This window comes from Rutidosis leptorrhynchoides, chromosome 3 (assembly GCF_046630445.1).
Source record: "Rutidosis leptorrhynchoides isolate AG116_Rl617_1_P2 chromosome 3, CSIRO_AGI_Rlap_v1, whole genome shotgun sequence".
In the NCBI taxonomy this organism is placed as follows: Eukaryota; Viridiplantae; Streptophyta; class Magnoliopsida; order Asterales; family Asteraceae; genus Rutidosis; species Rutidosis leptorrhynchoides.
In genome coordinates this window covers 352570563-352714741 of record NC_092335.1, presented here as the reverse complement: position 1 = coordinate 352714741, position 144179 = coordinate 352570563, and the positions used below count along the sequence as shown (strand labels likewise).

Genomic DNA, 144179 nt, shown 5'->3' with positions numbered 1-144179 from the left:
ATCGTCATGCTAAATACAAACCAAAGCATACGATGATCCATCAAACACATCGATAAAACACAATCACACACAAATGATAATGGTAACAATAAGAACAACCATAGCATACCATGTGTTGGTGCATCATGGGCTTCCTCACCTTCTTCTTGCTTATCATCATCGTCTTCATCTAAAGGGTACCATCTAACACACATTTCATCCTTCCTCTTCACTATGTTCCCATACTTATAATCCCCATATGCAAATTTTTTCATTGGAATAGACTCATGTCCCGTAAGATCAATGTCAAAAAATTTAGCGATGCGGGTGACAAAGTGCCCCCTTCGCTTGGCTTCAAAGCCTTTTCACCGTTTTCATCAAACAATTGGTTGTCCACGATGTTAGGGACGTGGACATGGATTTTCCTATCTATCCGTTCGGTGAGGCATATGTCCAATTTTGACATTTTCTCATCACTATTTTTCCGGCCCGTGATAGTGTTTGCAATGAACCGATAAATGCAACGGAGCTTATGGGTCTTAAGTGAAGTGGCTTTGGATTTACCTGGTCTATAGTCCCCATGACCCATACGAAACCAACTGGTAGGCAAGTCACAGTCGTCGGGGACAAAGTTCTCACAATTTGCTAGGTATTGATCAAGTGATTCGAAGTCATAGAACTCCGAGTATATCCCCAAAGCTTTGCAAAAATCCCACATACATAGCGTTCGAAATTTACCCCCAAATCAAAAGTCATGTATGCCTAATTTTCAACTGAATCAACCCTCGGTGTGAACCGAAGAGCTGTAAGAAACTCTCAAGTAATGGTTAGGTAAATGGGTTCATTGATGGTGATTAAAGCTTCCCCAACAAAGTTCTCACAATTGGCTAGGTATTGATCAATTGATTCGAAGTCATAGAACTCCGAGTATATCCCCAAAGCTTTGCAAAAATCCCACATGCATAGCGTTCGAAATTTACCCCCAAATCAAAAGTCATGTATGCCTCATTTTCAACCGAATCAACCCTCGGTGTGAACCGAAGAGTTGTAAGAAACTCTTGAGTAATGGTTAGGTAAACGGGTTCATTGATGGTGATTAAAGCTTCCCAAGGTCTTAGAATTATATCATCGTAAGGTACCCGAAAGGCTTCAAAATCTCATCATACATGCGTGCCTCGATCAATGGGTGCCAATGAGATATGTACTTCTTTTGCAGTTCCGTTCTTCATTCGGCTATACAAATTTTCTTTCGTTAGAATTCTTTGCAAACATGGTTGGTTGGTGATAGCGCGAATTTCCCATGGAACTTGAACCTCGGGCTCCTCATCGAATTCATTTCGGGAGGGGGCTTGTCCTTTGCCTTTTCTTAGTCTGCCAAAGAGGTTAAATTGCCCTCTTTTTGCTGGTAGTTTTCCATGGGAGAAGGAAGATGTGTTAGTATGCAAGAGTCGATAAACAACACCAACAAGCAACAAGATTAAGGTTAATCATCAAGCTTATATCTCTAGCAACCAATGCCCCAGACTTTAAAACGTACACATCATGCACACAATGCAAGTTGTTCACAATCAAAGAGCACACTATGCAAATGATGGTTTCTAAGCATGCATAAGGTATGAAGTCAAGTTAGGGTAACATATCCATAATTTGAAGCCAGTCAACAGTGGTCAACATGACCCAATTGTGCCTAAGTCAAGTCCCCATTCAAATTCATAGACATAAATCATGCATAAGACATTGATCATAGTAAAAAGTATGACAATGGAGCATGTCAACACTTAATCAAGTCAAACAATTAAGCCATTATCACAAACACACCCAAAATTGGTCAAACTAAGTCAAACCCTAATTCTTAAGAACCCTAATTTCCTAATCAAAGGTATACAATCTTTGAAACAAGGATTCATAGCATAAAAATCATGGTAGACTTGTTATTTTGAACAAACAGTTCTAATTCCAACTCAATTGAACGAGTAGTTAAAAACTCCCAAATTGAGATAAACCCCAATTGTTCAAAGTGAAAATCAAAGCAATGTATCATGCAAATCATGCTAAGCATGTTCAATAAGCTAGGAATTCATCAAAAATTGGTCAATACATGAACACAAGCAACCTCAATCAAAGCAATATGCATAAATTCAAAAACAAGCAAAAGAATGCATCAAATCATAGTAATGTAATGTAATAATCAAAGAAACTTACTTTTTCCATGTTAGATTCAAGCAAACAAGAATTTTTTTTGAAATAGATGAATTTTAACTGAAGTTGAGTCGAATGGTTTTTGAGTTAGAGTCGTTCGAGAGAAAAAGAAATAAGTGGGTGTGTGATAAATGGGATAAAAGTTGCTGAAAATTGTATTTGAATCAGATAGTGCGCTGCACCTGCAAGTTGGTGCACCGTACCTTAACAATAATGACCAGGTGCGCCGCACCTAATAGCTGGTGCGTCGCACCTTAACAAAGGAAATTGGTGTTTCATCTTCTGACTTGATTTTTTCAATTTTTAAGCTTATGCCATTTGATGCGCCGCACCATTACACAAGACTGCAAAAAATTTTATTTTCATCAATTTAAACCCAAGACAACCCAAAAACTATTTTGGGCTTTTTCAACTTTATCAAATGCATGAAATACAATCCTACATGCAACAAAATAAAAATGCAACTAACCAAAGTAATATCATACAATTCCTATATGAAAATGCAACTAACATGATCAAAAACAAACTATGTACAAAGTTGTGATCATTTTTGGTTTAGGGTCTATCACATGACCCGTCTCAAGCACAAGAGAGTCAAGGTGGGTAGAGGGTGATGTCGTCAAGCCCCAAGGAAATAGATGTTTTCCTTAACTATGCAAGGACCCTTCCATATCAATTTCCATTGTTAAAGCTTAAAGTGGGTGTGTAACACCATGACTTTATCGCCCGGATGGAATTCTTTGACTTCACTAGACTTGGTTTTGGGTCCTTTCTTGATTGCCATGTTGGATGTTCTAGGCTCATGGGTTTCAACACTTAAGTCCTCCAACTCATAAATTTACACAATTGGTTGTTCAACCACTTTCTTCGGTTGAGAAAGGTTGGCGTTGACTTCAGGTGTAGTTTCTAAGGATTTTGTGACTTAAAGATTTTCTTTGCCAACAACAAAGTCAAATTGGGTTACTTCCTCATGGTTCTCTTCCTTCTTACAAAAACTATCCTCAAATTCGTTCATGAACTTATCGAATTCACTTTCAACATCAAATTCCTCACTATCTTGTCACTAACCGAGTCAAAGCTTGAGGTGTCAATTTCTAACAACTCTTTCAACTCTTCATCCATGCTATCCTCAATAACCTCAACTGTAAAGCAAGTTTCTTTCTCTGTCATCTTAGGCTCCCTAGGGACTTCACGAATGTCAATAAGCTCTCTCACATCCCCTACACCTAGATTCATTTGGTTCTTTTAAACATCAATTATGGTGTCCGCCGTATTTAAGAAAGGCCTACCTAAAATGATTGGCACTTGGTCATCCTCGTGCATATCTAAGATTACAAAATTGACCGGGAATTGAAGGTCACCAACTTTGACAACTAAGTCCTCAGCTACGCCTACGAGTGTATTAAGGGTTTGGTTTCCTAAATTAATGCTCATCCGCGTGGGTTTTAGGTCACCTGGGTCAAGCTTTTTGTAAAGGGAGAATGGCATCAATTTAATACTTGCGCCTAAGTCGGCAAGTGCATCGTACACTTTCGTGTTCTCCAATTGGCATGGAATCAAGAACCTAATTGGGTCTCCTAACTTGGGAGGCATCTTTTGCTTTTACAAAATTTTCGAGCATTCCTCATGAAGGAAAGCGGTCGATGCCTCCCCAAACTCTCCATTTAAGGATATAAGATCTTTAATGAAGCGTCCATAGTTGTTGATGCCTTTAAGAACTTCAACGAGGGGCATGTTGACACTAAGTTGCTTTATCATTGTTTGAAACTTGGCATATTGATCCTTTAGCTCGTCTTGCTCCAAGGCCTCGGGAAATGTAACTAGTGTCTCATACAACCTTGTTGGTGATGCCTCACTCTTCTTAACCACAAGACTCGGTTCTTCATTGATAGTTGGTGAATTGGAAATTTGATGGTTTGATGAGTGGGTTTGGTTTTCTTCATATGTGACTTCAATAGCATTAACGTTCTCGATGGGCATGTTTCTGGTGTTGTTAGGACTTTGGTTGTTATTGTTATTATTTCTATTTTGTTAGGTGGTTAGATTAACTTGGGTATTTGAAGGTAGATTCCTTTATGATCTTTCGAATATGAGGTTTGCCATTCTACCAATGGTTCCCTCAAGAGTTTGGATAGAAGTTTGTTGATTGCGCATTTTTTGTTTAAGTAGTTCATTTTCTTTTTTCAACATGGCCTCATTGGCTTCCGCTCACTTCATGTAACTTTATAACATATCTTCAAGTGAAAATTTCTTCTCGGGTTGTTGGTTTTAGATTGACTTGATGTATTAGCGATTTGTTGGTAGTTGTGTGGTTGGTTTTAGTTGTAGTTTTGGTTTTGGCTGTATGATTAGTTATAGCCTTGGTTCTAATTAGTTGATAAGTTGTTGATTTTGTTGTTGGTAACTTGTGTTTTGGTGGTAGTTATTTCGGTTGTTGTTATTGAACCACGGTGGTCAGTTTCCTTGGAAGTAAAAAGAGACTTGCTTTTGGTTTCCTAACTTTGGTTACTTTGGTAGTTATTCTTGTTGTAATTTGAAGAACCACCTCTTTGGTAACCTTGGTTACTTTATCACTATTTGTGAGTTCATCTTTTCGAATGTACCCCGCATAGTTCGCTTGTTCTTCCGTCATCATGGGCACATTATCTTGGTTCACTAAGTTAACTTGGTTAACTTGATGACAATCCTTTAAGAGATGAGGGCCATCGTACCTTTCAAACCCTACTTGCGTTGCAACAATGGTTTGTTGCAACTTCTTGATTTGCTTATCGAAAGTTTGGAATTGGTTAGACAAGGATGCTATGGTTACTTCATCATGCTCTCCACTATCAACATTTGATACACTTGGCCTTGGATAATCCCTTGTAGGTCAATTCCATTCGAATGTATGAATGGACATGTCTTCTAATAACTTTTCCACCTCAAGAGGTGTCTCGTACATAAACACACCACCTGCGGATGAGTCTAGTATAGCTCTTATTTGATCATTGATTCCTCGGTAGAAAACATGAATTTGTTCCTTCTTGTTTAACCCATGTTGAGAGCATACCTAGAGTAGCTTTTTCAATCTCTCCCATGATGTAGTGACCCGAACTTTTCCATGTTTATATATATTAAATGAAATTTATATTTACATGATTAAGTGTTTCTAACATGTTAAGCAATCAAACTTGTTAAGACTTGATTAATTGAAATAGGTTTCATATAGACAATTGATCACCCAAGTTGACCGGTGATTCACGAACGTTAAAACTTGCAAAAAACTATATGATGACATATATATGATTATATATATAGTTAACATGATATTATGATAAGTAAGTATCTCATTCGGAATTTTAACAATGTGTAATATACATAAAATTGAGTTTATTGAATTAAGAAACTCGAAACGATATATATAACGATTATCGTTATAACAACGTCTTACTAATTACCTATGAATCATATTAAGATATTGTTACACTATGTTTAATCATGATAAATGATAATTAAGCATGTCATTATGTATATTAACAATGAACTACATATGTAAAAACAAGACTACTAACTTAAGGATTTCGAAACGAGACATATATGTAACGATTATCGTTGTAACGACATTTAAATGTATATATATCATATTAAGATATATTAATATATCATAATATCATGATAATATAATAATCTAACATCTCATTAGATATAATAAACATTGGGTTAACAACATTTAACAAGATCGTTAACTTAAAGGTTTCAAAACAACATTTACATCTAACGACTAACGATGACTTAACGACTTAGTTAAAATGTATATACATGTAGTGTTTTAATATGTATTCATACACTTTTGAAAGAATTCAATACACTTATCAAAATACTTCTACTTTACAAAAATGCTTACAATTACATCCTCGTTCAGTTTCATCAACAATTCTACTCGTATGCACCCGTATTCGTACTCGTATAATACACATCTTTTAGATGTATGTACTATTGGTATATACACTCCAATGATCAGCTCTTAGTAGCCTATGTGAGTCACCTAACACATGTGGGAACCATCATTTGACAACTAGCATGAAATATCTCATAAAATTACAAAAATATTAGTAATCATTCATGACTTATTTACATGTAAACAAAATTACACATCCTTTATATCTAATCCATATACCAACGACCAAAAACACCTACAAACACTTTCATTCTTCAATTTTATTCATCTAATTGATCTCTCTCAAGTTCTATCTTCAATTTCTAAGTGTTCTTCATAAATTCTATAAGTTCTATTTCATAAAATCAAGAATACTTCCAAGTTTGCTAGCTTACTTCCAATCTTGTAAAGTGATCATCCAACCTCAAGAAATCTTTCTTATTTACAGTAAGATATCTTTATAATACAAGGTAATACTCATATTCAAACTTTGGTTCAATTTCTATAACTATAACAATCTTATTTCGAGTGATGATCTTACTTGAACTTGTTTTCGTGTCATGATTCTGCTTCAAGAACTTTCAAGCCATCCATGGATCCTTTGAAGCTAGATCCATTTGTTTCTTTTCCAGTAGGTTTATCCACAATACCTGAGGTAGTAATGATGTTCATAACATCATTCGATTCATACATATAAAGCTATCTTATTCGAAGGTTTAAACTTGAAATCACTAGAACATAGTTTAGTTAATTCTAAACTTGTTCGCAAACAAAAGTTAATCCTTCTAACTTGACTTTTAAAATCAACTAAACACATGTTCTATATCTATATGATATGATAACTTAATGATTTAAAACCTGGAAACACGAAAAACACCGTAAAACCGGACATACTCCGTCGTAGTAACACCACGGGCTGTTTTGGGTTCGATAATTAAAAACTATGATAAACTTTGATTTAAAAGTTGTACTTCTGGGAAAATTATTTTTATTATGAACATGAAATTATATCCAAAAATCATGGTTAAACTCAAAGTGAAAGTATGTTTTTCAAAATGGTCATCAAGACGTCGTTCTTTCGACTGAAATGACTACCTCTTACAAAAACGACTTGTAACTTATATTTCTGACTATAAACCTATACTTTTTCTGATTTAATTCATAAAATAGAGTTCAATATGAAACCATAGCAATTTGATTCACTCAAAACGGATTTAAAACGAAGAAGTTATGGGTAAAACAAGATTGAATATTTTTTGATTGTTGTAGCTACGGGAAATATTAACAATTCTATACAAATCATATCCTAGCTAACTTATATTGTATTATACATGTATTCTAATATATTATGTAATCTTGGGATACCATAGACACGTATCCAAATGTTTTGACATATCATATCGACCCATGTATATATATTATTTGGAACAATCATAGACACTCTATATGCAGTAATGTTGGAGTTAGCTATACATGGTTGAGGTTGATTCCAAAAATATATATACTTTGAGTTGTGATCTAGCCTGAGACGTGTATACACTGGGTCGTGGATTGATTCAAGATAATATATATATATATATATATATATATATATATATATATATATATATATATATATATATATATATATATATATATATATATATATATATATATATATATATATATATATATATATATATATATATATATATATATATATATCGATTTATTTCTGTACATCTAACTGTGGACAACTAGTTGTAGGTTACTAACGAGGACAGCTGACTTAATAAATTTAAAACAGTAAAACCTATTAAAAATGTTGTAAATATATTTTGAACATACTTTGATATATATGTACATATTTGTTATAGGTTCGTAAATCGACCAGTGGCCAAGTCTTACTTCCCGACGAAGTAAAAATCTGTGAAAGTGAGTTATAGTCCCACTTTTAAAATCTAATATTTTGGGATGAGAATACATGCAGTTTTATAAATATTTTACGAAATAGACACAAGTAATTGAAACTACATTATATGGGTGAATGATCGAAGCCGAATATGCCCCTTTTGCTTGGTAACCTAAGAATTAGTAAATCGATCTACTAATTGACACGAATCCTAAAGATAGATCTATTGGGCCTAACGAACCCCATCCAAAGTACCAGATGCTTTAGTACTTCGAATTCGTTTATATCATGTCCAAAGGATTTCCCGGAATGACAGGGGATATTCTTATATGCATCTTGTTAATGTCGGTTACCAGGTGTCACCATATGAATGAATTTTATCTCTATGAATGGGATGTATATTGAAATATGAAATCTTGTGGTCTCTTATTATGATTTGATAATATATAGGTTAAACCTATAACTCACCAACATTTTTGTTTACTTTTTAAGCATGTTTATTCTCAGGTGATTATTAAGAGCTTCCGCTGTTGCATACTAAAATAAGGACAAGATTTTGAGTCCATGCTTGTATGATATTATGTAAAAACTGCATTCAAGAAACTTATTTTTGATGTAATATATTCTTATTGTAAACCATTATGTAATGGTCGTGTGTAAACGGTATATTTTAGATTATCATTATTTGATAATCTACGTAATGCTTTTTAAACCTTTATCGATAAAATAAAGGTTATGGTTATTTTAAAAATGAATGCAGTCTTTGAAAAATGTCTCATATAGAGGTCAAAACCTCGCGACGAAATCAATTAATATGGAACGTTTATAATCAATATGAACGGGACATTTCAGTTGGTATCCGAGCGTTGGTCTTAGAGAACCAGAAAATTGCATTTGTGTGTCTTACCGAGTTTGTTAGGATGCATTAGTGAGTCTGGACTTCGACCGTGTTTTTCTTCAAAAACGATTGCTTAACATTTTTTTGTTGGAAACTATATATTATTAACATGTAAATATTAGGTGATATATTAATCTCTTAACGTGTTTGATATTGTGTGATAGATGTCTACCTCTAGTACAAATCTCATTGATTCACCTAATAATAATGAAGAGTCGAATATATTTTGGGAAGATTCACAAATTCTCGAAGAGGAACCGGAAGAGGAGGAACCGGAAGAGGAGGAACCGGAAGAAGAGGAACCAGAAGAGGAGGAATCGGAAGAGGAGGAACCGGAAGAAGAGGTTCTGGAGGAAGAAATATTGATACCTATAGTAAATCGATTAAATAAAATAAAATCCTCAACCAACGGACCAAAGTTAATAATAGTCAATGGTGTTTCCGCCGAGGAAGCAAAATATTGGGAAGATTACCAATTTTCCGATGAATCGGATCCCGATGAGGATTCCGATGATGTTATAGAAATTACCTCGACCCAATTTAATAAAGCGAAAGAAAATAATAAGGGAAAAGGTATAAAAATAGAGAAACCCGATTCCAACCCCGATGAACTTTATATGTATCGGCAACATCCGTATTTCCTAAAATGTAACAATGACCAGGGAACCTCTAAACCACCAGATTTTTCTAAACCATTATGGAAAACGACGGCTCGTATTAGAGGAACACCATATATTCCTAGAAAATTAGGAAAACGAACCAAGTCCGAAGAAGAAGAAACCAGTGATTCAGATTAGAGGGTTGTAATCATCTTGTATATTATATGTATTGTAGTGTGCTTGTACTTTTATGTTCTATGTAAAAATTGCTTGTATTGTTTGTTAATTATATTTTATGAATCTAATCCTTGTCTATTTTACAGTATAAAAACAATATGGACGTTAAGGGTAGACAACCGAATATTTTAGAAGATCTACCAGAGGATATGATGGAGGAAATATTGTCTAGAGTCGGTCAGAATTCATCAGCACATTTAGTTATGGCGAAATTAACTTGTCAAACATTTGAAAGACTTTCCAGAAATGCCTTAGTTTATAAAAGGCTTTCCTTTAATAGGTGGGGTATATCAAATTGGGAAGATCGTAAGTTATGCCGTGTTTTCTTTAAAGCGTTAAATGCGGGGAACCCAAATGTAATTTTTCGCTACAGGTTAAGAACCTATTTTAACTCAACATATCCCAACATAGGATTTCGTGAATTAGAAAGAGCTTCTAACATGCAACATAAAGAAGCATGTTATGCTTACGGGTTAGTGATGTTCGCTTCTTACCAAAGTGAGAAAAAGAACATCGGATTGCAACTTTTAAATAAAACCTTCTCACAAGTGATGGATTCAGTAGTTGGGGTGAGAAACAAGGTTTTTAGATTATTACGAGGCTGTTGGAAATTACGAAACCCTCGTCCTTTTGACGACATTACAACATGTTGCCTAGCCAATGGTCATAACGGTTATTTTCCACAAGACTAAGGATGGGAAGTCGTCTTAGTAAAACTAGAATGCATGACTTGTTTCTGGACTTATGAATTACGTGTCTTTATTTCCTTTGCTGAACAACTTGCGTATTAACTAGATTTATCTTCAAAACTATCCTGTATCAAAAGTGTACTATATTTCATGTTATATGTAATATAGCGATGTTGTAAGTTTGAAGAATATTTATATGTGATATATTATTATAATCAGTTTTTCATATGGAATTGTAGTAGTTGAATTGTATACTAGCTACTAAGTATGAACTTAACGGGTAGGTAGTACCCGAATTTAAACTTATAAAACGCTAATATGAAGAAAAAGCTTTTATAAATGAGTTCATATTATGCTACGAAATACTATTGACTACTCTTAATATTCTGCATGATTAACTCGATTTAGTTGGCTATTTTGAAGGAAATGGCACCGACTACTCGACACACCATGAATATGAGCGAAGAGGAATTTCGTACCTTTCTTGCTGCAAACATAGCCGCAGTACAGGATGCACTACATACCAACAATAACTCTAAATCTAGTAATGCAGCTAACGGCGCAAGAAATCGTGTAGAATGCTCCTACAAAGAATTCACTGCCTGCAAACCTTTGGAATTTGATGGAACCGAAGGACCAATTGGATTGAAACGGTGGACCGAGAAAGTCGAATCGGTGTTTGCCATAAGTAAGTGTACTGAAGAGGACAAAGTTAAGTACGCTACGCATACCTTCACAGGTACTGCGTTAACATGGTGGAACACCTTCTTGAACAGGTAGGACAAAATGCTGCTTACGCACTACCATGGTCGGCATTCAAGCAATTGATGAACGAGCAGTACCGTCCTATTGACGATAAATCTGCTTATGTTTTATTTGATTCGGGTGCGGATAGAAGCTATATGAGTAGAAAATTTTGTGATAAATTAAGTTTCCCATTGACGCCTTTGGATAGTAAATTTTTATTCGAATTAGCAAACGGTAAATTAATTTCAGCAGATAATATATGTCGGGAGAGAGAAATTAAACAGGGGGATGAAACGTTTAAAATTGATTTAATACCAGTCGAGTTAGGAAGTTTTGATGTAATAATTGGCATGGACTGGTTGAAAAAGGTGAGAGCAGAGGTCGTTTATTACAAAAATGCGATTCGCATTATGTGTGAAAAACGAAAACCTTTAATGGTGTACGGAGAAAAGAACAACCCGAAATTAAATCTTATTAGTAGTTTGAAGGTGCAAAAACTAATAAGAAAAGGTTGTTACGTTATTCTAGCACACATCGAGGAAGTTAAACCTGAAGAAAAGAACATCAGTGATGTTCCCGTCGCAAAAGAATTTCCCGATGTATTTCTGAAAGAATTACCGGGATTACCCCCACATCGATTCATTGAATTTCAAATAGACCTTGTACCAGGAGCTGCACCAATAGCTCGTGCTCTATACAGACTCGCACCCAGCAAAATGAAAGAATTACAAAGTCAGTTACAGGAACTTTTAGAGCGTGGTTTCACTCGACCAAGCACATCACCATGGGGAGCTCCTGTTTTGTTTGTCAAGAAGAAAGATGGTACATTCAGGTTGTGTATCGACTACCGAGAGTTGACCAAACTTACCATCAAAAACCGCTACCCACTACCGAGAATCGACGACTTATTTGATCAACTACAAGGCTCGTCTGTTTATTCGAAGATCGATTTACGTTCTGGATATCATTAAATGCGGGTGAAGGAGGATGATATTCCAAAGACTGCTTTTAGGACGCGTTACGGTCATTACGAGTTTATGATTATGCCGTTTGGATTGACTAACGCACCAGCTATGTTCATGGACCTCATGAACCGAGTGTGTGGGCCATATCTTGACAAGTTTGTCATTGTTTTTATCGATGACATAATTATTTACTCGAAGAATGATCAAGAGCACGAAGAACATTTGAGAAAAGTGCTAGAGTTGCTGAGAAAAAAAAAACTGTACGCTAAGTTTTCAAAGTGTGCATTTTGGTTGGAAGAAGTTCAATTCCTCGGTCACATAGTGAACAAAGAACGTATTCAGGTAGATCCAACAAAGATTGAAACCGTTAAAAAGTAGGAAACCCCGAAAACTCCGAAACACATACGTCAGTTTTTAGGACTAGCTGGTTACTACAGAAGGTTCTTCCAAGACTTTTCCAGAATAGCAAAACCCTTGACTGCATTAACTCATAAAGGGAAGATATTTGAATGGAAAGATGAACAAGAGAAAGCGTTTCAATTGTTAAAGAAAAAGTTAACTACGGCACCTATATTATCATTACCTGAAGGGAATGATGATTTTGTGATATATTGTGATGCCTCAAAGCAAGGTCTCGGTTGTGTATTAATGCAACGAACGAAAGTAATTGCTTATGCGTCTAGATAATTGAAGATTCATGAACAAAATTATACGACGCATGATTTGGAATTAGGCGCGGTTGTTTTTGCATTAAAGACTTGGAGGCACTACTTATATGGGGTCAAAAGTATTATATATACCGACCACAAAAGTCTTCAACACATATTTAATCAGAAACAACTGAATATGAGGCAGCGTAGGTGGATTGAATTGTTGAATGATTATGACTTTGAGATTCGTTACCACCCGGGGAAGGCAAATGTGGTAGCCAACGCCTTGAGCAGAAAGTACAGAGAACCCATTCGAGTAAAAGCTATGAATATAACGATTCACACTAACCTTACTACTCAAATAAAGGAGGCGCAACAAGGAGTTTTAAATGAGGGAAATTTAAAGGATGAAATACCCAAAAGATCGGAGAAGCGTCTTAATATTCGGGAAGACGGAACCCGGTATAGGGCTGAAAGAATTTGGGTACCAAAATTTGGAGATATGAGAGAAATGGTACTTAGAGAAGCTCATAAAACCAGATACTCAATACATCCTGGAACGGGGAAGATGTACAAGGATCTCAAGAAACATTTTTGGTGGCCAGGTATGAAAGCCGATATTGCTAAATACGTAGGGGAATGTTTGACGTGTTCTAAGGTCAAAGCAGAGCATCAAAAACCATCAGGTCTACTTCAACAACCTGAAATCCTGGAATGGAAATGGGAAAACATTACCATGGATTTCATCACTAAATTGCCAAGGACTGCAAGTGGTTTTGATACTATTTGGGTAATAGTTGATCGTCTCACCAAATCAGCACAATTCCTGCCAATAAGAGAAGATGACAAGATGGAGAAGTTAGCACGACTGTATTTGAAGGAAGTCGTCTACATACATGGAATACCAATCTCTATTATCTCTGATAGGGATGGCAGATTTATTTCAAGATTCTGGCAGACATTACAACAAGCATTAGGAACTCGTCTAGACATGAGTACTGCCTATCATCCACAAACTGATGGGCAGAGTGAAAGGACGATACAAATGCTTGAAGACATGCTACGAGTATGTGTTATTGATTTCGGAAACAGTTGGGATCGACATCTACCGTTAGCAGAATTTTCCTACAACAACAGCTACCATTCAAGCATTAAGATAGCGCTGTTTGAAGCACTTTATGGTAGAAAGTGCAGGTCTCCAATTTGTTGGAGTGAAGTGGGGGATAGACAGATTACGGGTCCGGAGATAATACAAGAAACTATCGAGAAGATCATCCAAATTTAACAACGGTTGAAAACCGCCCAAAGTCGACAAAAGAGCTACGCCGACATTAAAAGAAAAGATATAGAATTTGAAATTGGAGAGATGGTCATGCTTAAGGTTGCACCTTGGAAAGGCGTTGTACGATTTGGTAAACGAGGGAAATTAAATCCAAGGTATATTGGACCATTCAAGATTATTGATCGTGTCGGACCAGTAGCTTACCGACTTGAGTTACCTCAACAACTCGCAGCTGTACATAACACTTTCCACGTCTCGAATTTGAAGAAATGTTTTGCTAAAGAAGATCTCACTATTCCATTAGACGAAATCCAAATCAACGAAAAACTTCAATTCATCGAAGAACCCGTCGAAATAATGGATCGTGAGGTTAAAAGACTTAAACAAAACAAGATACCAATTGTTAAGGTTCGATGGAATGTTCGTAGAGGACCCGAGTTCACTTGGGAACGAGAAGATCAGATGAAGAAGAAATACCCGCACTTATTTCCAGAAGATACGTCAACACCTCCAACTGCTTAAAATTTCGGGACAAAATTTATTTAACGGGTAGGTACTGTAGTGACCCGAACTTTTCCATGTTTATATATATTAAATGAAATTTATATTTACATGATTAAGTGTTTCCAACATGTTAAGCAATCAAACTTGTTAAGACTTGATTAATTGAAATAGGTTTCATATAGATAATTGATCATAAGACTTGATTAATTGAAATAGGTTTCATATAGACAATTGATCACCCAAGTTGACCGGTGATTCACGAACGTTAAAACTTGTAAAAAACTATATGATGACATATATATGATTATATATATAGTTAACATGATATTATGATAAGTAAGTATCCCATTAGGAATTTTAACAATGTGTTATATACATAAAATTGAGTTTATTGAATTAAGAAACTCGAAACGATATATATAACGATTATCGTTATAACAACGTCTTACTAATTACATATGAATCATATTAAGATATTGTTACACTATGTTTAATCATGATAAATGATAAGTAAACATGTCATTATGTATATTAACAATGAACTACATATGTAAAAACAAGACTACTAACTTAAGGATTTCGAAACGAGACATATATGTAACGATTATCGTTGTAACGACATTTAAATGTATATATATCATATTAAGATATATTAATATATCATAATATCATGATAATATAATAATTTAACATCTCATTAGATATAATAAACATTGGGTTAACAACATTTAACAAGATCGTTAACTTAAAGGTTTCAAAACAACATTTACATCTAACGACTAACGATGACTTAACGACTTAGTTAAAATGTATATACGTGTAGTGTTTTAATATGTATTCATACACTTTTGAAAGACTTCAAGACACTTATCAAAATACTTCTACTTAACAAAAATGCTTACAATTACATCCTCGTTCAGTTTCATCAACAATTCTACTCGTATGCATCCGTATTCGTACTCGTACAATACACAGCTTTTAGATGTATGTACTATTCGTATGTACACTCCAATGATCAGCTCTTAGCAGCCCATGTGAGTCACCTAACACATGTGGGAACCATCATTTGGCAACTAGCATGAAATATCTCATAAAATTACAAAAATATTAGTAATCATTCATGACTTATTTACATGTAAACAAAATTACACATCCTTTATATCTAATCCATATACCAACAATAAAAAACACCTACAAACACTTTAATTCTTCAATTTTCTTCATCTAATTTATCTCTCTCAAGTTCTATCTTCAAGTTCTAAGTGTTCTTCATAAATTCTATAAGTTCTAGTTTTATAAAATCAAGAATACTTCCAAGTTTGCTAGCTTACTTCCAATCTTGTAAAGTGATCATCCAACCTCAAGAAATCTTTCTTATTTATAGTAAGATATCTTTCTAATACAAGGTAATACTCATATTCAAACTTTGGTTCAATTTCTATAACTATAACAATCTTATTTCGAGTGATCATCTTACTTGAACTTGTTTTCATGTCATGATTCTGCTTCAAGAACTTTCAAGCCATCCAAGGATCCTTTGAAGCTAGATCCATTTGTCTCTTTTCCAGTAGGTTTATTCACAAAACTTGAGGTAGTAATGATGTTCATAACATCATTCGATTCATACATATAAAGCTATCTTATTCGAAGGTTTAAACTTGAAATCACTAGAACATAGTTTAGTTAATTCTAAACTTGTTTGCAAACAAAAGTTAATCCTTCTAACTTGACTTTTTAAAATCAACTAAACACATGTTCTATATCTATATGATATGCTAACTTAATGATTTAATACCTGGAAACACGAAAAACACCGTAAAACCGGACATACGCCGTCGTAGTAACACCGGGGGGGGGGGGGTGTTTTGGGTTTGATAATTAAAAACTATGATAAACTTTGATTTAAAAGTTGTTCTTCTGAGAAAATGATTTTTCTTATGAACATGAAACTATATCCAAAAATCATGGTTAAACTCAAAGTGAAAGTATGTTTTTCAAAATGGTCATCAAGACGTCGTTCTTTCGACTGAAATGACTACCTCTTACAAAAACGACTTGTAACTTATATTTCTGACTATAAACCTATACTTTTTCTGTTTTGATTCATAAAATAGAGTTCAATATGAGACCATAACAATTTGATTCACTCAAAACGGATTTAAAACGAAGAAGTTATGGGTAAAACAAGATTGGATATTTTTTTATTGTTGTAGCTACGGGGAATATTAACAATTCTATACAAATCATATCCTAGCTAACTTATACTGTATTATACATGTATTCTAATATTTTATGTAATCTTGGGATACCATAGACACGTATGCAAATGTTTTGACATATCATATCGACCCATGTATATATATTATTTTGAACAATTATAGACACTCTATATGCAGTAATGTTGGAGTTAGCTATACAGGGTTGAGGTTGATTACAAAAATATATATACTTTGAGTTGTGATCTAGCCTGAGATGTGTATACACTGGGTCGTGGATTGATTCAAGATAATATATATCGATTTATTTATGTACATCTAACTGTGGACAACTAGTTGTAGGTTACTAACGAGAACAGCTGACTAAATAAATTTAAAACAGTAAAACGTATTAAAAATATTGTAAATATATTTTGAACATACTTTGATATATATGTACATATTTGTTATAGGTTCGTGAATCGACCGGTGGCCAAGTCTTACTTCCCGACTAAGTAAAAATCTGTGAAAGTGAGTTATAGTCCCACTTTTAAAATCTAATACATGCAGTTTTATAAATGTTTTACGAAATAGACACAAGTAATTGAAACTACATTATATGGGTGAATGATTGAAGCCGAATATGCCCCTTTTGCTTGGTAACCTAAGAATTAGTAAACCGATCTACTAATTGACGCGAATCCTAACGATAGATCTATTGGGCCTAACGAACCCCATCCAAAGTACCGGATGCTTTAGTACTTCGAATTCGTTTATATCATGTTCGAAGTATTTCCCGGAATGATAGGGGATATTCTTATATGCATCTTGTTAATGTCGGTTACCAGGTGTTCACCATATGAATGAATTTTATCTCTATGTATGGGATGTATATTGAAATATGAAATCTTGTGGTCTATTATTATGATTTAATAATATATAGGTTAAACCTATAACTCACCAACATTTTTGTTGACGTTTTAAGAATGTTTATTCTCAGGTGATTATTAAGAGCTTCCGCTGTTGCATACTAAAATAAGGACAAGATTTGGAGTCCATGCTTGTATGATATTATGTAAAAACTGCATTCAAGAAACTTATTTTTGATGTAATATATTCTTATTGTAACCATTATGTAATGATCGTGTGTAAACGGTATATTTTAGATTATCATTATTTGATAATCTACGTAATGCTTTTTAAACCTTTATCGATAAAATAAAGGTTATGGTTGTTTTAAAAATGAATGCAGTCTTTGAAAAACGTCTCATATAGAGGTCAAAACCTCGCGACGAAATCAATTAATATGGAACGTTTATAATCAATATGAACGGGACATTTCACATGACTCATAGAGAGATTCACCACTTTTTTGGCAAAAGGTGTTGATTTCCATTTTTAGTCTCCCCATCTTCGTTGGTGGAAAGTAACTGATCGAACATAAATTTGTTGCATAGGACTGATCATATGTTGAGTGCCATGTGGGAGTGTTTAAGAACATTATAGTATTAATCTACGGTCAATGGTTACCATGGATAACCCTTATTGAGATTAAGATCTACGAAAGGGTGATTAACGACTTAGTTCACCATTAATGGCTTAGCTGCAATAATGGCCACTTCGGTGGTTTAATAGGGTTACAGTTGTAGTGACCCGAACTTTTCCATGTTTATATATATTAATTGAGATTGATATTTACATGATTAAATGTTTCCAACATGTTAAGCAATCAAACTTGTTAAGACTTGATTAATTGAAATATGTTTCATATAGACAATTGACCACCCAAGTTGACCGGTGATTCACGAACGTTAAAACTTGTAAAAACTATATGATGACATATATATGGATATATATATAGTTAACATGATATTATGATAAGTAAACATATCATTAAGTATATTAACAATGAACTACATATGTAAAAACAAGACTACTAACTTAATGATTTTTAAACGAGACATATATGTAACGATTATCGTTGTAAAGACATTTAATGTATATATATCATATTAAGAGATATTCATACATGATAATATCATGATAATATAATAATTTAAAATCTCATTTGATATTATAAACATTGGGTTAACAACATTTAACAAGATCGTTAACCTAAAGGTTTCAAAACAACACTTACATGTAACGACTAACGATGACTTAACGACTCAGTTAAAATATATATACATGTAGTGTTTTAATATGTATTTATACACTTTTGAAAGACTTCAATACACTTATCAAAATACTTCTACTTAACAAAAATGCTTACAATTACATCCTCGTTCAGTTTCATCAACAATTCTACTCGTATGCACCCGTATTCGTACTCGTACAATACACAGCTTTTAGATGTATGTACTATTGGTATATACACTCCAATGATCAGCTCTTAGCAGCCCATGTGAGTCACCTAACACATGTGGGAACCATCATTTGGCAACTAGCATGAAATATCTCATAAAATTACAAAAATATGAGTAATCATTCATGACTTATTTACATGAAAACAAAATTACATATCCTTTATATCTAATCCATACACCAACGACTAAAAACACCTACAAACACTTTCATTCTTCAATTTTCTTCATCTAATTAATCTCTCTCAAGTTCTATCTTCAAGTTCTAAGTGTTCTTCATATATTCTACAAGTTCTAGTTACATAAAATTAAGAATACTTTCAAGTTTGCTAGCTCACTTCCAATCTTGTAAGGTGATCATCCAACCTCAAGAAATCTTTGTTTATTACAGTAGGTTATCATTATAATACAAGGTAATAATCATATTCAAACTTTGGTTCAATTTCTATAACTATAATAATCTTATTTCAAGTGATGATCTTACTTGAACTTGTTTTCGTGTCATGATTCTGCTTCAAGAACTTCGAGCCATCCAAGGATCCGTTGAAGCTAGATCCATTTTTCTATTTTCCATTAGGTTTATCCAAGGAACTTAAGGTAGTAATGATGTTCATAACATCATTCTATTCATACATATAAAGCTATCTTATTCGAAGGTTTAAACTTGTAATCACTAGAACATAGTTTAGTTAATTCTAAACTTGTTCGCAAACAAAAGTTAATCCTTCTAACTTGACTTTTAAAATCAACTAAACACATGTTCTATATCTATATGATATGCTAAATTAATGATTTAAAACCTGGAAACACGAAAAACACCGTAAAACTGGATTTACGCCGTCGTAGTAACACCGCGGGCTGTTTTGGGTTAGTTAATTAAAAACTATGATAAACTTTGATTTAAAAGTTGTTATTCTGAGAAAATGATTTTTATTATGAACATGAAACTATATCCAAAAATTATGGTTAAACTCAAAGTGGAAGTATCTTTTCTAAAATGGTCATCTAGACGTCGTTCTTTCGACTGAAATGACTACCTTTACAAAAACGACTTGTAACTTATTTTTCCGACTATAAACCTATACTTTTTCTGTTTAGATTCATAAAATAGAGTTCAATATGAAACCATAGCAATTTGATTCACTCAAAACGGATTTAAAATGAAGAAGTTATGGGTAAAACAAGATTGGATAATTTTTCTCATTTTAGCTACGTGAAAATTGGTAACAAATCTATTCCAACCATAACTTAATCAACTTGTATTGTATATTATGTAATCTTGAGATACCATAGAAACGTATATGTAACAACCCAAACCAACACCCGACAAAACCTTGTGAAAATACGAAATAAAAAGAAAATTTCTGTTGCAGACCATCGGCGCGTCGCGCCATATGGCCCGCGCGCTGCGCCATATCTGGCTGTCCCCGGGACTTTTTAACCGCGAAAAGATTGACTAGTTCCCGGCACTTTTAGACAAAACGCTTTTTACCATACTACCAAATATGTAAAACTAACATGTTTCAAACATAAAATTTAAGTTTTACAAGCGGGGCCCACATCGGCCGTTTTACGAGTTTAATACAAATGTACGAGTTTCGATCACCAAAAGTTTAAGTTCCAAACTACGCAATGAGCATGGCGTTTGGGATTAAACTACCCAACTATCGGTCAAACTCCAAGAGCTACTAAAGCCAAAAGCGTCCCCTAGCATCAAGCGGGATCTCTAGTCCAAAACGATGCCCTTACCCTTGTCCAAAACCGAACCTATAAAATGGTAAACAACGAGAGGGTAAGCAAAGCTTAGTGAATGCAATAATTATACGAATACATATATAATTATACCTACTTGCATACACTTACACAACCCCAAACATGCTAGCAAACAACATTAGCTTATCGTCGCAATATCAAGCTATAAATCTCCAATACCACAAGCTAGCATAACAACCGCATATAAATATAACTCGAATAATATAATATGCTTACAACACAAATAACCATGGTTAACCAATAGTACAAGGGAATGGCGCTCGCGAAAACGCCATCGGTGTTCACAACATCCGTTAGGGCACTTAACACCTCGCACCACTAACCCCTAGGGTGGCACCTTAACACCTCGGCACTTCACCCCGAGTGGCATCTTAACACCTCGATGCTTCACTCATTATTTTACGGAGTGGTGTCTTAACACCTCGACACTACACTCCTAGGTGGCATCTTAACACCTCGATGCTACACCCGAGTGGCATCTTAACACCTCGATGCTACACTCTTCACGTGAAACGTGGTGTCTTAACACCTCGACACTACACCTTTCACGCTACAACAAATAGATACATTATATACATACGCATATAATTATTCCACTCACCTCGAAGTCTTCGTGTAAGATAACCGCACTTGCAACGTCAATGTAACGTACCTATTCCATTTTAGCACATAATCAATTCACAACTCAAGTCGGTCAAGCAACTCACTTAACAATCTAGAGTCTTTTGACCCTAAGTGCAATCCCGACCCATTTTGCACCTTTAACCCTAATAATGGGTTAACTTCACCAAAAACCCTAACTTTAGGCAATTAAGGTATTAACACACTTTTAACCACGAAGTTAACTCGTTTTCATACATGCAAGGCCACTTAGGTCATTAAAGACCCATTTGACCCATTTCAAGGTCAACACACCCATTTGGGTCATCCAAACCCAAATAACACCCATTCACATATCATTAAGGTGTTCTAGTACATAAACTAACCAATTTAGGTTCATAATCTAATTTAACACTTTGAAAACCCTAATTGGTCATCCTTGAGTCTTCATGACCCAAATTCACCCAAAACCCCCAAATTACTAGCAAGTGGGTTTTGTGTGCATCACTAACCCAAACCCTAACCCTTAATGCAATTAAAGTAAGAATCTAGGTTTTAGGACTTACCAACACAATCACTACGTAGCTAGCGACTAGATGAACGACTTTAGAACTCGCACTAAGACCCGATTCAACCTCCTTCAAGCTCTAATGAAGCTTTCTCACTTAAGGATGCACTCTCTCACTAGAAATTGAATTTGAGAGGATAAGGTTGTTGGAAGTGGAGTGAATGAAGCTCCAAAACTGATCCAAGGTATTAAATTCGGGCTCCAAAGTGAATTGACCAAAATGCCCTCCAATTGTCTAATTAAAAGGAAAAGAGGATTCTGTCACAGACAGATGGCGCGGCGCGCCACTAGGCCGTGCGGCGCGCAACCCTCCTAGTCCAGCTTCTTTTGCCTTTTAAAATATATAAAACCAAACCCCGATCCAAGTACCGCACAATACACGTATATACACATATGTACACTACGAATACTCGGGTCTTACAACTCTCCCCCACTTATTCGGATTGCGTCCTCGCAATCCAAGCCGCATGACACGAGGGAAGATAAACCAACACTAACTCTTCGGGTTCCCAAGTGAACTCGGAACCTTTACTTCGTCGCCATTGGACCTTGAAAGTTTTCACCTCTTTATTTCTCAACATTTTCACCTTCTCGTCAAGGATAGCAATCGGTTCCTCGACATATTCTAACTTGTTGTTTAGCTCGATCTCGTCTAAAGGCATCCATGAGGAATCATCCGCAAGACACTTACGGAGGTGGGAAACATGAAATGTATTATGGATCCCCGCAAGCTCTTCGGGTAATTCCAATCGATATGCAACTTCACCAACACGAGCTAAAACCTTGAATGGCCCAATAAACCGAGGAGCTAACTTTCCCCGTTTTCGAAATCGAATAATACCCTTCCATGGCGAAACTTTAAGCATCACCATGTCGCCTTCTTGAAATTCGATCGTTCGCCTACATTTGTCGGCATACGACTTTTGCCTATCTTGAGCCTTCTTCAAATGTTCCCGAATAATATCAATCTTGTTGTTCGTCTCCAAAACCAAATCGGTACTCCCGATCTCTCGTTGACCCACTTCTCCCCAACAAACGGGAGTTCGACATCTACGCCCATAGAGCATCTCATACGGTGGCATCCCGATACTAGTATGATAACTATTATTGTACGAGAATTCCACCAAAGGCAAATGCTCGTCCCAACTACCACCAAAATCAATAATGCACGCCCGTAACATATCTTCTAGAGTTTGGTTCGTACGTTCGGTTTGACCGTCCGTTTGAGGATGATACGCCGTGCTCAACTTCAATTGCGTACCCATATCTTCATGAAACTTTTCCCAAAATCGAGATGTAAAACGGGTATCTCGGTCCGAGATAATAGATATAGGAACCCCATGACGAGCGACCACTTCCTTGATAAACAACTTAGCCAAGGTCTCCGACGATATCGCTTCTTTAATGGGAAGAAACAAAGCGCTTTTTGTCAATCGGTCAACTATAACCCAAATCGAATCGAATTGGGTTCTCACCGTTTTAGGTAATTTTGTAATGAAATCCATGGTAATGTGCTCCCATTTCCATTTCGGGATTTCTAACGGCTGTAATTTACCATACGGTTTTTGGTGTTCGGCTTTTACTTGCAAACACGTGACGCATTGCTCAACATACTTCACAACATCACGCTTCATGCCCGGCCACCAATAATCTTTCTTCAAGTCAGGGTACATTTTCGTCGCGCCCGGATGAATGGAATATTTTGACTTATGTGCTTCATCAAGTAGCACCCGTCGGTAATCACCCATCTTAGGCACCCACACCTAGTGTTGTAAATCTCCTGAGATCTCCCCGAGATCTCCCTCGAGATCTCGTTTTTAGAAGGAAACCGAGACGAGATGTTCATCTCCCGAGATTTCTCGGTCAACGGGGTCAAACTTAGTCAAAGTCACTATTTCTTGGATTTTATTGCTAATTTGTAAGATTTTCTTGTAAAATTCGTAATTTCTAAGATTTTCTCGCTCATTTCTCGGATATTTTTGTAAAATCTCGTAAAAACGTTTATAAATATACATATATTTATGTTTTTATGTATATTTTTATTAAAAAACCTTTAAAGTCAACGTAAGTCAACGTCCGAGATCTCCCCGAGATTATTCCGAGATGCCGAGATCTCCCTAAAAAAGTCCAAACGAGATCTCCCCGAGATCCGAGTTCTCCAACCTTGCCCACACCCTTCCTTGAAAGGACAACAACCCACGCGGACCCATAGTAATAAACTCCGATTGGCCCACGATTCGCTCCGTATGCTTGTTGTGAACATACGCCTCTATTTGAATCTCACCAAGCTTTTCAAGAAAATCGTTGGTAATAATCAAACGTAACGACCCCACTTTTATCGCCGGATGTTGACTCTTTCGACTCAACGCATCCGCGACCACATTCGCCTTACCCGGATGATAAAGTATTTCACAATCGTAGTCTTTCACCACATCCATCCACCTACGTTGGCGATAATTCAAATCTCGTTGATTAAAGAGATGTTTCAAACTCTTATGATCCGAATAAATCGTACACTTGACACCATACAAGTAATGGCGCCAAATTTTTAACGCATGCACTACTGCTGCCAACTCAAGATCAGGAGTCGGATACCTCGTTTCATGTTCCTTTAATTGTCGAGAGGCATAAGCGATGACCTTACCTCTTTGCATTAGAACACACCCGAGACCATTTAAGGAAGCATCACAATAAACCACCATGTCTTCAACACCTTCCGGCAACACTAACACCGGAGCTTGACACAACTTCTCTTTTAACAATTGAAAAGCAATTTCTTGCTCGTTCTCCCAATTGAACCTAGCATTCTTTCTTGTCAACTTCGTCAATGGAGAAGCAATCTTAGAAAAGTCTTGGATAAACCGACGATAATAACCGGCCAATCCGAGAAAACTTCGGATTTCCGTAGGCGTAGTCGGTCGTCCCCAACTCTCCACCGTTTCGATCTTCCCCGGGTCTACTTGAATACCGTTTTCGTTCACGATATGACCAAGGAATTGAACTTCCCTTAGCCAAAATTCACATTTGGAGAACTTTGCATACAACTTCTCCCTTCGTAGCGTCTTCAATACTTCACGCAAATGATGTTCATGTTCGTTCATACTTTTCGAGTAGACTAGTATGTCGTCAATGAACACTTTTACCGACTTGTCCAACATAGGTTGGCACACTCGGTTCATAAGATCCATGAATGCCGCCGGTGCATTCGTAAGACCAAAGGGCATAACTACAAACTCATAATGCCCGTAACGCGTTCGAAAAGCCGTTTTTTCTATGTCTTCCTCACGGACCCGCATTTGGTGATAGCCGGACCGTAGGTCGATCTTAGAGAAATACGTTGCACCTTGAAGTTGATCAAATAAATCGTCAATCCTAGGTAATGGATAGCGATTCTTGATCGTCACTTTATTCAACTCACGGTAATCAATGCACATACGCATACTACCATCTTTCTTCTTCACAAATAACACCGGAGCGCCCCATGGCGAAGCACTCGGTCGAATAAAACCCTTCTCGAGCAACTCTTGGGTTTGATTTAACAACTCTTGCATTTCCGTTGGTGCTAAACGATAAGGAGTTTTAGCAATGGGAGTAGCTCCCGGAACCAACTCAATACGAAACTCAACTTGTCTTTCCGCCGGAACACCCGGTAATTCGTCCGGAAAGACGTCTTCGAATTCACTAACAACCGGAATTTCACGAATAGGTGGTGGCTCATTGCGAGTATCAACAACATGAGCAAGGAAAGCCATGCCACCGGTAACAACAAAACGACGTGCCCGTGCAAAAGTGCATATCGGCACCGGTCTCCTTCGCTTATCACCATGAATAATTAACTCTCCCCCACTTAGGGTCTTCACACGAATAAACTTATCATGGCATGCAATATCGGCTCTATAATGATCGAGCCAATCCATACCAATGACAATATCAAAGTCGCCCAAGGTCATTGGAATAAGATCAATTTTAAAGGTTTCAGCACCAAAAACAACATCACAATTTTCACACACATCAACCACTAGCACCGTCTTGCCGTCCGCTATTTCGACTTCTATCGGACGACTTAACTTAGCTAACGGTCTATTAAGTTTAGGTACAAATTTAGGAGACACAAACGACAAATTTGCACCGCTATCGAAAAGAATCCTTGCCGGATTAAAATTAACCATGTAAGTACCTGAGACAACTTCGCGCGATTGTTTGGCTTCAACATTGGTCATAAAATAGTTGCGACCCCTAGCCGTACCCGTCGTCTTCTCTAAACGCTTAACATTATCGTTGCGCAAATCGGGACACTCCGGCTTCTTATGCCCTTCTTTACCGCAATTAAAACAAGTGAGCTTGTTTCCGGGAGATGGTTTTGGACAATCACGAGCCATATGACCCGCTTGCCCACAATTATAGCACGTAAAAGTAAAACCACCGGAAGCACCCTTCCTCACGCTATTGACACTTTCAGAACTTTTCTTGTTCTTTTTGTTCGAAAAGTTTGAATAGCTCGAACCTTCACTTTTTCTCTTGCCAAAAGTAAAACCACTCTTTCTTAAGATGAGCGACTCGAAACCTTTGGCCATGTCAAACAACTCATCAAAGCTTTTCACCACGTTCACACTAATCTTATCTTGATAGTTGTCGTTCAAGGTTCGATAGAAATCTTCCTTCAACATTTTATCATTCCCGACGTACTCCGGGCAAAATTGGGTCTTGGACAAAAACACGGATTTGAGAGTGTTCAAATCCATCGACCCTTGCCTCAAGGAACGTAACTCGTCCTTAAGCCTAGTAAGATCGGCCGAAGTTCGGTATTCCTTGAAAAATTCGGACTTGAATTCATCCCAAGTGAATTCCATGCATTGCTCTTCACCATAAACCTGGAGCTTTGCGTCCCACCACAACTTGGCATCGCCCCTCAACATACTACACCCGTACCTTGTCCTCTTATCGAGAGGACATTCACAAGTACGGAAGGCCCCCTCCATATCGGAGATCCAACGAGCGCTCTTAAGAGGATCTCTTTCACCATCAAAAGAGGGAGGTTGAGAGTCCTTGAAATTCTTATAGAAAAAGTCCCGTCTTCCCACATTATCTTCGCGAAGAACGGCCTTAACTTGCTCCTTTACCACATTGACTAATTGCTCGTCAATCGTATCTAGGAACATCTTCTTAACGTCCTCGAGAAAAGCTTCATGATGCCTTTTCACAATGGCCTCAACCTTGGCCGTAAACTCGACTTCTTCACTAGTACCTCCGCCGTTGATATCATGCCCGTTTCTCATCTTCATTCTATAAGACGGAATAGATTAAACAACGAGACGAAAAGGATTTAACACATAAGTATATACATATACACCACACTACCCCATCTTGCTCAACAATCGTCGTACATCGCTTGTTTGACACGATTTGAACCCGTAACAATGGTAGCTAATCATTGTTACGCGAGCACGTTGCATTAACTTGCTAGTACAACGTCCATCTCGCTCGATGCTCGCTAAACATACATAACAAATAGCACATGATTAGTTTACATAAACCTATGCACAAACCAATCCCGATCCGACCCAAAGTCCTACAAGTCCCGCATAAACGCGCACACAAAAAGTCTAAGTCTAGGCGCCTATCTCAAGTCACCTAAATCCCTTAGACCATGCTCTGATACCACTTGTAACAACCCAAACCAACACCCGACAAAACCTTGTGAAAATACGAAATAAAAAGAAAATTTCTGTTGCAGACCATCGGCGCGCCGCGCCATATGGCCCGCGCGCCGTGCCATATCTGGCTGTCCTCGGGACTTTTTAACCGCGAAAAGATTGACTAGTTCCCGGCACTTTTAGACAAAACGCTTTTTACGATACTACCAAATATGTAAAACTAACATGTTTCAAACATAAAATTTAAGTTTTACAAGCGGGGCCCACATCGGCCGTTTTACGAGTTTAATACAAATGTACGAGTTTCGACCACCAAAAGTTTAAGTTCCAAACTACGCAATGAGCATGGCGTTTGGGATTAAACTACCCAACTATCGGTCAAACTCCAAGAGCTACTAAAGCCAAAAGCGTCCCCTAGCATCAAGCGGGATCTCTAGTCCAAAACGATGCCCTTACCCTTGTCCAAAACCGAACCTATAAAATGGTAAACAACGAGAGGGTAAGCAAAGCTTAGTGAATGCAATAATTATACGAATACATATATAATTATACCTACTTGCATACACTTACACAACCCCAAACATGCTAGCAAACAACATTAGCTTATCGTCGCAATATCAAGCTATAAATCTCCAATACCACAAGCTAGCATAACAACCGCATATAAATATAACTCGAATAATATAATATGCTTACAACACAAATAACCATGGTTAACCAATAGTACAAGGGAACGGCGCTCGCGAAAACGCCATCGGTGTTCACAACATCCGTTAGGGCACTTAACACCTCGCACCACTAACCCCTAGGGTGGCACCTTAACACCTCGGCACTTCACCCCGAGTGGCATCTTAACACCTCGATGCTTCACTCATTATTTTACGGAGTGGTGTCTTAACACCTCGACACTACACTCCTAGGTGGCATCTTAACACCTCGATGCTACACCCGAGTGGCATCTTAACACCTCGATGCTACACTCTTCACGTGAAACGTGGTGTCTTAACACCTCGACACTACACCTTTCACGCTACAACAAATAGATACATTATATACATACGCATATAATTATTCCACTCACCTCGAAGTCTTCGTGTAAGATAACCGCACTTGCAACGTCAATGTAACGTACCTATTCCATTTTAGCACATAATCAATTCACAACTCAAGTCGGTCAAGCAACTCACTTAACAATCTAGAGTCTTTTGACCCTAAGTGCAATCCCGACCCATTTTGCACCTTTAACCCTAATAATGGGTTAACTTCACCAAAAACCCTAACTTTAGGCAATTAAGGTATTAACACACTTTTAACCACGAAGTTAACTCGTTTTCATACATGCAAGGCCACTTAGGTCATTAAAGACCCATTTGACCCATTTCAAGGTCAACACACCCATTTGGGTCATCCAAACCCAAATAACACCCATTCACATATCATTAAGGTGTTCTAGTACATAAACTAACCAATTTAGGTTCATAATCTAATTTAACACTTTGAAAACCCTAATTGGTCATCCTTGAGTCTTCATGACCCAAATTCACCCAAAACCCCCAAATTACTAGCAAGTGGGTTTTGTGTGCATCACTAACCCAAACCCTAACCCTTAATGCAATTAAAGTAAGAATCTAGGTTTTAGGACTTACCAACACAATCACTACGTAGCTAGCGACTAGATGAACGACTTTAGAACTCGCACTAAGACCCGATTCAACCTCCTTCAAGCTCTAATGAAGCTTTCTCACTCAAGGATGCACTCTCTCACTAGAAATTGAATTTGAGAGGATAAGGTTGTTGGAAGTGGAGTGAATGAAGCTCCAAAACTGATCCAAGGTATTAAATTCGGGCTCCAAAGTGAATTGACCAAAATGCCCTCCAATTGTCTAATTAAAAGGAAAAGAGGATTCTGTCACAGACAGATGGCGCGGCGCGCCACTAGGCCGCGCAGCGCGCAACCCTCCCAGTCCAGCTTCTTTTGCCTTTTAAAATATATACAACCAAACCCCGATCCAAGTACCGCACAATACACGTATATACACATATGTACACTACGAATACTCGGGTCTTACAGTATACAATGTTTCGACCTATCATGTCGACACATCTATATATATTTCGGAACAACCATAGACACTCTATATGTGAATGTTGGAGTTAGCTATACAGGGTTGAGGTTGATTCCAAAATATATATAGTTTGAGTTGTGATCAATACTGAGATACGTATACACTGGGTCGTGGATTGATTCAAGATAATATTTATCGATTTATTTCTGTACATCTAACTGTGGACAACTAGTTGTAGGTTACTAACAAGGACAGCTGACTTAATAAACTTAAAACATCAAAATATATTAAAAGTGTTGTAAATATATTTTGAACATATTTTGATATATATGTATATATTGTTATAGGTTCGTGAATCAACCAGTGGCCAAGTCTTACTTCCCGACGAAGTAAAAATATGTGAAAGTGAGTTATAGTCCCACTTTTAAAATCTAATATTTTTGGGATGAGAATACATGCAGGTTTTATAAATGATTTACAAAATAGACACAAGTACGTGAAACTACATTCTATGGTTGAATTATCGAAATCGAATATGCCCCTTTTTATTAAGTCTGGTAATCTAAGAATTAGGGAACAGACACCCTAATTGACGCGAATCCTAAAGATAGATCTATCGGGCCCAACAAGCCCCATCCAAAGTACCGGATGCTTTAGTACTTCGAAATTTATATCATATCCGAAGGGTGTCCCGGAATGATGGGGATATTCTTATATATGCATCTTGTTAATGTCGGTTGCCAGGTGTTCACCATATGAATGATTTTTATCTCTATGTATGGGATGTGTATTGAAATATGAAATCTTGTGGTCTATTGTTACGATTTGATATATATAGGTTAAACCTATAACTCACCAACATTTTTGTTGACGTTTAAAGCATGTTTATTCTCAGGTGAATATTAAGAGCTTCCGCTGTTGCATACTAAAATAAGGACAAGATTTGAAGTCCATGTTTGTATGATATTGTGTAAAAACTGCATTCAAGAAACTGATTTCGATGTAACATATTTGTATTGTAAACCATTATGTAATGGTCGTGTGTAAACAGGATATTTTAGATTATCATTATTTGATAATCTACGTAAAGCTTTTTAAACCTTTATTTATGAAATAAAGGTTATGGTTTGTTTTAAAAATGAATGCAGTCTTTGAAAAACATCTCATATAGAGGTCAAAACCTCGCAACGAAATCAATTAATATGGAACATTTTTAATCAATAAGAACGGGACATTTCAGTTGGTATCCGAGCGTTGGTCTTAGAGAACCAGAATTTTGCATTAGTGTGTCTTATCGAGTTTGTTAGGATGCATTAGTGAGTCTGGACTTCGACCGTGTTTACTTGAAAAAAATGATTGCTTAACAAATTTTGTTGGAAACTATATATTTTTAACATATGAATATTATGTGATATATTAATCTCTTAACGCGTTTGATATTATGTGATAGATGTCTACCTCTAGAACAAGTCCCATTGACTCACCTAATAATAATGAAGAGTCAAATGTAAATTGGAATGATTCGTGGACTGATTCACAAGTTCCCGAAGAGGAACCGGAAGAAGAATCGGAACCGGAAGAAGAATCGGAACCGGAAGAAGAATCGGAACCGGATGAAGAAATAGAACCAGTGGGGGAAATAATAAAACGGTTAAGTAAAAGAAAATCCTCAACCAACCGACCAAGGCTAATTATGGTCAATGGTGTTTCCACCAAGGAAGCAAAATATTGGGAGGATTATCAATTCTCCGATGAATCGGATTCCGACGAGAATTCCGATGATGCTATAGAAATTACCCCAACTGAATTTAAAAAGGCAAAAGAAAATAATAAGGGAAAGGGCATAAAAATAGAGAAATCTAATTCCAACCCCGATGAACTTTATATGTATCGTCAACCCCCGAAGTCCTTAAGTTGTAACAATGACCCGGGAACCTCTAAACCACCAGGTTTTTCTAAACCAATGTGGAAAATAACGGCTCGTATTAGGGGAACATCATATATCCCTAGAAACTTGGCAAAACGAACCAAAACCGAAGAAGAAGAAACAAGCGAGTCGGAATAAGATAGTTGTATTCGTGTGGTGTAATATATGTAATATAGTGTGCTTATGCTTTATGATATATGTAAAAATTGCTTGTATTAATAAGTATCTTTTTTATGAATCTAACTCTTTTCTATTTTACAGTATAAAAACACAAAATGGATAGACAACCCAATATTTTAAGAGACCTACCCGGAGACATGATTGATGAAATCTTGTCTAGAGTTGGTCAGAATTCTTCGGCACAACTATTTAAGGCGAGATCAGTTTGTAAGTCATTCGAAGAACGTTCCAAGAATGCCTTGGTTTATAAAAGGCTTTCGTTCGAAAGATGGGGGATATCACATTGGGAAATCCATAAGTTACGATGTGTTTACTTTGACGCATATATTGCGGGGAACCCAAATGCTATTTTACGCAATGGGTTAAGAAATTATTTTGACTCAATATATCCGAATATTGGACTTCGTGATTTAGAAAAAGCGGCTAACATGCAACATAAAGAAGCATGTTATGCTTACAGATTAGTAATGTTCGCTTCTCACCAAAGTGAGAACAAGAACATCGGCCTACAACTATTAAACAAAACGTTCCCACAAGTGACGGAGTCGGTAATTGGGGTAAGAAATGAGGTTTTTAGATTATTACAGGACTGTTGGACATTACGTAACCCTCGTCCCTTTGACGACGTTACAACACGCTGTCTTATCAACGGCCATAACAGTTATGTTCCACAAGACCAAGGATGGGAAGTAGTCCTAGTAAAACCAGAATGCATGACTTGTTTCTGGACGTATGAATTACGTGTCTTTATTGCCTTTGCTGAACGACTTGTGTACTAGCTAGAATTATCTTCACAACTATCTTGTATCAAAGTTATTGTGTGCTATATTTCATGCTTTATGTAAAATAAGCGGTATTGTAAGTTTGTAAAATATTGTATAAAAGTTTGAACGCGAAATATTATTATAATCAGTTTTTCATATAGAATTGTAGTAGTTGAATTGTATATTAGCTACTAAGTATGAACTTAACGGGTAGGTACTACCCGAATTTAAACTTATAAAACGCTAATATGAAGAAAAAGCTTTTATAAATGAGTTCATATTATGCTACGAAATACTATTAACTACTCTTAATATTCTGTATGATTAACTTGTTCCATTTGACAATTTTGAAGGAAATGGCACCGACTACTCGACACACCGTGAATATGAATGAAGAGGAATTCCGTACTTTTCTAGCTTCAAACATAGCCGCAGTACAGGCTGCGCTACATACCAACAATAACCTTGGATCTAGCAGTACAGGAAATCGTGTAGGATGCACCTACAAAGAATTCACTGCCTGCAAACCTTTGGAATTTGATGGAACCGAAGGACCGATCGGATTGAAACGGTGGACCGAGAAGGTCGAATCGGTGTTTGCCATAAGTAAGTGTACTGAAGAGGACAAAGTAAAGTACGCTACGCATACCTTCACAGGTTCTGTGTTAACATGGTGGAATACCTATCTAGAGCAAGTGGGACAAGACGATGCGTACGCACTACCGTGGTCAGCATTCAAGCACTTGATGAACGAGAAGTACCGTCCCAGAACCGAGGTCAATAAGCTCAAGACAGAACTTAGAGGGTTACGAACCCAAGGATTTGATATTACCACGTACGAAAGACGATTCACAGAATTGTGCCTATTGTGTCTGGGAGCATTCGAAGATGAGGAAGAGAAGATCGACGCGTTTGTGAAAGGATTACCGGAAAGAATCCAAGAAGATATAAGTTCACACGAGCCCGCCTCCATACAACAGGCATGTAGAATGGCTCACAAACTAGTGAACCAGATTGAAGAAAGAATTAAAGAACAGACTGCTGAAGAGGCCAATGTGAAGCAAGTCAAAAGAAAGTGGGAGGAAAATGGTGATAAGAATCACCAATACAACAACAACAGCAATTACAACAATAATCGCAACAATTATCCCAATAATCGCAACATCAATCGCAACTACAACAAAAGGCCCAACAACAACAACAACAACAACAATAACAACAACAACAACAACAACAGCAACTACAACAATCATCCCAACAACAATAATAACCGCAACAACAACAACAATCAGAAGCAGCTATGCCAAAGGTGTGAAAAGTATCACTCGGGGTTCTGCACCAAATTTTGCAACAAGTGTAAAAGAAATGGTCATAGCGCGGCGAAGTGTGAGGTCTACGGACCAGGGGTTAACAGAACGAAAGGAACAAATGGTGTAGGAACGAGTAATGGCGGAGCAAGTAGTGTCGGAGCAAGTTATGCCAATGTAGTTTGTTATAAATGTGAAAAACCGGGCCACATTATTAGAAATTGCCCGAACCAGGAGAACACGAATGGACAAGGCCGCGGAAGAGTTTTCAATATTAATGCGGCAGAGGCACAGGAAGACCCGGAGCTTGTTACGGGTACGTTTCTTATTGACAATAAATCTGCTTACGTTTTATTTGATTCGGGTGCGGATAGAAGCTATATGAGTAGAGATTTTTGTGCTAAATTAAGTTGTCCATTGACGCCTTTGGATAGTAAATTTTTACTCGAATTAGCAAATGGTAAATTAATTTCAGCAGATAATATATGTCGGAATCGAGAAATTAAACTGGTTAGCGAAACATTTAAGATTGATTTGATACCAGTAGAGTTAGGGAGTTTTGATGTGATAATCGGTATGGACTGGTTGAAAGAAGTGAAAGCAGAGATCGTTTGTTACAAAAATGCAATTCGCATTATACGAGAAAAAGGAAAACCCTTAATGGTGTACGGAGAAAAGGGCAACACGAAGCTACATCTTATTAGTAATTTGAAGGCACAAAAACTAATAAGAAAAGGTTGCTATGCTGTTCTAGCACACGTCGAGAAAGTACAAACTGAAGAAAAGAGCATCAATGATGTTCCTATTGCAAAAGAATTTCCCGATGTATTTTCGAAAGAATTACCGGGATTACCCCCACATCGATCCGTTGAATTTCAAATAGATCTTGTACCAGGAGCTGCACCAATAGCTCGTGCTCCTTACAGACTCGCACCCAGCGAGATGAAAGAACTGCAAAGCCAATTACAAGAACTTTTAGAGCGTGGTTTCATTTGACCAAGCACATCACCGTGGGGAGCTCCTATTTTGTTTGTCAAGAAGAAAGATGGTACATTCAGGTTGTGTATCGACTACCGAGAGTTGAACAAACTTACCATCAAAAACCGCTACCCACTACCGAGAATTGACGACTTATTTGATCAACTACAAGGCTCGTCTGTTTATTCAAAGATTGACTTACGTTCCGGGTATCATCAAATGCGGGTGAAAGAAGATGATATTCCAAAGACTGCTTTCAGAACACGTTACGGTCATTACGAGTTTATGGTCATGCCATTTGGTTTAACTAATGCACCAGCTGTGTTCATAGACCTTATGAACCGAGTGTGTGGACCATACCTTGACAAGTTTGTCATTGTTTTCATTGATGACATACTTATTTACTCAAAGAATGACCAAGAACACGGTAAACATTTGAGAAAGGTGTTAGAAGTATTGAGGAAGGAAGAATTGTACGCTAAGTTTTCAAAGTGTGCATTTTGGTTGGATGAAGTTCAATTCCTCGGTCACATAGTGAACAAAGGAGGTATTAAGGTGGATCCGGCAAAGATAGAAACTGTTGAAAAGTGGGAAACCCCGAAAACTCCGAAACACATACGCCAGTTTTTAGGACTAGCTGGTTACTACAGAAGGTTCATCCAAGACTTTTCCAGAATAGCAAAACCCTTGACTGCATTAACGCATAAAGGGAAGAAATTTGAATGGAATGATGAACAAGAGAAAGCGTTTCAGTTATTGAAGAAAAAGCTAACTACGGCACCTATATTGTCATTGCCTGAAGGGAATGATGATTTTGTGATTTATTGTGATGCATCAAAGCAAGGTCTCGGTTGTGTATTAATGCAACGAACGAAGGTGATTGCTTATGCGTCTAGACAATTGAAGATTCACGAACAAAATTATACGACGCATGATTTGGAATTAGGCGCGGTTTTTTTTGCATTAAAGACTTGGAGGCACTACTTATATGGGGTCAAAAGTATTATATATACCGACCACAAAAGTCTTCAACACATATTTAATCAGAAACAACTGAATATGAGGCAGCGTAGGTGGATTGAATTGTTGAATGATTACGACTTTGAGATTCGTTACCACCCGGGAAAGGCAAATGTGGTAGCCGATGCCTTGAGCAGGAAGGACAGAGAACCCATTCGAGTAAAATCTATGAATATAATGATTCATAATAACCTTACTACTCAAATAAAGGAGGCGCAACAAGGAGTTTTAAAAGAGGGAAATTTAAAGGATGAAATACCCAAGGGATCGGAGAAGCATCTTAATATTCGGGAAGACGGAACCCGGTATAGGGCTGAAAGGATTTGGGTACCAAAATTTGGAGATATGAGAGAAATGGTACTTAGAGAAGCTCATAAAACCAGATACTCAATACATCCTGGAACGGGGAAGATGTACAAGGATCTCAAGAAACATTTTTGGTGGCCGGGTATGAAAGCCAATGTTGCTAAATACGTAGGAGAATGTTTGACGTGTTCTAAGGTCAAAGCTGAGCATCAGAAACCATCAGGTCTACTTCAACAACCCGAAATCCCAGAATGGAAATGGGAAAACATTACCATGGATTTCATCACTAAATTGCCACGGACTGCAAGTGGTTTTGATACTATTTGGGTAATAGTTGATCGTCTCACCAAATCAGCACACTTCCTGCCAATAAGAGAAGATGACAAGATGGAGAAGTTAGCACGACTGTATTTGAAGGAAGTCGTCTCCAGACATGGAATACCAATCTCTATTATCTCTGATAGGGATGGCAGATTTATTTCAAGATTCTGGCAGACATTACAGCAAGCATTAGGAACTCGTCTAGACATGAGTACTGCCTATCATCCACAAACTGATGGGCAGAGCGAAAGGACAATACAAATGCTTGAAGACATGCTACGAGCATGTGTTATTGATTTCGGAAACAGTTGGGATCGACATCTACCGTTAGCAGAATTTTCCTACAACAACAGCTACCATTCAAGCATTGAGATGGCGCCGTTTGAAGCACTTTATGGTAGAAAGTGCAGGTCTCCGATTTGTTGGAGTGAAGTGGGGGATAGACAGATTACGGGTCCGGAGATTATACAAGAAACTACCGAGAAGATCATCCAAATTCAACAACGGTTGAAAACCGCCCAAAGTCGACAAAAGAGCTACGCTGACATTAAAAGAAAAGATATAGAATTTGAAATTGGAGAGATGGTCATGCTTAAAGTTGCACCTTGGAAAGGCGTTGTTCGATTTGGTAAACGAGGGAAATTAAATCCAAGGTATATTGGACCATTCAAGATTATTGATCGTGTCGGACCAGTAGCTTACCGACTTCAGTTACCTCAACAACTCGCGGCTGTACATAACACTTTCCACGTCTTGAATTTGAAGAAATGTTTTACTAAAGAAGATCTCACTATTCCGTTAGATGAAATCCAAATCAACGAAAAACTTCAATTCATCGAAGAACCCGTCGAAATAATGGATCGTGAGGTTAAAAGACTTAAGCAAAACAAGATACCAATTGTTAAGGTTCGTTGGAATGCTCGTAGAGGACCCGAGTTCACCTGGGAGCGTGAAGATCAGATGAAGAAGAAATACCCGCATCTATTTCCAGAAGATTCGTCAACACCTTCAACAGCTTAAAATTTCGGGACGAAATTTATTTAACGGGTAGGTACTGTAGTGACCCGAACTTTTCCATGTTTATATATATTAATTGAGATTGATATTTACATGATTAAATGTTTCCAACATGTTAAGCAATCAAACTTGTTAAGACTTGATTAATTGAAATATGTTTCATATAGACAATTGACCACCCAAGTTGACCGGTGATTCACGAACGTTAAAACTTGTAAAAACTATAGGATGACATATATATGGATATATATATAGTTAACATGATATTATGATAAGTAAACATATCATTAAGTATATTAACAATGAACTACATATGTAAAAACAAGACTACTAACTTAATGATTTTTAAACGAGACATATATGTAACGATTATCGTTGTAAAGACATTTAATGTATATATATCATATTAAGAGATATTCATACATGATAATATCATGATAATATAATAATTTAAAATCTCATTTGATATTATAAACATTGGGTTAACAACATTTAACAAGATCGTTAACCTAAAGGTTTCAAAACAACACTTACATGTAACGACTAACGATGACTTAACGACTCAGTTAAAATGTATATACATGTAGTGTTTTAATATGTATTTATACACTTTTGAAAGACTTCAATACACTTATCAAAATACTTCTACTTAACAAAAATGCTTACAATTACATCCTCGTTCAGTTTCATCAACAATTCTACTCGTATGCACCCGTATTTGTACTCGTACAATACACAGCTTTTAGATGTATGTACTATTGATATATACACTCCAATGATCAGCTCTTAGCAGCCCATGTGATTCACCTAACACATGTGGGAACCATCATTTGGCAACTAGCATGAAATATCTCATAAAATTACAAAAATATGAGTAATCATTCATGACTTATTTACATGAAAACAAAATTACATATCCTTTATATCTAATCCATACACCAACGACTAAAAACACCTACAAAAACTTTCATTCTTCAATTTTCTTCATCTAATTAATCTCTCTCAAGTTCTATCTTCAAGTTCTAAGTGCTCTTCATATATTCTACAAGTTCTAGTTACATAAAATCAAGAATACTTTCAAGTTTGCTAGCTCACTTCCAATCTTGTAAGGTGATCATCCAACCTCAAGAAATCTTTGTTTCTTACAGTAGGTTATCATTATAATACAAGGTAATAATCATATTCAAACTTTGGTTCAATTTCTATAACTATAACAATCTTATTTCAAGTGATGATCTTACTTGAACTTGTTTTCGTGTCATGATTCTGCTTCAAGAACTTCGAGCCATCCAAGGATCCGTTGAAGCTAGATCCATTTTTCTCTTTTCCAGTAGGTTTATCCAAGGAACTTAAGGTAGTAATGATGTTCATAACATCATTCTATTCATACATATAAAGCTATCTTATTCGAAGGTTTAAACTTGTAATCACTAGAACATAGTTTAGTTAATTCTAAACTTGTTCGCAAACAAAAGTTAATCCTTCTAACTTAACTTTTAAAATCAACTAAACACATGTTCTATATCTATATGATATGCTAACTTAATGATTTAAAACCTGGAAACACAAAAAACACCGTAAAACTGGATTTACGCCATCGTAGTAACACCGGCTGTTTTGGGTTAGTTAATTAAAAACTATGATAAACTTTGATTTAAAAGTTGTTATTCTGAGAAAATGATTTTTATTATGAACATGATACTATATCCAAAAATTATGGTTAAACTCAAAGTGGAAGTATGTTTTCTAAAATGGTCATCTAGACGCCGTTCTTTCGACTGAAATGACTACCTTTACAAAAACGACTTGTAACTTATTTTTCCGACTATAAACCTATACTTTTTCTGTTTAGATTCATAAAATAGAGTTCAATATGAAACCATAGCAATTTGATTCACTCAAAACGGATTTAAAATGAAGAAGTTATGGGTAAAACAAGATTGGATAATTTTTCTCATTTTAGCTACGTGAAAATTGGTAACAAATCTATTCCAACCATAACTTAATCAACTTGTATTGTATATTATGTAATCTTGAGATACCATAGACACGTATACAATGTTTCGACCTATCATGTCGACACATCTATATATATTTCGGAACAACCATAGACACTCTATATGTGAATGTTGGAGTTAGCTATACAGGGTTGAGGTTGATTCCAAAATATATATAGTTTGAGTTGTGATCAATACTGAGATACGTATACACTGGGTCGTGGATTGATTCAAGATAATATTTATCGATTTATTTCTGTACATCTAACTGTGGACAACTAGTTGTAGGTTACTAACGAGGACAGCTGACTTAATAAACTTAAAACATCAAAATATATTAAAAGTGTTGTAAATATATTTTGAACATACTTTGATATATATGTAAATATTGTTATAGGTTCGTGAATCAACCAGTGGCCAAGTCTTACTTCCCGACGAAGTAAAAATCTGTGAAAGTGAGTTATAGTCCCACTTTTAAAATCTAATATTTTTGGGATGAGAATACATGCAGGTTTTATAAATGATTTACAAAATAGACACAAGTACGTGAAACTACATTCTATGGTTGAATTATCGAAATCGAATATGCCCCTTTTTATTAAGTCTGGTAATCTAAGAATTAGGGAACAGACACCCTAATTGACGCGAATCCTAAAGATAGATCTATCGGGCCCAACAAGCCCCATCCAAAGTACCGGATGCTTTAGTACTTCGAAATTTATATCATATCCGAAGGGTGTCCCGGAATGATGGGGATATTCTTATATATGCATCTTGTTAATGTCGGTTGCCAGGTGTTCACCATATGAATGATTTTTATCTCTATGTATGGGATGTGTATTGAAATATGAAATCTTGTGGTCTATTGTTACGATTTGATATATATAGGTTAAACCTATAACTCACCAACATTTTTGTTGACGTTTAAAGCATGTTTATTCTCAGGTGAATATTAAGAGCTTCCGCTGTTGCATACTAAAATAAGGACAAGATTTGGAGTCCATGTTTGTATGATATTGTGTAAAAACTGCATTCAAGAAACTGATTTCGATGTAACATATTTGTATTGTAAACCATTATGTAATGGTCGTGTGTAAACAGGATATTTTAGATTATCATTATTTGATAATCTACGTAAAGCTTTTTAAACCTTTATTTATGAAATAAAGGTTAAGGTTTGTTTTAAAAATGAATGCAGTCTTTGAAAAACGTCTCATATAGAGGTCAAAACCTCGCAACGAAATCAATTAATATGGAACGTTTTTAATCAATAAGAACGGGACATTTCAACAGTTCATAATGAACATACCTGTTACCGTAAGATGTTTTATGGATGCAATCGTTTAATCATGTAATACAGAAAACGTTGATTGTTATTCAATGATGAATGAGCTAGGTTTAGGGTTATATTTATAGCTAAACGCTAACCCTAGATGTATCCTTAAACGACTCTAGATCCTTCTGTTTGAATCCCATAAATATAGGTTTTATAGTTAGGAACAAGATTTCGGTTATTTTAGGATAAGATGTGCCTTGTTGTTCATCTTACTTATTCGCTAAGCAAGAGTTTACCGAATGCGCACAATAGACACAATGTGGGACATATTATACGTGCAACCAGCACGTAATATGCAGGATGCGCTAGGCGTAGAGGTACGCGTATCATTAAGTCCCCCCAGTTTAATGTGATATGAAATGTCCCATTCATATTGATTATAAACGTTCCATATTAATTGATTTCGTTGCGAGGTTTTGACCTCTATATGAGACGTTTTTCAAAGACTGCATTCATTTTTAAAACAACCATAACCTTTATTTTATCAATAAAGGTTTTAAAAACATTACATAGATTATCAAATAATGATAATCTAAAATATACTGTTTACACACGACCATTACATAATGGTTTACAATAGAAATATATTACATCGACATATGTTTCTTGAATGCAGTTTTTACACAATATCATACAAACATGGACTCCAAATCTTGTCCTTATTTTAGTATGCAACAGCGGAAGCTCTTAGTATTCACCTGAGAATAAACATGCTTTAAACGTCAACAAAAATGTTGGTGAGTTATAGGTTTAACCTATATATATCAAATCGTAACAATAGAACACAAGATTTCATATTTCAATACACATCCCATACATAGAGATAAAAATCATTTATATGGTGAACACCTGGTAACCGACATTAACATGATGCATATATAAGAATATCCCCATCATTCCAGGACACCCTTCGGATATGATATAAATTTCGAAGTACTAAAGCATCCGGTACTTTGGATGGGGTTTGTAAGGCCCAATAGATCTATCTTTAGGATTCACGTCAATTAGGGTGTCTGTTCCCTAATTCTTAGATTACCAGACTTAATAAAAAGGGGCATATTCGATTTCGATAATTCAACCATAGAATGTAGTTTCACGTACTTGTGTCTATTTTGTAAATCATTTATAAAACCTGCATGTATTCTCATCCCAAAAATATTAGATTTTAAAAGTGGGACTATAACTCACTTTCACAGATATTTCCTTCCTCGGTAATAAGACTTGGCCACGGATCGATTCACGAACCTATACAAATATGTACATATATATCAAAGTATGATTAAAATATAATTACAACCATTTTTATTATGTTTTAAAGATTTGAGTGTATTAAGTCAGCTGTCCTCGTTAGTAACCTACAACTAGTTGTCCACAGTTAGATGTACAGAAATAAATCGATATATATTATCTTGAATCAATCCACGACCCAGTGTATACATGTCTCAGGCTAAATCACAACTCAAAGTATATATATTTTTGGAATCAACCTCAACCCTGTATAGCTAACTCCAACATTACTGCATATAGAGTGTCTATGGTTGTTCCAAATAATATATATACATGGGTCGATATGATATGTAAAAACATTTGCATACGTGTCTATGGTATCCCAAGATTACATAATATATTAAAATACATGTATAATACAATATAAGTTAGCTAGGATATGATTTGTATAGATTTGTTAAACATTTCCCGTAGCTAAAAAGATCAAAAATATCCAATCTTGTTTTACCCATAACTTCTTCATTTTAAATCCGTTTTGAGTGAATCAAATTGATATGGTTTCATATTGAACTCTAATTTAAGAATCCAAACAGAAAAAGTATAGGTTTATAGTCGGAAATTTAAGTCACATGTCAATTACTAAAGAGGTAGTCATTTCCGTTGAAAGAACGACATCTTGATGACCATTTTGAAAAACATACTTTCACTTTGAGTTTAACCAAGATTTTTGGATATAGTTTCATGTTCATATGAAAAATCATTTTCCCAGAAGAACAACTTTTAAATCAAAGTTTATCATAGTTTTTAATTATCCAAACCAAAACAGCCCCCGGTTTCACTACGACGGCGTATATCCGATTTTATGGTGTTCATCGTGTTTCCAGGTTTTAAATCATTAAGTTAGCATATCATAAAGATATAGAACATGTTTTTAGTTGATTTTAAAAGTCAATTTAGAAGGATTAACTTTTGTTTGCGAACAAGTTTAGAATTAACTAAACTATGTTCTAGTGATTACAAGTTTAAACCTTCGAATAAGATAGCTTTATATGTATGAATTGAATGATGTTATGAACATCATTACTACTTCAAGTTTTCTGGATAAAACTACTGGAAATGAGAAAAATGGATCTAGCTTCAAAGGATCCTTGGATGGCTTGAAAGTTCTTGAAGCAGAATCATGACACGAAAACAGTTCAAGTATAATTTTCACTCGAAATAAGATTGTTATAGTTGTAGAAATTGAATCAAAGTTTGAATATGAATATTACCTTGAATTAGAAAGATAACATACTGTAAATAACAAAGGTTCCTTGATCTTAGATGACTACTTGGAATGGATTAGAAAGCTTGGAAGTAGACTTGCAAACTTGGAAGTATTCTTGATTTTTATGAAACTATACTTATGGAATTTATGAAGAACACTTAGAACTTGAAGATGGAACTTGAGAGAGATCAATTAGATGAAGAAAATTGAATAATGAAAGTGTTTGTAGGTGTTTTTGGTCGTTGGTATATGGATTAGATATAAAGGATATGTAATTTTGTTTTCATGTAAATAAGTCATGAATGATTACTAATATTTTTGTAATTTTATGAGATATTTCATGCTAGTTGCCAAATGATGGTTCCAACATGTGTTAGGTAACTCACATGGGCTGCTAAGAGCTGATAATTGGAGTGTATATACTAATAGTACATACATCTAAAAGCTGTGTATTGTACGAGTACAAATACGGGTGCATACGAGTAGAATTGTTGATGAAACTGAACGAGGATGTAATTGTTAGCATTTTTGTTAAGTAGAAGTACTTTGATATGTGTCTTGAAGTCTTTCAAAAGTGTAAGAATACATATCAAAACACAACATGTATATACATTCTAATGGAGTCGTTAAGTCTTCGTTAGTCGTTACATGTAAGTGTTGTTTTGAAACCTTTAAGTTAACGATCTCAATTAATGTTGTTAACCCAATGTTTATTATATCAAATGAGATGTTAAATTATTATATTATCATGGTATTATGATGTATGGATATCTCTTAATATGATATATACATTAAAATATTGTTACAACGATAATCGTTACATATAAGTCTCGTTTCGTAATTCTTGAGTTAGTAGTCTTGTTTTTACATATGTAGTTCATTGTTAACACACTTAATGATATATTTAAATATCATTTTATCATGTTAAATATAGTGTATCAATATCTTAATATGATACATATATATTTAGTAGACGTTATCATAACGATAATCGTTATATATATCATTTCGAGTTTCTTAACTTAGTAATCTCATTTCTTATGTATATCATACAATGTTAATATACTTAGTGAGATACTTACTCATCATAATCTCATGTCAACCATATATATATATATATATATATATATATATATATATATATATATATATATATATATATATATATATACTACAACATGTAGTTTTTACAATTTTGTAACGTTCGTGAATCGCCGGTCAACTTGGGTGATCAATTGTCTATATGAAACTTATTTCATTTAATCAAGTATTAACAAGTTTGATTGCTTAACACATTGGAAACATTTAGTCATGTAAATATCAATCTCAATTAATATATATAAACATAGAAAAGTTCGGGTCACTACAGTTCCTACCTGTTAAATAAATTTCGTCCCAAAATTTTAAGCTGTTTAAGGTGTTGACGAATCTTCTGGAAATAGATGCGGGTATTTCTTCTTCATCTAATGTTCACACTCCCAGGTGAACTCGGGTCCTGTACGAGCATTCCATCGAACCTTAACAATCGGTATCTTGTTTTGCTTAAGTCTCTTAACCTCACGATCCATTATTTCGACGTGTTCTTCAATGAATTAAAGTTTTTCATTGATTTGGATTTCATCCAACGAAATAGTGAGATCTTCTTTAGCAAAACATTTCTTTAAATTCTAGACGTGGAAAGTGTTATGTACAGCCACGAGTTATTGAGGTAGCTCCAGTTGATAAGCTACTGGTCCGACACGATCTATAATCTGGAATGGTCCAATGTACCTTAGATTTAGTTTCCCCCTTTACCAAATCGAACAACGCCTTTCCAGGGTGAAACCTTAAGCATGACCATTTCTCCAATTTCAAACTCTATATCTTTTCTTTTACTGTCCGTGTAGCTCTTTTGTCGACTCTTGGCGGTTTTCAATTGTTGATGAATTTGGATGATTTTCTCGGTAGTTTCTTGTATTATCTCCGGACCCGTAATCTGTCTATCCCCCACTTCATTCCAACAAATTGGAGACCTGCACTTTCTACCATAAAGTGCCTCAAACGGCGCCATCTCAATACTAGAATGATAACCGTTGTTGTAGGAAAATTCTGCTAACGGTAGGTGTCGATCCCAACTGTTTTCGAAATCAATAACACATGCTCGTAGCATGTCTTCAAGCGTTTGTATCGTCCTTTCGCTCTGCCCATCAGTTCGTGGATTATAGGCAGTACTCATGTCTAGACAAGTCCCCAATGCTTGTTGCAACGTCTGCCAGAACCTTGAAACAAATCTACCATCCCTATCAGAGATAATAGAGACGGGTATTCCATGTCTGGAGAAAACCTCCTTCAAATACAATCGCGCCAACTTATCCATTTTGTCATCTTCTCTCATTAGTAGGAAGTGTGCTGACTTGGTGAGACGATTAACTATTACCCAAATAGTATCATAACCACTTGCAGTCCTTAGCAATTTAGTAATGAAATCCATGGTAATGTTTTCTCATTTCCATTCCGGGATTTCAGGTTGTTGTAGTAGACCTGATGGTTTCTGATGTTCAGCTTTGACCTTAGAACACGTCAAACATTCTCCTACATATTTAGCAATATCGACTTTCATACTCGGCCACCAAAAGTGTTTCTTGAAATCTTTATACATCTTCCCCGCTCCGGGATGTATTGAATATCTGGTTTTATGTGCTTCTTTTAGTACCATTTTTCTCACATCTCCAAACCTTGGTACCCAAATTCTATCAGCCCTATATCGGGTTCCGTCTTCCCAAATATTAAGATGTTTCTCTGATCCTTTGGGTATCTCATTCTTCAACTTTCCTTCTTTTACAACCCCCTGTTGCGCCTCCTTTATTTGAGTAGTAAGGTTAGTACGAATAATTATATTCATAGCTTTTACCCGTATAGGTTCTCTGTCCTTTCTACTCAAAGCGTCGGCTACCACATTCGCCTTCCCCGGGTGGTATCGAATCTCAAAATCATAATCATTCAACAGTTCAATCCACCTGCGTTGTCTCATATTCAGTTGCTTCTGATTAAATATATGTTGGAGACTTTTGTGGTCGATATATATAATACTTTTGACTCCATATAAATAATACCTCCAAGTCTTTAATGCAAAAACAACAGCACCCAATTCCAAATCGTGAGTTGTATAATTTTGCTCGTGAATCTTCAATTGTCTAGACGCATAAGCAATCACCTTCTTTCGTTGCATTAATACACAACCGAGACCTTGCTTTGATGCGTCACAATAAATCACAAAATCATCATTCCCTTCAGGCAATGACAATATAGGTGCCGTAGTTAGCTTTTTCTTCAATAACTGAAACGCCTTCTCTTTTTCATCCTTCCATTCAAATTTCTTCCCTTTATGCGTTAATGCAGTAAAGGGTTTTGCTATTTTGGAGAAATCTTGGATGAATCTTCTGTAGTAACCAGCCAATCCTAAAAATTGACGTATATGCTTCGGAGTTTTTAGAGTTTCCCACTTTTCAACAGTTTCGATCTTTGCCGGGTCTACCTGGATACCTTCTTTGTTCATTATGTGACCGAGGAATTGAACTTCTTCCAACCAAAATGCACACTTTGAAAACTTAGCGTACAGTTTTTCTTTCCTCAATACTTCTAGCACTTTTCTCAAATGTTCTTCGTGCTCTTGATCATTCTTTGAGTAAATAAGTATATCATCGATGAAAACAATGACAAACTTGTCAAGATATGGCCCACACACTCGGTTCATAAGGTCCATGAACACAACTGGTGCGCTAGTCAATCCAAACGGCATAACCATAAACTCGTAATGACCATAACGCGTCCTAAAGGCAGTTTTTAGAATATCATCCTCCTTTACTCGCATTTGATGATATCCAGAACGTAAATCGATTTTCGAATAAACTGACGAGCCTTGTAGTTGATCAAATAAGTCGTCAATTCTCGGCAGTGGATAACGGTTTTTGATGGTAAGTTTATTCAACTCTCTGTAGTCAATACACAACCTAAATGTACCATCCTTCTTCTTGACAAACAAAACAAGAGCTCCCCATGGTGATGTGCTTGGTCGAATGAAACCACATTCTAATAGTTCTTGCAGTTGGCTTTGCAGTTCTTTCATCTCGCTGGGTGCGTGCCTGTAAGGAGCACGAGCTATTGGTGCAGCTCCTGGTACAAGATCTGTTGGAAATTCAACAGATCGATGTGGAGGTAGTCCCGGTAATTCTTTCGGAAATACATCGAGAAATTATTTTGCGACGGGAACATCATTGATGCTCTTTTCTTCAGTTTTTACTTTCTCGACGTGTGCTAGAACAGCATAGTAACCTTTTCTTATTAGTTTTTGTACCTTCAAATTACTAATAAGATGTAGCTTCATGTTGCCCTTTTCTCCGTACACCATTAAGGGTTCTCCTTCTTCTCGTACAATGCGAATTGCATTTTTGTAACATACGATCTCTGCTTTCATCTCCTTCAGCCAGTCCATGCCAACTATTACATCAAAACTCCCTAACTCTACTGGTATCAAATCAATCTTAAATATTTCGCTACCCAGTTTAATTTCTCGATTCCGGCATATATAATCTGCTGAAATTAATTTACCATTTGCTAATTCGAGTAAAAATTTACTATCCAACGGTGTCAATGGACAACTTAATTTAGCACAAAAATCTCTACTCATATAGCTTCTATCCGCACCTGAATCAAATAAAACGTAAGCATATTTATTGTCAATAAGAAACGTACCCGTAACAAGCTCCGGGTCTTCCTGTGCCTCTTCTGCATTAATATTGAAAACTCTTCCGCGGCCTTGTCCATTCGTGTTCTCCTGGTTCGGGCAATTTCTAATAATGTGGCCCGTTTTTCCACATTTATAACAAACTACATTGGCATAACTTGCTCTGACACTACTTGCTCCGCCATTACTCATTTCGACACCATTTGTTCCTTTCGTTCTGTTAACCCCTGGTCTGTAGACCTCACACTTCGCCGTACTATGACCATTTCTTTTATTCTCATTGCTGCTTCTGATTGTTGTTGTTGTTTTTGCGGTTGTTATTGTTGTTGGGATGATTGTTGTAGTTGGTGTTGCTGTTGTTGTTGTGCTGTTTGTTGTAGTTACGATTGATGTTGCGATTGTTGGGATAGTTTTTGTTGTTTTGGTGACTCTTATCACCATTTTCCTCCCACTTTCTTTTGACTAGCTTCACGTTGGCCTCTTCGGCCGCCTGTTCTTTAATTCTTTCCTCAATCTGGTTCACTAGTTTGTGAGCCATTCTACATGCCTTTTGTATGAAGGCAGGCTCGTGTGAACTTATATCTTCTTGGATTCTCTCCGGTAACCCTTTCACAAACGCGTCGATCTTCTCTTCCTCATCTTCGAACGCTCTCGGACACAATAGGCACAATTCTGTGAATCGTCTTTCGTACGAAGTAATATCGAATCCATGTGTTCGTAACCCTCTAAGTTTTGACTTGAGCTTATTGACCTCGGTTCTGGGACGGTACTTCTCGTTCATCAAGTGCTTGAATGCTGACCACGGTAGCGCGTAAGCAGCATCTTATCCCACTTGCTCTAGATAGGTATTCCACCATGTTAACGCAATACCTGTGAAGGTATGCATAGCGTACATCACTTTGTCTCCTTCAGCACACTTACTTATGGCAAACACCGATTCAACTTTTTCGGTCCACCGTTTCAATCCGATTGGTCCTTCGGTCCCATCAAATTCTGAAGGTTTGTAGGCAGTGAATTCCTTGTAGGAGCATCCTACACAATTCTTGCGCCGTTAGCTGTATTGCTAGATTCAGAGTTATTGTTGGTATGTAGCGCGGCCTGTACTACGGCTATGTTTGAAACAAGAAAGGAACGAAATTCCTCTTCGCTCATATTCAAGGTGTGTCGAGTAGTCAGTGCCATTTCCTTCAAAATAGTCAAATGAAACAAGTTAATCATACAGAATATTAAGAGTAGTCAATAGTATCTCGTAGTATAATATGAACTCATTTATAAAAGCTTTTTCTTCATATTAGCGTTTGATAAGTTTAAATTCGGGTACTACCTACCCGTTAAGTTCATACTTAGTAGCTAATATACAATTCAACTACTACAATTCCATATGAAAAGCTGATTATAATAATATATCACATACAAATATTCTTCAAACTTACAACTTCGCTATATTACATATAACATGAAATATAGTACACAATGATACATGACAGTTTTGAAGATAAATCTAGTTAATACGCAAGTTGTTCAGCAAAGGAAATAAAGACACGTAATTCATAAGTCCAGAAACAAGTCGTGCATTCTGGTTTTACTAAGACGACTTCCCGTCCTTGGTCTTGTGGAAAATAACCGTTATGACCATTGGCTAGGCAGCATGTTGTAATGTCGTCAAAAGGACGAGGGTTTCATAATGTCCAACAGCCCCGTAATAATCTAAAAACCTTGTTTCTCACCCCAACTACTGAATCCGTCACTTGTGGGAAAGTTTTATTTAAAAGCTGCAATTCGATGTTCTTTTTCTCACTTTGGTAAGAAGCGAACATCACTAACCCGTAAGCATAACATGCTTCTTTATGTTGCATGTTAGAAGCTCTTTCTAATTCACGAAATCCTATGTTGGGATATGTTGAGTCAAAATAGGTTCTTAACCCGTAGCGTAAAATTGCATTTGGGTTCCCCGCATTTAACGCTTTAAAGAAAACACGACGTAACTTAAAGTCTCCCCAATGTGATATACCCCACCTATCAAAGGAGGGCCTTTTATAAACAAAGGCATTTCTGGAAAGTCTTTCAAATGTTTGACAAGTTAATTTCGCCATAACTAAATGTACTGATGAATTCTGACCGACTCTAGACAAGATTTCCTCAATCATATCCTCTGGTAGGTCTTCTAAAATATTCGGTTGTCTACCCTTAACGTCCATTTTGTTTTTATACTGTAAAATAGACAAGGATTATATTCGTAATAACAAACAATACAAGCAATTTTTACATAGAACATAAAAGTACAAGCACACTACAATACATTTATTACACAACATGTTCACACCCCTCTAATCTGAATCACTGGTTTCTTCTTCTTCGGACTTGGTTCTTTTTCCTAATCTTCTAGGGATATATGATGTTCCTCTAATACGAGTCGTCGTTTTCCACATTGGTTTAGAAAAACCTGGTGGTTTAGAGGTTCCCGGGTTATTGTCATGATATTGAAAATACGGGTGTTGACGGTACATATAAAGTTCATTGGGGTCGGAATCAGATTTCTCTATTTTGATGCCTATTCCCTTATTATTTTCTTTTGCCTCATTAAATTGGGTCGGAGTAATTTCTATAACATCATCGGAATCCTCATCAGGATCCGATTCATCGGAAAATTGGTAATTTTCCCAATATTTTGCTTCCTTAGCGGAAACACCATTGACCATTATTAACTTTGGTCCATTGGTTGAGGATTTTATTTTATTTGACCGGTTTTCTGTGGTTCTTACTATTCCCCCCTCCGGAACCTCTTCTTCTTCTTCCAGTTCCTCTTCTTCTGGTTCTTCTTGTTCCGGTTCCTCTTCTTCCGGTTCCGTTTCCTCTTCTTCCGGTTCTTCGGGAACTTGTGACTCTTGCCAATATATATTCGAATCTTCGTTATTATTAGGTGAGTTAATGGGATTTGTGCTAGAGGTAGACATCTATCACACAATATCAAACATGTTAAGAGATTAATATATCACATAATATTTACATGTTAAGAATATACAGTTTCCAACAAAAATGTTAAGCAATCATTTTTAAAGAAAACACGGTCGAAGTCCAGACTCACTAATGCATCCTAACAAACTCGATAAGACACACTAATGCAAATTTTCTGGTTCTCTAAGACCAACGCTCGGATACCAACTGAAATGTCCCGTTCATATTGATTATAAACGTTCCATATTAATTGATTTCGTTGCGAGGTTTTGACCTCTATATGAGACGTTTTTCAAAGACTGCATTCATTTTTAAAACAACCATAACCTTTATTTTATCAATAAAGGTTTTAAAAACATTACGTAGATTATCAAATAATGATAATCTAAAATATACTGTTTACACACAACCATTACATAATGGTTTACAATAGAAATATATTACATCGACATATGTTTCTTGAATGCAGTTTTTACACAATATCATACAAACATGGACTCCAAATCTTGTCCTTATTTTAGTATGCAACAGCGGAAGCTCTTAGTATTCACCTGAGAATAAACATGCTTTAAACGTCAACAAAAATGTTGGTGAGTTATAGGTTTAACCTATATATATCAAATCGTAACAATAGACCACAAGATTTCATATTTCAATACACATCCCATACATAGAGATAAAAACCATTCATATGGTGAACACCTGTTAACCGACATTAACAAGATGCATATATAAGAATATTCCCATCATTCTGGCACACCCTTCGGGTATGATATAAATTTCGAAGTACTAAAGCATCTGGTACTTTGGATGGGGTTTGTTAGGCCCAATAGATCCATCTTTAAGATTCGCGTCAATTAGGGTGTCTGTTCCCTAATTCTTAGATTACCAGACTTAATAAAAAGGGGCATATTCGATTTCGATAATTCAACCATAGAATGTAGTTTCACGTACTTGTGTCTATTTTGTAAATCATTTATAAAACCTGCATGTATTCTCATCCCAAAAATATTAGATTTTAAAAGTGGGACTATAACTCGCTTTCACAGATATTTCCTTCCTCGAAAATAAGACTTGGCCACGGATCAATTCACGAACCTATAAAAATATGTACATATATATCAAAGAATGATCAAAATATAATTACAACCATTTTTATTATGTTTTAAATATTTGAGTGTATTAAGTCAGCTGTCCTCGTTAGTAACCTACAACTAGTTGTCCACAGTTAGATGTATAGAAATAAATTGATATATTATCTTGAATCAATCCACGACCCAGTGTATAAATGTCTCAGGCTAAATCACAACTCAAAGTATATATATTTTTGAAATCAACCTCAACCCTGTATAGCTAACTCCAACATTACTGCATATAGAGTGTCTATGGTTGTTCCAAATAATATATATACATGGGTCGATATGATATGTCAAAACATTTGCATACGTGTCTATGGTATCCCAAGATTACATAATATATTAGAATACATGTATAATACAATATAAGTTAGCTAGGATATGATTTGTATAGATTTGTTAAACATTTCCCGTAGCTAAAAAGATCAAAAATATCCAATCTTGTTTTACCCATAACTTCTTCATTTTAAATCCGTTTTGAGTGAATCAAATTTCTATGGTTTTATATTGAACTCTAATTTAAGAATTCAAATAGAAAAATTATATGTTTATAGTCGGAAATTTAAGTTACATGTCAATTACTAAAGAGGTAGTCATTTTCGTCGAAAGAACGACATCTTGATGAACATTTTGAAAAACATACATTCACTTTGAGTTTAACCAAGATTTTTGGATATAGTTTCATGTTCATGTGAAAAATCATTTTCCCAGAGGAACAACTTTTAAATCAAAGTTTATCATAGTTTTTAATTATCCAAACCAAAACAGCCCCCGGTTTCACTACGACGGCGTATATCCGATTTTATGGTGTTCATCGTGTTTCCAGGTTTTAAATCATTAAGTTAGCATATCATATAGATATAGAACATGTGTTTAGTTGATTTTAAAAGTCAAGTTAGAAGGATTAACTTTTGTTTGCGAACAAGTTTAGAATTAACTAAACTATGTTCTAGTGATTACAAGTTTAAACCTTCGAATAAGATAGCTTTATATTTATGAATCGAATGATGTTATGAACATCATTACTACCTCAAGTTTTCTGGATAAAACAAATAGAAATGAGAAAAATAGATCTAGCTTCAAAGGATCCTTGGATGGCTTGAAAGTTCTTGAAGCAGAATCATGACACGAAAACAGTTCAAGTAAGATTTTCACTCGAAATAAGATTGTTATAGTTGTAGAAATTGAATCAAAGTTTGAATATGAATATTACCTTGAATTAGAAAGATAACCTACTGTAAATAACAAAGGTTCCTTGATCTTAGATGATTACTTGGAATGGATTAGAAAGCTTGGAAGTAGGCTTGCAAACTTGGAAGTATTCTTGATTTTTATGAAACTATACTTATGGAATTTATGAAGAACACTTAGAACTTGAAGATGGAACTTGAGAGAGATCAAGTAGATGAAGAAAATTGAAGAATAAAAGTGTTTGTAGGTGTTTTTGTTGGTTGGTATATGGATTAGATATAAAGGATATGTAATTTTGTTTTCATGTAAATAAGTCATGAATGATTACTAATATTTTTGTAATTTTATGAGATATTTCATGTTAGTTGCCAAATGATGGTTCCCACATGTGTTAGGTGACTCACATGGGCTGCTAATAGCTGATAATTGGAGAGTATATGCCAATAGTACGTACATCTAAAAGTTGTGTATTGTACGAGTACGAATACGGGTGCATACGAGTAGAATTGTTGATGAAACTGAACGAGGATGTAATTGTAAGCATTTTTGTTAAGTAGAAGTACTTTGATATGTGTCTTGAAGTCTTTCAAAAGTGTAAGAATACATATCAAAACACAACATGTATATACATTCTAATGGAGTCGTTAAGTCTTCGTTAGTCGTTACATGTAAGTGTTGTTTTGAAACCTTTAAGTTAACGATCTCAATTAATGTTGTTGATATTTCTTAAAACGAACATATATTTAGACGCAATATCATTCCAAAATGTAATGTTTTTTATTGTAATTTCCTTATTTTTAGTTGTAATCGTTTAAATAAATAAGTGCGAAGACGAAAGACGCAAATCGCTCAAAAATGAAGATTTAAAGACGAAAACGAAGATTTGAAAGACAAAAATGTCCAAAATGCTCAAACGTACAAGTTACACTCCAAGTGGTTTAAATTATCGAAGAAAAACGTCTAAAGATTGACAAGAATGCAAGTCGTGGAACGCAAATTACACGATATTAAATTGTACGAAAAGACGTTCGAGAAACCGGGACTGAGACATAAACCGGGCGTAAATGTGAGAGACATCGGAGCCAAAATTATGAGTCAACTATGTACAAGAATATAATATAATATTTAAATAATTATATAAATTATTTATATATTATATATATTTTTATAATATGTCGACAAGTAAAAATCCAAAAAAATATGTGAGCTGGATCTGGCGGCCATTCGATCGCATGGAAAATAGGCATAAAACCCATGCGATCGCATGGGTTACTGTAGCAGGCCAAAATGCTATAAATACCAGGCCTGTGCTCGAGCTTTAAACACACTCTTTTATATTTTCAAATTCAGTTTTTAATTTTTATTTTATGTAATTTAGTTTTAGGAGTAGGAGTAGGTTAATTTAGTGGTTACATTTCTACAAGTTTGGGCAGCGTAACGTTTATTTTACGAGTTTTCAAGTCGAATTTCTGTCCGTGTACTGCTACGCTTTCAATTCCACTTTTTACCATTTCAACTCGCTGTAAGTCTCCACTTTCTCAACCTTGTTATTATTATTTTTTTACTTATCGTTTTTATTGTTATTATTTTTATTGTTGTTATTATTTTTATTATTGTTATCGTATTTAATATTTATTTTTATCTTCGTTATTATCGTTATTTATTATTTTTATTGTTATCATTTATTATTATTATTATTGCTACCATGTCCGTTTTATGTAATTTATATTTTCATGCCGTTATAATGTCCAATTAAATAACCATAGTGGTGACTAAAATGTAGAACCTCTGGACAAATGGATTGAACCATATTATAAAATTATGATGTAACTTTGACTATTTTTAACATTAAGTTTAATCACCGAACCATTGTTATATAACTTGATATTTTAACCTCTATCACATAATTTATTAAAATTGATAAACGAAAGTGCATTAAATTTACATAAATTATGCTTCAACACCTCGGTGATCTAGACGGACATATGGACAAATTATTGACAACAATTTAGAAGTGTGATCCGGTAGTTTGGGTAATATTATAGTTTATAATCGTGTAAATTATAAAAAGGTAAGACTGTTATAATTTTGGTTTCAACGAAAGTAAAAACTGGATTAAATCTCAATGTAAATAGTCGGGGTATAATTTAATTCGCTAGAACGAGATCGAAACGAAAGGTAGATTTAATTTTAGCTAGTTAAATCTTTATAAATCGGAAGAAATATAAGGATATATATATTAAAACATCGTAACCGGACTTAAAAACAATCCATAAATCCAGAGGGGACATATTTTAGTGACCACTACTTTACTTTATTTTAATTTCTATTTTTCCTTTTACTGCATGTTAAATGTTATTTAGTTTATTTAGTTTTTATTGTATTACTTTTTGCCATATTTTAAATTCCGTTTAGTGTAAAGCCTAATCCAAAAACCCCCTTTTAAATAGATTAACCTTTAGCGATTAAAAACTTTGAAAACTACAATCTCCCTGTGGAACGAACCTGATTTACCAACGAACTATTACTATACGGATAGGACAAAGTTGCCTATATGTGTGAAATCAATCCAAAATCATAAGAACACCATATAATCACAACCAATTCGTGTAATAAATTCAATCTAAATCCGTTATAAATAAAAGGACACGATCGCACACATCAACTTTTTGGCGCTGCTGCCGGGGAAGTTGGCAGTTAAATAAATAGATAATTTTTCTGATTCGTAGTAATAGTTGGATTTATACGTGGACTGGGTTATTGGAGCCAAACAGTACTCAATTATATTGAGACCAAACGAATCATGCCCCTCTGCTGCATCTTTTGGCTATTCGAAACGTGGGCAAAATCAGAAGAAAAATCTGTTTGTTTAAAGGTTTTTATCATTGTTTTTATGTTATTCGATCCTTTCTTGAAAATTCATTTTCAAGAAAGTTCAATGTTTTTACACTTAGTGAATAAATCCTTCAAGATTACATACAATTTTGTAATTGTATGACCCGTTCAGGAAATCCTAAACTCGTTGCACTTAATCCAGAGCCTGAAAGAAACTTGAACAAAAGATTAAAACAAGAAAAACAAAAAAAATTAGGTAGTACTAGTCAACCGAAAACACCGAAAAAAAAAAGAAAAAAGATAAACAAGTAGGAAACACTAGTGGTCAACCAAAAATCAAAACTAAACCTGAAACCATCGTCATTAAAGAAGAAATGGCTGAAGTAACACCTGATCCAAATGATCTACCGATGTGGAATACCAGACAAACTATTCCCCCTCTCGCACTTGCACCTATAAGAAGACCTGAAATTGAGGCTGAAAACTGGGAAGTCAAGGGGCAGTTTATGCACATGGTTCGTGAAAACCAATTCGACGGAAGACTTAATAATAATCCGATAGAACATTTAGAAGCTTTTGAAGATTTATGTGAACTGTACAAAAACAAAGATGTTTCTTCAGATGCATTTAAGTTAAGAACTTTTCCGTACTCGTTAATCGGAGACGCAAAAGCATGGTTGAAAGCATCAAAACCTGATTCTATCACAACTTTTAACGAATTAAGAGAAAAATTCATTACCCGATTTTTCCCACCGGCAAAAGCCGAAAGACTTAGAACTGAAATCACCATTTTTAAACAAAAGTCGGATGAAACTCTTTATGATGCATAGGAAAGATTAAAAATAATGTTACGAAATTGTCCGCAACACGGATTGCAAAAAGGGAAAATAGTTCAAACTTTTTATCGTGGTATTGATGAACATACTCGTGGTATATTAGATTCCTCCGCTGGAGGAGTATTTATGTACAAATCACCAAATCAAGCGTATGACATGTTAGAAGACATGTCAGTTCATACTTTTGAATGGACACCGTCTAGAGATCAACTACCTAGAAGGACGGTGGCAAGCTGATAATGCTAAAAACGAACATATATTTCATAGCATTATTCCTCAAGAAAGATAAGCTTTTAGTTGCAATTGTCCTACTTACAAGTGATATTCGTTTAAATAATAAAAGGTGAAGACAAAAGACAGATTCGACGAATTGAAGACGGAAATGACCAAAAAGCTCAAAAGTACAAAATACAATCAATGAGGTTCTAATTATTGATAAGAAACGTCTCAAAATTACAAGAGTACAAGATTCAAAATGAAAAGTACAAGATATTAAATTGTACGCAAGGACGTTCGAAAATCCGGAACCGGGACCAGAGTCAACTCTCAACGCTCGACGCAACGGACTAAAAATTACAAGTCAACTATGCATATGAATATAATATAATATATAATTAATTCTTAAAATTAATATATATATTATATTATATTTAAATAAACGTCGGCAGAAGAAAACAACCAAAAGTGGCTCTCCCCAGCTGGCCATGCGATCGCATGGCCTGGAAGGCATAAATCCATGCGATCGCATGAGCCCCTTTTCCAGATCACAGGCCTATAAAAATTGAGCTTTGGTGCACCATTTTTCCAACCATAATATCAATCTCTCTATCTATATACGTAGTATATATTTATAGTTATATTTTAATTTTAATTTTAATTTTAATTCTAATAATAAGGGTATGTTAGCGAATGTTGTAAGGGTGTAAGTCGAAATTCTGTCCGTGTAACGCTACGCTATTTTTAATCATTGTAAGTTGTGTTCAACCTTTTTAATTTAATGTCTCGTAGCTAAGTTATTATTATGCTTATTTAATCCGAAGTAATCATGATGTTGGGCTAAAAATATTAAAATTGGGTAATTGGGCTTTGTACCATAATTGGGGTTTGGACAAAAGAACGACACTTGTGGAAATTAGACTATGGGCTATTAATGGGCTTTATATTTGTTTAACTAAATGATAGTTTGTTAATGTTAATATAAAGATTTACAATTGGACGTCCCTATAAATAACCATATACACTCGATCGGACACGATGGGCGGGATATTTATATGTACGAATAATCGTTCATTTAACCGGACACGGGAATGGATTAATAGCCACTAGAATTACTAAAACAGGGGTGAAATTATGTACAAGGACACTTGGCATAATTGATAACAAAGTATTAAAACCTTGGGTCACACTCAGTCGACATCCTGGTGTAATTATTAAACAAAGTATTAAAATCTTGTTACAGTTTAAGTCCCCAATTAGTTGGAATATTTAAACTTCGGGTATAAGGATAATTTGACGAGGACACTCGCACTTTATATTTATGACTGATGGATTGTTATGGACAAAAACCAGACGGACATATTAAATAATCCAGGACAAAGGACAATTAACCCATGGGCATAAAACTAAAATCAACACGTCAAACATCATGATTACGGAAAGTTTAAATAAGCATAATTCCTTTATTTCATATTTAATTTCCTTTATTTTATATTTAATTGCACTTCTAATTATCGCACTTTTATTTATTGTTATTATATCTAATTGCAATTTTAATTATCGTACTTTTTAATTATCGCAAGTTTATTTTATCGCACTTTTATTTATCGCAATTTCATTATCGTTATTTACTTTACGCTTTAAATTAAGTCTTTTATTTATTTAATATTTTACATTTTGTTTTAACTGCGACTAAAGTTTTAAAATCGACAAACTGGTCATTAAACGGTAAAAACCCCCCTTTAAAATAATAATATTACTTATATATATTCGTATTTTTATAAATTAAACTAATATAGCGTTAAGCTTTGATTAAAAGATTTTCCCTGTGGAACAAACCGGACTTACTAAAAACTACACTACTGTACGATTAGGTACACTGCCTATAAGTGTTGTAGCAAGGTTTAAGTATATCCATTCTATAAATAAATAAATATCTTGTGTAAAATTGTATCGTATTTAATAGTATTTCTTGCTAAATTTTAATAGTATTTTATACCCCTTAGCTTTAACCATCAAGTATTTTTGGCTCCGTTGCCGGGGAACGATCTAGCTTAAAAGCCGGAAGCGCAACGCTAATATAAAAAAAAAATTTATGCTTTTGTAAAAATACGTTTTAATATATTCGAAAATATAAAAAGAAAACAAAAATATAAATATTTTTAAACGTTTGTTAAATATTTAAGTTCTATAAAAGTTTATTTATATTTATTTTATAAAAATATAAGTTTTATTTAATTTATATAAATATATTACATAAATATATAAAACAGAAAATTCAACACAAAAAAAAAAAACACTCGAGTCCGGTACTGTAGCAGCCCACTCTGTGGCCCGAAACCCTAGCCCATGCGATCGCATGGCTGGATAACTTAGGACTCATGCGATCGCATGAGCCCGTCTTACACGCCACAGTTGACTGAGTACTGCATTAATTACGGTTTATAATTATTATTATTATATTTAAACCCTAATTAGGTTAGATTAGTTAAATATTTAATTTTTGTTATTTATTTAATTTGTATTTTTAAGTTTAATTAGCTTTATAAAATATAAAATTAATAGTTTTATAAAATAAATAATATAAAAATAATATTTTTATAAAAAATGTACTTTTTACAACTTTTAGTATATTTTTATATTTTATCCCTTTTTAATTGTTTTAGCGTAACTTTTGTAATTTTTGCTCGTATTTATTTTTAATTCATAGTTTTTGCCATAGTTATTTTTATTTCTAGATTTTTAGGCTTTGCCGTAAAATCCCTTAAGTGCTTTTTCTTTAGACTAAGATTTAAGTGCTTTAGAATTCTGCGACGTTTTTTTTAAGTTTTAATACATTTTTGAGATATTGACATTTGGGATATAGTTTTTCCTGTAAGCTTTAATATTTTTATACACCTTTTACCTATGTATCAATTATCATTCCAATTAGTAATCTCAATTTGCGATTATAATTTTAAGTTAGTGATAGTAATAAGGTTGGGTTAGTCGAGTTTTTTTTTAAGTTTTATAGTCATTTTTTTTTCTTTCTTATTTTTCGATCTTTTTCGACGCGCTCTTTTTCTTTCTTATTTCTCGTCATTCTAGTTTTTAGGACTTAGAATTTTTTCTACTTCTTATCTATACTTCTTAAAATTACAAAAATTTATTTTAAGTGGTTAAATTGATAGACATCAAAATTTTCTGGTTCGTAGTAATAGTTGGATTTGTACGTGGACCGGGTTATTGGAGCCAAACAGTCCTCAATTATATTGAGACCAAACGAATCCTGCCCCTCTGCTGCATCTTTTGGCTATTCGAAACGTGGGCAAAATCAGAAAAGTCTATTAATTGGATAACTTATATAATTTTTTCTTTCCTTTTAAAAACTAATAGGATATTCAGTGAATGCACCGAGCAAGACGTTCACCACCTTTTGTACGTTCACCACCTGTAACTCGATCAAGACATCTAGCAAATATTACCGCCGTTGATTTTTCTTTAGAATCGTCATCCAGTCCACCAAGTACTCCAATTCAAATTTGTGATAATCCATTTTTTGAACCCGACCTCACAATTGAGAATCCGGATAATATTCAGGGACTGAACCATTAAATTTTCCTCCGGAACCACCAATCATTCAAACAGAGATTGTTGAGGAACGAACCATTAAATCAGAATCCTCTAGTGATTCGGATTTAACAAATTCAATCATGGAAAATCTGGAACCTTTAAGTATGGAAGACCGAATGAGAGCTAAACGCACTGGCCAAAGTCACGCAATTACTCATCCAGACATTAATGAGCCAGATTATGAAATCAAAGGACAAATTCTACACATGGTGACTAATCAATGCCAATTTAGTGATGCGCCGAAGGAAGATCCAAATGAACATCTTCGTACCTTTAATAGGATCTGCACACTATTTAAAATAAGAGAAGTTGAGGATGAACAGATATATCTCATGTTATTTCCCTGGACTTTAAAGGGAGAAGACAAAGATTGGTTGGAATCGTTACCTGAAGGGGTGATCGATACATGGGACGTTTTAGTTGAAAAATTTCTTAAACAATTCTTTCCGGCCTCTAAAGCCGTAAGACTTCAAGGAGAAATTGTTACGTTCACACAGAAGCCAAATGAAACTCTATATGAGGCATGGACAAGATTTGGAAAGTTATTAAGAGGATGTCCGCAACATGGTTTAGATACCTGTCAAATAGTACAAATATTCTACCAAGGATGCGACATCACTACAAGGAAAGACATAGATATTGCAGCTGGTGGTTCCATTATGAAGAAAACCGAAACTGATGCTTACAAAATTATTGATAACACTGCTTCCCACTCACATGAGTGGCACCAAGAAAAATATATCGTTAGATCATCTAAAGCAGCTAGAGCCGATTCTAGCCATGACTTAGATTCCATTTCTGCAAAGATAGATGATGTCGAGAGACGAATGGAAAAGATGACTAAAGATATCCACTCAATACGAATTAGTTGTGAGCGGTGTGGAGGACCACATTTGATAAAAGATTGTCTCAGTATTGAATTAACAATGGAACAAAGAGAGAATGTTTCATATCTAAACCAAAGGCCTGGAAATAATTATCAGAATAATTATCAACCGCCAAGACCGATTTACAATCAAAATCAGAATTATAACCGAAATATTCCATACAACAACCAACAAGGTCCTAGCAATCAACAAGTATCTAACAATACTTACAACCAGCAAAGACCTAATTTTCAAAACAAACCACCACAACCCGATGATAAAAAGCCGAATTTAGAAGATATGATGACGAAGCTAGTTGAAACTCAAACGCAGTTTTTCACATCTCAAAAACAAACCAATAAACAAAATGCTCAAGCATTTAGAAATCAACAAGCTTCTATTCAATATTTGGAACAAGAAGTAAGTAATCTAGCAAGGTTAATAGGTGAAAGAAAACCGGGAAGTTTACCTAGTGATACAAATGCAAACCCCCAGAATGAAACAGCTAAAGCTATTACCACAAGAAGTGGTACAACACTTAAACCACCTAAAATACCTGTAACTTCTGATGAAGCTATTCCTACTCAACAAGAACCACAACCTGAACAAGATAAGGAAAAAGAACCGGTAGTTGAAAAGGTTAATGAAGATAACACAGCTAAGGATAAACCTTATGTTAAACCATACCAACCACCACTTCCTTACCCAAGTAAAATGAAAAAAGAGAAACTTGAAGCCGAGCAATCCAAATTCTTGGATATGTTTAAACAGATAAATGTAAATCTTCCTTTTATTGATGTGATTTCAGGAATGCCTAGATATGCTAAATTTCTGAAAGATCTAATCTCGAATAGAAAGAAAATGGAAGAACTCTCGGCTGTTACTATGAATGCTAATTGTTCAGCAGTGCTGTTGAATAAGATACCAGAAAAACTATCTGATCCAGGAAGTTTCACAATTCCATGTTTTCTGGGTAGTCTTAGTTCAATAGAAGCATTGGCAGACTTAGGTGCTAGTATAAATTTAATGCCGTTTTCACTATACACTAAACTAGACCTTGGAGAATTGAAACCAACAAGAATAAGCATACAACTAGCCGATCGATCAATAAAATATCCTAGAGGGATAATGGAGAATATGCTAGTTAAAGTTGGTACTTTAGTATTTCCAGTAGATTTTGTTGTTCTGGACATGGAAGAAGATTCTCAAGTTCCTCTCATATTAGGAAGACCATTCTTAAACACGGCTAAAGCAATGATAGACGTGTTCGGTAAGAAATTGACCCTAAGTATAGAGGACGAGAGTGTTACCTTTTCAGTTGATAGAGCAATGCAACAACTGCAATCTGCAGATGATACATGTTATTATATTCAAACTATAGATTCACATGCAGAATTGTTACAAGAATTTCCAGAATTACAAGGAACAGGAGAATGTTCTTTAGGAGAAGGAACTGAACAAATTGATGAAGCTGAAATGTTAGCTACACTTATAGCTAATGGATTTGAACCAACAACAGAAGAAATTCAAATGCTAAAAGAAGAAGACAGATATCGATATAAATCATCGATAGAAGAACCTCCAACATTAGAGTTAAAGCCACTTCCAAACCATTTGGAACACGCTTATTTACATGGTGAATCTGAATTACCTGTAATATCGTCTTCTCTTACTGAAAATGAAAAATCTCAACTCATTTCTGTGTTGAAAGCTCATAAACCAGCCATTGCATGGAAGATTCATGATATTAAAGGAATAAGTCCTTCGTATTGCACACATAAAATCCTTATGGAAGAAGGTCATAAAACGTATGTGCAACGCCAACGAAGACTAAATCCAAATATGCAAGATGTAGTTAAAAAAGAAATTATTAAACTGCTAGACGCAGGTCTAATTTATCCAATTTCTGATAGTCCATGGGTAAGCCCAGTTCAATGCGTGCCTAAGAAGGGTGGCATGACTGTCATTACAAATGAAAAAAATGAGCTTATTCCTACAAGGACTGTAACAGGATGGCGTGTATGTATTGATTATAGAAAATTAAATGACGCCACTAGAAAAGATCACTTTCCCTTACCTTTCATTGATCAAATATTGGAAAGATTAGCCGGAAATAGTTATTATTGTTTTCTTGATGGATTTTCTGGATACTTTCAAATTCCAATAGCACCCGAAGATCAAGAGAAAACCACATTCACGTGCCCTTATGGTACTTTTGCTTACAAACGCATGCCATTTGGACTTTGCAACGCCCCTGCAACCTTTCAAAGGTGCATGATGGCGATTTTCACGACATGATAGAAGAATGCATGGAAGTTTTCATGGATGACTTTTCAGTCTTCGGTGATACATTTGAATCATGTCTAGTTAATCTGGAACGAATGCTTATTAGATGCGAACAATCAAATCTATTACTTAATTGGGAGAAATGCCATTTCATGGTTAAAGAAGGCATCGTTCTTGGACATAAAATTTCAAAAGAAGGAATTGAAGTGGATAGAGCTAAAGTAGATGTAATTGCTAAACTTCCACATCCCACCAATGTTAGAGCAGTTAGGAGTTTTCTAGGGCATGCTAGTTTTTACCGACATTTCATAAAAGATTTTTCTAAAATTGCCACTCCTATGAATAAACTCCTAGAAAAGGATGCTCCATTCATCTTTTCAGATGAATGTATCAAATCTTTTAATATTCTTAAAGAGAAACTCACTAATGCGCCGATCATGATAACACCAAATTGAAATCTACCGTTTGAACTAATGTGCAATGCAAGTGATTTTGCAATGGGAGCCGTTTTAGGACAAAGGATTGAAAAACGATTTCAACCTATATATTATGCTAGTAAGACGTTACAAGGAGCACAAACAAATTATACAACTACTGAAAAAGAACTCCTTGCTATTGTCTTTGCTTTTGACAAATTTCGTTCATATCTCATTCTAGCAAAAACGGTGGTCTATACCGACCATTCTGCTCTTAGATACCTATTTTTGAAACAAGATGCCAAACCAAGATTAATCCGTTGGATCTTACTCTTACAAGAATTCGATATTGAAATCCGAGATAAAAGAGGAGCAGAAAATCTCCCGCTGATCATCTTTCTCGTCTTGAAAATCCTGAATTAGAAGTTCTAAATGAATCGGCCATACAAGACAACTTTCCTGATGAATATCTATTGAAGATAGATTATAATGAAATACCATGGTTTGCAGACTATGCAAACTACTTAGTATGTGGATTCCTTGAAAAAGGATTATCGTACCAAAAACGAAAGAAATTCTTCAGTGATATAAAACACTATTTCTGGAAAAATCCACATCTGTTTAAAAGTTGTCCAGATGGAATAATACGCCGATGTGTATTTGGAGATGAAGCTAGTAAAATTTTAAACCATTGTCACACAGGACCAACAGGAGGGCATTATGGGCCTCAACTAACAGCAAGAAAAGTTTATGATGCTGGGTTCTATTAGCCTACAATTTACAAAGACGCACACCTTCTTTGCAAATCCTGTGATGCTTGTCAAAGGGCCGGAAAAATAAGTCAACGTGATGAAATGCCACAAAATGTCATCCAAGTATGTGAAGTATTTGACATTTGGGGTATTGACTTTATGGGTCCATTTCCAAAATCTCATAATAATCTCTATATTCTCGTAGCCATTGATTATGTATCTAAATGGGCGGAAGCACAAGCTCTCCCAACTAACGATGCACGAGTTGTAGTCAACTTTTTAAAACATCTTTTTGTAAGGTTTGGAACACCGAAAGCTTTAATAAGTGATCGGGGTACTCATTTCTGTAATAATCAACTTGAGAAAGTTCTCAAAAGATATGGAGTAACTCATAAAATCTCCACCACATATCATCCACAACCAAGTGGACAAGTTGAAAATACCAACCGAGCTTTAAAACATATTCTAGAGAAAACCGTAGGATTAAATCCGAAGGAATGGTCCATTAAATTGGAGGATACACTCTGGGCTTTTAGAACAGCCTACAAAACTCCAATTGGAACCACACCTTTTAAACTCGTCTACGGAAAAGCATGTCATCTTCCAGTAGAAATTGAACACAAAGCATTTTGGGCTTTGAAGACATGTAATCTTGATTTACATGAAGCTGGACGTCTACGATTAAGTCAACTAAACGAATTAGAAGAATTAAGACATGAAGCATACGAAAATTTGTTAATCTATAAAGAAAGAACGAAGAAATGGCATGATAAAAGAATCAGAAGTTCAAAAGAATTTAAAGAAGGAGACAGAGTTCTTCTTTTCAATTCACGATTCAAGCTATTTCCTGGAAAATTGAAATCAAGATGGTCTGGACCATTCATAGTCAAAAGAGTTTTCCCATACGGAACGATAGAATTAATAAATTCAAATGGAATTGAATTTAAAGTTAATGGTCACAGAGTTAAACATTACATAGATAGTCCGATGGAAGTCGACAACGAAGTTAAATCACAATTTCGATACCACAGCTAACTAAGTGTGAGGAGAATCAAGTCTTTTAAGGATTTTATGTATTTCTGTTAGAGTTAGATTGTCTGTTTTCGTGTAGTTCTCGAAAATGGAACCCGAATGGTCTTTCCCTAGCAGACCCTAAAGAACTAGTCTTCTCCCCCCATTCTGAATTTTTATTTTTTTTAGGAAATGAAGACTGCCTGTGAACTAAACCATGGTCTAATGCTACACGTTTTGATCACTAAACGTAATAATGACACAATTCCGAGTGAAATAGTATCAGTAATCAGAGAAAGATTGGACGGAGTAAGAAAAGAATCCAGATGCGAAGATAATAAGTTACAATTTGGTAAAGGAAAATCAAAATCCGCAGCGAAAAGAAGAGCACGACACCTTGAAAGATGTCACAAATGCGGAAAATGGTCACATGGAGGTAAATGTTCAAATAATCAAACCTATTCAAATACCGAATTTGTTACTTTATGCAGAGATGGACCGTTCATATGTTTAGAAGAAAAAACACTGAATGCTCGAGGTTACGCCTATGTAGCTATGGAAAACCAATTAAACCGACTATCTTATGAATGGGATAGATCATATAACTAAGAATACTATCTCACAGGTAAGTCTGTACAGTTTTTATTTTTTTTATTTTTATTTTTAACCTTTTGATAATAAACGCTAATTTGTTCGCTATAAAGTATTAAATTGGTATTGAATAAAATTAGGTTTGGCGACCGAAATTATTGATATCATACAAAAATTTATTACATCACTGCGAAATTTAACGTTTATTCTTAAGGTATAAATATCTTTAATCAATCACCCCAAAATATTTCAAAAATTCGTCATGAGTTAAATTAGGTCATGGAACCGAAATTACTTTACCGAAAAGAGGGGCGCATATTTTTGATAATATTTGATTGATTAAAGTGGGATAAAAGCCAAAAAGATTTTTAATTTTATTTTTTTACCATGTTTTTAAAATTAATATATAAATATTAAATTAATATTTTGAACTTTGTAAAATCAATATATTTAAAATTGTAAATATTTGAAAAATTAATCTTTTTAATATAATTTTGTATGTATAAAAACAAAAATATAATATAAGTTTGGTGTGAATTTATAATATGAATTTTTATTTAAGTTTGGTGTGAATTTTTAATTTTATGCATATTTTAAATTTAAGTTTGGTGTGAATTTAAAAACAAAAATTTACTTTATTTCCCTAAGTTAAAAATATGATTTTTAAAATTCATCGTGAGTTGAAGACTAGGTCGTTGAACCGAAATTGCTTTACCCGAGGGAGGGACGAGAACTTTTATTATCATTAGTTTTAATCTTATTGAATTAAAGTATGCCAAAAACATTAAAAAATCCAAAAATCTTTACTTTTAAAACCGCGCTTTGATTTGACAAATTTTAAAAATTTTGTCGAGGGACAGAGTAGGACATCGATCCGAAACGCCCTCATCCTAAAAAGAAACAAATTTCTAAAATTTTATTAATTTTATGTTTTATAAAGTATAAGGTTTTATTTATTAAAAAAAAAAGGCAAAACACTGTAGCCGGCACCCCATGCGATCGCATGGGGTTTGCACTTGGAACCCATGCGATCGTATGGGGACCAAATGCAGGTCAGACTCAAAACTCCCAGCGGGTCTGTCTTCTCCACACAACACACACACAAACACGAACCAACCCCAAAATCACCTCTAAAATTCGCAATTTTCCACCGAAATTCGTCATTTTTCTTGCTCTAATCATGCCTAGATTCTCATTCTTCAGCAAAATGGTAAAAATTACACTCCTAAACTCATAAATTTGCTAGTTTTTGTGATAAATTCCAATTTTTTACCTAATGCAATTTTGTTAATTTCTAGTGTAATTAGTGTTAAATTGTTAGTATTTTATGCATGTATAACCTAGATTGATGCTATTTAACATGATTTGAAGCCAAAAACTTCAAAATTTTTAGAAATCTGGGGTTTGTGTTCGTGAGCAATTTGGGGCTTTTTGATATAAACAGGTTATGGCCAATTTTTGTCATGAATTATTGCTAAATTGAGTAGTGTAACATGTTTAGATAGTAAATGATCCAAACATTGATCCTAAACATGATTTTTGGAGATTAAAGTGGATTTTTTAAGTCCAAAATTCATGAACTTGATTAATTTGATATATTTGCCATTTGAGACTTGTTTAATTATTAGTAATGAATATTTTGACATGTTATTTGAGTTAAAAGCTTATGAACTTTGTATACATTCTCATATTTGCTTATTTGAAAAGTGTAGAATTGTGAAAAATTGTGAAAATGTGTATAAGTTTAATTTTGATTTAACATGTTATAGTGATTGTTTTAAGTTGTTATTTTGCTAACACTAATGCATATTTGGATGCACAAATTTTGTGTTTAATGTGTTTTGCAGAAAGCCGATACTGGAGGTTCAGGAGCATCATCATCTAGACGACCAGCACCAGAACCAGAACCAGAAATGCAACACGAACAAGAACCACAACAGGAACAACAACAACAGCCTGATCAGCACGTACCTTATTATGATCCGGTACAGTTTGTTGATGAATTCATAGTATTCCCAATGAGGCCGCCAGTAGAATTCCCAACGATTCCTGAGCACACTCTGCATCCTAATCTGAGATTTGATAGGAGATGGAGAGATTACGAGACATATCAAAGGAACAAATTCAAATTGGTAACAAAAAATGTAGAGGTGCCAAGGGTAATCGATTGGGCCCCTTTGGAAACGGTCCATCTAGCTGACCGTGTTAGACAGCTTTTAGTTCAAAGGTATGGCAGTTCTTCTTTTACAGATTGGGAACGTCTTTTCACCATTCGTAGACCTGTATATAAGGAATGGTGTGTTGAGTTGATGAGTACTGTATTACTTGATACAAATATAGTTAGAATAGATGATAGAAGATTTCTTAGGTTTATCCTTGGCGGTAGGATGTACAGAATGTCCATGCTGGACATGGCCAGGGCCTTACAGATATATACTCCTGGTGAGTTGCTATTACCCGATTGTACAAATTTGATTCATTATGGTGAAAGGGTAGATAGTAACTTTGACGCTGACGCCATTTGGAGGCGTATGTCACATTTTGATGTTTTTACACGAGCAGGAGGACACTCCTATACACATATTGACAGAGCCGAGCTTCGTATTATTCATAGATTTTTGGCTAACTCGATTACACAGAGAGGTCACAATAAAGAAAAAATTACCTTACATGATTTATTCTACCTAAAGTGTATTCGGGATCCTAGAAGCTTTGTCAATATCCCTTACTGTGTTGCTTTTTATTTATCTAAAATGTTAGAGGGAATGCAAGACGGGAGTATAATAGGAGGAGGTATTTTTGTTACTCTCATTGGAGATTATTTAGGTGTTGATAGGAACCAAGGGGGTCCTTTACAGCTTTGTAGAGAACAGGTTGAGCCCTTAGGATTGAAAGTTTATGTGGGTGCTAAGGTATTGAAAAGTAGACGTAACCAGGCAGTACCCTATGAGGGATCTCATCCTCAGGTAGAGAGAGGCTCAGACGAGGAAATGGAGGAGGCGAAAGACATTAGGGATGTCTTTCGAGATGCTATTCTTGACGTCCACGTTCGTATAGATGAGGAAGCAATGACGAACGCGGCCAGACATAGTATGTATGAGCAGTGGAACTCCGTGCGAGTATACGAGGATTATAGGTGATGCCAACACGATAGCTGGTTAGTTCATCAGCACCAAATCATGAGCCAGCTATCATATCAGGTACCAAATAATTACGTACCTACTCGACCTGCTCATTTTTCGCCACACAGCCCCGATATCCGACCACCCTTTAACCGGTATGACTATAATCAAGCCTATCAGAACACCTATAACCAACAATGGAACGCATCTGACGAGATGAACTGGAACCCATATCCTGACTGATTTAGTTCCATTTGGTTATTTATATGATTTTTATGTTTTTATCTTTTTACTTATTCGTGTTTAAACTTATGTTATTGAATATACTTATGTAATCTTTATCATTTTTATTATTATTGTGTACTAATATTTCACATTTAGGATTTGAAAGTGGGATATTAAGTCCCATTTCAAATTGCCATACATGTTTATATTTGTATGTATGTATATGGTAAATTGTACAAAACAGGGTAAAACAGCGCATTTTCAAAGACTGGCATTAAGTTCAGCAAAAGCTACTAATTTTGACGACAAGATAAATGTGATGTAACAACAGACGGAATGGACAAATGATATGTACCATTTATCATTCAGCAAACAAACGCCAATATGTTTGGAAACTTTGGTAAAATTTAATCATTTCTACGCTAATCACCCTCAATAATTTAAATTGTAACTGATTTCTTGCAAATGAGGGCATTGCAAGATCTTAAGTGTGGGAAGGGGTTAAATTCTTTCGAATTTTTAAAAATTTTTTTTACTTTAAACACTTGGTTACCATTAGAAATACTAGTAAAGTAGTAGTTGTATTAGAATCTAGTGCTCTCTGATAATAAAGAACAGCCCTAGTCTTATATACTGACTACCCAATTCTAGTAAAATTTTTCAAAATTTTCAATTAAATGAACTCAAAATCATGTTTATACATATTTATGAATGATAAAACTAGGTGTTAACACCGAAATTATTGTTACCTCGGAAAGGACATAAATTGAGAAACAAACCAAAATGTTAAAATTCATTTAAAATGGAATAGAGGACAATAAAAAGGAAAATAAAAGCCAAGTGTGGGAAATTTTCACCGAGTTATTCAAAATACATATCACATATTTTTGTACAAATAATTGAAAATACTTTTGTTTTGGACGATAATTAACTGTTTTACCCGATGAAAGAAAAGAATAGATGGATCTACACGATGAATCAATTCCATCGTTAAAAGGAAGTAAAGTCTTTCGAAAAAGACACGCGCTTCTTGATTTAGGTCATGAAGTTGTCGTCCAGACCAGCTGTAGGTTGATGAAAAATCTAGAAAAGTCATCTCTAAAATCAGCAGGAAATCCACGGAACTCAGCATAAAACAGGGTCGCCAAGTGGTCAGATTTATCCTAACCATGAGAAGGATTTATCTCGTACAATGGGGGGCACCGTGCAAATTAGCTTGATAAGACTAATAAATCAGATCCCCAGAAAGGATAATCTCCTTAAAAGATCAAAAATCAGCTTTTAAGCCTGATATTACTCAATCCTGGAGATTGACCTTAAAGATTGAGAATTCAAACTCATGGAATTCAATGATATCTAAACTCGAGCTTGAACGAGAAAATATTTTGATCAAATTATAAACCGATTTATTTTCTGAAAACCCATTTTCAATGCGTTCATTACCATTGAACGTAAAATCCTAGGAATTCACCTGGAATTCATTAGGTCATCTGAACCAAATCGGGTGTCAACCTTAAGAACGGTGGTTGCATAGCATGGTCGAAGACAGGACCTTGTGCCAGACCGAAAAATCATAAGGGTGAGCTTTACTATTGCTCCTACAAAGGATAGTAATTGCGTCCGACACGTTATAGACCATAATTAAAAGCATGTCAGGGGACATTGCCTTAACAGTTGCTTGTTCAACGCTTTCCTTTATAATCGGACGGTAGTTTACCGAAAGGTAATATACGTAGCAAGTATACTGGATGTGTTGCTTTCCTAATACAAGGTTAGCAAGTGGGTGACACAAAACCACAAGTTTTGAGCTAAAATTTTCAAATCTGGAACCCACCAAGCCCACAAAAATATTTTGCAAACACCGGTGAAGGGTTATTCCGGAAAACTTATCTAGGGTAAAAACTAGATTTAATTTTCAAAAGATCAAATGTTTTCATAAAGATCCAATTTCCTTAATGGATCTAAATTTTATAGTCATGTGGGACTGTAAACCACATCGTTACTACCATTGTTTATACTGCCGTAAAGAAATCACTGATGTACAAAGTGTGAAGAATAAAGAAGTGATTCTAGTATTTCAAGACTATATTGCTTGAGGACAAGCAACGCTCAAGTGTGGGAATATTTGATAATACTAAAAATGAACATATGTTTAATAGCATTATTCCTCAAGAAAGACAAGCTTTTAGTTGCAATTGTCCTATTTACAAGTGATATTCGTTTAAATAATAAAAGGTGAAGACAAAAGACAGATTCGACGAATTGAAGACGCAAACGACCAAAAAGCTCAAAAGTACAAAATACAATCAATGAGGTTCCAATTATTGATAAGAAACGTCTCAAAATTACAAGAGTACAAGATTCAAAACGAAAAGTACAAGATATTAAATTGTACGCAAGGACGTTCGAAAATCCGGAACCGGGACTAGAGTCAACTCTCAACGCTCGACGCAATGGACTAAAAATTACAAGTTAACTATGCATATGAATATAATATAATATATAATTAATTCTTAAAATTAATATATATATTATATTATATTTAAATAAACGTCGGCAGAAGAAAATAACCAAAAGTGGCTCTCCCCAGCTGGGCATGCGATCGCATGGCCTGGAAGGCATAAATCCATGCGATCGCATGAGCCCCTTTTCCAGATCACAGGCCAATAAAAATCGAGCTTTGGTGCACCATTTTTCCATCCATAATATCAATCTCTCTATCTATATACGTAGTATATATTTATATTTATATTTTAATTTTAATTTTAATTTTAATTCTAATAATAAGGGTATGTTAGCGAATGTTGTAAGGGTGTAAGTCGAAATTCTGTCCGTGTAACGCTATGCTATTTTTAATCATTGTAAGTTATGTTCAACCTTTTTAATTTAATGTCTCGTAGCTAAGTTATTATTATGCTTATTTAATCCGAAGTAATCATGATGTTGGGCTAAAAATATTAAAATTGGGTAATTGGGCTTTGTACCATAATTGGGGTTTGGACAAAAGAACGACACTTGTGGAAATTAGACTATGGGCTATTAATGGGCTTTATATTTGTTTAACTAAATGATAGTTTGTTAATGTTAATATAAAGATTTACAATTGGACGTCCTTATAAATAACCATATACACTCGATCAGACACGATGGGCGGGGTATTTATATGTACGAATAATCGTTCATTTAACCGGACACGGGAATGGATTAATAGCCACTAGAATTACTAAAACAGGGTTGAAATTATGTACAAGGACACTTGGCATAATTGATAACAAAGTATTAAAACCTTGGGTTACACTCAGTCGACATCCTGGTGTAATTATTAAACAAAGTATTAAAATCTTGTTACAGTTTAAGTCCCCAATTAGTTGGAATATTTAAACTTCGGGTATAAGGATAATTTGACGAGGACACTCGCACTTTATATTTATGACTGATGGACTGTTATGGACAAAAACCAGACAGACATATTAAATAATCCAGGACAAAGGACAATTAACCCATGGGCATAAAACTAAAATCAACACGTCAAACATCATGATTACGGAAAGTTTAAATAAGCATAATTCTTTTATTTCATATTTAATTTCCTTTATTTTATATTTAATTGCACTTCTAATTATCGCACTTTTATTTATTGTTATTATATTTAATTGCAATTTTAATTATCGTACTTTTTAATTATCGCAAGTTTATTTTATCGCACTTTTATTTATCGCAATTTCATTATCGTTATTTACTTTACGCTTTAAATTAAGTCTTTTATTTATTTAATATTTTACATTTTGTTTTAACTGCGACTAAAGTTTTAAAATCGACAAACCGGTCATTAAACGGTAAAAACCCCCTTTAAAATAATAATATTACTTATATATATATTCGTATTTTTATAAATTAAACTAATATAGCGTTAAGCTTTGATTAAAAAGATTTTCCCTGTGGAACGAACCGGACTTACTAAAAACTACACTACTGTACGATTAGGTACACTGCCTATAAGTGTTGTAGCAAGGTTTAAGTATATCCATTCTATAAATAAATAAATATCTTGTGTAAAATTGTATCGTATTTAATAGTATTTCCTGCTAAAATTTAATAGTATTTTATACCCCTTAGCTTTAACCATCACAAGCCTTGAAGAAAATGAAGACAACAACACAACCGTAGCTTCACTGTCGAATCAATTCAAAAAGTTTGGAAGAGAAATAGAGAAACTAAATTCAACAGTTTTAGCATTACAAGTAGGATGTGAAATTTGTGGACAACCACATTTCACGAAAGATTGTGATATCAATGATCGGCCAATGAACTCAGTAGCACAAGTTAATTTTATGACCAATCAAAGACAAGGCAATTTTCAAGGAGGGAATTCTAATTATCAACCTGCAAACCCAGGATATCAAAACCCGAAGAATTTTTCTTTTCAAAGAAATGGACCACCTGGCTTTTTCAATAGAAACCAACCTCCATTTCCACCTCAACAAAATTTTCAACAACAACCGTTACCTCAATTACCATATCAACAACAAAATCATAACACGCAACCAGTAGAGAAGAAATCTAACTTTGAAGAAGTTATGATGAATTTTGTCAAATGTCAAACAGAAACGAATGAGCAAGTGAAGAGACAATTACATCAATCCCAAACGGAAAACGAGCAAGTCTAAAGGAATCATCAAGCGTCAATTCAAAACCTTGAAAGAGATATGGGAAGAATATCGCAATTGCTTGCTGAAAGGCAATCGGGAACTTTACCATCCAACACGCAACCAAACCCAAAGGGTAAGGAAACTCAAAATTCAAGTAATATTTCACAAGTTAATTCAATCACTACGCGAACTGGGTTAACCAGTAACCCAGAGATTCCAAAGCCTCTCACTCCTATTCATGTTTCACAAGAAAACGAACCTGTGGTGGAAGAAAATACGGTGTCAACCACAAGTGCACCAAAGACTCAAAATCAACCACCAATGAAGGTATACAAACCTCCAATTCCATATCCGCAATGTTTGAAGAAAGATAAATTACAAGCACAATACAACAAGTTTGCTGACATGATTAAGCAAATTTGTATAAATGTACCGCTTGTAGATGTTCTTGCGGATATGTAGAAGTTTCAACCACATTCCTTAATGAGGAAAATATGTAGAAGTTTCAACCACATTCCTTAATGAGGAATGCTCGGCAATTTTACAAAAGCAAAATTTGCCACCAAAACTTGGAGATCCTGGAAGTTTCATCATTCCTTGTCTGATGGGAGATTCAGTAATGTACGATGCATTAACTGATTTAGGAGCAAGCATTAACCTTATGCCTCACTCCTTGTACTTAAAATTGAACTTAGGTGATTTAAAACCAACTAGGATGTGTATACAATTAGCTGATAGAACATACAACTATCCTATTGGCATTGCTGAAAACCTACCGGTTAAAGTAAATCACTTAATCTTTTCTGCTGATTTCGTTGTTCTTGAAATGGAAGAAGATAGTAAGGTTCCCCTAATTCTAGGGCGTCCCTTTCTAAATACTGCAGACACAATTGTGCGCGTAAAAGAGAAAAATCTCAGCTTAGGTGTGGGGGAGGATAGAATTATATTGAACATAGATAAGGCTATGAAACACCATATGTCTCCTGATGACGAATGTTTCCAAATAGACATTGTTGATTGTTGTATTGAGGAAGAACTATAAGAACTATTAAATGTCGACACCTCAGATTTCACCCCGATGGGTGAAGGTGAAGATTTTGATGTCGATATAGAGTTAGACAAGCTGTTGAAGGTAGTTACTGATGAAGAATACGTAGAAGAAGAAATTCCCGGGGAAGATGAACCTTTTGAAAAAATTACCGATGGTAATAGGTTCTGGATAAAATCTTCCTTGGAAGAACCACCCACCTTGGAACTTAAAGAACTCCCGGAACATTTGGAGTATGCTTATCTCCAAGGAACGTCACAATTACCTGTCATAATTTCATCAAAACTTTCCGATGATGAAAAGGGTAGGTTAATGTCTATTATAAAAACCCACAAAAAGGCAATTGCTTGGAAAACAACTGATATTCCAGGGATTAACCCTGCTTATTGTACTCACAAAATTCTAATGGAAGAAGATTTTAAACCCGTGGTACAAAGGCAACGGAGATTAAATCCTAACATGAAAGAAGTTGTCAAAAAGGAGGTTATCAAATTACTTGATGCCGGGTTAATTTACCCTATATCCGATAGCCCGTGGGTAAGTCCTGTACAAGTAGTACCCAAGAAAGGCGGAACGACTGTTATTCTAAATGATAAGAACGAACTCGTTCCTACAAGAACAGTCACTGGGTGGAGAGTCTGTATAGACTATCGTCGCCTAAACGACGCTACAAGAAAAGATCATTTCCCGCTACCATTTATCGACCAAATGCTAGAACGTTTGGCGGGAAAAGATTACTACTGTTTCTATGATGGATTATCCGGTTATTTTCAAATTCCAATTGATCCAAAAGACCAAGATAAGACCACTTTTACTTGTCCATTTGGTACTTTTGCGTACCAACGAATGCCATTCGGATTATGTAATGCACCAGGCAACTTCCAAAGGTGTATGATGGCAATTTTTCATGACATGATTGAAGAAAGTATAGAAGTCTTTATGGACGATTTCTCTGTTTTTGGGGACTCCTTCAACTCATGTCTGTCAAACCTTGAACGAATGCTAATTCGTTGTGAAGAATCAAATCTTGTTTTAAACTGGGAGAAATGCCACTTCATGGTGAAGGAAGGCATTGTTTTAGGACACAAGATTTCTCGAGCTGGAATGGAAGTAGACAAAGCTAAGATAGACGTTATTTCAAAACTTCCTCCTCCAACCAATGTTAAAGGAATTCGTAGTTTCCTTGGTCATGCGGGATTCTATCGACGATTCATAAAGGACTTTTCCAAAATCGCTCGACCCATGACTAAACTTCTTGAGAAAGACAGTACATTCGATTTCAACGAAGAATGTCTAAATGCTTTCTCCATTCTGAAAGAGAAACTTACGAATGCACCTATTATGGTATCACCCGACTGGTCCAAACCTTTCGAGCTAATGTGTGATGCTAGTGAATTCGCGCTGGGAGCTGTTTTAGGTCAACGTCAAGATAACAAATTTCAACCAATCTACTACGCAAGTAAACCACTTACAAGAGCTCAGTTGAATTACACAACTACTGAGAAGGAGCTTCTTGCAGTAGTTTTTGCTTTCAATAAGTTTAGATCTTACCTGGTGTTATCTAAAACAATTGTTTATACCGATCATTCAGCACTAAAGTACTTATTCAAGAAGCAAGATGCTAAGCCTAGACTAATTCGTTGGATTCTTCTCCTACAAGAATTCGACATTGAAATCAAGGATAAAAAAGGTGCTGAAAATCTCGCTGCAGATCACTTGTCTCGTCTTGAAAATACTAACTTAGAAACACTCGACGAATCTACTATTCACGATACTTTTCCAGACGAGTTCCTTATGAAAATTAAAACGGAAGAAGAAATTCCATGGTTTGCGGACTTTGCCAATTATCTTGCCGCAGGAATTCTTGTTAAGAATCAAACTTATCAGCAAAAGAAGAAATTTTTCGCTGATCTAAAGTTTTACTTCTTGGAAAGCCCTAATCTCTTTCGTATAGGAGAAGATCAAGTTATTTGTCGATGTGTATACGGTAAAGAAGCTCAACAAATTCTGGAGCACTGTCATCAAGGACCCGCTGGTGGACATTTCGAACCAAGCTATACAGCTAAGAAGGTTTTTGACTCAGGTTTTTACTGGCCTACAATTTTCAAAGATGCACATAATATGGTAAAAACCTGTGATGCTTGTCAAAGATCTGGAAATATCTCCAAGAGAGATGAAATGCCACAACAAAGCATCCTAGTATGCGAAGTATTTGACATTTGGGGTATTGACTTCATGGGTCTGTTCCCTGCCTCTAACAAATGCAAATACATTCTCGTAGCAGTCGATTATGTTTCTAAATGGGCTGAAGCAAAAGCTCTACCCACTAACGATGCTCGAGTTGTTGTCAGCTTTCTCAAAAACCTTTTCTCACTATTCAGACTTCCAAAAGCATTAATCAGTGATCGTGGAACTCATTTTACAAATCAATTACTCGAGAAAGTACTTAAAAAGTATGGAGTTAATCATCGTTTCTCAACTTCTTACCACCCTCAAACGAGTGGCCAAGTTGAAAACACAAATCAAGGTCTTAAACGAATTTTAGAAAGAACGGTTAAGAATAATCCAAAAATCTAGCATCGAAAGCTAGATGATGCGTTGTAGGCATTTAGAACCGCATTCAAAATGCCCATTGGTACCACTCCTTTCCGATTAATATATGGTAAGGCATGTCATCTACCTGTCGAGGTTGAACACAAGGCATATTGGGCAATAAAAGAATGTAATACAGACCTTGTGGAAGCCGGAGAAAATCGATTCTTACAATTGCATGAATTAGACGAGCTAAGACTTCAAGCATATGAAAATTCGAGATCTTACAAGGAGAGAACTAAGAAATGGCACAATGCTCGCTTAAAAGAGAAGAAAGCATTTGAACCAGGAGACAAAGTTCTAATTTTTCAATCACGTTTTAAGTTTTCACCTGGGAAACTTAAGTCCCGATGGAGGGGACCGTATGAAGTAAAACAAGCATTTCCATCTGGATACGTAGAGTTATATGACAAGAATGGTGGTATTTTCAATGTGAATGGTCACAGACTTAAATTCTATTATGAAGGGTTCAACAACACTGAAAGAGATGACATCACATTCTACCCTAAGGACAAATAAATTCAGGGTAATTTTAGCTAACCACTCGCCTTCTTAAAACGTTTCAAATTATTTCAAGAGTGGAGCTCGATTGGTCTTTTCCGCTAGCAGACACTAAAGAACTAGTCTTCTCCCTCCATTCTGAATTTTTTTAGTTTTGTATGAAATTAATATGCTTTTTAAATTTAAGTTTTGTGTGATTTTAAAAACAAAATTTACTTTATTTCATTAAGTTTAAAAAAATGATTTCTAAAATTCGTCGTGAGTTGAACACTAGGTCATAGAAGCGAAATTGCTTTACCCACGGATGGGGCGAAAAATTTTGTTATCATTATTTTTAATATTATTGATCTAAAGTATGCCAAAAATATTATATGAATGTGGGGTAATATACCAAACTTCAAAAATATGTATATATGTTTGTAGTTTATTTTATGTACTAATAAGGGTAAAAGACGCATTTTCAAAGACTGAAACTCAGTTTAGCAAAAGCAACCAATTTTTGGAAAAACATATGAAATGATGACAGAAATTTTGGGATGACGAACAAATCAACATCAACAGATTAAACAAAAACTCGCAAGTTACGGCTTTTTAGCTAAAGAGGTTTTAACTCCCTTTCTATTCTAATTGCCCTCGTGAATTTAACTTAGTCTGATTTCATTGCAATGAGGGCATTGCATGATCTCAAGTGTGGGGAGGGGTTATAAATTCTTATTTTCTAAATTCTCTCGGGTTTATACACTTGACTTATTTTCTAAATTTTGTGAAAATTTTAAATTTTTTTTAACTAAATGAATTCAAATCTTGTTTAATATGTTTATAAACGATAAAACTTGGTGCGGGTACCGAAATTATTGTTACCCTAAAAAAGGACATAAATTGAGAAACAACTAAAACGCTTGAATTTATTTATTATAAATAAAAAGATACATGAAAAAAGCCAAGTGTAGGGAGATTTGTCAATATATATGAACTGTTATCACATGTTTCTGTGAAGTTTATTGCAGGTACTTTTGCTTTGGGCTGTATAAATTTGTTTTACCCATTAAATTGTGAAAATTAAAGAAAAGATGGATCTACACGATGAATCAATTCCATCATTAAAATGAAGTAAAGTCTTCAGAAAAAGAAACGCGCTTCTTGATTTAGGTCAGGAAGTTGTCGTCCAGACCAGTTGTAGAGTCTACGAAAAACCTTAAAAAGTTTTCTCAAAAATCAGCTGGAAATCCACGGACCTCAGCATCAAACAGGGTCGCCATGTGGTCAGACTTATCCTAACCATGAGAGGATCTGTCTCGTAAAATGGGGAAGGCGCCGTGCAAATTAGCTTGATAAGACTAATGAATCAGACCTCCGGAAAGGATAATCTCCTTAAAGATTAAAAATCAGCTTTTAAGCCTGATATTACTCAATCCTTGAGATTGACCTTAAAGATTGAGAATTACAAACTCATGGAATTCAATGATATCTAAACTCGAGCTTGAACGAGAAAATATTTTGATCAAATTAAAACCAAATTGTTTTCTGAAAACCTATTTTCAATGCGTTCATTACCGTTGAACGTAAAATCCTGAGAATTCATCAGAATTCCTTAGGTCACCTGAACCAAATTGGGTGTCAACCGTAAGAACGGTGGTTGCATAGCATGGTCGAAGACAGGACTTTGTGCCAGACCAAAAAATTATAGGATGATCTTTACTATTGCTCCTACAAAGGATAGTAATAGCATCCGACACGTTGTGGACCATATTCAAAAGCACGTCATTAGACATTGCCTTAACAGTTGCTTGTTCATCGCTTTCTTTTACAACCGGACGATAGTTTACAGAAAGGTAATATACGGGACAAGTAAACTGGACGTGTGCTTTCCTAATACAAGGTTAGCAAGTGGGTAACACAAAACCGCAAGTTTTGAGCTAAAATTTTAAAATCTGAAACCCACAACATCCACAAAACATTTTGCAACACCGATAAAGGGTTATTCCGGAAAACTTATCTAGGGTAAAATCTAGCTTGAATTTTCAAAAGATCAAAAGTTTTCATAAAGATCCAATTTCCTTAAGGATCTAAATTTTCATAGTCACGTGGGACTTTAAACCGCCTTTCAAATGTGCACTTTGCTTTGGAAATCGAAAGTAAATCGGCTATTTGATTGCAAGTGTCGTTGACCTGATCCCGAGGCAACTGTGGATGGCACACCCACCTTTAACCATGGTTCTATCATTACTATCAATGTTTATACCACTGTATCAAAATCACTGATGTATAAAGTGTGAGAATAAAGAAGTGATTTGTGTTAAGTATGTTTTATTTCAAGTTCTGTATTGCTTGAGGACAAGCAACGTTCAAGTGTAGGGATATTTGATATTGCTTAAAACGAACATATATTTAGACGCAATATCATTCCAAAATGTAATGTTTTTAATTGTAATTTCATTATTTTTAGTTGTAATCGTTTAAATAAATAAGTGCGAATACGAAAGACGCAAATCGCTCGAAAATGAAGATTTAAAGACGAAAACGAAGATTTGAAAGACAAAAATGTTCAAAATGCTCAAACGTATAAGTTACACTCCAAGTGGTTTAAATTATCGAAGAAAAACGTCCAAAGATTGACAAGAATGCAAGTCGCGGAACGCAAATTACATGATATTAAATTGTACGAAAAGACGTTCGAGAAACCGGGACTGAGACATAAACCGAGCGTAAATGTACGAGACATCGGAGCCAAAATTATGAGTCAACTATGCACAAGAATATAATATAATATTTAAATAATTATATAAATTATTTATATATTATATATATTTTTATAATATGTCGACAAGTAAAAATCCAAAAAAATATGTGAGCTGGATCTGGCTGCTATGCAATCGTATGGAAAATAGGCATAAAACCCATGCGATCGCATGGGTTACTGTAGCAGGCCAAATAAATACCAGGCCTGTGCTCGAGCTTCAAACACACTCTTTTATGTTTTCAAATTCAGTTTTTAATTTTTATTTTATGTAATTTAGTTTTAGGAGTAGGAGTAGGTTAATTTAGTGGTTACATTTCTACAAGTTTGGGTAGCGTAACGTTTATTTTACGGGTTTTCAAGTCGAATTTCTGTCCGTGTACTGCTACGCTTTCAATTCCACTTTTTACCATTTCAACTCGCTGTAAGTCTCCACTTTCTCAACCTTGTTATTATAATTTTTTTACTTATCGTTATTATTGTTATTATTTTTATTGTTGTTATTATTTTTATTATTGTTATCGTATTTAATATTTATTTTTATCGTCGTTATTATCGTTATTTATTATTTTTATTGTTATCATTTATTATTATTATTATTATTATTATTATTGCTACCATGTCCGTTTTATGTAATTTATATTTTCATGCCGTTATAATGTCCAATTAAATAACCATAGTGGTGACTAAAATGTAGAACCTCTGGACAAATGGATTGAACCATATTATAAAATTATGATGTAACTTTGACTATTTTTAACATTAAGTTTAATCACCGAACCATTGTTATATAACTTGATATTTTAACCTCTATCACATAATTTATTAAAATTGATAAACAAAAGTGCATTAAATTTACATAAATTATGCTTCAACACCTCGGTGATCTAGACGGACATATGGACAAATTATCGACAACAATTTAGAAGTGTGATCCGGTGGTTTGGGTAATATTATAGTTTATAATCGTGTAAATTATAAAAAGGCAAGACTGTTATAATTTTGGTTTCAATGAAAGTAAAAACTGGATTAAATCTCAATGTAAATAGTCAGGGTATAATTTAATTCGCTAGAACGAGATCGAAACGAAAGGTAGATTTAATTTTAGCTAGTTAAATCTTTATAAATCGGAAGAAATATAAGGATATATATATATATATTAAAACATCGTAACCGGACTTAAAAACAATCCATAAATCCAGAGGGGACTTATTTTAGTGACCACTACTTTACTTTATTTTACTTTCTATTTTTACTTTTACTGCATGTTAAATGTTATTTACTTTTTACTGTATTACTTTTTACCATATTTTAAATTCTGTTTAGTGTAAAGCCTAATCCAAAAACCCCCTTGTAAATAGATTAACTTTTAGCGATTAAAAACTTTGAAAACTACAATCTCCCTGTGGAACGAACCGGATTTACCAAAAAACTATTACTATACAGATAGGACAAAGTTGCCTATATGTGTGAAATCAATCCGAAATCATAAGAACACCGTATAATCACAACCAATTTGTGTAATAAATTCAATCTAAATCCGTTATAAATAAAAGGACACGATCGTACACAACAGTTGTTAACCCAATGTTTATGATATCAAATGAGATGTTAAATTATTATATTATCATGATATTATGATGTATGAATATCTCTTAATATGATATATACATTAAAATATTGTTACAACGATAATCGTTACATATAAGCCTCGTTTCGTAATTCTTGAGTTAGTAGTCTTGTTTTTACATATGTAGTTCATTGTTAACACACTTAATGATATTTATATCAAATATCATTTTATCATGTTAAATATAGTGTATCAATATCTTAATATGTTACATATATATTTAGTAGACGTTATCATAACGATAATGGTTATATATATCATTTCGAGTTTCTTAACTTAGTAATCTCATTTCTTATGTATATCACACATTGTTAATATACTTAGTGAGATACTCATCATAATCTCATGTCAACCATATATATATATATATATATATATATATATATATATATATATATATATTTATTTATTTATTTATTTATATTTATATCTCTATATATACCACAACATGTAGTTTTTACAATTTTGTAACGTTCGTGAATCACCGGTCAACTTGGGTGATCAATTGTCTATATGAAACTTATTTCATTTAATCAAGTCTTAACAAGTTTGATTGCTTAACACGTTGGAAACATTTAGTCATGTAAATATCAATCTCAATTAATATATATATAAACATGGAAAAGTTCGGGTCACTACATGATACATGTTTCCAAAAAGTGTATGACTTTAAACTCCGAAGAATATAATAAATTGACCATTACCAAAAATTATCACAAAAGATATTGGGAATTATCGAGATAACCCAAATCGCGTGCCTGCAAGCATTAAATGCAGCCTCCTCGCTGTCAATGAAACGTCAGCCAAAGATGACTCTGTATCGGCGGGAGTGAGTTAATTATGACAGGCTCTCAAATCCTAACTGTAAGAGTTTTGCTATTGTACATGGATGATAAGCAAGCTGATCAAGCATATTTTTACGGGGTCAAAGTGAACCTATGCTTGAGTGCATGAAAAGGTTTAAGGACTAACAATATTCGAACCTCCGACCTTAGTCATGGATAACCCACATCGGCATCGTTTCGATTCCGACAGGGTGGCTGATTTGAGAGTCCACTAACAACACAGCATACGGGGTTGAGTAGCCCAAAGACATAAAGGTTTCATAGTTTGTAACATACCTGAAAGTCTTTACATAAATGCTCGTATAAAGCTTGTTCGTACGATGATATGTATGCTATGTTAAGTATTAGTAACAGATGACCATTTTAGGGTTTGGGACCTATGTATTTATAGGCTCATGAATTAGGGTTTTGATAGGATCTCATCCCTAATTAAATGTGATCTTATCCCAACTAACTTTCATTATTTAAAGAAAAGAATCTGAATTAATTATACCGTACATTCTTCTAGAATATACTGGACCCTTATGCAAGTATACGAAACTAACATCAGATGGTATAGGCGCATAGAGTGCGACTATACCCGTGCCAAATATCTTACATGGCAATTAGTGTGCGGTTCAGGACTTTGGATGCGTAATCTGTATGGTCATTCAGATGTGCGTATCATTAAGTCTCCCCAGTTCGATGTTATATACGATGAAAATTAGTGTATGACTTCGATCTAGTAAGAAATCTTATGCACATAATGAACCATAAAAAGTCCTTAAACTAAATGAACATGCTTTATATTTTTGTTTGAATGCCTAGTTAAATTCCAAGTGTAACCGGATAGTGCATAAGATTAGTTAAATATATATGCATAACCAGATACTGTATTAGCATTAAATGCAATGTATGCGTGCAGTCACTAAACTGTCTTTTCGGCTGCATTTCCTGCACCCGAGGTGTCAAATGTCACTGTTTACCGAAAAGGTAATGATTGTAATTATGCACCTACCTAGTAATGCTAACGTACACCAAGCATCTTAACAAAGTGTTTAGCTTAAGATTGACACATGTGTACGGTTGTAATTATACCTTTGTTATTTTTTTGACCTACGTATTTTTTCTATAAATACCGTTTTGGCATATGTCATCTCATAATCTTTTCCATTTTTAGTCATTCATATCTTTTCATCTTCTCTGCCAGAAAAACCCTTTTTCAAGGTATCTGATCGTAAAGAGTTGTGTACCATAAGCTTATATTTTTTGCATTCTACTATGTAACCTTAGTTACATACCAACTATGTATGCATATTTTTACAACTTATTATATTTTGTAGATGAAGATTAAATCTTTTGCACCTGTTCCTGCCGCCGATTTTGGTAGTCTTTCAAACGCTCCAACTATTCATTCGAAAACTGCACCCTCGCTCTATAACACCAATGTAGCTAGGAACCTTGGCAACCATAAGAGGTTTCTTGATGGAGGTATTTATTTGACCATCTGACTTGCTCTTAAATTGGACTTTAAGCCTTTTTGTAACGTCGTCGCTTATTTCGCATCTTATTTGCAGGTCCAAGTGGTGTATCCCACAATTCTTCCCGTTCAAAGCGTGCATGCTTGAATCCTGATGATTCATCTCCATTGATCCCTAATATCAACAATTTTATGAAAGTGCCACTCACAGTGTTTGCAGAACAATTTTCTTTTTTTACAATCCTGTGCACCCCTTCAGTTGGCACAGAACTTTGTTAACCTTTCTCCCGCTGAAGAGCTCTATGTTGACGCTCAGTCGACATTATTTAATTTGGCCAAAGATTTCAACCGTCTTCACCAAAAATCAGCTGCTTATGCCAACCCACCGGCAACATCATTGATAGAAGCAACAAAGATAAACTTGTTAGAAGAGGATAATACCAGACTGTCTGCCCAACATGAAGTTGCTCTAACCGCACATGTGCAGGCGGAGGAGTGCATAAATGTTATGATGTTAAAGAGACAACATGATGAATACCAACACAACACTGGGAAGAAATTCATGGAGTCTGAGATTGCATCTTTGTCTGCAAAGCTAAAGGAGTCGGAGAGCCATGTCGTCTTTCTAAATGAAAGTTTTAGTGACTGGATTGCGGCCCAAGACTCATGGGGTGAAAAACATGATGTAGTGAAGGCAGAGTATGACATTATCCTAAAGGGTTTACCGACAATCATCCATCATGCTCTTGATTGCAAAGCGGTCGAGTAGTGGTTTGGTGCAGCGATGGTGGCTGTGCGTACTTATGAGCGCACCTTGTTCTAGGATGTTATTTGTCAGGAGATGTATGTACCCCCCTCCATTCCTCTGAATATTGCTAAACTTCTCTCTGATGGAATAAAAAGAAAGATGCGACCAAGCTTGTGCCCGACTCGAACAGATACCCATTCCCCGTTTGCAACTTTTGGTGAATGATCCCAACGTCCCTGCCCAGGAGATTGTAAATGAGAAGTTTAAGTAAACTTGTTATGCTACCTGAAATGGATGATGTTTGTCCATGTTAGGTAGCAATTTTTTGTTAGTGAGGGATGGGCCTTGCAATCTTGGAGGTTTCGCATCCCTATATTATATTTTTCTTTTTTATTTACAGCGGGGTATGCGCCTGATCGCTGCGTGCTAGGATTGCATACTCTCCTTAGTGTAGGGCAAAGTTCCAGAAAAGCCACCCTATTAGTATATATTAGATACTTATATTTTTTATTAGCTACATCATCATGATAGTCGTTTAGACTTTTCATCTTTTTGCTCTAAATGTAACTGGTAGACTTTAATTAAATATATGTCCCTATTATGTACATTTTTGCTATTGTATCTTGCGAATGCATTATTGCGGATATAACGATTCTTTACAATTCCTTATGCATTTCATAACTTATATTAGAATAATTTCCATGATTTCATGACGGGAGCGACCCCTCAATCTTATCATGATCTTTTTATTCTTGCACCAACAATCTAATGTTATACACAAAGTAAGCAAACCAATGCTTATAAGTTTATATTCAAGACTTTGATAAAAAATTTATAAGTGTTTTACGCATAAGCAATCCAATGCAATTTATCCGTATTTAAGACAAACCAATGTCTTTGTTCAAGAGTCTCCCGGCCACGCCAATGCCCGGGTATTTTTAAACAAGTAAACCAAACTTGTATTTTATAGTCTAGACTGTGCAAGTCGCCGTCTTGAGCGATGTACAAGCGTTTGAAATAATCCAATGTTTTACTACTGTCACCATTAAGAAATAGTATTAGTAACCAAAATAAACTATGCCACTTGAGACTCGGAGTGTGTCACTGTGCAGCTTAGGGGCATGCAATCAACAAATGTAAAAATACATAAGTTATTAGCTTAAACTGAATGAATCAATTTATTTCAAACATCTTTTGATCACCACTTAGTTGTCATGTTTACAATGGAAAATGGAAAATTACATAATAAAAAATATCATGAAGCTGCTTTGGGGTGATCAATCCCTCTGTTGTTTTTTATATGTAGCACCATTTAAGTATTTGTGCATGTCAGGTGTGCTTTATTACTCTTCCATCCAAACTAGCTAATCGATACGCCCCTGTATCGCTTACACCAATAACCTTATATTGTCCTTCCCATTTAGGTCCAAGTTTACCCGTGTCTTCTGCTCTTCTTGCTTCATTTTTCTTCCATACCAAATCATCCAATTGGAAAGATAATGGTTGTACGCGCTTGTTATAGTAGCTTGCGATTCTTTGCTTGTTGATTGCTTCTTTTATTGCCGCCATTTCCCTGCACTCTTCAACCAAATTCAGGTTTTCACGCAGTTCTTCGCTATTGCTACTTTTATCGAAGGAAGCTATGCGCATGGTTGATACATTTATCTCCGCGGGTATTACAGCCTCGGACCCATACACCAAACTGAAAGGTGTTTCATTAGTCGCGCCTTTCGGGGTCGTGCGGTGTGCCCACATCACGTTTGGTAGTTCATCTATCCAACCCCTTCGACATAACCTAAGTATTTCTTTGATACCTAATACGATATCTCAATTTGTTACTTCACACTGGCCGTTTGCCTGGGTGTGTGCAACTAATGTGAACCTTTGCTTTATATTTAGTTCTTGGCACCACTCACTGAATGGGTTTCCTTCAAATTGTGTGCCATTGTCACTTACTATTTCATTTGGTATTCCAAACCGGCAGACGATGTTCTCCCATACAAAGTTGCAGATTTGTTTGCCCGAAATTGTTTTGAGTGGTTTGGTTTCAACCCACTTTTTAAAGTAATCAATGGCCACAACCAAAAATTTTACCCCTCCTGGTCCTGCGGGGAATGGTCCCACTATATCAATTTCCCATTTGCAGAATGGCCATGGAGATGCGACTGGTATCATTGGATGTCGCGGAGCTTTGCTTATTAGTGCATGTAGCTGACATGACTGACATTTGCGTATTACCTCCGTGGCATCTCTGTACATCAAAGGCCAATAGTACCCAAGCCGCATTATCTTGGACGCAACTATTTTGTGTCCTGAATGCAAAGCGCACATCTCTTCATGCACTTCCCGTATAATTGATTCTGCATGAGTTGAATTAAGACACCGCAAATGAGGTCCCAAAAAAGATTTTCTATATAGGATGCCTTTGTCTAGCAAATACATTGGTGGTTTCATTTAATTTTCCTTGCCTCTGTTGAATCTATTGACAATGTTCCAGTGTTCAAAAATTCCATTATCTGTATCATCCAACTTGGTTCATCTTCTTCGACTGTGGCAGATATACAGTCTGTGTCAATGGACTTGACTTTCACTTCTTCTACCCAAATTTCTTTTTTGAAATGACTGAATGTTAAGGTAGCTAACTTACCGAGTGCATCCGCTTTTTTATTCATCGTTCTGGAAACCTTCATTATCTAGAATATATCGAAGTCTACCGCAAGTTCTTGCACAAGTTTCAGATATTTTTGCATTGACTCATCATGTGCTTCAAATATCCCGTTGAATTGATTTGCAACTAACTGTGAATCAACATATACTGATAACTCTTTTATCTCTAAGTATTTCGCTACTTGCATTCCAGATAATAATGCTTCGTACTCAGCTTCATTATTTGTTACGGGGAAGCTAAAACTTAGCGCGAAGGTATACTCATCTCCTTCTGGACTTTTCAGGATTATTCCTACCCCTGCACCTTCTAGACCACAGGCCCCATCTGTGTGCATTTTCCACAGCCGTTCGGGCGGAGGTGGAATTTCTTTTGATTCATGCGAGATTTCAATGTCTCCATCTGTTTTAGCCAGATAATCTGCTAGGACTTGCTCTTTTACCGTACTTCTTGGTGAGAAGTTTATTTCATGCTCACCTAATTCAATAGCCCATTTGGCCATGCAATTAGAGTTTTCTGGTTTGTATAGCACCTGCTCAACAATTATCAGAGAATGTAAATTTGCACGAATTTTTCAAGCAATTTTAGGCTTTTGAAAATATTTTGTTTTTTGTCATAACTGCTTTATTGGTTGGTCCGTTAAGACTATTATTGGATGCGCTTAGAAGTATCTCCTTAAGTGTCTAGCCATATGCACAAGCGCATAAACCAGTTTTTCGATGGCAGGGTAATTTAATTCGCTTCCTGTTAAGGCTTTACTAACAAAATATACAGGCATTTGCACCTGTTTGCACAGCATAATACATATAATTTTAAATGTCTATTGAATAACAAATAACTAAGTTTTAGTTTGAAGTGCGTACCTACCCCCTGTTTGCTATTAATACTGAAATTATCGCTTCTTTTGATGCCGCTAAGTAAAGTATTAACGTCTCTCCTGCAATCGGCGCAGTCATCTTCGGCAATTCCTTTAATAGCATTTTCATCTCTTGAAACGCAACTTCCGCTTTCTCTGTCCATTTGAAATTCGTTTTCTTTAAGCAATTTTTCAACGTCCCGAAAAAAGGCAACGATCGTTCTGCGGATTTTGATAAGAATCTTGTTAACGCGGCCAATTTACCCGTTAAACTTTGCACTTCTTTTTTATTTCTAGGCGATGGTATACTTTCGATGGCTTCTATTTTCTTTGGATTTGCGCGTATCCTGCGCTCTGTGATTATATGACCAAGAAACTTCCCTTCTTCTTCTCCAAAGCTACATTTCGACGGATTGAGCTTCATGTTTATCCTTCTTAATGACGCGAATGTTTCTAATATATCATCAAATAAACTTTTCTCTGTTGTGCTTTTTATCACTAAATCATCAACATACGCTTCTAAATTTCTGTCAATTTGACTTTTAAAAGCTTCATCTATTACGCGTTGGTATGTTGCTCCAGCATTCTTTAAACCAAACGACATTTTTGTATAACAATAAATACCTTGGCTGGTGCGAAAGGCAGGTTTATCCTCATCATCTGCTGCCATCTGTATCTGATGATACCCTTTGTACGCATCCAGAAAATATTTTTACCGGAAACCAGCTAGCGATTCAACTTTCCAGTCTATTTCTGGTAAAGGAGAGTTGTCTTTTAGACAGGCCTTATTAATATCTATGAAGTCGACACACATGCGCCAAGATCTGTTGGGCTTTTTTACCAGCACCAGGTTTGCTACCCAAGTTTGGTATCACACTTCTCGCAATATGTTTGCTTTAACCAATTTATCCAATTCTGCCTTTAACCATTCACTTCTTTCTGGTGCCATACCGCGTTTCTTTTGGCGTACTGGCGTTAGACTTGGGTTTGCATTAAGCTTATGCTCAGCTATTTCCCTTGGCACACTTGACATATCTACTTCTTTCCATGCAAAGACATCCGTGTTAGAAGCTAATATGTTACAGAGTTTAAACTTTGTTTCATCAGACAATCTTCCGCCCATCTTGATTTTTTGGTCCGGATACCGCGGGTTTGCGATGACCATGCAGCTCCGCAGCTGCTCCTCTTCACTTGGCTATTTTTCAGCTTGTTCTACAGCTGCAACACTTGTGTCATGTGTTTCCAATCTTATCGTCGCGATTCCTAATGGAGTTGGAAATTTTATAAGACCATGCACCGTGGAAGGAATGGCCACCAACTTTTGCAACGTTGTGCTTCCCAAGAGCGCATTGTATTTTGAGTACGATCTTACTACAACAAATTCTACTGTTGTACTTCTTACTAACTCCATATAATCGTCATCTACTAGCTCTAATTCCAACTCAATGATTCCAATTGGCCATGCGGATTCCCCAGAAACCCCTGATAATGCAGTGCTGAGAGCTATTAGTTTTGCCCGTACCGTTCCATGCAGCAATCGAAAACAGTATTCGTACATTATATTGATGCTGCAACCAGTGTCTATGTGCAACCATTTTATGATGTACCCACAACCTTTAACGCGCCCTTCAATTGTGATGGGCACATCTGATGGTTCTTGCGCTATCGTCGGGAATAAGATGGGAGTGTTTTCCCATTCCTCCGACAATTCTATTTTGCGTCGCTGATTTTCTCGTCCGCTGATGACCATGTTGATAGTTTTCTCTGTTTCCCTTGCATCATTCTTTCTTTGTCATGGATACTCTTTTTCTCCTTTTGGCTTTTCCCTTAATGCTTTTCCACCATTCTTCAAGTGTTGAAATCTTCCTCTTTTAAGTTCAGCAACTACCTTTTTGATTAGATGTCGACATTCATTGGTTTCATGACCATGATCATCATGGAAATCACAAAATTTGCTTTTGTCTCTATTCCCATATTTTGACAAAGGTTTCGGGGGATCAAAGCTTTTGCATACTGCCTCTGTAGCCAATATTTCTTTTGGTGTTTTTGTGGGGTCTTTTATCAATGCAACATTATCAGCATGGTTATTTTTATACCTTTGGCTTCCTCCCCCCTTGTTATTGTTAAACTTGCGGTATTTGTCATTATTGTAATTACCGCCTCGGGATGGCCCATTACTACTATAATGCTTGCCAGATTCTGACCCTCTTCCTTGTGCCCGAAAATAATCGTCATCAATATCCATATTTGAAGAGGTATTTCCACAATTTTGTTTTATGTCTTCTTGCGCACACATATAATCATGCGTTTCTTTTATAGCTTCTGCGAAAGTGTCCAACACTCTTCTGTGTAACTGCTGCCATAAAGATAGATGTCTTTCTGTGTCTATGCAATGTATGAAGCCAAAAACCTTCTGAGTTTCTGAGAGGTCTTGAATTTTGGCCACTTCCTTGGTGTACCTATCTATGATTTCCACCAAACTTTCTTTTGGTTTTTGCTTGATGTCGTGGCATTCAACGTGCGTTCTTTTGTGGGTACGCAGATTGTGGAAATTTAATAGGAATCTTGAGCGCAAATCCGCAAAGCCTGTGATGCTTTGGGCTGGCAAGTTGTTGAACCATTCCCTTGGTACCCCCTGTAGCACCATTGGTAGCATGTGGCATGCTACTGCATCACCCTAGCTATGTGTTCTTGCGGTTCCTTCGAATTTTTGCAAAAAATTATCTGGATCTGACAACCCATCGTAACTTCCCAATGTTAAAGGTAACACAAGCGTTACTATAAAAGGATCATTTGCAATATGCGACAAAAATTTTCTGTTGTAGGAGCTAACTCAAGACTTTGTTTAGATTTTTGTCCTTGCATTACCACGAACCAATTGTTCATAAACTCTTGTACTCGTACTGGTTCATTAAAAGCTGGTGCCAAATGCGGCGGCGCAACTTGCTGAAACTGAGATATAAAGGTGTTGGATTGAGTCAGGACATATTGTGTCCTACTGTATTGATTGCTTGTAGAATCAAAAATTGGTTGCGAAGACGCATATGCCATTGACCCTTGTTGCAGTGTCAGCATAATATATGAACCATCTGGGTTTCTCAGGCCCATCTGTCTGATTCTTTCCTGAGCGTTCTCTGTGGTAACCCTCTCGATAGGAGTTTCGGGTTCAACCAAAGTGATGATTGGTATGGTTCCCACACAGGTAGTTTTAACTTTGAAACCCGGTGGAATGGTTTCGCTTGGAGAACCAAAGCTCGGATTTTTTGGAGGCAGATCTTCAAATGGTTTGAAGCTACTTCCTGTTTCTTACACGCTTCCATCGGGAGAGTGCCATCAATTCTTAGATGGTTCTTTTAGGACTGTTTCTGATGTAGATGGTCCTGTTTCGACAGTTAATGTCGATGGAGGATTCGATGTACCTTTGACTAGTGTAGGTGGCGTCGATGGTGTATTCATAACAGTCGTGGTAGGTGTCTGAAACCCTCGACTTACAGGAGAATTCGATCGCCCCTGATTTTTGGCGTTCTTGTTTCCTCCACCCATAACTGCTGACAATTTTGAAAACCTGAAAGTGACCGATTAATTAAAAAAAAGTTTTACGGAAAAAAGATTTATATAATAAATTATATACAAAACAAATTCCAATCTTATTTGTTCACACAACTGGTCCCACGGATGGCGCCAAATGATCAAGCATATTTTCACGGGGTCAAGGTGAACCTACACTTGAGTGCATGAAAAGGTTTAAGGACTAACAATATTCGAACCTCCAACCATAGTCGTAGATAACCCACATCAGCATCGTTTCGATTCCGATAGGGTGGCCGATTAGAGAGTCCACCAACAACCCAGCATACGGGGTTGAGTGGCCCAAAGATATGAAGGTTTCATAGTTTGTAACATACCTAAAAGTCTTTACGTGAATGCTTGTATGAAGCTTGTTCGTACGATGATATGTATGCTAAGTTACATATTAGTAAAAGATGAACATTTTAGGGTTTGGGAGCTATGTATTTATAGGCTCACAAATTAGGGTTTTGATAGGATCTCATCCCTAATTAAATGTGATCTTATCCCAACTAACTTTCGTTATTTAAGAAAAAGAATCTGAAATTAGTTATACCGTACATTCTTATAGAATATACTGGACCCTTATGCAAGTATACCAAACTCACATCAGATGGTATAGGCGCATAGAGTGCGACTGTACCCGTGCCATATATCTTACATGGCAATTAGTGTGCGGTTCAGGACTTTGGATGCGTAATCCGTATGGTCATGCGGATGTGCGTATCATTACAATCTAATGGGTTTTTCTATCGTGCACCACGTTTTTTACACTACAACCCGTTAGGATTGCGACATGTGTACGGCCAGCTGTGTGCCTCACGCGTTCTTTCATTTATTTACGCCCTAGCCGTTTGGGCTATAAATACGGCGATGAGTTTACCAAATTTGGTAAAAAATTCAAAAAATTCACCTCTTTTTCTTCTTTGCAACTCCAATCAAGTTCCGGCTAGTTTTCCATTACATAACCCAGGTCAGTTTAATCTTCTAACTTCATCCCCCTTTTAAATTGTAAATATGTCGTCTGCATCTTCAACCACTTTTCAAGTCCATTCCATCTCTTCTACCATAGATGATGAATCCATTAAAGCTGTTATCGACTGGTATCCACCAATTGCTCAATACACCCCTACCATTCCACTCACAAATCAACGAGCTCATAAACCCCCCAACCAACATGGTGGCAGTCTACGACGTAACCCAAGAAGTCAGAAACACTCGCATCCCTCCCACTAACTTTTTCATGGCGGTTCTGTCATCGTATAACATTGGCCTAGGGCAATTACATCCCTATGGTGCTGCTCGTCTATCATTATTTTGGATGTGGTGCAGAGCAAACAACCAGGACTCGTCGATTAACGTCTTTAGGAACATTTTTCGTTACCAAGTTAATGAGCACGATTGGTACAGTTTCACCGATCGGGCTGCTTTTACAGCTGGAATGAAGAAAGGCTTGAGTACCCCATGGAAAGATTCTTTTTATTATGTTTATAGCAAGTTTGTTCCACAAAAATTCGCAAACATTCTTCAATGGCACTCTGGTGCTAACCCTGCTTTTAATTGCCCCCCCCCCTCCCCCCACAATGACACCACCAGAACAGGAACATTTTAACCTCTGTTCTGGTAAGAAACTAAGCATTAGAGTTTACCCAAACGAAGTTCTTTACTTGGCCAAAATCTCTTCCTACTGGCAATACAGTGGGTTCCGTCAAGTCATATTGCTTAACAGAAGGGGTACAATTTTATCTTGAAATAATTATGCATTATTTACTTTTAAATACAAAGTATGCTAACCATTTTAATTTATTGCTCGCATAGATGAATCTTTACTGGGTTATGGTTGAAGAAAGTTTGAAGGGTTATTTTGTGAAAAAGGAAGTTGCTGATGAAGACATGCCAATTAACGTGGTAGAGGATTTAAGTGCTCCAACTGAGGAAGACGAACAGCCGCTTAAGCGCAGAAGCTTTGTGCGCTTAAATCCTCCCGTGAAGAAGAAAAAGTCAGTTGCCTCATCCTCTGAAGGTACAACATTGTATTGCATACAGTTTTTATTATATTATACCTTCATTACTTGTTCGGAGACTAACTGTATTGCATACAGTTTTCATTATATTTAAGCTCTGTGTGCTTAAATCCTCCTGTGAAGAAGAAAAAGTCAGATGCCTCATCCTCTGAAGGTACAACATTGTATTGCATACAGTTTTCATTATATTATACCTTCATTACTTGTTCGGAGACTAACTTGTATGTTTTTGCATTGTCAGTTGTGAATCTTGATGAAGATGCACCCCCAACAGTGACTCTTGCTCAACCTTCCATCAATGCACCCATGTCCACACATGCGCCCTCAGCAACGTCTGCGCCCCTTGAATCAACTGTCTGGATGCCCGCTACCTGTTCTAATCCGGTTCCACTTGCTGTTTTTGCGCCCTTGCCAACCAATCCTGCAACTCCTGCTGCTACTGGTCCCTCGATTGCTTATATCTCGGGTCCCAAACTAAACATCAACCCTTATACACCCATCCGCATTGATAACTTGAAAGCAATTCTAAATATTTCCAAGATCAGATAAGCATATGTATTTTCAAGGATGTGCTCCTGTTGACATAAGGCATGATGACACCAGACCAGAAGGCATGCTTTGATACGCAGCTATCATAACTAACATGGGTAAAGGATTGTGATCGTTTAAACAACGAGCGTTCTCACAAGGCACAGGTGAATCTTTCTGGGCAGTTACAGAGGAGGTTGATTGCCATAGAGTCGAAGCTTAAATTGGCCGAGGAAGCATTGAAAATAGTGGAGGCCACTGTTGAAGTGTTAAAGGCGGAAAAGGTTGAGCTTCTTAGTGCACAAGCTGATCTGGTAGAGGAAAACAATTCGCTCAAGGATGAACTTGCTACTGCTAATTCCAACCTTGATTTGTTAACGTTTGAAAAACATGACATCTCCGCGCACCTTGACCGGGTGGCCACGGATCGTGATTCAGCGTTAAACAACTTCGCCGCACTGAAAGCTACTCTTTCGCAGATTGAATCAAAGGATCTCAGTTCTTCTACAGTGGGAATTTACTCAGACGTAATCAGGGCCATCAAGGCATTGGAGCGGGTAAACTTTTGGAATCTCATTTCAGACAACATAGAGGTTCCAACAGATTTGCCCAAAGTTGTTGTTGATCAGCTTGAGAGTGATGCTTTAGCCAAGGTGCTCGAGTCCAGTCGTGGATGGAGAACATTCAAATTCAATCCTTGATTCTAGCAAGTGTTAACCATGCGACTTCAGTGCAGGATTTGTTGGAGCTCGTGATGTAAGGAGGTGAGCCAGAGGGGTCAGGTACTGCTATGGCGTGCTTTGTGAGGCGCATAATAGTTTTTTGAAGTGGCGGGCATACAGGTGAGCTGTGGGCATTTAATGTCTTCGACCCTGTGTGCCCGCACTTTGGGGGTACATCCGCAGGAAGCATGCTCGGTTATAGGTGCTACTTACAACATGGATGTGCTCCCCGCCTTTTTGTACATGACCACATATATGTCAACTTTTGTTTTTCTTTTTACATGGAATGATCCGGCTGATCGCTGCGGGCGAGGGTTCGAAGGATCATTCCCTTTAGTGTAGGGCAGCGTTCCAAATAATGCCACGTAGTTTAGATTTTCCTTTCTCTTTAAAGCTTAGGCCTATGTGCCATATTTTGCATATTGAGCCTGCGTGCCCCTAGTACTCTTACATTCAATGTTTTCTTTTGGCACTAGTGCAACATTAATGCAATTTCTTTTGCTCACTTTATTGTTTCAAGTATTTATTACTCTTAACAAATATCGTAATTGTGATACATACAAACCAATGTATATTTTGTTTATACTCAAAGTTTAATAATGCTAACCGACGCCAAACTATTGTGCACATAGCCAGCGCTTTTCATTGCATTACTAAGTAAAGTACTTAGAGTCTTCCAAGTGAACCAACACTTAGGTTAGTAGGCAAGCAACCCCAATGCTTGTCGTTTTATAGTCATGACTTGCAGTCTTCTAGTCTGTGAGAGTGTGTTGGTCTAGACTAACCAATGTCTGTTACCCACCCTAAAATCTAGCCTTGTAACCAAACAGGCTTTTGCCATGCGGGAGCTAGAGATCATCCCTTAAAAGGCAGGATGCACATAACTGCTATCAAAATGTGCGTTGAAACATAACCAAACGTTTCCATACAAAAATTAAATTTATTCATGACAAAATAAATAAAATCTAAAAGTCATAACCAAATGACAAACCATCACAACCAAAAAGAAATACTAATTGTCTTTGGAATTAAAGCAACACTTTAATTAAACTAAATAATGTAAGTGCTCATAGTGCGAGTTGATCAATCCCATGTGCTGCAGCCTGAAAATTATATATATCATCTTTTCAAATTGGTTGCATGCCAAGTACGAGGTACTCGTTCTCCAGTTATTTTAGCTAGGATATAAGATCCAGTAGAACTTGTGCCAATTATTTCATAGGGACCCTCCCAATTTGGCCCAAGCTTTCCAGTATTCTCTGCCCGGCTTGCCTCATTATTGCGCCATACATACTATCCTAATTTGAATGAAAAAGTCTCTGCGCTCTTCTAGCATATCTAGGTTAGCGCGCAAGCCTTCACCATCGCTTGACTCATCAAAGCTTTGAACTCTCTTTGTGGGCACCAATATTTCTGCAGGGATAATAGATTCAGTCCCATAAACCAGTTGAAAGGAGTCTCACCTGTGCTATTCTTATGAGTAGTTCGATGAGCCCACAATACACTTGAGAGATCATCGACCCATTCGTTTCCATATAAGCCCAAGCGTCCCTTTATCCCCTTAACAATATCCCGATTAGTTACTTCACATTGCCTATTCGCCTGACGGTGTGCGACCGAAGTGAAAGATTGCTTAATGTTCAGGTCTTGACACTAGGACCAGAATGGTTCTCTGATGATGTAGCGTGAGGGTACGAAATAGTATTAAATTTTTAATACAAAATACTACAAAATATGACACAAGTTTTATTAATTTACGGATGGGATATACCTAAACCTTGCTACAACACTATAGGCAGTGTACCTAATCGTAGAGTAGTGTAGTTTTTAGTAAGTCCGGTTCGTTCCACAGGGAGCTGGTGAAGTTAACGCTATATTATTAAGTTTATTTGTAAAAATATATATATAAATAAGTAGTAGTATTATTATAAAATGGGGGTTTTACCGTTTAATGACCGGTTTGTCGATTTTAAGCGTAAAAATAAATGACAAAAATTAAAGTGCGTAAAATAAATTGCGATAAATAAAATGACAGAAAATAAAATTGCGAGTAATAAAATGACAGTAAATAAAGATACGATGAGAAATATAATAAAAGAATTATGCTTATTTAAACTTCCGTAATCATGATGTTTGACGTGTTGATTTTAATTTATTACCATGGGTTAATTGTCCTTTGTCCTGGTTTATTTGATACGTCTATCTGGTTTTTGTCCATAATAGTCCATCGGTCATAAATATAAAGTGCGAGTATCCTCGTCAAATTACCCTTATACCCGAAGTCAAATATTTCAACTGATTAAGGATTTAAACTGTGACGCAGTTATCACTTCTGTCAACAATTACACCAGTTATCACTGTATGTAATCCACCCCTGTTTTAATTAGTTTATGAATATTAATTCATCCACTTGATCAGAATGAATAATCAATTACCCAACCCAATTGATTAATTAAATGATTATAACAGATTCCATATGAACATCACTAAATAGGACAACCATAATCATTATTAATTATTAGGTTAATTAATTTGAAGATAGGTTCGACAGACTCCAATGAGTTGTCACTCAATTAGACAATACCCCCCATCTATTAATAGTCAATAGTTCAATTTCCACAAGTGTCGGTCTTTTGCCCAAACCTTAATTATGGTACAAAGTTCAATAACCCCATCTTAATATTTTAGCCTAACATCACGATTACTTCGGCTCAAATAAGCATAATAATAACTTAGTTACGAGACATTAATGTAAAAAGGTTGAACATAACTTACAATGATTAAAAATAGCGTAGCGTTACACGGACAGAATTTCGACTTACACACTCAAACGATCTCTATCATAAATCTTATTATTATCATAATTTAAAGTTAAAATTAAGATTATTGTTATATCTTATTAAGTTAACATTATGATAGAGATATAGAATATAGATATTGATAATTGATAGATAGAAAAATAAGAAAAAGATAGAAGAAAAAAAAAAGAGATCGAAAAAAAAATCTCGGAGAAGTTCCCTCAATTCATCATTACATAGATCGTTATATAGAAATTGAATTTTCATTTACGACCCCTGAACTATGCTCAATTAACAACTTTTTATTATTTAATATTATTCTTATTATGAATTATTTAAATATTATATTTTATTCTTGTGAATAGTTGACTCGTAATTTTTACACCGCTGCGTCGAGCGCTGAAAGTTGGTTCATGCCCCGGTTCCGGATTTTCGAACGTCCTTTCGTACAATTTTATATCTTGTACTTTGCGTTTTGTAACTTGTACTCTTGTCATTTTTAGACGTTCCTCATCAATAATTTGAACCTTTTTAATTGTATCTTGAACATTTGAGCTTTTTGGACGTTTTGGTCTTTCAAATCTTCGTTTTTGTCTTTAAATCTTCATTTTCGAGCGATTTGCGTCTTTCGTCTTCGCACTTATTTATTTAACTATTACAACTAAAAATAAGGAAATTACATTTAAAAACTTTACATATTGGAACGATATTGCTACTAAATATATGTTCATTTGGAACACTATCAAATATCCCCACACTTGAGCGTTGCTTGTCCTCAAGCAATACAGAACTTGAAATAAAAACATACATGAATCACTTTTTTATTCATCACATTTTGTACATCAGTGATTTTGATATAGCGGTATAAACAATGACAGTAATGATGGTTAAAGGTGGGTGTGTCATCCACAGTTGCCTTGGGTTTAGGTCAACGACACTTGCAATCAAATAGCCGATTTACTTTCGGTTTCCAAAGCAAAGTGCACATTTGAAAGGCGGTTTACAGTCCCACATGACTATAAAAATTTAGATCCTTTAGGAAATAGGATCTTTATGAAAACATTTGATCTTTTGAAAATTCAATCTAGCTTTTACCCTAGATAAGTTTTCTGATTTGATCCACCATTGGTGTTGCAAAATATATTTGTGGATCAATATTTTGGCTAAAAACATTTAGGTTCGTGTAATCCACTGCTATCCCGGTATCGGAAAGAACACATCCAGTTTACTTGTTCCGTATATTACCTTTCGGCAAACTACCGTCCGGTTGTAAAGGAAAGCGATGAACAAGAAACTGTTAAGGCAATGTCCCGTGACATGCAGATGATTATGGTCTTTTAACGTGTCGGATGCTAGAACTATCCTTGGTAGGAGCGATAGTAAAGATCATCCTATGATTTTTCGGTCTGGCACAAGGTCCTGTCTCCGACCATGCTATGCAACCACCGTTCTTACGGTTGACACCCGATTTGGTTCAGGTGACCTAATGAATTCCAGGTGAATTCCTAGGATTTTACGTTCAATGGTAATGAACGCATTGAAAATGGGTTTTCAGAAAACAAATCGGTTTGTATTTTTGATCAAAATATTTTCTCGTTCAAGCTCGAGTTTAGATATCATTGAATTCCATGAGTTTGAATTCTCAATCTTTAAGGTCAATCTCTAGGATTGAGTAATATCAGTCTTAAAAGCTGATTTTTAATCTTTAAGGAGATTATCCTTTCTGGGGATCTGATTCATTAGTCTTATCAAGCTAATTTGCACGGTGCCTCCCCATTGTACGAGATAAATCCTTCTCATGGTTAGGATAAATCTGACCACTTGGCGACCCTGTTTGATGCTGAGGTCCGTGGATTTCCTGCTGATTTTAGAGATGACTTTTCTAGATTTTTCGTCAACCTACAGCTGGTCTGGACGACAACTTCATGACCTAAATCAAGAAGCGCGTGTCTTTTTCGGAAGACTTTACTTCCTTCAAATGATGGAATTGATTCATCGTGTAGATCCATCTCTTCTTTTCTTTCATCGGATAAAACAGTTGATTATCGTTCAAAACAAAAGTATTTTCAATTGTTTGTACAAAAATATGTGATAGATAGTTTTTAATTGAATAACTTGGTACATTCTCCCCACACTTAGTTTCTTTCTTTGCCTTTTTATTCTCCTTTATTCCATTTTAAATGAATTCAAGCGTTTTAAGTTGTTTCTCAATTTATGTCCTTTTCGAGGTAACGATAATTTCGGTATTAACACCTAGTTTTCATCGTTCATAAATATGTATAAACATGATTTTGAGTTCATTTAGTTGAAAATTTTTCAAATTTTTACAAAATTTGGCAAATAAACCAAGTATAAACCTGAGAGAATTTATAACCCTTCCCCACACTTGAGATCATGCAATGCCCTCATTTGCATGAAATCAGACTATAATTATAAATTCATGAGGGTGATTAGTGTAGAAAAGTGATTAAAAATACCCAGTTTGTAAACATGTTGTTGTCATATCACATTTGATATTTTGCGTCTTGTCGTCAAAATTAGTAGCTTTTGCTGAACTTAATGCTAGTCTTTGAAAGTGCGCTGTTTTACCCTGTTTTGTACATAACATAAAATACAAACATATATATACATATTTTTAAAGTTTGATATATTATCCCACGTTTAAAAATTTATAAAATATAATATATATATATATATATATATATATATATATATATATATATATATATATATATATATATATATATATATATATATATTTTTTGCATACTTTAGATCAATAAAATTAAAAAAATAATGATAACAAAATTTATCGCCCCGTCCTTGGGTAAAGCAATTTCGGCTTAATGACCTAGTCTTCAACTCACGACGAATTTTAGAAATCATTTTTTCAACTTAATGAATTAAAGTAAATTTTGTTTTTAAAATCACACAAAACTTAAATTTAAAAGGCATATTAATTAAAACCTAAAAAATAAAAATTCAGAATGGAGGGAGAAAACTAGTTCTTTAGTGTCTGCTAGCGGAAAAGACCAATCGGATTCCATTCTCGGAACTACACGAGAACAGAACAACTAACTCTAGATAACATTTTCTTAGAACATTTGAATCTCCCCACACTTAGGTAGCTGTGGTGTCGAAATTGTGATTAACTTTATCGTCAATTTCTCTTGGTCCATAATCAACTTGCGTATCTGTGACTTTTTCTTTAAGCCAGTGCCCGGCTTCTTCCGTAATATCCCAAAATTCAACTAGTTTCGCCTTTTCTTTAGGCGACAGATTGGATACTAACCGGTTACATAACTTAAAGTTCCCCTTACTTCTAGCATCGATAGCCCGTTTAAAAAGTTTCTTCATTGAACTGTTAATAACGGGGTCATTTAATTTCGTATCAACAACGGGGTTCTTTATTATCAAGTCATCATTAGGTGTTACTTCATTTTCCCCACACTTAGGCGTTTTATTATTGCTAAGCACTACCGTTGGAGTTGGTAAAACAACATGGTTATTACCAATCGTTTTTACTGGTTCAACGGTTTTAGTTGGTGGAGATTTAGACTTTCGAATCATAAAGGTGATAGATTTGTTACCACTTTTAAGTGTCATTCTTCCATTTCCTACATCAAATAACGCCCCGGTGGACGCTAAGAATGGCCGACCTAAAATTAGAGGAATGTTTGGGTCCTCTTCTATGTCAATGACAATAAATTCGACTAGAAAGGTTAAATTGCCTACTTGAACGGGTAGGTTGTCAGCAATTCCAACTGGGTGCTTAATGGTTTGATCAAAGAGTCGAACACTCATATCCGTTGGACTTAACTTACCTACACCTAATCTCTTATATAAGGAAAGAGGCATAACACTTACACTCGCACCTAAATCTGCTAGTGCATCATACATGACACAATCACTAAGTAGACAAGGAACAATAAATTCACCCGGATCACCTACCCTAGGTGGAGGTTTTGGTGGAACTGTCTTCACCGGGTTTATATTTACGGCTTTTGTTTCTTGCACTTTCTTATTCTTTTTCTTCTTCTTCTTTCCAGAGGTATCACAATCTTTATTACCTATCACTTGCTCATACTCAACTCCTTTTCTTGGAAATGGGATGGGTGGTTTGTATGGTGCCACCACTGGCTTTACATACTCGGGTGGTGGTGGTGTAACTTCTTCATTGTTACTCTCATCTAAAACCTTCCCATCTTCTGATGCTGGTTTTTCAGAATTCGTTGACACCATATTAACATTCTCATTCCGAGGATTTACTTCAGTATTACTCGGTAGCTTTCCTTGTTCCCTCTCACTCATCATGCTAGCAAGAGTACCTACGTGTTTTTCTAGATTCAAAATGGAAGCTTGTTGAGTTCTTAATGACTGATCAAACCTCTCGTTCGTTTGGGTTTGAGATGTAATGAATTGTGTTTGAGATTCAATCAGCTTTGCCATCATTTCTTCTAGATTTGGCTTTTTCTCTTCGGGTTGTTGTGGTGGTTTATACAAGCTAGGTCTTTGTTGATTGAAAGTGTTGTTTTGAGTTGGTTGGTTATTCGGACCTTGTTGGTTATACCAGTTACTTTCGGGTCCTTTTGGATTGTAAAGAATGTTTTGATTTCGATTTAAGTTTAGCCTTGGCGGTTGATAATTATTTTGATAATTATTTCCCGGCCTTTGGTTCATATAGGAAACATTCTCTCGTTGTTCCATCGTTGGTTCAATGTGACAATCTTTCAATAAGTGTGGTCCACCGCATTGCTCACAACTGATTCGTATTGCGTGAATATCTTTATTCATCTTTTCCATTCGTCTTTCGAAAGCATCTATTTTTGCGGAAACGGAATCAAAGTCAGGGCTAGAATCGGCTCTAGCCGCTTTAGATGATCGAAAGATATCTTTTTCTTGGTGCCACTCATGCGAGTGGGAGGCTGTGTTATCAATAATTTTGTAAGCTTCAGTTGCAGTTTTCTTCATAATGGATCCACCAGCGGTTATGTCGATGTCTTTTCGTGTGGCGATGTCTACGCCTTTATAGAAGATTTGTACTATTTGAAAAGTATCTAATCCGTGTTGAGGACATCCTCTCAACATCCTTCCGAATCTTGTCCACGCCTCATATAATGTTTCATTTGGATTTTGCGCGAACGTAACAATTTCTCCTTGAAGTCTCACGGCTTTGGATGCCGGAAAGAATCGTTTAAGAAATTTTTCAACTAAAACATCCCATGTGTCAATCGCCCCTTCAGGTAACGATTCTAACCAATCTTTGGCTTCTCCCTTTAAAGTCCAGGGAAATAACATGAGATAGATTTGTTCGTCTTTCACTTCTCGGATTTTGAATAGTGTACAGATCCTATTAAACGTACGAAGATGTTCGTTTGGGTCTTCATTCGGCGTACCACTATATTGGCACTGATTAGTTACCATGTGTAGAATTTGTCCTTTAATTTCATAATCTGGAGCATTAACTTCTGGTTTAATAATGGCGTGACCTTGGCCAGTGCGCTTAGCTCTCATTCGTTCTTCCATACTTAGAGGTTCTAGATTTTCCATGATTGGATTTGTTGTATCCGAATCACTAGAGGATTCTGATTTAATGGTTTCTTTCCTCAACAATCTCTGTTTGAATGATTGGTGGTTCCGGAGGAAAGTTTAATGGTTCAGGATCTACGAACCGTTCCTGAATATTTTCCGGATTCTCAATTGTGAGGTTGGGTTCAAAAAATGGATTATCGGAAATTTGAACTGAAGTACTTGGTCGACTGGATGACGATTCTAAAGAAAAATCAACGGCGGTTATATTTGTTAAACGATGTCTTGATCGAGTTACAGGTGGTGAACGTACAAAAGGTGATGAACGTCTTGCTCGGTGCATTCACTGAATATCCTATTAGTTTTTAAAATGAAAGAAAAATTATAATAAGTTATCCAATCAATAGACTTTTCTGATTTTGCCCACGTTTCGAATAGCCAAAAGATGCAGCAGAGGGGCAGGATTCGTTTGGTCTCAATATAATTGAGGACTGTTTGGCTCCAATAACCCGGTCCACGTACAAATCCAACTATTACTACGAACCAGAAAATTTTGATGTCTATCAATTTAACCACTTAAAATAAATTTTCGTAATTTTAAGAAATTTAGAGAAGAAGTAGAAAAAAATTCTAAGTCCTAAAAACTAGAATGGCGAGAAATAAGAAAGAAATAGATTGCGCGTCGAAAAATGTCGAAAAATAAAAGGTCGAAAAATAGGCGTCGAAAAATAAAAATAAGAAAGTAGTGCGAAATACGGCGTCGTAAAATTCTAAAGCACCTAAAACTTAGTCTAAGGAATAAGCACTTAAGGGATTTTACGGCAAAGCCTAAAAATTCTAGAAGTAAAAATAACTATGGCAAAACTAAACTTAATACTAAAAGTTGCGACTATAGTCTAAAAATCTAAAGGTAATAAAACTAAAAAAAACATTTTTTTTTTATAGACAAAATTTTAAAAATATATATATTTTTTTTTAATAATTTTTTTTTTTTTTTTTTTTTTTTACGTTTTTTTTTTTTACGTTTTTTTTTTTTTTTTTTTACGTTTTTTTTTTTTACGTTTTTTTTTTTTTTTCGTTTTTTTTTTTTAAATTTTAAAAAAAAAACGATTTTTTTTTTTTACAAATTTTTTTTTTAAAACGATTTTTTTTTTCTTTAAAAAAAAACGATTTTTTTTTTTTTTTTTACACAAATTTTTTTTTTTTTTTTAAAAAAACGAAATTTTTTTTTTTTTTTTTTTAAAAAAAACGATTTTTTTTTTTTTTTTAAAAACGATTTTTTTTTACAAATTAATAATTTTTTTATAATTATAATTTTTTTTTAAAACTTTTTTTTTTTAATTCATTTACTATTCATGAATAGTAAATGAAAATAAATTAATTAATTTACTATTCACATGAAAGCGACATGATAGCAATTATTAATTATAAGTTACATAATATACCCCTGAAGTATTTAATAAATACGACTTTTTTTTTAAAATTTACGTAAATTTTTGATTCTTAAATATTTTTATATTATTATATTCTATTTCAATATTATTATATTATTATATTCTATTTCAATATTATTATATTATTATATTTTATTTCAATATTATTATAATTAAAAATATAGCGTTTTAGCGCTCCCCGGCAGCGGCGCCAAAAACTTGATGATGTAGCGTGAGGGTACGAAATAGTATTAAATTTTTAATACAAAATACTACAAAATATGACACAAGTTTTATTAATTTACGGATGGGATATACCTAAACCTTGCTACAACACTATAGGCAGTGTACCTAATCGTAGAGTAGTGTAGTTTTTAGTAAGTCCGGTTCGTTCCACAGGGAGCTGGTGAAGTTAACGCTATATTATTAAGTTTATTTGTAAAAATATATATATAAATAAGTAGTAGTATTATTATAAAATGGGGGTTTTACCGTTTAATGACCGGTTTGTCGATTTTAAGCGTAAAAATAAATGACAAAAATTAAAGTGCGTAAAATAAATTGCGATAAATAAAATGACAGAAAATAAAATTGCGAGTAATAAAATGACAGTAAATAAAGATACGATGAGAAATATAATAAAAGAATTATGCTTATTTAAACTTCCGTAATCATGATGTTTGACGTGTTGATTTTAATTTATTACCATGGGTTAATTGTCCTTTGTCCTGGTTTATTTGATACGTCTATCTGGTTTTTGTCCATAATAGTCCATCGGTCATAAATATAAAGTGCGAGTATCCTCGTCAAATTACCCTTATACCCGAAGTCAAATATTTCAACTGATTAAGGATTTAAACTGTGACGCAGTTATCACTTCTGTCAACAATTACACCAGTTATCACTGTATGTAATCCACCCCTGTTTTAATTAGTTTATGAATATTAATTCATCCACTTGATCAGAATGAATAATCAATTACCCAACCCAATTGATTAATTAAATGATTATAACAGATTCCATATGAACATCACTAAATAGGACAACCATAATCATTATTAATTATTAGGTTAATTAATTTGAAGATAGGTTCGACAGACTCCAATGAGTTGTCACTCAATTAGACAATACCCCCCATCTATTAATAGTCAATAGTTCAATTTCCACAAGTGTCGGTCTTTTGCCCAAACCTTAATTATGGTACAAAGTTCAATAACCCCATCTTAATATTTTAGCCTAACATCACGATTACTTCGGCTCAAATAAGCATAATAATAACTTAGTTACGAGACATTAATGTAAAAAGGTTGAACATAACTTACAATGATTAAAAATAGCGTAGCGTTACACGGACAGAATTTCGACTTACACACTCAAACGATCTCTATCATAAATCTTATTATTATCATAATTTAAAGTTAAAATTAAGATTATTGTTATATCTTATTAAGTTAACATTATGATAGAGATATAGAATATAGATATTGATAATTGATAGATAGAAAAATAAGAAAAAGATAGAAGAAAAAAAAAAAGAGATCGAAAAAAAAATCTCGGAGAAGTTCCCTCAATTCATCATTACATAGATCGTTATATAGAAATTGAATTTTCATTTACGACCCCTGAACTATGCTCAATTAACAACTTTTTATTATTTAATATTATTCTTATTATGAATTATTTAAATATTATATTTTATTCTTGTGAATAGTTGACTCGTAATTTTTACACCGCTGCGTCGAGCGCTGAAAGTTGGTTCATGCCCCGGTTCCGGATTTTCGAACGTCCTTTCGTACAATTTTATATCTTGTACTTTGCGTTTTGTAACTTGTACTCTTGTCATTTTTAGACGTTCCTCATCAATAATTTGAACCTTTTTAATTGTATCTTGAACATTTGAGCTTTTTGGACGTTTTGGTCTTTCAAATCTTCGTTTTTGTCTTTAAATCTTCATTTTCGAGCGATTTGCGTCTTTCGTCTTCGCACTTATTTATTTAACTATTACAACTAAAAATAAGGAAATTACATTTAAAAACTTTACATATTGGAACGATATTGCTACTAAATATATGTTCATTTGGAACACTATCATTCTCCTTCGATTTGGGTTCAGTTATCATTGATAATTTCATTAGGGATACTAAACCTGCACACAATATCTTCCCAAAAGAAGTTGCGAATGCGCATCCTGGTAATTGTTTCCAATGCCTTCGCCTCCACCCATTTAGTGAAGTAATCAATTCCTACCACCAAGAATTTGATTCCCCCTGAGTAAACAATGATTGCATTAATACTTTGAAAGCACGTAATAGCGAAGTATTATTCAGATAAATTATTCCACGCGTACCTGAGCACACGGTAATTGGGCCGACAATGTCGATAGCCCACTTGCAAAATGGCCAAGTTGCCGTTATTGGTATCATAGGATGTCGCGGTGTTCTGCTGATGGGCTTGTGTTGTTGACATGATTGGCATGTTCTCACGACCTCAGCTGCGTCTTTGTGAATGGTGGGCCTGTAATACCCAATGCGCATAACCTTTACGGCTATAGTTCGATAGTCGTGTGCAAAGCGCAATATGAAATGTTCCGTTCTTATTGATTAAAAATGTTCCATATTAATTGATTTCGTTGCGAGGTTTTGACCTCTATATGAGACGTTTTTCAAAGACTGCATTCATTTTAAAACAAACCATAACCTTTATTTCATCAATAAAGGTTTAAAAAGCTTTACGTAGATTATCAAATAATGATAATCTAAAATATCCTGTTTACACACGACCATTACATAATGGTTTACAATACAAATATGTTACAACAAAATAAGTTTCTTGAATGCAGTTTTTACACAATATCATACAAGCATGGACTCCAAATCTCGTCCTTATTTAAGTATGCGACAACGGAAGCTCTTAATAATCACCTGAGAATAAACATGCTTAAAACGTCAACAAAAATGTTGGTGAGTTATAGGTTTAACCTATATATATCAAATCATAATAATAGACCACAAGATTTCATATTTCAATACACATCCCATACATAGAGATAAAAAGCATTCATATGGTGAACACCTGGTAACCGACATTAACAAGATGCATATATAAGAATATCCCCCTCATTCCGGGACACCCTTCGGATATGATATAAATTTCGAAGTACTAAAGCATCCGGTACTTTGGATGGGGTTTGTTAGGCCCAATAGATCTATCTTTAGGATTCGCGTCAATTAGGGTGTCTGTTCCCTAATTCTTAGATTACCAGACTTAATAAAAAGGGGCATATTCGATTTCGATAATTCAACCATAGAATGTAGTTTCACGTACTTGTGTCTATTTTGTAAATCATTTATAAAACCTGCATGTATTCTCATCCCAAAAATATTAGATTTTAAAAGTGGGACTATAACTCACTTTCACAGATTTTTACTTCGTCGGGAAGTAAGACTTGGCCACTGGTTGATTCACGAACCTATAACAATATATACATATATATCAAAGTATGTTCAAAATATATTTACAACACTTTTAATATATTTTGATGTTTTAAGTTTATTAAGTCAGCTGTCCTCGTTAGTAACCTACAACTAGTTGTCCACAGTTAGATGTACAGAAATAAATCGATAAATATTATCTTGAATCAATCCACGACCCAGTGTATACGTATCTCAGTATTGATCACAACTCAAACTATATATATTTTGGAATAAACCTCAACCCTGTATAGCTAACTCCAACATTCACATATAGAGTGTCTATGGTTGTTCCGAAATATATATAGATGTGTCGACATGATAGGTCGAAACATTGTATACGTGTCTATGGTATCTCAAGATTACATAATATACAATACAAGTTGATTAAGTTATGGTTGGAATAGATTTGTTACCAATTATCCAATCTTGTTTTACCCATAACTTCTTCATTTTAAATCCGTTTTGAGTGAATCAAATTACTATGGTTTCATATTGAACTCTATTTTATGAATCTAAACAGAAAAAGTATAGGTTTATAGTCGGAAAAATAAGTTACAAGTCATTTTTGTAAAGGTAGTCATTTCAGTCGAAAGAACGACGTCTAGATGACCATTTTAGAAAACATACTTCCACTTTGAGTTTAACCATAATTTTTGGATATAGTTTCATGTTCATAATAAAAATCATTTTCTCAGAATAACAACTTTTAAATCAAAGTTTATCATAGTTTTTAATTAACTAACCCAAAACAGCCCGCGGTGTTACTACGACGGCGTAAATCCAGTTTTACGGTGTTTTTCGTGTTTCCAGGTTTTAAATCATTAAGTTAGCATATCATATAGATATAGAACATGTGTTTAGTTGATTTTAAAAGTCAAGTTAGAAGGATTAACTTTTGTTTGCGAATAAGTTTAGAATTAACTAAACTATGTTCTAGTGATTACAAGTTTAAACCTTCGAATAAGATAGCTTTATATGTATGAATAGAATGATGTTATGAACATCATTACTACCTTAAGTTCCTTGGATAAACCTACTGGAAAAAAGAAAAATGGATCTAGCTTCAACGGATCCTTGGATGGCTCGAAGTTCTTGAAGCAGAATCATGACACGAAAACAAGTTCAAGTAAGATCATCACTTGAAATAAGATTGTTATAGTTATAGAAATTGAACCAAAGTTTGAATATGATTATTACCTTGTATTAGAATGATAACCTACTGTAAGAAACAAAGATTTCTTGAGGTTGGATGATCACCTTACAAGATTGGAAGTGAGCTAGCAAACTTGAAAGTATTCTTGATTTTATGTAACTAGAACTTGTAGAATATATGAAGAACACTTTGAACTTGAAGATAGAACTTGAGAGAGATTAATTAGATGAAGAAAATTGAAGAATGAAAGTGTTTGTAGGTGTTTTTGGTCGTTGGTGTATGGATTAGATATAAAGGATATGTAATTTTGTTTTCATGTAAATAAGTCATGAATGATTACTCATATTTTTGTAATTTTATGAGATATTTCATGCTAGTTGCCAAATGATGGTTCCCACATGTGTTAGGTGACTCACATGGGCTGCTAAGAGCTGATCATTGGAGTGTATATACCAATAGTACATACATCTAAAAGCTGTGTATTGTACGAGTACGAATACGGGTGCATACGAGTAGAATTGTTGATGAAACTGAACGAGGATGTAATTGTAAGCTTTTTTGTTAAGTAGAAATATTTTGATAAGTGTATTGAAGTCTTTCAAAAGTGTATAAATACATATTAAAACACTACATGTATATACATTTTAACTGAGTCGTTAAGTCATCGTTAGTCGTTACATGTAAGTGTTGTTTTGAAACCTTTAGGTTAACGATCTTGTTAAATGTTGTTAACCCAATGTTTATAATATCAAATGAGATTTTAAATTATTATATTATCATGATATTATCATGTATGAATATCTCTTAATATGATATATATACATTAAATGTCTTTACAATGATAATCGTTACATATATGTCTCGTTTAAAAATCATTAAGTGAGTAGTCTTGTTTTTACATATGTAGTTCATTGTTAATATCCTTAATGATATGTTTACTTATCATAGTATCATGTTAACTATATATATATCCATATATATGTCATCATATAGTTTTTACAAGTTTTAACGTTCGTGAATCACCGGTCAACTTGGGTGGTCAATTGTCTATATGAAACATATTTCAATTAATCAAGTCTTAACAAGTTTGATTGCTTAACATGTTGGAAACATTTAATCATGTAAATATCAATCTCAATTAATATATATAAACATGGAAAAGTTCTGGTCACTACAGTACCTACCCGTTAAATAAATTTCGTCCCGAAATTTTAAGCTGTTGAAGGTGTTGACGAGTCTTCTGGAAATAGATGCGGGTATTTCTTCTTCATCTGATCTTCACGCTCCCAGGTGAACTCGGGTCCTCTACGAGCATTCCATCGAACCTTAATAATTGGTATCTTGTTTTGCTTAAGTCTTTTAACCTCACGATCCATTATTTCGACGGGTTCTTCGATGAATTGGAGTTTTTCGTTGATTTGGATTTCATCTAACGGAATAGTGAGATCTTCTTTAGCAAAACATTTCTTCAAATTCGAGACGTGGAAAGTGTTATGTACAGCCACGAGTTGTTGAGGTAACTCAAGTCGGTAAGCTACTGGTCCGACACGACCAATAATCTTGAATGGTCCAATATACCTTGGATTTAATTTCCCTCGCTTACCAAATCGAACAACGCCTTTCCAAGGTGCAACTTTAAGCATGACCATCTCTCCAATTTCAAATTCTATATCTTTTCTTTTAATGTCAGCGTAGCTCTTTTGTCGACTTTGGACGGTTTTCAACCGTTGTTGAATTTGGATGATCTTCTCGGTAGTTTCTTGTATAATCTCCGGACCCGTAATCTGTCTATCCCCCACTTCACTCCAACAAATCGGAGACCTGCACTTTCTACCATAAAGTGCTTCAAACGGCGCCATCTCAATGCTTGAATGGTAGCTGTTGTTGTAGGAAAATTCTGCTAACGGTAGATGTCGTTCCCAACTGCTTCCGAAATCAATAACACATGCTCGTAGCATGTCTTCAAGCGTTTGTATCGTCCTTTCGCTCTGCCCATCAGTTTGTGGATGATAAGCAGTACTCATGTCTAGACAAGTTCCTAATGCTTGCTGTAATGTCTGCCAGAATCTTGAAATAAATCTGCCATCCCTATCAGAGATAATAGAGATTGGTATTCCATGTCTGGAGACGACTTCCTTCAAATACAGTCGTGCTAACTTCTCCATCTTGTCATCTTCTCTTATTGGCAGGAAGTGTGCTGACTTGGTGAGACGATCAACTATTACCCAAATAGTATCAAAACCATTTGCAGTCCTTGGCAATTTAGTGATGAAATCCATGGTAATGTTTTCCCATTTCCATTCTGGGATTTCGGGTTGTTGAAGTAGACCTGATGGTTTCTGATGCTCAGCTTTGACCTTAGAACACGTCAAACATTCTCCTACGTATTTAGCAACATCGGCTTTCATACCCGTCCACCAAAAATGTTTCTTGAGATCCTTGTACATCTTCCCCGTTCCAGGATGTATTGAGTATCTGGTTTTATGAGCTTCTCTAAGTACCATTTCTCTCATATCTCCAAATTTTGGTACCCAAATCCTTTCAGCCCTATACCGGGTTCCATCTTCCCGAATATTAAGATGCTTCTCCGATCCTTTGGGTATTTCATCCTTTAAATTTCCCTCTTTTAAAACTCCTTGTTGCGCCTCCTTTATTTGAGTAGTAAGGTTATTATGAATCATTATATTCATATATTTTACTCGAATGGGTTCTCTGTCCTTCCTGCTCAAGGCATCGGCTACCACATTTGCCTTCCCCGGGTGGTAACGAATCTCAAAGTCGTAATCATTCAATAATTCAATCCACCTACGCTGCCTCATATTCAGTTGTTTCTGATTAAATATGTGTTGAAGACTTTTGTGGTCGGTATATATAATACTTTTGACCCCATATAAGTAGTGCCTCCAAGTCTTTAATGCAAAAACAACCGCGCCTAATTCCAAATCATGTGTCGTATAATTTTGTTCGTGAATCTTCAATTGTCTAGACGCATAAGCAATCACCTTCGTTCGTTGCATTAATACACAACCGAGACCTTGCTTTGATGCATCACAATAAATCACAAAATCATCATTCCCTTCAGGCAATGACAATATAGGTGCCGTAGTTAGCTTTTTCTTCAATAACTGAAACGCTTTCTCTTGTTCATCATTCCATTCAAATTTCTTCCCTTTATGCGTTAATGCAGTCAAGGGTTTTGCTATTCTGGAAAAGTCTTGGATGAACCTTCTGTAGTAACCAGCTAGTCCCAAAAACTGGCGTATGTGTTTCGAAGTTTTCGGGGTTTCCCACTTTTCAACTGTTTCTATCTTTGCCGGATCCACCTTAATACCTTCTTTGTTCACTATGTGACCGAGGAATTGAACTTCTTCCAACCAAAATGCACACTTTGAAAACTTAGCGTACAATTCTTCCTTCCTCAATACTTCTAACACCTTTCTCAAATGTTCACCGTGTTCTTGGTCATTCTTTGAGTAAATAAGTATGTCATCAATGAAAACAATGACAAACTTGTCAAGGTATGGTCCACACACTCGGTTCATAAGGTCCATGAACACAGCTGGTGCATTAGTTAAACCAAACGGCATGACCATAAACTCGTAATGACCGTAACGTGTTCTGAAAGCAGTCTTTGGAATATCATCTTCTTTCACCCGCATTTGATGATACCCGGAACGTAAGTCAATCTTTGAATAAACAGAAGAGCCTTGTAGTTGATCAAATAAGTCGTCGATTCTCGGTAGTGGGTAGCGGTTCTTGATGGTAAGTTTGTTCAACTCTCGGTAGTCGATACACAACCTGAATGTACCATCTTTCTTCTTGACAAACAAAACAGGAGCTCCCCACGGTGATGTGCTTGGTCGAATGAAACCACGCTCTAAAAGTTCTTGTAATTGGCTTTGCAGTTCTTTCATCTCGCTGGGTGCGAGTCTGTAAGGAGCACGAGCTATTGGTGCAGCTCCTGGTACAAGATCTATTTGAAATTCAACGGATCGATGTGGGGGTAATCCCGGTAATTCTTTCGGAAATACATCGGGAAATTCTTTTGCGACGGGAACATCATTGATGCTCTTTTCTTCAGTTTGTACTTTCTGGTCGTGTGCTAGAACAGCATAGCAACCTTTTCTTATTAGTTTTTGTGCCTTCAAATTACTAATAAGATGTAGCTTCGTGTTGCCCTTTTCTCCGTACACCATTAAGGGTTTTCCTTTTTCTCGTATAATGCGAATTGCATTTTTGTAACAAACGATCTCTGCTTTCACTTCTTTCAACCAGTCCATACCGATTATCACATCAAAACTCCCTAACTCTACTGGTATCAAATCAATCTTAAATGTTTCGCTAACCAGTTTAATTTCTCGATTCCGACATATATTATCTGCTGAAATTAATTTACCATTTGCTAATTCGAGTAAAAATTTACTATCCAAAGGTGTCAATGGACAACTTAATTTAGCACAAAAATCTCTACTCATATAGCTTCTATCCGCACCCGAATCAAATAAAACGTAAGCAGATTTATTGTCAATAAGAAACATACCCGTAACAAGCTCCGGGTCTTCTTGTGCCTCTGCCGCATTAATATTGAAAACTCTTCCGCAGCCTTGTCCATTCGTGTTCTCCTGGTTCGGGCAATTTCTAATAATGTGGCCCGGTTTTCCACATTTATAACAAACTACATTGGCATAACTTGCTCCGACACTACTTGCTCCGCCATTACTCGTTCCGACACCATTTGTTCCTTTCGTTCTATTAACCCCTGGTCCGTAGACCTCACACTTCGCCGCGCTATGACCATTTCTTTTACACTTGTTGCAAAATTTGGTGCAGAACCCCGAGTGATACTTTTCACACCTTTGGCATAGCTGCTTCTGATTGTTGTTGTTGTTGTTGCGGTTATTATTGTTGTTGGGATGATTGTTATAGTTGCTGTTGTTGTTGTTGTTGTTGTTGTTGTTGTTGTTGTTGTTGTAGTTGTTGTTGTTGTTGGGCTGTTTGTTGTAGTTGCGATTGATGTTGCGATTGTTGGGATAATTGTTGCGATTATTGTTATAATTGCTGTTGTTGTTGTATTGGTGATTCTTATCACCGTTTTCCTCCCACTTTCTTTTGACTTGCTTCACATTGGCCTCTTCAGCAGTCTGTTCTTTAATTCTTTCTTCAATCTGGTTCACTAGTTTGTGAGCCATTCTACATGCCTGTTGTATGAAGGCGGGCTCGTGTGAACTTATATCTTCTTGGATTCTTTCCAGTAATCCTTTCACAAACGCGTCTATCTTCTCTTCCTCATCTTCGAATGCTCCCGGACATAATAGGCACAATTCTGTGAATCGTCTTTCGTACGTGGTAATATCAAATCCTTGGGTTCGTAACCCTCTAAGTTCTGTCTTGAGCTTATTGACCTCGGTTCTGGGACGGTACTTCTCGTTCATCAAGTGCTTGAATGCTGACCATGGTAGTGCGTACGCATCGTCTTGTCCCACTTGCTCTAGATAGGTATTCCACCATGTTAACGCAGAACCTGTGAAGGTATGCGTAGCGTAATTCACTTTATCCTCTTCAGTACACTTACTTATGGCAAACACCGATTCGACCTTCTCGGTCCACCGTTTCAATCCGATCGGTCCTTCGGTTCCATCAAATTCCAAAGGTTTGCAGGCAGTGAATTCTTTGTAGGTGCATCCTACACGATTTCCTGTACTGCTAGATCCAAGGTTATTGTTGGTATGTAGCGCAGCCTGTACTGCGGCTATGTTTGAAGCTAGAAAAGTACGGAATTCCTCTTCATTCATATTCACGGTGTGTCGAGTAGTCGGTGCCATTTCCTTCAAAATAGTCAAATGGAACAAGTTAATCATACAGAATATTAAGAGTAGTTAATAGTATTTCGTAGCATAATATGAACTCATTTATAAAAGCTTTTTCTTCATATTAGCGTTTTATAAGTTTAAATTCGGGTAGTACCTACCCGTTAAGTTCATACTTAGTAGCTAATATACAATTCAACTACTACAATTCTATATGAAAAAGTGATTATAATAATATTTCGCGTTCAAACTTTTACACAATATTTTACAAACTTACAATACCGCTTATTTTACATATAGCATGAAATATAGCACACAATAAATTTGATACAAGATGGTTGTGAAGATAATTCTAGCTAGTACACAAGTCGTTCAGCAAAGGCAATAAAGACACGTAATTCATACGTCCAGAAACAAGTCATGCATTCTGGTTTTACTAGGACTACTTCCCATCCTTGGTCTTGTGGAACATAACTGTTATGGCCGTTGATAAGACAGCGTGTTGTAACGTCGTCAAAGGGACGAGGGTTACGTAATGTCCAACAGTCCCGTAATAATCTAAAAACCTCATTTCTTACCCCAATTACCGACTCCGTCACTTGTGGGAACGTTTTGTTTAATAGTTGTAGGCCGATGTTCTTGTTCTCACTTTGGTGAGAAGCGAACATTACTAATCTGTAAGCATAACATGCTTCTTTATGTTGCATGTTAGCCGCTTTTTCTAAATCACGAAGTCCAATATTCGGATATATTGAGTCAAAATAATTTCTTAACCCATTGCGTAAAATAGCATTTGGGTTCCCCGCAATATATGCGTCAAAGTAAACACATCGTAACTTATGGATTTCCCAATGTGATATCCCCCATCTTTCGAACGAAAGCCTTTTATAAACCAAGGCATTCTTGGAACGTTCTTCGAATGACTTACAAACTGATCTCGCCTTAAATAGTTGTGCCGAAGAATTCTGACCAACTCTAGACAAGATTTCATCAATCATGTCTCCGGGTAGGTCTCTTAAAATATTGGGTTGTCTATCCATTTTGTGTTTTTATACTGTAAAATAGAAAAGAGTTAGATTCATAAAAAAGATACTTATTAATACAAGCAATTTTTACATATATCATAAAGCATAAGCACACTATATTACATATATTACACCACACGAATACAACTATCTTATTCCGACTCGCTTGTTTCTTCTTCTTCGGTTTTGGTTCGTTTTGCCAAGTTTCTAGGGATATATGATGTTCCCCTAATACGAGCCGTAATTTTCCACATTGGTTTAGAAAAACCTGGTGGTTTAGAGGTTCCCGGGTCATTGTTACAACTTAAGGACTTCGGGGGTTGACGATACATATAAAGTTCATCGGGGTTGGAATTAGATTTCTCTATTTTTATGCCCTTTCCCTTATTATTTTCTTTTGCCTTTTTAAATTCAGTTGGGGTAATTTCTATAACATCATCGGAATTCTCGTCAGAATCCGATTCATCGGAGAATTGGTAATCCTCCCAATATTTTGCTTCCTTAGCGGAAACACCATTGACCATAATTAACCTTGGTCGGTTGGTTGAGGATTTTCTTTTACTTAACCGTTTTATTATTTCCCCCACCGGTTCTATTTCTTCATCCGGTTCCGATTCTTCTTCCGGTTCCGATTCTTCTTCTGGTTCCGACTCTTCTTCCGATTCCTCTTCGGGAACTTGTGAATCAGTCCATGAATCATTCCAATTTACATTTGACTCTTCATTATTATTAGGTGAGTAAATGGGACTTGTTCTAGAGGTAGACATCTATCACATAATATCAAACGCGTTAAGAGATTAATATATCACATAATATTCACATGTTAAAAATATATAGTTTCCAACAAAATTTGTTAAGCAATCATTTTTCAAGTAAACACGGTCGAAGTCCAGACTCACTAATGCATCCTAACAAACTCGATAAGACACACTAATGCAAAATTCTGGTTCTCTAAGACCAACGCTCTGATACCAACTAAAATGTCCCGTTCTTATTGATTAAAAACGTTCCATATTAATTGATTTCGTTTCGAGGTTTTGACCTCTATATGAGACGTTTTTCAAAGACTGCATTCATTTTAAAACAAACCATAACCTTTATTTCATCAATAAAGGTTTAAAAAGTTTTACGTAGATTATCAAATAATGATAATCTAAAATATCCTGTTTACACACGACCATTACATAATGGTTTACAATACAAATATGTTACAACAAAATAAGTTTCTTGAATGCAGTTTTTACACAATATCATACAAGCATGGACTCCAAATCTCGTCCTTATTTAAGTATGCGACAACGGAAGCTCTTAATAATCACCCGAGAATAAACATGCTTAAAACGTCAACAAAAATGTTGGTGAGTTATAGGTTTAACCTATATATATATCAAATCATAATAATAGACCACAAGATTTCATATTTCAATACACATCCCATACATAGAGATAAAAATCATTCATATGGTGAACACCTGGTAACCGACATTACCAAGATGCATATATAAGAATATCCCCCTCATTCCGGGACACCCTTCGGATATGATATAAATTTCGAAGTACTAAAGCTTCCGGTACTTTGGATGGGGTTTGTTAGGCCCAATAGATCTATCTTTAGGATTCGCGTCAATTAGGGTGTCTGTTCCCTAATTCTTAGATTACCAGACTTAATAAAAAGGGGCATATTCGATTTCGATAATTCAACCATAGAATGTAGTTTCACGTATTTGTGTCTATTTTGTAAATCATTTATAAAACCTGCATGTATTCTCATCCCAAAAATATTAGATTTTAAAAGTGGGACTATAACTCACTTTCACGGATTTTTACTTCGTCGGAAAGTAAGACTTGGCCACTGGTTGATTCACGAACCTATAACAATATATACATATATATCAAAGTATGTTCAAAATATATTTACAACACTTTTAATATATTTTGATGTTTTAAGTTTATTAAGTCAGCTGTCCTCGTTAGTAACCTACAACTAGTTGTCCACAGTTAGATGTACAGAAATAAATCGATAAATATGATCTTGAATCAATCCACGACCCAGTGTATACGTATCTCAGTATTGATTACAACTCAAACTATATATATTTTGGAATCAACCTCAACCCTGTATAGCTAACTCCAACATTCACATATAGAGTGTCTATGGTTGTTCCGAAATATATATAGATGTGTCGACATGATAGGTCAAAACATTGTATACGTGTCTATGGTATCTAAAGATTACATAATATACAATACAAGTTGATTAAGTTATGGTTGGAATAGATTTGTTACCAATTTTCACGTAGCTAAAATGAGAAAAATTATCCAATCTTGTTTTACCCATAACTTCTTCATTTTAAATCTGTTTTGAGTGAATCAAATTGCTATGGTTTCATATTGAACTCTATTTTATGAATCTAAACAGAAAAAGTATAGGTTTATAGTCGAAAAAATAATTTACAAGTCGTTTTTGTAAAGGTAGTCATTTCAGTCTAAAGAACGACGTCTAGATGACCATTTTAGAAAACATACTTCCACTTTGAGTTTAACCATAATTTTTGGATATAGTTTCATGTTCATAATAAAAATCATTTTCTCAGAATAACAACTTTTAAATCAAAGTTTATCATAGTTTTTAATTAACTAACCCAAAACAGCCCGCGGTGTTACTACGACGGCGTAAATCCAGTTTTACGTTGTTTTTCGTGTTTCCAGGTTTTAAATCATTAAGTTAGCATATCATATAGATATAGAACATGTGTTTAGTTGATTTTAAAAGTCAAGTTAGAAGGATTAACTTTTGTTTGCGAATAAGTTTAGAATTAACTAAACTATGTTCTAGTGATTACAAGTTTAAACCTTCGAATAAGATAGCTTTATATGTATGAATAGAATGATGTTATGAACATCATTACTACCTTAAGTTCCTTGGATAAACCTACTAGAAAAGAGAAAAATGGATCTAGCTTCAACGGATCCTTGGATGGCTCGAAGTTCTTGAAGCAGAATCATGACACGAAAACAAGTTCAAGTAAGATCATCACTTGAAATAAGATTGTTATAGTTATAGAAATTGAACCAAAGTTTGAATATGATTATTACCTTGTATTAGAATGATAACCTACTGTAAGAAACAAAGATTTCTTGAGGTTGGATGATCACCTTACAAGATTGGAAGTGAGCTAGCAAACTTGAAAGTATTCTTGATTTTATGTAACTAAAACTTGTAGAATATATGAAGAACACTTAGAACTTGAAGATAGAACTTGAGAGAGATTAATTAGATGAAGAAAATTGAAGAATGAAAGTATTTGTAGGTGTTTTTGGTCGTTGGTGTATGGATTAGATATAAAGGATATGTAATTTTGTTTTCATGTAAATAAGTCATGAATGATTACTCATATTTTTGTAATTTTATGAGATATTTCATGCTAGTTGCCAAATGATGGTTCCCACATGTGTTAGGTGACTCACATGGGCTGCTAAGAGCTGATCATTGGAGTGTATATACCAATAGTATATACATCTAAAAGCTGTGTATTGTACGAGTACGAATACGGGTGCATACGAGTAGAATTGTTGATGAAACTGAACGAGGATGTAATTGTAAGCTTTTTTGTTAAGTAGAAGTATTTTTATAAGTGTATTGAAGTCTTTCAAAAGTGTATAAATACATATTAAAACACTACATGTATATACATTTTAACTGAGTCGTTAAGCCATCGTTAGTCGTTACATGTAAGTGTTGTTTTGAAACCTTTAGGTTAACGATCTTGTTAAATGTTGTTAACCCAATGTTTATAATATCAAATGAGATTTTAAATTATTATATTATCATGATATTATCATGTATGAATATCTCTTAATATGATATATATACATTAAATGTCTTTACAATGATAATCGTTACATATATGTCTCGTTTAAAAATCATTAAGTTAGTAGTCTTGTTTTTACATATGTAGTTCATTGTTAATATCCTTAATGATATGTTTACTTATCATAGTATCATGTTAACTATATATATATCCATATATATGTCATCATATAGTTTTTACAAGTTTTAACGTTCGTGAATCACCGGTCAACTTGGGTGGTCAATTGTCTATATGAAACATATTTCAATTAATCAAGTCTTAACAAGTTTGATTGCTTAACATGTTGGAAACATTTAATCACGTAAATATCAATCTCAATTAATATATATAAACATGGAAAAGTTCGGGTCACTACACAATACCCTTCATGAATTTCTCCGAGCACTTCTTTTGCTTGATTTGGACCAATACATAGCAGGCTCGGTCCAAGGAACGACTTTCTGTAAAGAGCTCCATCCACAAAAGTGTACATGGGTGCTTTCATGCGTACCTTTCTTGCTTCCTTTTCGTCTGTAGGGAGCATTCCTTCTACTAAAAATTTAAATATAGGTGTCATCCAATTTGGGCTTTCCTCCTCGATGGGTACGACAGTAGACTTCTCATCAATAAATTTCTGCACCAGTTCTTCCACCCATACATTTTATGCGCAAGTGATCGAAGGCTAGAGCAGCCAACTTGCTAAGCGCATCTGCTTTCTTATTCTTACCCCTAGGCACCTACGTTAGTCTGAACACGTCGAACTCTTCTATCATCTTTCGTACAAGTTCTAGGTAGTTTTGCATAGAGGTATCATGCGCCTCAAACAACCCATTAACTTGATTTGCCATGAGTTGCGAGTCAATGTATGCATCCAAACACTTAATACCCAACTGCTGCTCTATGCGAATTCCTGACAGTAGTGCTTCATACTCTGACTCATTGTTCGTAGCTGTAAATGCGAATCAAAGTGCATAGGTGTGCTCTTCCCCCTCCGGACTTGTCAAAATTAACCCTGCGCCTGAACCCTCTGGGCCACAAGCTCCATCAGTATACAACTCCCAAGGTTGACTTTCCAGTGGTTCGATTGCGATACTTTCCTTTGGTGCTTCTATCTCAACCGTAGTTTCAGCCAAGTAATCTGCCTATATTTGTCCTTTGACCGCTGTTCGCGGGGAGAAGTTTATTTTGTGTTCCCCATTTCTATGGCCCATTTAGCCAATCTCCCAGAAACCTCAGGTTTGTACAGCACATGTGATAATACAATCATTGTCAGTATGTCGCATTTAATCCATGAACTCTAAAAGTGACTTATAAGATTGCGTTACATAGGTAGCGCATTCCGCGACTTGTACCTGTCTTATTGGTTGATCAGTCAATACCACTATAGGATGCGCTTGGAAATACCGACATAACCTACGAGCTGTGTGCATAAGTGTGTATACCAGCTTTTCAATTGGAGTATAATTGACCTCACTTCCACTAAGCGCCTTACTGACAAAGTATACATGCATCTGTACATGTGTTTTTAAAGAATGGTTTGCACATACACATAAACATATAATTCTCTATACGTATATAAAAAAATAAACAAAGCACGATACATACCTGCCCCCTATCTACGACAAGAACAAAGCTTATGGATTCTTTCGAAGTCGTAAGATACAGCATCAATGTTTCTCTCACCACAGGCGCGGTTAAAGTAGGCAGTTCTTTCAAAAGCACCTTCATCTCTAGAAAAGCTTTCTCGGCCTCCTCTGTCCACTTGAAGTCTGACTTTTTCAATGAGTTCTTTAAAGTCTGGAAGAATGGCAAAGACCTCTCTGCTGATTTTGAAAGGAAGCGTGTTAGTGCCGCTAATTTTCCTGTCAGACTTTGAACCTCTTTTCTGGATTTCAGTGACTGCATCTGTTTCATCTTGGGGTTACTATGTGCCAAAAAAATTTTCCCTCTTCTTCCCCAAAGCTGCACTTTGCGGGGTTAAGTTTCATGTTGATCTTACTGTTGACACCTATTTCCTTATGAGTTAAGGCTTAGTGTGTCAGCACAAATACTAGAAGTATCTAGCTAAAAGTGAGGGAATGTTACCGACTGATGTTTACCCTCGGGAAATAATCCCTGCAGACCCAGATCACAGATATAGAAATCTGTAGGGTGGCTTAATCAATCTTTGTTCGCTGAGAGTTGAGCTACTAGCCGGATGACTTCTATTGAGAAAAAATACTATGTGAGAGAGAAAGGTGAAATCTCTGATCATAAATTCTCAGTGTGTCTGAATGTGTAAAATGACGACCCAAGGGGTCTATTCATAGTGATAGATCCACCGGAGTAATCGGGGACACGTGTCAGATGATGCTGCATTCTATTATTCTTGATCCAATATTTACGCTAGATGTGATGCTCTCCGGTCAGGGCTTAAGCGCTAGGTGGCCTTCAGGGCTTACGCATGACGAAAGCAGCCTGCACAGCGGAGAACGCTGGACGGACAGTTTCACAAAACTGTTGTTCCCAGTGTTCCTGATGCTAATTTCATGCGAATATTATGCCTTTATGAGTGTATACGATATGATACACCATTATGTCCCCCCAATTTAATGACTTAAACGTTTGAAAAAGGGTTAAGTTGTTAAACTTTTGCTAACACATCCCAAACAAGTCTTCACCTTTCTCATTTGCATAGGGGAAAACATTATAGATAATGATGACAGACGAATTTTACTGACTTTGTGATGATTGTTTTTAAATGGTTGAAACACTCCACGCGCCTCCAACTGTAAAAAGAGATTCTTCATACTCAACTTTTAAACTTGTCCATACACGTGTCACGATCGTATCCATGAAAAATGCATTGATGAGTTCCTATATAAACCGCCATATCCGTTTACCTTCACTTTTTTTTTACCTTTGTTCAAGATCCAAAAAGCATAGTTCTGCACAAATTTTCATCTTTCGAGGTTAGTTACACTTCATCTCACTGTTATTTCTTATTAACTTTTCCTTTTCATATTATTATCATGGCTTCTGTGTCGAGTACTGGCCAAGAAAACGTAGAGATTTTCACTTCAGAAACAACTGACCTTCCTGAGGTTAGTACGATAGCATCATCACTATCTGAGAATCACTTTGACGATTTGAAGATTGCTTTTCATCATTTAAATAAATACAACCCTATTCTTCCTACTACTAGTCAAAGGGCCAACAAACCTCCTGCCGGTAAAATTGGTTTATACGCTTTACAACTTACCCACGGCAATCTCTGTGTTCCTCTTATACGATTTCTTCTCCGCATCCTCAGATATTTTAGAGCCTGCCTAAGCCAAATCCATCCCCATGGCCTTCAAAAAATTATTCTTTTTAAAATGTATTGCAATGCCTCTAATATAAAGCCACGCCTTAAAGTTTTAATTTCTCTTTTTAGAATTCGAACAATTAGCCAATGCTGGCTCACCATTGACAACAAACCAAAAACATATTTTGTTGGCAAAAATAAAGTTTCAAACTTAAAAGGCTGGAAGGATCCATTTTTCTTTGTTGATGAGGGGGTTATTCCGGAAGCGTATTCCGTTGTCCGTAAATGGAAGTCTATAGATGCTAGCGTAAGAAAGGCTGTCTCGGTAACCGCCGCAGAAAAGCGAATAGTGAACCATCTTAAAGAACTTCGCCTTTCGCCCAGATCATACGAGAAGTATGAGGGGATTCTTGTTTTGTGTAAAGTAAGCTAAGAATGGCTAAGTACTTCTGTGCCAGTACTCCACCAGAAGAACCAGGGCAGGATTTGTTATGATCATCCTAATACATATACATCTCTGTCTATTTTATGTCATTATTGCTTATATTGCTGTATTTGCCTTTGTCTAATTTCTGTAGAACAAACCGAGATGCTTGCCCACTCTGCTATCCTGTCACTAGATCTTGAGGATGACGTTAAAGTCACCGCCCGTGATAAAACCCCTGTTGAGCTAGAGGCAGAAAAGATTAAAGCCGAAGCTAAGGTTGCTGCTGCTGCTACCAATGCTGAAAAAGAAGGAGAAAGCAGCAGTAGTAGCTAAGACAGTGAGTCTGAATCTGAGCGGACATCGGAGGACACACTACCGAGAAAGAAACAATTGGCTCGGTTGACATTATTGGTGATACGCTTGCCAGCCCCCTTGTTATCAAAAAGACACCCAAGAAGGGTAAAATCTCTAAGAGAGCAAAAAATGTTGAGGGGAGCCCTAAGCCAAAACGCCGTAGAAGTATGCCAACATTGCGTTTTCTTGATATTGTATATATCTTTGTTCATAACTATTATGTACGTTTATAATGTTAACTTATTTGCTACGTTAGTGCGTTTAGCTGATTCAGATGAGAGCCAAGGAAAGACTGTTGAAGGTGGTGAATGGAGAACGGAGGAGATCCACGAAAGTCAAGGGGATGAAATTTTGAAAACTCCTGACCGGAATTTTACTCTGTTTGATGAAACTGAATTTCAGGAGCTGAGGCTGGAAGGTGACTCCTCCTATCATTCTCCACCCCACACTACCATTATCCCTGCTATCACATCTACAAATGTTCCAGAACCACCAATTCCTGCTCATGTGAGCACGCTGCAGGCGTTTATTGATGACCCTGCCACTAAGTGTACAAATTTCTTGACCCTACTTCAGGTACCCATGTATGTTCTTGCATTTTATTTATGTGAATTGTTAACATTGATCATAACGTTCTTCTTTTGTAGGGTTGTAATGTTCCTGAGCTAAACCCTCACTTCACTGCTCTCTGTTCTGAACAATTTAGGCAGTCAACTGTTGCATTCGCTGTGTTGTTGATGAACCACCTACGGTCTTCTCTGCAATTGCAGAACCATCAAGAGTCAATTCCTGAGATAGCCCATACTAAAAGGGCTGAAGGTGCAAATGCTCGCAAAAGAGCTACTGAAGCTGAACGTGCTTTGACCAAAACTCAAGAAACTTTAAAGGCTAAAGAACATAAGTTAAAAGGTGCTCAGGATGCTGCTGTTATCCTGCGAGAGGAGAAGGAGAGAGTGGTGGAAGTTGAGAGGAAGAAGGTTGAAGAGGAGAAGTTGAAGGTTAGTGAGCTGGAGAGTCAGCTGAATGCCTTGAAGCTAGACTTGAATGCTGAGAAAGAAAAGGCTGCTGAACTTCTCAGCAGGGCGGAGGCCGGTGAGGGTAATTTTGCTGAGCTGAAGAAAGGGATACCGGGTGTAATAGCTAAGGTTCTTGGATCCTAACTTGTTGGGAATCCTTACAATGATTATGTTGATGCTATGGTTACTCATTCCATTTCTGATGTTACCGACAAAGTAACCAAATGCCTTGCCCCAAACCAGCCTCTTCCTCCTGCTGTTACTAACCTGATGCATCCCGGAACCTTGGAGAGAGTCAATGAGACAAGGGACAAACTGATAAACCTCAAGATTGACATCTTTGATGATGTGTATAATAGGGAAGAATCGTCCGCCAAGGACGTTCTTGGTGTTAAATTTTCATGAACTCTGTAATCAGCTTATTAACAATGTTTGTAATAAATCATCTACTTTCTATGTTTCAAATACATGCCACTCTTATGATTATGTTTTTCTTTATGCTCTCTCCAAATATTTGGACTTTTCTTGCTAAAAAATAAATCTGCTGTGCACCAAGCATATGATAAATTCTCTATGTATGATTGTGTATTGCATAACTTAATAAGACATACTGAAAAGTGTTTGATGTAATTCTTATGAAGATGCCTTTCACTGTTAACTTCTTCTGAATTAACAACATACGAAATATTGAAATTATACTTTGCAAATATTATGCCTTCAAATAAATTGCAGGACATTAGAGTCCATCATACGCTTTCCGTCATGAAATTAATGAGGAATAGTTATGAAGTATTTTTTAAGAGTAGTTATGAATTAGTAACCTTTCTGCCATACGCCTTCCGTCATAAAGTTTATGAGGAAGAGTCGTGAAATAGTTTTGCCTTCATATAGTATAGTAACTTCTTTCGTTTTGTGAAGTAAGTCTTTATAATATTTGTCATGACAAGTATCTAGTTTTTCACTTTGCCTCGGTGCGTTCTAGTAAAACCTTAACATTTTCTAGGCGATCCCTTGCGCCTTTTGCTGGCCGGCTCAAGAGCATCCGCCATCGGAAGTATAAAAATACTCTCCTTCTGTGAGAAGGATATAAATGCAATGTTTTACATTTGTCACAGGCAGCACTTGGCATAAGAAAAATATAAAATTTTATTGATTGATAGTGCGCATTACATAAACAATTCATTATGAATTTAGGTGGATCAGGCCTAATTAGTACATTATGAAAGTTTAATGCATGTTGCTGTAAACATATGCATTGTAGCATAACTACAATGGTGTACAATAAAATGATAGAATTTGTTCTTCATAAAATGCTAAAATTTGCTCTTCATACGCCAAGCGCCTAGCGCTGTCCGGCCTAAATAGTTGATTACGGTATAAAAAACTCCTGAACTTCATCATCTCTGAACAATCGATTATGCCTTCTCCGATTTGCCCTGTCCTCTGGCAAAATTGCAAATGTAGACCGTTCTCTAGTTGGGGCTACATACTGTGAATGTATGGCAGCCACTCCGTTAGGAGTTGGAAATCTGATCTCCGCATGAGCAGTGGATGCAATTGATCCAAACTTTGCCAACGGTGTCCTTCTGAAAAGGACATTAAACCGAGAAGTGCCTTCCAAAATAGTAAAATCAATTGTTTCAGTTCTCAGTCATGGGAATGTTCCCATAACAACCTCTAAACGGATTCGCCCCATAGCGTTCACCGGTGTTCCTGTCAACCCTGAAACCTTCAAATTTGTCCGCCTAGCCCTATCCTGTATGTGTCTTGGGAAAGTTCTCAAACAATGCCAATAGATGATGTCAGCTTCGCTGCCTGTATCCGTGTAGATACGGTTGATTAACTTGTTTGAAATTTCTACTAATATAACCACTGGCTGGACGGATAAAATCCAATTTTGAACTGGTTGAAAAATGATTGGAGCATATCTCCAGCCTTCTACATTGTTGTCTGATTACTCACCATCTTTATAGCAACTATCATTGAACCACACCATTTTGATTACCACTTCTGGAGTTGGTTCACGCTCTCCGTATTAGTTTCTGTTTTCTCTTCCGCCATGCTCTTCCCTTCTTCTATTCTCATCCCGACGTCCTCTTCGACCATCATTTTGCTGCCATGCTAATTTCTTTCTAGGATCATTTCTTCTGTATTGCTTTCCTGGTAACAAGTGATTTAACTCCCCTGCCTTAATCTTTGCAATGATTTCCCTCATCAAAGACTTGCAATTATCTGTGTCATGACCCCACGCCTCATAAAAGTCACACCATAGTTCACTTCTTAGGCCATCTCTTTCCTCCATAGGTGCTGGAGGATTGAAAGCGGACCGAATAGGTTCAGTGAAAAGAATCTCCTTAGGAGTTTTGGTTAACGCCATTATCAATGGATGTCTCTCTAAGGGCCTCCTGTTATGGTGAAAATCATTGGGATGATCGTTGCCTCTCCACCAGCCATTGAAATTGTCATTTCTCCTTTGGTTTCGATCAAAGTACCGTCCTCCGTTGTGCGGTTTGGAACTGTTGTTGTTACTATCAAACTTGCCTGATCCTCGCTCGCCGGCTCGGACATGCTTTTGTGCAACTTCCAATGCTTGGTGCAGAGTTTTTGGCAGGTCATACCTTAACGTATGAACAAGTGCACTAAACCTTCGCTGATCCAAACAGAAAATAAAACCAGATACTAGTTGCGACTCTGGACAGTCAGGTATTTTTGTGCTTCAAGCGTGTATCTCTTCATGAAATTACTCAAGGATTCATTATGATGCATCGTTATTTCATGTGCATCAAGATGTGTCAAAGTGCAGCTACGAAGATTTTGATATTGCATAACAAACTTTGCACGAAGGTACAAATAACTTGTTATACTTCTTGACGGTAAACTAGCAAACCATTCCCTTTCCATTTTCTGCAACACCATAGGAAACATATGACAAGCTACCGCATCATCCCAATACTACAACCTCATTGCACCTTCAAATATGGTAAGAAAATCTTCCGGATCTGTAGTACCATCATATACTCCAATTGCCGGTATTCCAAGATTTTTGGGTAACGGATAGTTAGCAATTCGATCAATGAAGCACTGAGTGAATTCTGCCATAGCTGGCATCTTTGTAGCTTGCTCTCCAGTAATTAGAGCAAAAAAAATTATCTATAGCCACAGCTCGGACGGCGGGCTGCGCTAAGCGTTGCTTATATTTTGCCGGAGCTGTCTGCTTAAGGATTCCATTTAAAAGTAATGCTGCTTTCTTCTCAGACATGAACTCCTCTTTCTCACCATTCTCTTCTTCAAAATCACTGCGAATATAGCGTAATTCATTATCATCTTCAGAATCATCAAGAAGACTGCCCAACTTGTCAAGTATTCTGGATAACTTGTACTTTGATATAGATTGCTTCTTCATGATTTTCTTGTCTTTACCATCCGTCATCCGTCGAAAAGATGTAAATGGTATACATCGTTGTGGTTGCATCAATGGTCGTTTCTCTGGATTAAGAATGAAATTTTGACACCTTTCTGCACTTTTGGTTGTTGTTTCTTCGATTATTGGCCTTTTCCCTGGATTAGTGGCCAAATATTTAAGCCTTTCTGCGGTTTCAGTTACTGTTTCTTCAATTGTTTCTTCCGGTGGCTGAACAGGCGCATCTTCTTCAGGCATTGGGGGATAAGTTGTCATGCTTTCGGTTAAAGGATTGTTGAATGTTTTGAGTAGGCTTGTGGATAGGGCTTCAGTTGTTTTTGTTTCTTTTCCGTTCCACGTGTTCTTAACATTAGTAGATGGCGCCATTGTTGACACCTATTTCCTTATGAGTTAAGGCTTAGGGTGTCAGCATAAATACTAGAAGTATCTAGCTAAAAGTGGGGGAATGTTACCGATTGATGTTTACCCTCGGGAAATAATCCCTGCAGACCCGGATCATAGATATATAAATTTGTGGGGTGGCTTAATCAATCTTTGTCCGCTGAGCGTTGAGCTACTAGCCGGATGACTTCTAGTGAGAGAAAATACTATATGAGAGAGAAAGGTGAAATCTCTGATCACAAATTATCAGTGTGTCTGAATGTGTAAAATGACGACCCAAGGGGTCTATTTATAGTGATAGATCTACCGGAGTACTCGGGGACACGTGTCAGATGATGCTGCATTCTGTTATTCGTGATCCGATATTTATGCTGGTTGTGACGCTCTCCGGTCAGGGCTTAAGCGCTAGGCGGCCTTCAAGGCTTACGCGTGACGGAGGCAGCCTGCACAGCGGAGAACGCTGGACGGACAGTTTCACAAAACTGTTGTTCCTAGTGTTCCTGATGCTAATTTCATGCGAATATTATGCCTTTATGCGTGTATACGATAGGATACACCATTACTTACGTAGAGAGTTGAACATTTCAAGGACATCATCCAGCTGTTACACTTTCGTATTGCTTTTGATAACCAAATCATCAACATAAGCTTCGAGGTTCCTACCGATTTGATCTTTGAAGCATCGACCACCCGCTGATAGGTCGCGTCCGCATTTTTCAGTCCATAGGGCATCTTTCTGTAACAATAGATCCCTTGATCTGTATGGAATGCCGTCTTATCTTCATCAGCCTTTGCCATCTGAATCTGATGATACCCCTTGTACGTATCTAAGAAACATTTAAATCTGAACCCAGATAATTATTCGACTTTCCAATCTATCTTCGGAAGAGGATAGTTGTCTTTGTGGCATGCTTTATTAATATCCTTAAAATCAACACACATGCGCCATGAACCATCGGCCTTCTTGACTAAGACAGGATTTGCTACCCAAGTTTGGTAGTGCACCTCCCTAAGTATGTTCGCATTCACTAGCTTTTTTACCTCCATTCGCAACCACTCACTTCTTTCCGAGGCCTTACGCCTTTTCTTCTGTCGCACTGGAGTATGTTAAACTTCGGTTAGCATTCAACTTGTGCGCTGCTATTTCATGAGGTACTCCCGTCATGTCCTCTTCACTCCATGTGAAAACATCCATATTGGTTATCATCATATTCCGCAACTTGACTTTAACTTCGTTGGATAAGCTGCCCCCAATCTGAATTCACTTTTCTAGGTACTTTGGATTGACGATAATTGAGCAGCTCTGCATCTGTTCATCAATGGTAGGAAGTGATTCTGGTGGTGTGATGGATGTATAAAGTGCCCTTCTAGACTCCGTCCGGATGGTTGCTATTCCTTGCTTGGTAGGGAAATTTATCATACCATGAACTGTTGACGGCACTGAGCCAAACTTTTGCGAAGTAACACTTGCCAAAAGCGCATTGTAACAAGAATAAGAGCGTACCACGCAAAATTCAATGGGCACAGCTTGAGAGCAAGATGGATCGTTATCATCTGCTAATTCTAATTCAAGTTCAATGCACCTCAACGGCCATGCTGACTCCCCAGAAAACCCAGATAGCATGGTCGTTGGCGCACGTAACTTTGATTTGATCTCCTTAGGTAGCTGCCTGAAGCAGTGCTCGTACATAACATCAACGCTGCTCCCCTTATCAACATTTAGTCTCTTAACATTATAATCGCAGTCAATAACGCGCCCATTGATAACAATCGGCGCGTATGACGTATTTACAGTCTGCATGGGCGGGAAAAATATTGGTTCTATCTCCCACTCCTCCAACTGTTTGGTCTTTCACCTTTGTCCCGTATGCCAGGCATGCTCCATGTTGATCGTTTTATTGACGCTCTTGTCAGTATTCTTTTTTGGACTTGGCGCGCTCTTATAGGCGCTTAATTCTACGAAGAAGATCCTTGCTTCTTTGTAGGTTTTAAATGGTTGAGCTCGCCTCTCCTGAGGCACTCTATAACCTTCTCGATGAAAGATTTACACCGATCGATTTCATGTCCATAATCATTATTGAACTCACAGAACTTTGACTTATCGCGTCTGGCGTATTCTGACATATTACCAGGCTCAGAAAACGTTAAGCAAATTGGTTCAGTAGCCAAGATTTCTTTTGATGTTTTATTCAACTCGAGCATATTTGTGAAGTTCTGGTTTGGGAAGTGCCCCTTCCCTTGATCAGCTCCAACGCTTGATTTTCGGAACTTATTATTATGTTTCGACGAGCCAGAACCCTGGCTAAAATTGTCACTTTTGCGCTTTGATCCGCCGGTGGACCCCTGATGAGAATCGTCATCTCTGCCACTTTTCCCATCATGATACTTGGTACCGTGCCGATTGGTATCTTCCCTCGCATGCATATGCTCGTGTACTTCTCTAATTGCTTCTGCTAAAGTGTCGGGGACCTTCATGCGCAGGCGCTGCCACAAGGTACGATGCCTTTCCCTGCAGAGCCTATGAATAAACCCGGACACTTTTTGGCTTTCTGGCAGACCCGCCATCTTAGATACTTCCTTTGTATAGCGATCCATAAACTGGCCAAGAGATTCTCTTGCCTCCTGCCTGATATCATGGCATTCTACATGCGTCCTCTTCCGAGCACGCATGTTATGGAAATTTAGCAAGAAATGTGTACGAAGATCACTGTACGATCTGACGAGGGGGATGACAAATTATTGAACCACTCCCTAACACCTTGAAGTAAAGTTTGAAATTTAAGACACTTGGTTTCATCATTCCATTCTTGCGTACGGCAATCCCTTCGTATCCTTGTAAAAAGTCATCGGGATCCGTTATGCCATCATACCATCCCATAGTTAACGGGATAACCAGCGGGTACGCGGGCACATAATTAGCGATATGAGGTGCAAACTTTTCATTAATAGGTGCGACCTCCAAAAAAAGTTTAACTTTATGACCCATCATCCCAGCATAAAATTTGTTTTTCTTCTCCCCGGTTAGGCACGTTGAATGCCTGGGCATACTCATCCAGCGTAGCTCCAGCCAAGATGCTGAGCAAACTTTCTTGATTTTTCTTTTTATTCTCACCCGCAGAATCGTGGGCGCGCTCGGATAAGCCGCCTGGGTAAAGAAAGTAGAGAGTTTCGGAATCGGCGAGGTATCTCGCGGGTAGTGCACGTTATCAAGTGGAGTTTTAACATTAGTCGGCTCACTGAGCACGATATTTTCTTTGTACAACCACTCGCATGCACTTACAGGTGTCATGATCCGCCTAGTGTTAACTATTGACATTGGCGTTGAATATATCGGTATGGACCCAGTGTTGTGATTGGGGTTTCCTTCTCATATCCAGTTTCTTCGCCTTCTTCATCGTCCTCATCACCCGGCATCCAATATGTAGGGTTCTTAAGCGGAACCTCCTCGAATACCGGTGGGACGGTGGCTGACGACTTTTTTGCTTTCTCAGCGGACTTGGTTGCCCCTGCATCAGGTTTCTTCTGTGAAATAGGTGTTTTCTCTTGGTTTTTTGGTCCAGTCGGGCCGAATGCCTGATGACGGGACTGATATTTACCAGACTTGTTTCCACCTCCCATAGCTTAGTACCTGTTACAGGAACAAACCATAAAAAGATCAGAAGCTTGAAAGTTAATTCTTCGTAACAAACAAACTTCTTATGCAGTTCTATTTATGGTCCCACGGATGGCGCCATTTGATTGAACATAAATCTGTCGCATAGGCTGATCATATGTTGAGTGCCATGTGGGAGTGTTTAAGAACATAATAGTCTTAATCTCCGGTCAGTGGTTACCGTGGATAACCCTTATTGAGATGAAGATCTACGAAAGGGTGATTAATGACTTAGTTCACCATTAATGGCTTAGCCACAATAATGGCCACTTGGGTGGTTTCATAGGGTTACAGTTCATAATGAACATACCTGTTACGTAAGATGTTTTCTGGATGCAATCGTTTAATCGAGTAATACAGAAAACATTGATTGTTATTCGATGATGAATGAGCTAGGTTTAGGGTTATATTTATAGCTAAACCCTAACCCTAGATGTATCCTTAAACGACTCTAGATCCTTCCGTATCAATCCCATAAATATAGGTATTATAGTAAGGAACAAGATTTCGGTTATTTTAGGATAAGATATGCCTTGTTGTTCATCTTACTTATTCGCTAATCAAGAGTTTACCAAATGCGCGCAAAAGACACAAGGCGGGACATGTTATACATGCAACCAGCACGTGATACACACGATGCGCTAGGCACAGAGGTACGCGTATCATTAGTAACGATAGATGATTTTATCTCTTAGGTCTTGGAAGGTAGCGATTATTTTGGTGGTTGATTTTTCAACCAATGCTTGGCAGACCCAACAAAAGAAAATGGAAATGCACAAAGCTTGAATGCATCTTCACTAACGTCTTTATGTTTATACATGTCACAAATCTCATTAAACGAATCAAGATGCTCGAAAGGATCTTCGTCAATTATTCCTTCAAAATTGATGTCTTTAAGCAAGGTCATAAATTGTCCTTCAATCTTCCAATTATCCACTCGAATGGGTGGTCGTGCAATGGATGGTACTACATTGAGTGGAGCACTCAACCTTGCACTCCACATTAGGGTGTTATCCGGATCCAAACCACCACCTCCACCAAGAGGTGGGACTAGATCATCATTGATTTGTGCTTCCATGTTGGAGAAATACAAAGGTATAGCTTCAAAGTTTTCCCTTATAACCCCTTCTTCTCTTAACCGATAGAAACCGTGTATTGCTTTCTCGGATCCAAACCGTTTAAAAAGCTATTTTATAAGGTTTTCATAATGGGTAATGAGTCAAGACGAAATGCGAAAATTAGGTTTAAAACGAGAAAAAGTAGCGAAAATGGGGCCTAGCCGCAAATTGTGACTAAAAGCGCAATTTGCGCCTAGCCTGTGGTCAGAATTTTGCTCAGGTAAGAAATGGGCATAAGGAGGCGCCTGGTTTTTATGGCTGGGCATAATTTGCGGCCGTTGGGCGCAAATTGCGGCTTGACGTATTTTTGGATAAAATTTTGAGCCGGATTTGAGGGATTTCATACTTGGGGAACACCCTACTTCATACCTATATATGGTAAACCCTAGGCTACGAATTCTATACTTTTTCCATCAGTTTTGAGAGCCAAAAACATACCAAAACACATCACAAATCATCATCAATCAAGGATTCAAGCTAGGATTCAAGGAGTGTTCATCATGCAACTTCAAGAAACAACCATGATCATCATCACCAACATGCTTGGCTAGTTTTCTTATCTTTATCATTTCCATGAATAATTAAACGTGTATTATTTCATTCAAGATTATGTGGTTTATAATATTTTAATACTTATGTCTTTTGAATTATGATATTGTAAACCAATCACTTATTGATCAATGCAAGTTCTATGCTTTTGTTATTGCAAGTTGAATTATTGTGATTTATCATTGTGTTCTTGATCCAACTTATTGTTAATTATATTAAGGATAAAGACATATTGTCTAGGTTGCATAGTTCAATCCCAAGATAGTAGAATTGATGAACTTAAAAAGTCTTGTCTATGAGATTTGATCAATAATTGGTAAACATAATACTTGTTTGAATGAATGCATGCTAGATTGCGATTGTAAAAGGATAAAGGCTTTTAATCTCCTTGTTTACATTTCAACATTCTCAATTGCACTTTAGTTTAAGTCTTTAAGCTTTAGTTTAGTTGATAATTTTTAATAGCTCTTAGTTAAACAAACAAACACATCCTGAAATTACTTGCTATTAACCACTATTTCCGTGGAACGAACCCTACTTACCCTATCTAAAGTAGAGTAATTAGGCTATTTTTGACCGGCCCTTCGACACCGATCAAAGTTTGGCGCCGCTGTCGGGGAAGTGTGCGCTTGATTGCAAGCTCTTATTTTATTTGCTTTCTTGTTAAATTAGAAAAACCATAAAAATCATAAAACCATAAAAAGTCCAAACATATTGTTTTCTTTTATTTTGTTTTGTCAGTTTTACACTCGGTATTCTTGTTTTTGGTGAAGTGCGGGTTAGTGTATGCAAACTCGGAGTTCAGGAGATCAAAATGTTGAGCCTTTAAACCTGGAATTCGAGAAATCTGTAAAAGCTACTCGAAAAGCTAAAAGGATTTCGAAAAGCTCGGCGATAGCTTCAGCATCAACACAACCACCACCATAGTCACAACCTATCGTTCCACCAAATTCTCCTAAATCAGACTCCAATGTCGAGGAGGAAGTTTTTGTTCAACTAACTGAAATGGCTGAACGTGAAAGAGGGGTAGATACCTACTACCAACCGGGTGACTATGCAGATCATTCACCCATCGTTTTTCCTGCCCTAGAAGGGGGAAACAATCGGAGACTTGAGGTCCGACCTCAACTTATCTCCATTTTGCCAACCTACCGAGGTATGGCTAATGAGGAACCATATGAGCACACTACTGAGTTCAATGAAATTTGTGCTACTAATCAGGTAAACAGATTCACTGACGTTGAGGTACGCCTTCGCTTATTTCCTTATTCATTAAAAGACAAGGCGAAACGTTGGTTTTTATCCTTACCCGCCCGGAGTATTAATACTTGGGCAGAAATGAAAAACGATTTTTAGAGGAGTTTTACCCGATAAGTAAGACCTCGGACATGCGTACACAAATAAAATCTTTTAGGCAATTGCCTGGTGAACTTTTTCATGAAGCGTACGATCGTCTCAAGGAATTACTTAGGGCGTGCCCACACCATGACATACCAAAATGGGAATTAGTCAAGGTCTTTTATGATAGTCTAGATTCTTAAAATAGACAATTCCTTTTGGAGGCTAGTGGTGGGGCATTCCTAACATGAACTAGTGAGGACGAATGGACCTTCTTTGAGCAATTAAGCAAGGGTTCGAAAACCCAAGCTTCGGTTAATAGAACTAGATTATTTGAAAATGCTTATATTTAACAACCCAAACCAGGGGATTTCTTATAATGTTTCGCAGGTTCAGGAAGTTTGCGAGATTTGTAGAGATCCTTTTCATTTTGCACACGGGTGTAGGAGTGGGATCCCACCGATGAATCAAAAAATAATGGAAGAACAGGTTAATGAGGTTCAGGGAAGGAGATTTGATCCATACTCCAACACGTATAATCCAGGATGGAGAAATCATCCAAATTTTAGTTGGAGCAACAACAACGCATTAAATGCTAACAATCAAGGAACCCAACCAAGACCTCAAACAACTTCCAACACCAAAACTACTTTTAAAATCAAGGAAACTACCAAATAAATTACCAAAACCCTTATCCCGATAACCGAACCAAAACCAAAACAATTACCAAAATCAAAGCCAAAGTCAAAACCAAAACCAAAATCAAAACAATGCTCCACAACCATCGAGCTCGGATGCTAAGATGGACGCGTTTAGTTCATAAATGTGAAAAATAGCGGAGGTGCAAAACAAGTCTATTGGTGCATTGGCTAAGAAAATTATTAATGTAGCGGAGAGTTAAGGAAATCGGGAGCCGGGTACCATTCTGAGTTATACAGTGTTAAATCCAAATCATAAGGACTCGGGCAAAGGACATAGTGTAAACATGGTAGGCACCCTGCATAATAGAAAGAAGTATGACAATAAGGTTGGTGAGAAAGAGGTAGCTCAACGCGATGCAAGTGAGTCTCCTATCGTTCTTGATGAGGAGGAAGAGGTAAGTGAAAATAATGACCATGAGAAGGGGGTGAAAAATAAAGAACCCATCATTAATGAAATTGGGAAATCGGGTACAGAACCAAAAACCTTTCCATTTCCCAAGGCCTTAGAGTCCCCGAAACGATTCCCTTATGGGAAGAAGGGACCAAAACCAGAGGATATGTGGGAAACATTTAAATAGGTTAAGATTAATTTGCCCCTTCTCGATGCTATTAAGCAAGTCCCGTCCTTCGCTAAGTTTTTGAAAGACCTTTGCACTCAAAAGAGGAAGCAAAGGGCGACGTTACCCAAGAAGGTGGAGCTAACCGAGCACCTAAGTGCAGTTGTTTCGGGTACACTCCCACCTAAGTTTAAGGACCCGGGGACCCCATTGATAGCGGTGATCGTAGGAAATGTGAACGTGAAAAAGCGTTATTGGACCTAGGAGCTAGCATTAATATCTTACCCTTTTGTTTAGTTGACCGATTTGAAATAGGTTTAATGAAAATAACCGACATAATTATTAAACTAGCGGACCAATCAATCAAAACGCCTAAGGGAATGTTAGAAGATGTGATAGTGAAAGTGGAGGATTTCTATTACCCGGTTGACTTTGTAGTGATGGATATTGAACCTAGGAATAGAAATGCCCAACCCACGATAATCTTGGGGCACCCGTTTTTGGCCACCATAAATGCTCATATAAACTGTAGAACGGGTGCCATGGATATATCATTTAGAAATAGGAAAATGAGGATTAATATCTTTAATTCTCTTCATGCCCCATGTGTCAATGAATGCTACCAAGTATACATAATTGATGAGTAAGTGGAGAAACATGCTTCCCATTTGATAACATTGAGTGTGAGGAAGTTAAGGCGGTTGAGTTGGCCATAGCAAGTACAATGGACTCTAGGTTACCACCTTGGACTCATAAATATGAGCCATTACCCAAGTCCATAGATACCAATACGAAACCTTCGTTAGAGTCACCACCGACCCTTGAGCTTAAACTCTTACCATCCCATTTAAAGTATGCATTCTTGGGTACTAATGGCACTTTGTCAGTTATTAGTGCTTCAGATTTAACAGGTGTGCAGGAACAAGCTTTAATGGAGGTGCTGAATAAGTACAAGCCTGCAGTGGGAGGGACAATAGCTGATTTAAAAGGGATAAGTCCCTTAGTGTATATGCATCTTATAGTGACAGATCCTGAGGTTAAACCTTCTCGTGACACTCAACGAAGGTTAAACCCGAACATGCAGGAGGTTGTAAAGAAAGAAGTGCTTAAGTGGTTGGATGCAGGGATTATCTTCCCTATTTCGGATAGTCAGTGGGTGAGTCCCACTCAAACAGTACCAAAGAAAGCTGGAATCACGGTCATGGAAACCGAGGAAGGAGAAAAGATCACGACTCGTACCATGACGGGTTGGTGGGTATGTATTGATTAAAGGAAGTTAAATGCCTCGACTTCAAAAGAACATTTTCCCTTGCCTTTTATTGACCAAATCATTGAAAAGTTATCGGGTCAAAAGTTTTACTGTTTCTTGGATGGGTATTCAGGATACAACCAAATACCTATCCATCCTAATGACCAAGAAAATACAACTTTTACTTGTCCATATGGAACTTATGCTTTCAGACGAATGCATTTTGGTTTGTGTAATGCGCCTGCTACTTTTCAAAGGTGTATGATGAGTATTTTTTCAAACTTAATAGGCGAGTATTTAGAAATTTTCATGGATGATTTCTCAATATTTGGCAAGTCTTTTGAATCGTGTCTAAAAATGTTGGAAAAGGTTTTAAAATGATGTACCGAGACCAATCTTTTCCTTAGTTGGGAAAAGAGCCATTTTATGGTAAGGGAAGGGGTGGTTTTGGGACACATTGTGTCAGAACGGGGATTTGAAGTAGATAGCGCCAAGGTGCAACTAATTTCAAAGTTGCCACCACCGACCAATATCAAAGGGGTGAGGTCATTTTTAGGACATGAGGGATTCTATCGTAGGTTTATCAAAGATTTCAGTGCGATTTCTAAACCATTGTGCAACTTGTTGTTAAAAGATGTGCTGTTTGACTTTGATGACCAATGTAAGGAGGCCTTTAGTACCCTTAAGCGTAAGTTGACCGAGGCACCCATTTTGCAATCACCCGATTGGACCAAACCATTTGAAATCATGTGTGATGGAAGTGATTACGCAGCTGGGGCTATTTTGGGGCAAAGGGTTGATAGGAAATTGGTTGTTATATACTATGCTATTAAGACTTTTTGAAACGCCCAAGTGAACTACACCACAACCGAGAAGGAGTTATTAGCGGTAATATTTGCCTTAAACAAGTTTAGATCATATTTGTGGTGATCTAAGGTAGTTGTTTTCTCAGACCATAGTGCCTTAAGACATTTATTGGAGAAAAAGGAGACCAAGTCTAGATTAATTAGGTGGATCTTGTTATTGCAAGAGTTTGATTTGGAAATAAGGGATAAGAAAGGTGTAGAGAATGTGGTGGCGGACCATTTTTCTAGGATACCCCCGCCACAGTTTGACCCTGCTAAGCCGATCCAGGAGAATTTCCCGAACGAGTGTTTGTTTAGTGTTGTGCAGGTACCGTGGTTTGCTCATATTGTTAACTATTTCATGACTAACAAAGTACCGGAGCATTGGAACAAGCACAAGAGAGATGCCTTTTCTCATAGGTTAAGCATTACATTTGGGAGGACCCAGTTCTTTACCAAATTGGACCCAACCAAATCATAGGGAGATGTGTAGCGGAAGACGATCATAATGACATACTAGCTCATTGCCATACTTTTGCATGTGGAGGACACTATGGAATAAAGAAAATCGGGTACAAAGTACTCGACTCAAGTTTCTTTTGGCCTACTATTTTCAAATATGCATGTGAGTATGTTAAAAATTGTGCTAGGTGTCAAAGAATGGGAGGAATTTATAAACGTAATGAAATGCCCATGAACCCAATTTTGATTTGTGAAATTTTTGATGTTTGGGGCATAGATTTTATGGGACCTTTTCCACCGTCCTTCGAGTTTGAGTACATATTAGTAGCCGTTGATTATGTCTCCAAATGGGTGGAGGCTGAGACTACTCGGACCAATGACCACAAAGTTGTCCTTAAGTTTGTTAAGAAACATATTTTATGTCGTCATGGTGTCCGAAAGGCTATAATTAGTGATGGGGTTCACACTTTAAGAACTCCCATTTTGCTAAACTTTTAAGAGATTATGGGGTAAATCACTGAATTGCTACGCCTTACCATCCCCAAACAAGTGGGCTAGTGGAAGTATATATTAGGGAACTAAAAAGGATTTTAGAAAAAACTGTGAATCCTAATCACAAAGATTGGTCTTTAAGACTAGACGATGCGCTTTGGGCTTACCGGAGAGCTTATAAAACCCCTATTGGTACTTCACCTTACCGACTTGTATATGGGAAAGCATGTCACTTACCAATTAAAATTGAGCATCGTGCAGAGTGGGCTATTAAATAGGTGAACATGAACATGGATGAGGCAGGAAACGCAAGAAAGTTAGAATTATCGGCGTTAGATGAGTTGAGACGCGATGCTTATGAAAGTTCACAAATTTACAAGGAGAAATGTAACATCCTCTACTGGGCCTAGCTGTAAGATAACTAAATTAACCTTAAGTTGTGTTGAGTTATTATATGCTTTTATTTTTAATTAAAATTTATTATTAATTGATGGGGTGGTTATGATCAGTTTGTGACAAGAGTCATAGAACAATTTTGCTTATTTAATTTGAACTTCGTTTGGGTTGCCAAATGATGTACGAAAGATATCAGATAATTGATAAATACCCGTGTGTTGCACAGTGTAGGATTTTAACCCACTTTAGATGACCAGTGCTTCCATTTTATGAATTTTGTTTCCAGTATATTCACACACAAAAAAACACACATATCTTCATCCCCACCCACATCAAACCCTAATCTTAAATCCTTGTTCTTGAGCTCAAATCTTTTACACTATCGTGTTCCTTGTGATTTAGTGATTCTATCAAGGTAAGAATCACAAGTTTTCATGCTTTAATCTTTAAGAAACTTGGGTTTTTGTGTAAAGTTTTACAAAGTGAGTAAATTGGGTCAAAGTGGTTAGATTTGATGTTGTTTGAGTCCAAATCTTGTGGGTTTATGTATCTACTTGTCCAGTGTCTTCGATTTGGTCAGTTTTGAGGTCATAATTGAGCTCTAGAGCAAGAATTGGTCGATTTTGGGTGAAACTCGTAGCTTTGTTCTTCAGCTTCTACAAAAATTTGTGTACTGTGTTGTTTGGTGTTAATGGACAGCAACTAACATGATTTGCCTTATATTCGGGTGATAAGGATAAAGAAGACGCTCAGTAGTAGATTATCTGAGCTGGTTGCTGGTATATGGTGAGTAGGACTAACTGGAGTATATAGTATAGAGTAGCATGTTATATTATGATTGCCATGCTCGTTAGATATACTTACTGATATAGTTAGTTAGTATGTTGTGATGACTGCATGTTAGTTGATGCTTGTCAGTTGGAGCCCAGTGCGTCCTTATTGTGTGGTTGCCTCGGTAGGAGAGATCAACCCGCGGGTTGGGTTCCTCATGCGGTTGCCTAGACAATCGTGGTGTATATATATGTGAATGACGCGTCCGTCGGTTGTGGATTATATATATATATATATATATATATATATATATATATATATATATATATATATATATATATATATATATATATATATATACGGTGGTGGATGAACTTCTGGTAAGCCCTAGTCCGATCAACTGGTGGTTAATGGTTTGGCCGAGCTGCCAGAGTCTCTGTAGATAGCACTTGGGTGATGTTTGCGTGTTAGTTTTTGTGACATGATTAGTATGATGGTTCCTGTATACTATTTCCTGTAGTTAGTTGTACTCACTTAGATTCGTGCTAATTCCCCTCCATCTCCTCCTTGCAGGTTGATAGCTTTTGTAGGTAGTGCTTTTTCGGAGAAGACGGCATGGTGATGTTATGTTTGACAGGATTAACTCTAATGTAGTCTTTTATAGTTTAAACTGTGTTCTTTTGAAAACAGAATGTAATTATGTCTTTTCCAGTTAAACATGTATTTTGTTGAAATGACACGTGACACTGGTTGTACTGAATGATCAATATTTAAAGTGTGTTATGTAATAAATTAATAAATGCTTCCGCCATGTATAATAATAATTATTAGCAGTGTCACAAAAAAACAAAAGCGTTTCATGATAAGCAAATCATAAGGGGGACGTTTGTGGTAGGACAAAGTGTGTGGTTATTTAATTCAAGGTTGAAGTTATTTACGGGAAAATTGAAAAGTAAATGGAACAGGCCGTATGTTGTCACTAAGGTTACTCCGCATGGGGCAATTGAAATACAAGATCCAAAAGGCGGAGAACCATTCTTACTTAATGGGCAACGGTTGAAAATTGCTCTAAATTCGTCACTTAAAGATTCCAAGGTAGTTGAAACGGTTCACTTTGAGCCCATGAAAGTCCATCAACTTAGAACAATTCGGGTGGATGAATCAAAGAATTATGTTAGTAAAGAGAGCATTGATGTGTGGCTTAATCAAAATGTTACTATTAGTCGCATGCCCAATTGTGACGCTTGGGATTATGATGGGCGATTCGATGATGCGCCCGATGATGCAGTATCCGAGGTTATTTCATATGAGTGTTTTGATGAGTTTCAT

The 144179-nt window shown here is 36.0% G+C and overlaps 2 protein-coding genes and 2 non-coding genes across 4 annotated transcripts; all 4 read right to left on the bottom strand.

The window, feature by feature from the left end:
* Nucleotides 1-57029: 57029 nt before the first annotated feature.
* Nucleotides 57030-57136, bottom strand: LOC139903746 (small nucleolar RNA R71). Its single transcript, XR_011778541.1, has one exon. It is a non-coding gene; the product is annotated as a small nucleolar RNA R71 (small nucleolar RNA).
* Nucleotides 57137-86490: 29354 nt separating this feature from the next.
* On the bottom strand, nucleotides 86491-88690 carry LOC139901207 (uncharacterized). Its single transcript, XM_071883937.1, has 5 exons — nucleotides 88643-88690; nucleotides 88321-88459; nucleotides 87968-88218; nucleotides 87752-87871; nucleotides 86491-86640 (listed from the first exon to the last, which is right to left on the bottom strand). Exons 1-5 carry the CDS (start codon nucleotides 88688-88690, stop codon nucleotides 86491-86493), a joined length of 708 nt encoding a protein of 235 aa, XP_071740038.1.
* Nucleotides 88691-91717: 3027 nt separating this feature from the next.
* LOC139901206 (uncharacterized) lies at nucleotides 91718-92572 on the bottom strand. The gene has a single exon (XM_071883936.1). The coding sequence runs from the start codon at nucleotides 92570-92572 to the stop codon at nucleotides 91718-91720; it is 855 nt and encodes a 284-aa protein (XP_071740037.1).
* A 44857-nt stretch (nucleotides 92573-137429) lies between these two features.
* Nucleotides 137430-137531, bottom strand: LOC139903167 (small nucleolar RNA R71). The gene has a single exon (XR_011778009.1). It is a non-coding gene; the product is annotated as a small nucleolar RNA R71 (small nucleolar RNA).
* Nucleotides 137532-144179: the final 6648 nt, after the last annotated feature.

Bases quoted from the DNA above. Each gene is read 5' to 3' on its own strand.
- LOC139901207 (XM_071883937.1), bottom strand. From the start codon at position 88,690: ATGCGGCTTGGGTACTATTGGCCTTTGATGTACAGAGATGCCACGGAG. The intron at 88,460-88,642 runs GTAATACGCAAA...TACTTTAAAAAG, and splicing joins TGTACAGAGATGCCACGGAG to TGGGTTGAAACCAAACCACT. The intron at 87,872-87,967 runs GCAATAAAAGAA...TTGGTATGGAAG, and splicing joins AAGAGTGCAGGGAAATGGCG to AAAAATGAAGCAAGAAGAGC.
- LOC139901206 (XM_071883936.1), bottom strand. From the start codon at position 92,572: ATGGTGCTACAGGGGGTACCAAGGGAATGGTTCAACAACTTGCCAGCC.